Source organism: Balaenoptera acutorostrata, chromosome 19 (genome assembly GCF_949987535.1).
Source record: "Balaenoptera acutorostrata chromosome 19, mBalAcu1.1, whole genome shotgun sequence".
Lineage (NCBI taxonomy): Eukaryota > Metazoa > Chordata > Mammalia > Artiodactyla > Balaenopteridae > Balaenoptera > Balaenoptera acutorostrata.
In genome coordinates, this window is record NC_080082.1 from 34,410,573 (window position 1) to 34,554,751 (window position 144,179).

The 144,179-nt window shown below is 40.1% G+C and overlaps 3 protein-coding genes, 1 long non-coding RNA gene and 1 pseudogene across 13 annotated transcripts in view; 2 read left to right on the forward strand and 3 right to left on the reverse strand.

Annotated features, from left to right (window-relative positions):
- Nucleotides 1-203: 203 nt before the first annotated feature.
- TENT4B (terminal nucleotidyltransferase 4B) lies at nucleotides 204-63,294 on the reverse strand. 4 transcript variants are annotated; one of them, XM_057534821.1, is made up of 12 exons: nucleotides 62,310-63,291; nucleotides 16,579-16,702; nucleotides 14,824-14,870; nucleotides 13,278-13,398; nucleotides 12,073-12,180; nucleotides 9,321-9,449; nucleotides 8,355-8,568; nucleotides 6,698-6,824; nucleotides 6,493-6,596; nucleotides 6,210-6,256; nucleotides 4,350-4,514; nucleotides 208-3,189 (listed from the first exon to the last, which is right to left on the reverse strand). In XM_057534821.1, exons 1-12 carry the CDS (start codon nucleotides 62,927-62,929, stop codon nucleotides 3,013-3,015), a joined length of 1,983 nt encoding a protein of 660 aa, XP_057390804.1. In that variant the 5' UTR covers nucleotides 62,930-63,291; the 3' UTR covers nucleotides 208-3,012. The 4 variants fall into 4 exon arrangements, with proteins under 4 accessions (XP_057390805.1, XP_007167677.2, XP_057390804.1 ...); XM_007167616.3 differs by having other exon boundaries at nucleotides 209-3,189; nucleotides 6,210-6,397; nucleotides 62,310-63,290; XM_057534822.1 differs by lacking the exon at nucleotides 4,350-4,514 and having other exon boundaries at nucleotides 204-3,189; nucleotides 62,310-63,294.
- Nucleotides 32,979-33,685, forward strand: LOC102998649 (60S ribosomal protein L21-like; annotated as a pseudogene).
- A 114-nt stretch (nucleotides 63,295-63,408) lies between the features above and the next one.
- LOC130705766 (uncharacterized) lies at nucleotides 63,409-74,263 on the forward strand. Its single transcript, XR_009006161.1, has 3 exons — nucleotides 63,409-63,498; nucleotides 70,006-70,191; nucleotides 73,977-74,263. It is a non-coding gene; the product is annotated as an uncharacterized LOC130705766 (long non-coding RNA).
- A 20,028-nt stretch (nucleotides 74,264-94,291) lies between these two features.
- HEATR3 (HEAT repeat containing 3) lies at nucleotides 94,292-132,289 on the reverse strand. Of its 6 annotated transcripts, none has more exons than XM_007167618.2 (15): nucleotides 131,983-132,289; nucleotides 131,667-131,839; nucleotides 129,681-129,768; nucleotides 127,656-127,768; nucleotides 125,326-125,435; nucleotides 122,918-123,058; nucleotides 121,126-121,403; nucleotides 116,464-116,554; nucleotides 116,200-116,357; nucleotides 115,108-115,190; nucleotides 113,231-113,367; nucleotides 106,745-106,833; nucleotides 101,663-101,806; nucleotides 98,529-98,705; nucleotides 94,292-95,063 (listed from the first exon to the last, which is right to left on the reverse strand). In XM_007167618.2, the coding sequence occupies exons 1-15, from the start codon at nucleotides 132,115-132,117 to the stop codon at nucleotides 94,941-94,943; spliced, it is 2,040 nt and encodes a 679-aa protein (XP_007167680.2). In that variant the 5' UTR covers nucleotides 132,118-132,289; the 3' UTR covers nucleotides 94,292-94,940. The 6 variants fall into 6 exon arrangements, with proteins under 6 accessions (XP_007167680.2, XP_057390199.1, XP_057390201.1 ...); XM_057534217.1 differs by having other exon boundaries at nucleotides 94,924-95,063; nucleotides 98,529-98,611; XM_057534216.1 differs by lacking the exon at nucleotides 101,663-101,806.
- An 11,401-nt stretch (nucleotides 132,290-143,690) lies between these two features.
- The window catches only part of CNEP1R1 (CTD nuclear envelope phosphatase 1 regulatory subunit 1), a 14,521-nt gene continuing 14,032 nt past the window's right edge, over nucleotides 143,691-144,179 (reverse strand). For both annotated transcript variants that reach the window (XR_449790.2, XM_007167622.2), the window contains one exon: nucleotides 143,691-144,179. This exon is cut by the window's right edge and continues 879 nt beyond it. The gene's annotated coding sequence lies outside the window, so the exon portion shown is untranslated.

Here is a 144,179-nt window from a genome sequence, read left to right on the forward strand (position 1 = left end):
GGACAAAAATGTAATATGGTCAACTGGTGAAGACTGGAGGGCGACTACACGTAAAACCAGTGGATCCCACAGATCAAAGCTCGATTTGCAAGCCACGTGCAACATCTCCTAACAAATCAAGGACACTAAAAACTGGGCACCTTCACGGACACCTTAAAAATGGAAGAAAAAATGCATTTACCTTTATCATCAAAGCATAACCACTCAGGTTTTGTGCTGACACCTCTTTGACCCATCAGCACCTCTAAAAACCAGTATTTTGAAAAGTTTATTATGACTTTTTAAGGAGCTTCCACACCAACCAGGTACACGCACGCCACTGCCAGAGAAATGTCACCACAGTGAGGCAGGATTTGTAGAACCCCATTCTACAAGCACTAGCAAAGGAAGGTTATGACTCATGGATATGGATGGACTATAATATTTAAATGGCACGTTTCTGACATATTCACAAAATCTTTATAGAAAGTATTTAAACTCAGAAAAGAAAAAAGACGGGAGTCAAACACAGAGATGAAATGTACAAAACAAATGAGCAGGCAAACTAAAAGTTCTTGAAAGTATTTTACTTCAGGTTGAAAAATGAACAGCTTCCACACTGTTCATTGCAAGATACACAGTATTCACGAATACAATGCTGGTCATTTGAGGAAATGTACACACCTCAATTTCTCCTTCATGCTTTTCTTTTAGAAAGATACTGTTTACCAAAAAGAAACGTCAGCAGTACAGGAAAAACTATTTTCCCAATAAATTTACGAAAACCTAAGATTCCCAATGGAATCAAGATTATCTTCCCGCTACCACCACCTTAATATAATCACATGCTTATTGAAACACTAATATCTGCACCCTAAGAGTACATTTACTTTCAACAATGAGGGTGATTCTTTAAAAAAAAACTTCAGTGTGGTAAATGTAACATGGATCTCTGCAAGTATTAAGTGTCTGAAATAGGCAGCTAATACTGGATTTAATATTATTTTATAAATAATTGTTCCCTTAGCAGTAAACATAACTCTACACATTCACAATAGTCCTAGAAAATAAATACTGTGATTATGCACAATATGTTATGACAAACTAGTTTCAAAAAAACAGAAGCTCAACATCTTGATAAAAATTCTGATCAGAATAAAATGTGACTCTAAAATTTAAAACATTGTCAAAATAACATCACATTTAAAATCTTCCACGGTTTACACAAGTATTATGAACTTCCAGTTCTGGAACACATTTTTTTGCTGTGAATTAAAATACGAACTTATTGAAAACTGTTAATTTCAGTGATGACATCAGTTTTGGTCTTATTTTAGCATTATTTTCTTTATAAAAAGTTGCACTAAGTGTCCATTAATGGTCTGATTGGTCTTCAGTATTTCATAAATGTATATAAAAGAAATTCCTAAAAGCCAATAGTACTTTATATGTATATATTTATAAAAGAATCTCATCTCAGAAATGGCTGTAATTAACAGAGCCAGACATACTGATGCTAAACATGAGTGTTCACCTTGAAAGGAAGCATTTTCAGAAACATCACTTACATTCTATTAAATATTCCCAACCGAGTTTCATACTCAACATGTGATGAATAACAGAATTATACATCTCATTTGCACTCAAAACTGACCACAACCAAAATTTACAGTATGATTGAAACAAGCCAATGTTTAAAAAAGTTTTAATTAAAGATAACAATTCCATGAAAGGAGAGGATAAAGAATGGGATGACAAGAAGTTATTTGGTCTTAATAAGGCAATACAAAATAGATCCATTATCAAAGACCATTTAATTTTTAAAGATCAACAATACCAAAAGCATAAAGTGGAGTATAAGAAAATAGTTTTTTATAAGTATGATTTAATTAAAGCTGTTTACAGTTATTCTCTCCCACAGTAGTTTAGCATGAATTTAAAAAAGAATAAGAGATGAGAAAAACAAGCACACGCAGCACACAGGGTTAGAGGAGCCAGCATGCAACGTCTGTGGAACTCGAGGTTTCACTGCAACAGGAATGGGACCAGACGTGGGTGGCCTTTTTTTTTTTTTCCTATTAGGAAGAAAAAAAAAAAAAAAAAAAAAGAGAGACTGCAAAGGAAACAAACACAAAGTCATGTAATTGCCCATTGCCCAAGACGACAGCACTATAGAAAACAGTTGCAAGTTAATTCTTAGAGATGACTAGAGATTTTTCAGTGTTTACACAAAAGTACATAGTACATTTTTTTTTTTTTTTTTTTTTTTACAAAATAAAGTAAACGTCATTTGCCACCATAACCTTTTCTTTAGAGAGGAAAATTTTTGCAGCAGGTCACAAGGGTTCTATTAAGTCATTTCAATGTTGAGGAAACAAATTGAGTAATAGAACTAATCACTTCCCTATAGATGGATGTTAAGATGACAATTCAGATTATTTTTCAAACTAATCCTGAGAAAAATCTGTTTACAATTTAAACAGTAATGTTATGTAAAAAGTATTAACAAATCCACTATTACAAATATCAATTTCCTATATGGTCATCTATATATACACACAATAAAATGGTAAATATATGCAAAAATATTAAAAAAAAAAACATGCACAGATCACTTTCCCCTTTGAAATCTGGACTTCCTATAAGATACCTGTGTTTTCCTTCCCCACCCCATCCTCTGAAATTGTTTCTTGTTTCTATCACCCTACCCACTGAATACTATTCCCTATAACTCTGCATAAAGCCAATGAGAAATAGATTTATTTTACATTCAAGCTTTAAATCTTAAAATGACCCTGTTATAGCATATGACTTATCAAATGAGCAGCCTTTTTTTTCCCCTTTTTTGCTTGCTTTTTGTTTTTGCAGTTGTCAGTCTTCATGATCCATTCCGTGGCGAGCTGGGAAAAAACGCAGTTGCTAAATCAACGTCTGAACAGTGTAAGGCTCCCGAATGTTTCCCAGGAGTCCCTATCCAACTGTCCTGAGCATGAGATCATTGCACACAGAAGACAGTCCATCGTACAACGCCGACTATCTACAAAGGTCTGAGAGGGGGGCGTCCCTCTTGTGTTTCCTCTTTTTGCCATGGTAATACTGATTATTTGATTTGCCTTGATGTTGTTTGTTTGTCATCAAGGAACCATGGCTTGTTTGGGTTGTACCTTGGAAGCCTTTGCTGGAAGAACGAAAGAGCCTTGTTGATCCATGCTGCAGAGAAGGAAAGCGGTCAAAAAGACATCAGTATTGCAGATTCAACAGAGCACTTGCTAAGACCTGCCTCGGGGAGCTTTCATAACTAGGAATATGCTGACTTATCTAGCAGGCAGAAAACGATGCTACAGGGGTTAACTCTCTCGGGCTCTAAAACTTTTAAATATCAAAAAACATAGACCACTTCTTCTGTTAAGAAGAAGCCCTGTCTTCTTAACAGAGTATATGGAATGCAAGGCTTTTCTGAAGGAACCTATCAACCAGTACACCACATAACAAATGGCATTACTGGAAGACGCTGTCAGACACGCAGGTGTGTTGCCAGGTCAGGGGTCACCACAGCTGGCCACTCCTTTCCTGCTATCACGTGTCACTTTAATTGCCATTTCTAAACGAGTCTGTGTTTGGTGCACATGACTATAGGTAAAGTGGATTCTGCGAGTCAAGTCACACATGAGGTGACTGACATAACAGTCAATCTGTACTGCCAAGGGGCCTTCCCCAGGGTCCCTGATGTACTGGGAGAGGGTGTGATGGCCTTAGGCCAGAGTCTAGTACGAAATGACTTCTTCTCCTCATTTTGGTTCATTACTCACGATGATTAAAATTTCAGGCAACTGAAAAACTTACAATAGAGTGTCTCTGTGGCCTTTTTAAGTCAAAGCTAAAGCTAATCAGCGGACCATGGTTGACTGCTGTCTGATCATTTCAACACAGGCAACTAGGTATTGAATTTTAAAATAAAAAAGGATATGTTATTCCCAGATGTGCACAACACTGCAATGAGGTCATGCAAAAACTTCACGTGAGTTTACTTCAAGTACAGCTGAAACTTTTTATAACTTGAAGCAATTTTTTTTATGCTGCATCTGTAATAAGGTGGGTTGGCCGGGACATCTTATAAGGACCAGGTGCTAGATTCCCACAAAGGTTTATGTTACAATGGTGTCTCACAAAGATCCTCAGGACATCCTGTTACTAGAAGCACTGTCATGCTTTGGCACCTCTTAGAACAAAATATGTTTGTTTTTTAACCTAGAAGCTTTCTTTAAACGCATAATGTGTATGAATACATACGTATGTATGTATATGCATGTACAAAACTCTAAATATTCTATACTGAATACTGAACAATCAAAAACACAAGTTCCACACACCTGGGATTTGTTGGTGCTGTTGGATATGTTAGTGGTCTGGGTGCTCTGCATTTTCCCGCCTGCCTGAGAGGACTCCAAGGACACATCCTGCGACCCTACCCGGTTCCCAGTGGACGGGCGGCAGAGCAGCTGTTTCGGGGTTTTGCACGGTGTCGCATCGGAATCCTAACACAAGTCACATGAATTATAATGTGACACAGTAATAATTTAGACATTCAATATTAAGAAAGGAAAACAACTTCAGCTAAGCACTCTCTGGACTAAGTCTAATAAATATTTGGGAGTTAAAGGAAGCACACTGAGGAATTTATAAAATTAACTGCTTAAGTTTTCTTCCAAACATTTAAAGTGGCTTATCTATCAGAGGGTTTCTGTTCATTGTTAAATCCACTGCCCACGCCTGACCTTGTTAATCGGCCTTGACGGAGCTCATAGAGGTCCAAGTTTAGTTGCATTTTTATTTACAGAAAATGAACTATAGTGGAACGAGCACGGTAAAGAGTGAGGACCTAGGTCCCAGTCCCTGATTCAATGTCTTCAACCAAATACAAAACAGTCACTTTACAAAGCTCAATCTCTCAGAGTCTGCGATGACAGATCAGTGCTCCCTCCAACCAAACACAGCGAGTGGATCAGACTTCCCAGACACACTGGTCTGAGCCCACCTGTGTCTGGGCTGCTCGGGCCATGACTGCTACTCTTTCCTCAGCTCTACCCTTCGCCCTCACACTCTGCCCAGCATTTCAGAGACACATACTCTCAGTCCCTAAGGCTCCCTTCTCGAGGCCGTGTCTGCTTTCGCCCCTCTGTGTCTGTGACATCTAGCTCAGCATTCTGTCCTCCACAGCTCTGCTCTAGGAACCAGAACTGCACACCGGTAGATCCTGCATGTGAGCATTTATGACTCCATTACGATAAATGGTCATCGTCGACAACAAAAAACTACCCCTCTTCCATATTTAGATTATTTTATGTTATACACTTAATGAAGACAATAAAGCCCATTTTATTAATAGATCTTGATTTTAAGTAAACTCAGGATAAGACAGAAAGTAGATTAGGGATTTCCAGGGCACAGGGGGAGAGAAGAAATTAGGGACTGCTAATAGGTTTGTTTTTGGGGTGATGGAAATGTCCTGGAATTAGATAGTGGTATAGCTGCACAATATTATAAATATGCTAAAAAAAAACCGCTTAAGTTGTACATTTCTTAATGGTGAACAAGAGAGTATATATCCCATTTATATAAAATTTTGAAACAGACAAAACTAATCTATGGTATTAGAAAATCGTAACGGTGGTTACCTCTGAGGGTAAGATTGAGAATTTACTTGAAAACATCATGAGGGAACTCTTTGGGGTGATGGTAATAGTCTGTATCTTGTTAGGATTTGGGGTTACACATGTGTATGCATTTGTTAAAATTTAGTAAATGTATAATTAAGATTTCCTTATACGTTAATTTTATATCAAAAGAAAAAAACCGGACAAACACTGAACTGTGGTTAATGACGAGCACACAACAGTACTTGGTGGGAAGTGTGCTAATGTCTGCAATACTTTGAAATGTATCAAAGAATAAGACGAACTGGTGAATGAAGGGACAGCTCTGTGATAAGCCAGTAAAATGTTAATGGTAGAATCTAGTGGTGGTGTATATAGATGTTCACTAAAATCCTTTCACTTTTGGCTGTATGCTTGAAAATTTGAACACCATGTTGAGAAAAAGTACAATCATAAAGTTATTAAAATTTCCCAGGAACAAATAAGAAAATGAGCTAGCCTTGGCTCTCTAGATAGAGTTACCCCCAGCAGAACTCCTAAGGGTCTAGGTTTAGAAAACGAGGTCTTCATACTTACGACGTCACTAGAGCTGGACTGTGTAGCAGAAGAGGAAGACACTGGACCTGATGAAGAGTTTGAAGAGTGTTTACTAACAGATTCCGAAGTTTTACTTCTACATTTTCCAAGGGCTTCATTTTCTTCAGATAGATTATTATTACATTTATCTAACTGCTGAGTATCTACTATCAAGGTAACACCATTTCCTGAAAGAGTGGCAAAAGATTGGAAAACGTTTCTTCCCATTAAGCACACACAACACAGAAAAGCCTCTAATACTCAATCGATGAAAAACTCTTACCATTGCATGAAGGCTCAGGCCTATTCTGCAAGCCCCACTGCTTTGATATCCAGTCTCTATATGTGGCAACTTCATCTGTTACTCTAATTATTCTACCTAATATGCTGCAAGTGTTTAAAAAAAAAAGAGGGGAGGTACATTAATTTGAAGATAAGAAGCCACAACCAATTTTGACCCAATGGGCTGATTTTAATTAAACTTTTACCTCTCCGTTTCATTGTTGGGATAGTACTTTGCTATTGGCGATACAGCGTGACTCAGAACAACGTAGGCATAATCAAAGGCCTGTTTCACTTGCATGGCCCCATATGAACTCCTTCCAACATCATTACCTTTAAAAGAAATATATACATAAGATATTAAAACCTACCGTGGCTTAATATGAACTAAATGTTTGTGAGCCCTCTTCTGGGAGAGCAAGGGCACTCACTATCCTGCTAGAGCTGCACTCAGAATCTGAGCTGTCAGTCGGTCCCAAAGCTCCCCAGACTCTATAAACGTGTACATCACGCATAAATATGTTCTTATGGCATATAAATTGCCTAAATGTCTTCTGGCCCAACAGGACTATCCCATACACAGTCATGCAAATAAAAGAAGTAACTGCCTGTTTTTCCCTAAGAGGGAAACCAAGCTAAATTATAAATACTTATTTTTTGCTTGGTAGGTATACAGACATCTCCTGCACTAAATTATAAGCTCCTAAAAAGCAAGGACCATCTTGCTGAAAAAAACCTTTGTGTCCTTTATGTAGGGTAGGCTCCCAGTGAACATTTCCTCAATGAATAAACACAGAACTTTCTTTTTTTTTTTTTTTTTTTGGCCACACTGTGCGGCATATAGAATCCTAGTTCCCCGACCAGGGATCGAACCTGAGCCCCCTACATTGGAAGCGCAGAGTCTTAACCACTGGACCGCCAGGGAAGTCACCACACAGAACTATTAATGTTTATAAGATGGCTCATCAAGCCAGAAAAGGGCTCCTAGGCAACTACTCTCTCAACTCTCTTTCCTTACTCATTTTCAAGGCCAATACATTAAAGCAAATGACTAAAAGCATTTCCATTGAAGTCCGATAACACGGACTCTAAATATTTTACAATTATATCAGGAAAAAATATTGCCCAGAAAAACTAGGATACAAGCAAGCAAACACAGCATCATGAAAGCACAGGAGGAATTCATTTTCTGCTCACTTTCAAGCCAACATAAAGCTGGAAAAAGCACAGGGAGACTATGCAAAATTAAAGAGGTAAGAAGGGGTCCAAAGGGAAACTAAACTATCTCTTGGTACCCTTTTTCTCAGGAATTCTGAGACATATGAGCGTGCTCACTCCCTCTGAGGACCTCATAATCCTCACTTAAAGCGCCGGCTGACAACTGGTTAGAATCAGGAGCAGTGAGGACTCGAGAAAGAAGAAAAATGGCACCAAACTGGAGATGCACAAACCCACCCAAATAGTTAATACCCATTCTCCTTTGCCTTTAAGAGTCGAATGGATTCTACTCCCAACTCAACTCATTTGGAAGTATGCAATGTGTTTTTCTGCTGTGTGTGTGTGTTTATGTTCATGTGTTTGCTTATAAAATATTTTGAGGAAAAAAAATGACTACAATTACAAGTTAATCCTTAATTTTTCATCTGAAGAGAGTTTAAAGTACAATATGATGACTGACAACGCCCTTTTCTTTCTTTTTCTTTTTTTGGCCGCACCGCGAGGCTTGCGGGATCTCAGTTCCCCCGACCAGGGATTGAACCCAGGCCCTCAGCAGTGAAAGCGTGGAGTCCTAACCACTGGACTGCCAGGGAATTCCCAAGGCCTTTTTCTTTGCATGTCCATAGATTTACCTAAATTCAATACCTGGTTGTAAAGGATCTTCAATATAAAGCATGGATGGCCTGTAGCCATCTAGCATATTTTTCTGTACTTCATCTTTGGCCACATAGGAACCACCATCCTTTATCCGGATGCCAGTCTTTAAATAATTGAAGTGTCGTCCATATAATTCAAAAAATTCTATTAAGAGAACACCATAGTTTGTATTGGGGATGCAAGCATCTTCCCTGGGATGTAACTAAAATGAGAAGAAAAAAAATTATATTGGACTTTCTCTAAATTCAAGGTGAGGATAATAAATGAAATTCTAACTTCTATAAACAGTATTATTATAATTTTGGTTTAGCATAGCAGCCAATAGGTCATGGAGTTAGAGCAGGCTAATCGTAATAGTACTTCCGTTATAGACAACCTAAATTAAAGCCCCATGGGTGTGGGGGGACCTGGTGGGGGACAATTTATAAGGCTGAATTTTACAGCTGCCCCAGGATGCTGAGAGCGCGGGCTTGGCCCAACATCAGGGAAGTCATTCTGACTCACTAGCAGAGTCACGCAGTTGGCAACACTGCGCCACATAAATACGCTCACTGACGAGATTAAGACTTCTAACTCATCTTAACCAGACAGCAAATCTCAATTCCAGCTAAACTTACAAGAGTAGTTGCTTAGAAGACATTCTTAATTTTGGCATTTGTATTACTATTTACACCTATGGAAACCACACCATACTTCTGCATGCTAAAATTTGCAGTGAAAAGTCTCAAAAATACTAGAGCACATGGGATTAAAAATTTTAAAAAAATATTCTTCCCTAGGGATTTTAAAGTACTTATTTGCTAAATTATAAAAAGGTACCTAGTTCAAAGGGAAAAGTCATAAGTAATCAAGGGAAACACTCTAATTAGAGCTTGATTTAAATTTTTTCCAAAATGATTCCCAACTGATTTATTTTAAAAAATGTTTAGTGTACACTAGTATGGTACAACTTACCTGAAGGAAACTTACTGCCATTAAAAAGAGACTATAAGAACCAATTCCACCTGTAAATACTTCATTAAGGTCCCTCTGTAATAAGAACTGTTTCAATACTAATACCAAGTATGGTAATACAGGATATTTCTGGAAAAGAAAATTGTATTTTCAATGAATTCCTACATCAGTAATAGCTCTAAGCATTAACAGCATATATGGTCTCTAAGTATAAACTGGTCCTTACATTACAAACTTTGGTGGACATATGTAATATACTTAATTTTCTATTTTAAAAACAAGCTATAAAAAAATAAGCTATAAGTAATTAAGGATTGTCTCCTCACATCTAAGATCTAAAACATGTAGACGTAAATGACAGCACCCAAGCACTCACTACAGGACAGAAACGCTAGCAATACCTATTTTGTGACACTCATTTATGACCATTACCGAATAATATTCAATTCGGTAAATAGGTAACAGAAACAGTACAGGACAACGTCTCAATTCTTTTTTTTTTTTTTTTTTTGGCCACACCTCCCAGCTTGCAGGATCTTAGTTCCCCGACCAGGGATCGAATCCAGGCCCCATGTAGTGAAAGCGCAGAGTCCTAACCACTGGACCACCAGGGAATTCCCATCTCTTAAAGCACTAAGTCAGTGGGATTTTAAAGGATCACTTCTTGCAGGTGGCACTCCACAGGCAGACCAGGGTCCTTCAGATGATTCTGCAGGGCCCGGGAGCAGGAGCCATCCTGCCTGCTGCTCTCCATGTGGGCAGGTGAACACACAGACCCACCTTCCGTGCTTTACAAAGAAGGGCGAGAGCATCCATGCTGGCAAATACGGACAGTGTGAGTCTGTCTTTCACTCAGGCACACACTCGTTAAGCACTCTCCACAAGCCAGGCCCTAGGCTAGGGATGCTGAGGGGAACAAAGCAGGCACAAACGTCGAGAAAGAAGTCAACAGCCATTACTTAGGGGTGGTAGAATTACTAGTGATTTCCACTCTTTTCTTGACGCTTACAATGAAAACAAACTGCTTCCATAAGAAAAAAGTTGATACTTTTGCAAATCATGGCAAAGTAAGCAAGCATGAGAAACAACAAAAATATGGAGAAATAATCATTTTTAAACACTACAGTTGAACTCAGAAATATAGTCTCTTTAAAGAACAACTAGGCAAATTTCCAACAGAATTTTTTCTGCATATATCCTCTGACCCAGAAATTCCACTTCTGGGAATCTTCCTACAATTTATTAGTGTAAAGAAAGATGTAGGCATGGAAGGATGTTCACCAAGCACTTTTTGTAACAGAAAGAACCACTGGAAGCAACACCAGGGAAGTGCTACACAAAGCACAATAATCCTGACACGGGACAACCATGTAGTCAGCGAAAAGAATGAAGGAACCCTGACTGTGCTGATACAGAAAACCCCACCAAAATATTAAGTTAAAAAAAAAGTACTAGACATCTTGTACATAGTGTGCTATATTCCTTTTGTTAAAAATTTCAAGAAGAGGACAAACAAGCAAAGAAAAAAAGCTGATGAAGGCACACCCTATGAAGCTGATCTAAGCATATAAGTTATACGGGTGACTCACTTTTTACTACCCTTTTACACTGGTAAGATTTTTTATCATACGTGTTATTCTCAATTTTTAAAAAAGTTTCTTTCTGGTAAAAAGAAACTTTATACACACCCAATAGCTCCGAAAGAGTGGGATTACAGATAATATTTCTTTTCTTTTTCTGCTTTTCTATACTCTGCTCATTTATACAAGAATATAATGTTTACCACAGGAGAGTTAAAATTTTTTCTGACATAAAAAGAAAAAGGTGAACCTGAAGAGCTGCTAAAAAAAACAAAACATCGTGGGGGCTTCCCTGGTGGCGCAGCGGTTAAGAATCCGCCTGCCAATGCGGGGGACATGGGTTCGAGCCCTGGTCCGGGAAGATCCCACATGCCGCGGAGCAACTAAGCCCGTGTGCCACAACTACTGAGCCTGCGCTCTAGAGCCCACGTGCTGCAACTACTGAGCCCATGCGACACAACTACTGAAGCCCGCGTGCTCTAGGGCCTGTGCTCCGCAACAAGAGAAGCCACAGCAGTGAGAAGCCCGCGTACTGCAACGAAGAGTAGGCCCCCTCTCAGCAGCTAGACAAAACCGCGTGCAGCAGCGAAGACCCAATGCAGCCAAAAATTAAATAAATGAATAAAATAAATACATTTATTTTAAAAAAAAACAACATTGTGAATGGAGAGAAATGATATTCTACATAAGCCAAAGCAGTTCACAGTTTTTAGTTTTGGGAGAAAAAAGCTGATGGGTTTAAGCATGTGAAATGTTCTGAAGATGATGTAGACAAATTCTGCCCTATCTGGGAAGAAAACAGAATAAGCAGAAACAGACTTAAACCACTTCAAGATAAGCTAAGGACACCTGCAGGACCTATCTTACAGGTGACTTGGGAATTAAAATCTAGAAAAGGCTCCCTAGAGAGGGTCTTAATCTGAACTCTTGGAGAGAAGTTCTTCAAAAGCTTCCTCAACCCTTAATTCTTACTTGAGGTCACATTATAAATTACTGATTATTACAAGCAGATTCAAGGAAAGTAAAACCACTGCACAGAAAAGAAGCATTTGTCAGCGATACACATATAAAAATAGTTTAGCCAAGTATATCAGAACACCACCACCACAGAATCTCAAAACACAACTCCATTTCTAATATTTTCACTGAATAAACACTATAACTTCTCTGACCTTGGTAAAATCTTTGATGAGGTCAGCTGCTCTCACACCATTCTGTACATTAAAGCTGATATCAACTTTCACTTCGGTAAAAGAATCTGTTAATTTAATAATAGGTACCTAGAAAGAGAAGACAGATAAAATTTAAATACTTTAACCAAATTAAATGACAAAATCAGGGGATGGAAGGTTATCAGACTTGAGGTCTTGACCTCCTCATGAGGACATAAAAACACTGAGTATTCTGAACACTCCGTACCATAGTTGACTTGGCCTTCTAGATATTTTACATTACATATTTAGCATTTAACCTCATGCAATATATTTTGTAATTTCTACTAACTGAGAGTTTTGAAATCAGGTAACAAAAACTTTCTCAACATTAATATACTTTGGAGAACAGTTTCCAACTCAAGAAAATCAAGAATTATGAATGTCAGCCCACAGCACCAAACTATTTCCAATAAGAAAACTGCTAGATTCTTAAGTCACACATAGTAAGTCGCTGGCCTTTTTGGTCAGTTTTGCAAACAGCCCAAAAAACAACCTAACAAGAGAACTTAAAATGTAAGAATTATTCTCAAATGAAAAATGATAGGATGATTTATATGCGATATCAGGAATTCTTTAAAAAAAAAAGCTCTATTTCTACCATGCATTAGGAAACTCAGGCCAGCAAACTTTGTGTACAGAACTGGATTTCCAAATTAACAGCTTTTAATAAAAAACAATACATGTTGTTTTGCTCTAATAAAACCTAATATGCAAAAATCCAAACTTCTAAAATAGACATATTTATTTCTAATGAGCTTCTGTGAAAATTCTTTAATGTCCATTCCGTTAGTTAAAATATGACTTGATTTACAAAATTTCAATTAATACAATTCTTCAAGGATACAAAATATGATAGAAAAGCAACAGCTATGCAACTATAAACTTTATCAGCTATTCACATTTTTACTTACGTTTTTTATATTAAAAAATCTCTACAGTATTATGTATGATAAATTGAATAATATTTTTTAAAGAAATGTACAACCAGAATAATTCATTTGTCTCACAAACACAACTTTTTATGTACAAACACCGTGATCATTAACAAAAGGAAGGAATAATTCACTCACAGTCCGACGGTGCTCACCAAAATTAAGTCTTAATTTTACAAGTTTCATGCATAAGTAACTAGAGAGTTTAAGATGAAATGCTGAAGAACTTACAGTTGCTTTGTCTAGAACTTTCACCGAATCCTCATCTGCAACCTTATGCTTCCGAAGAGCTTCTTCCAGGGTCCAGAGGGGTAGGTTCTCCCACTTCCCAAACACCACAAGATCGATGTCACTGAACACAGAGCACACACAAGAGTTGTTTCAAGAAGTGAGAAACTGTACTTACTTTAACTCATTCAAGATACAGACAGCAGGTCAGTACAATGGAACTCTATTTCTCACCCTGCCCAGTGAAGACTAAATGTGTTGGTGAGGACTGTTCTTAGAGAGGAAGTGGAAACTGGTGATTTTAACAACCTTCTCCTTCTCCTGGTCATTTCCCGGGGTGATTTTAAAAGAAGTAACACCTCAAAAACACCAGTTAACGTTTCCTGTTCATAAAGGCTTCTGGTACTAAAAAACTTAAGACCTTCCAAGTGAATAAGGTTAACTGATTGTGACTTACATTATTAAGTATAAAAAGCAAGATGCAGGCAGTGTATCTAGTATGCTACCATTTGTGTACAAAAGGAAGAAACACACATTTCCTTTTATATGCATAGAATATCTCTGGAAAGATATGCAAAGAACTGGTAATAGCACTTCCTCCAAGGAGAGAAACTGGGGGAGAGAGGTGGGATCCAGACTTTTCATTGTAATTATGTGTGTGCTCTTTTCAAATCTGAGCTAGGTAAATGTAGTACTGTTCATAAAATTTAATTAAATTATTAGAAAGAGTGACTCAGGTTTTGCTGAGGCTCAGAACCTAAATAAGGAAAAATATTAACGGACTCAAAGTTGAATATTTTATGGCTTTTGTAGGCCTAAGACAGCAATGGGAAGAATGGAAATTGCTAGGATCCATCCACTTTAACACATTTTAAGTTTGGGTAAAGTAGACTGAATCAAACTCAAATGAAAAACACGATGGACGCCGACAGTGCACTTGAACATGTGTTAAAAGGGTAAATCTCAGGTTGAGCGCTCTTACCACAATAATGACAAAAACATCATGAAATGTTTTTGCTTCGTAAAGACCACAGCATTTCAATTCTTAGAGAGCAGGTACTCACTCCTCAAGGAAGTCTTACTAACCCCCAAAATCACCCCCAACACACACGCCCCACCCCCAGCTATGGGCCAAGACAGCCCTCATTTGAGAAAACCGAAACAAACAAGAGGCCTGAAAAGACCAAGACTTCCCTCAGAGAAGAGTTTGTACCCTGATTTTCTGAATCAGAACACTGGAACAGGAGCTAATAGTATGAGTTCTTAATAAAAAATGAGAGACCTGGCATTCCAGGGAATACAAAGTTCTAGAGCATAATCAGGTGTTTTACCGTAATATTACATTAACATCTGTGATAGTGGGTTAAGTTACGGGGTTGAACAGTTCTCTGCAGTGATATTCTACCTCAAGATAATTCAAATAAAATACAGGTAAGTGAATTTTTGTTTCATAAATCTGTTTTGTTTCAACTCTTACACATTCAACAGTCAAAGCGCATACACTCTAAAAAAATGTACAATCCCTTAAAAGTGCCATAAATGTACTAACCTCGTAGGTAAATACAGGCCCGTTTTAAAACTTCCAAATATCTGGACCTAAAATAGAAAAAAATTGTTATATTAAAATATCAGATGAAAAGCCACCAAGCTATGGAGAAATGCAGGGTTTTGCCACCCTCTACTGGTAATTTTTAGTACTACAAGAGCATATTTTTTCTAACACCATGCTTTCATGAAGCGGGATCCCGTAGCTTATAGGCAGACATTCGGAATACAGCTTAAACTTATTAGGTTCAAATATCAAATACGTAGACTTAAATAGAAACCTTTCGAAAGTAATGTTCAGGTCACTAATGTTCCCTGATAATCTAGAGATATAATCACAAATCCTTAACTTTTGTTCTCTCAAAAGGAATCTTCTCATAGATTACTGAATTAGGGTCAGACTACTTCAGTTCCAGGACAAGTGCCAGCCAGTAGGCCATCTCCACAGAGAACACCAGGCACTGTCATTATAACACCATGCCGTGGCATAAAATCAGGACACATCCTATCTCAAACCACAGAGAACAGCGGAAGACTCAGGCAAATACGTGTCTGCAAGTATTGCAATAAAGGATGAACAATGAAAAAAGTTCAACTTTTGAGGCGAGATGGACCCAGGAACCTCATCACAGCCTCGTGCTCCTTCATCTGCAAAAAAAATTGTGGATAAAATCCCCCACCTCGGAAGGAGGAGGACTGATTTAGATCAGGGTTTCCCAACTTCAGCACTACTGGCATCTGGGGCAGATAATTCTTCGTGTTGAGGAGTTGCCCTGTGCATCGTGTGATGTTTAGCAACCTCCCTGGCCTCTACTCATTATATGCCAGCCAGGAGCACCTCCCCAGTCACGATAATAAGAAATGTCTCTGGCATTGCCAGATGCCTCCTGGGGGAGAAACGTGTCCCCAGTTGAAAGCTGCCAATCTAGATCACATAGGAGAAACAACGTGGCATACAGTGGCTGCTCAATAAAATATTATTAGTGGCCTCCCCTCTTCCCTGTACCTACAGTATCTTATCTGAAGCTTCTTTGTTTTGCCAACTGGACCAGAAAAACTTCCCTGGCTTCACCTTTACCAGCCCATGACGGAGTCTAAAGAAAAGCTATATAACACAATGTACAATGTAATGGATTCTAATAAGTTACTTCTTCGAATGCACAAAATTGTACAACAGACCCTCAAAGGAGCCCTAAAAAGTGAGCGTCAACAATAAGAACCACAAATAAGCAGAGGAAATCTTGGGCAAAAATTTTGTTCACTGGGTGGGAGCTATACTGGGAGACAAGGAGTGATTAGAAAAAGAGAAGAAAACAACAGTTTCAGGAAAGTAGAACACACGCCTGCATTAGCCTATGAAAACGAATTTCAAACGACATAAGAAATTCCTACTTGACATCTTCATTCAGCTATACACAATTATGTAATGTTCATACTGACAAGCTGGAACAAAATAGTAACAGCGTTTTGATACAGCACATCCAAATAACCCACTACTACAAGGAGGCTTTATTTGTCTTTCTTCTCTTTATAGTAATGATTCCTAAAAATAGTTTGCAGTTAGTAGCTGCTATTCAGTACTGCAAAGAAATAGTTTTAAGTAAGTCATCCAATTCAATGCAAATAATTAGGAAGCCCAAAATTCTAAAGGCTGAAGAAAATTCTTTGCTTTTAAAATTTCATTAGATCACAACTCTACACATGCACATACATAGGGATATTACCACCTAAGCACCCTTCTACCCAGACAGGTACTCACGTCAGCACTGGGCCAGAGCTCCTTAATCACACTCTCGATCCTGTTCACCACCTCCATCCGCATCTTCTCCTCCTCTGGTCTTGGAGACATGTATTCATAAAAATCACTTATTTCTTCATGCAGACTGAAGAAAAAAAGCAGAAAAGTTAATATGAGCAGGGCCAAACTAATGAGAAATCACTAGCTTAAATAATCTTACCTAATTAAGTCTATAAGATAACTCAGCTGATGATTTTACATTCATAGATTTCTCCCCTTAATTTTAAAGTTACAATTCATGCTTAAATGGGAACGTACAAAATTTAATCAAAATGCCAAAATAAATAAAACAAGAAATTCCAAATGCCAAGAAGCCTTAACAGAAGTGTACTAGCGGCTCTCACAGCACGTATTACCTGCCTGGGCAGAATATTTGCTGGATGCTGGTGATTTTTAAATTTCTTAAATTTCAAGTGTAAGGCCTGGCCTCTGCCTTTACACTTCTGATCCAGTAGATATAAACACAAGAAGATACAGCATCTAGGTGACGACGACAAGCTTCCTGGCAGTGGGGATGACCCTCTAACCCCTCTGTAATCCATTCCTCACGGGAGCAAAACAGCGTGTCTTCCATAACGTTTGCTTAGTGAATTAAGTGTCAAATGAATACGTCAGCCAGTGAATATCAGCAAAGACCTGAAAAGAAGGGCTGGCAGACAAGGCTCCACGAAGGAGCTAAGAAGACTTCCCGAGACCGAGAGGCACGAGGCTCGCTCAGGGAGCCCCGAGCAAAGGGCACAGCCTGTGGCAGAGGGGGGAGTAAAGGGAGGAGCAGCACCTGATGACAGCAGGCTTTGAACAAAAAGCTAAGCAGTTCAGACCTTCCCCGGTGGTAACGGAACTATTTCAATGTTCCGGAGAGGGACCAGGGAAAGACTGACTTAAAAAATGGAGCATTTTAAGAAGATTCAGCTGGCAGTGGTGCAAACAATGGATTGGGAAAGAGACGAGACTGGAGGCGGAGGAATGGCTCATAAATTACTGCAACTGTAGAAGAACTAGCTGAAGGCCTAGGAGGATGGTGGAAGGAAAGAAATGGGCTCCAGGAATGCCACACGCACAGACACAACGGCTGGGCCGCAGGGCACGACCAGCAATGGAAAGACAGGAGTGAGGACACCTGCAAGGGCTGAGGCCTGAGGGGCTGGGGGCATCAATGAACAAGATGAAAGGAAAAACTAGGCGGGCTAAGGGGCTGGGTGTAGTCAACTACTACTGCAGAATAGAAGAAAACGAAAATAGCATTCCTTAACAAGCTGGTGCAACTGTGAAGAGCTACCTTTAGGAGGGAAAACTGAATATAAAATGGGAGGAAATCTGCTAAACTTGTGTTGGACGCAGACAAGGTGGGAGGCCCGGCTCCAGGTAGCTGGAGGTAAGCCGGCGTGAGGTTGTATTCGTGGTGTCTCAGTCTAGCACAGCTGTGATGGACCAGGAAGCCAGGAGAAGGGCACTCGTTAAATAGCAATGGGTGCCAAGTGCCAGAGGGGAGCATGCTGGGGGGCAGTGGTAGGCAGTGCACCTCGAAGTAACAGAATCTGGAAGGCGGGGTGTGCCCGCAGCGGTAAGCCCATTCAGGTCCAGAGCGGGTACAGGAGTCACAGGAAGCTAGAAACACCAGGAGATCCAAAATGGTTTATAAAGAAAGGAAAGAAAAATGTCTAAGTCCCAACCTCCACTGGCTATAACATTTAAAATGTGGCTGAGTAAGCAATCAACAGTTTCTGCCTCTTCTGATGTTTTATTTTTAGACAGAGTCAAAAAAACCTGAGTTCCAGACTCGGGCTCTGCCTGAGGGCAGCTATGTTCTTTCTGAAAAGCGACTGGCACTTTCTGGCCTCGGTGTCCTCAGGCACAACCAAAGGGTTGGCAACAGGGAGCCTTTTCAGCCCCTTAGTTTCAAACCCTGGGCCATTTGGTAAGGAATGATTTATAGCAGCGTTCTGCCTGTTCACTGTGCAATACCACAGAAAAACTGGATTTTAAAACTCCAGGGAGTTCTGCAGGTGGAATCAAGTCTTCCTTGGTATGCTTCTAGGTACCCTAGGATCTTCTGATTTTTTTTTAAGCTTCCCAGGTTTTAATATATTCTCTAAGGTCATCCCCTTTGGCTTCTTAAAGACAACAGCTAAAATGACTAGTCATTACAGAGTTTACAGCTTGCTTTACTCTTCTGCACTTTTGGCAGGGATGAGGACCACAAATAAACAACAAAATAAATGGACTTCTTATCTAACTGGATCATTCGCTATGTATCAGAGTTTATTTGTGGTTCGAAAGCACATCACTGTAGAATACTTCCATTTTAACCAATGGAAAAAACCTCCTAAATTTGATTGTTATCTATTCTACAAAGGTCCACTTACACATTTTCTAATTCAAATACAGGCAAAAAATATTTAGCCTGTCTTCCAGTTAATCTTCAAGTCATACGAAACTAAGTAAGAATTCATCCTCTAAACACTACCGAGTGCCTATGTTCAGGGCATTACAAGGAAAAAGGCTAGTCACACATGATCCTTGCCCTGGGCAGTTTCCATCTAATGATGAAAAGAAATACTCATTTGAAGTAGTTTTGTGATGTGTAATATATATATATTCTGCACTGTTCCACCACAGGCAGGTTGCAGATGAACAGGAGTGCTTTCCAATGATGATAGCTTCGGGAAATGGAAAGGGGTTGCCTTGCAAGGTAGTAAGGTCCCCGTCACTACAAGTATAAATAAAAAAACTAGATGACCATGAAGCAAACAAAGGTCTTATAAGAGATTTCTGAACTTGGTAAAAAGTGGAGAAGATTCTAAAATTCCTGTTTATCACTAGGCTTTTAGGTTTCTAATTAGCACATTAATTTGGAGACAAGGCATTACAGTTTTACATGACAAATCCTTAAATCAAGACTACCCTAAACTTTAAAAATCCACGGAACCATCTTCCCATTTAGGAAAATATGGTTCTACAGCTTATCTGTAGATTTGCATTTGCCATATTGGAAGGGGGAAAGAGGAATAAAGGAAAAAGGGAGGGCTATTAAAACAAAAACGTACTGGAACAGTAAGAACAAGGGAACCCATCTCAAGCCTGCCAGGGTCATCTCCTTACCCACCCCTAACACAAGCATCACTATCTATATCTCGTCTATATTTAACTAGCTACTTGTAAAATGCTTAAAGAACTAAGTGAGAAATGTTGGTATATTTAGGAAATAAATTTCCAGTAAAGATTTTAAAATAATTCTGAGGGGCTCTATCCCTGTGGACTGCATAATTTTTTTTTTTTTTAACTTTGGGTTTATTTATTTATTCATTTATGGCTGTGTTGGGTCTTCGTTTCTGTGCGAGGGCTTTCTCTAGTTGCGGCAAGCGGGGGCCACTCTTCATCGCGGTGCGCGGGCCTCTCACTATCACGGCCTCTCTTGTTGCGGAGCACAGGCTCCAGACGCGCAGGCTCAGTAATTGTGGCTCACGGGCCTAGTTGCTCCGCGGCATGTGGGATCTTCCCAGACCAGGGCTCGAACCCGTGTCCCCTGCATTGGCAGGCAGATTCCCAACCACTGCGCCACCAGGGAAGCCCTGCATAATTTTACTGGCATGGTGCCATGTATATCTAGGGGCTTCAAAAATCCTGAAGGAACTGAATCCCATTTTTGGAGTAACTACTACATGCCTGGCACACTTCTGAGTGACATGATGACCTAATAGAGGCTGGAAACTAGAGAAACTTTGCAAGTTTGCTTTCACCTATTAATGCAACTTTATGCCTCTGAAATCAATGACTCGGAGAAAACTTTAGTTTCTCCCACATCTGGGTCAAAACTCAATATGATTAATTAGTAAATATTGCTGCATGCTACATACGCAGCCTTATGGTTTCTCATCTTAAATTATAAAATACAACTCTCCTGTGATCAAAATTCCTGAGTGATCAAAATACAGTGCCCTCTATCAGGATATCAATGTTTTCTTTTTAAAAGATAAAGTGAGCAAGAAAGCACACCCACTCCCTGTTTTTAAAGGAAAAGTACATAATATAAAAGCAATATGATAAAGTAGGTGCTACTATACAACTGGAGAGGATACCACCCCCCCAAAAAAACACAAAAAAACAGAATCAAAATTAATTTGCTGGGGTAAAATTTACGTTAATCTCAAAATTAACGATAATACAAAAATTTAAAGTGACAAGGAAGAAATATCAACAAAAAATAGCTTCTGTATTTTAAAAAGTACAACCCCACAGATAATTTAGGTCAAAACAGAGACATGGAAAAAAAAAAAAAATTGCTTCTGCTCTGAGAAAAGTTCCACCAGGGAGAAATGTTAGCCTTTCAAAATGGCCCTCAAAGGCTCAGTTTCTCTGACTATCAAAGGGAAGAACTGCTTCACACCCTTTCGGCTGCCCAGTTGCCCAGGGTGGCGGTGTGAGTCTCTTAGGAACTTCTGTACCCTCAAAACCAGAGGCAACATGGCAGTCTCCCTGATGCCTCCAGGCCAAGGCAGGCAGATCACCCACTGCTGGCCCCTCTGCTCAACACTGCCCCCTGCAGTTCAGCCAAAATCTGTTCAGGGGTAACCCTGCTTCCTGAGGGACACCTGCCCAGCTTGCAATGTGCCTGAGAATACTGCCACATCAAGGTCAAGCTTTCCAGTTTCCATAACTGAAGTCCTCATTAATTATAACTTCACACTTACATGAAGGCATTGACAAAGTTCTATTCAATTACTTCCCCCCCCAAATTTTAAGATTAATAATAACCAGTTTTGACAAGGACATATGGAAAAGGCACTCACATGCTGTGTGTAAAAATATAAATTACTACAACCTCTCCAGAGGTTGTCGTATTAATTAGTGATAAATAATGTTTACATAAATAATTTTTAAAATCCCATTATTTCATTAAAATCAGGATCTGGAAGAGTGTCTTATCTGCAATCCCATGTTTACTGCAGCATTATTCACAATAGCCAAGATATGGAAACAACCCAAATGTACATTGACAGATGAACAGATAAAGAAAACATGGTCTATACCTATAATGACATATTATTCATATTCAGGTTTAAAAAAGGAAATCTTGCCATTTGCAACATAGACAAACCTGAAGGACATTATGCTAAGAAAAATAAGCCAATTGGAGAAAGACACATACTGCATGATTCCACTTATATGCAATGTTTAAAACAAACTCATAGAAGCAGAGAACAGAAAGGGGTGGATGCCAGGGGCTGGCATGGGGGTGTGGGTGGGGAGTTGTTCAATGGGTATAAAGTTTCAGTTAAACAAGATGAATAAGTTCTATAGATATGCTGTACAACACAGTGTCTATAGTTAACAATACTGTGTTATGCACTTAAAAATTTGTTAAGAGGGTAGATTTCATGTTGTATTCTTACCACAAAACAAGGGAGGGGACACAAGGAAACTTTTGCAGGTGCTGGATATATCTATTACCTTGATTGTAGTGATGGTTTCATGGGAGTATGCATATGTCCAAACTCATCAAGTTGAATATCTGCATGAAATATGTGCAGTTTTTTGTAAAGCTGTTTAAAAACAAATCCCCTTCTTTTCACCCTTCAGAAATATTTTGATGAGGGAACAAGGATATTCACCACAGCATGATTTAGGATACTAAATAATTGAGAAACAGCCTCGATGTCCATCAATGGGATCCAATTAAATAATCATAGGAGTACTCATTGACCTTCCCTTGAACTATAGCCAATAACCCATTAAAAAGAATGATGAAGAGCTATATGAGCTGAGAGAGAAAGATCTAAGATTTGTTATGTTTAAAAGAAAGGATCCCTTTCATGTACATTAAAAAGACACACACAGGGACTTCCCTGGTGGTCCAGTGGGTAAGACTCCACGCTCCCAATGCAGGGGGCCCAGGTTCGATCCCTGGTCAGGGAACAAGATCCCTCATGCTGCAACGAAGATCCCGTGCGCCGCAGCTAAGACCCGGCACAACCAAATAAATAAATAAAATAAATTTTAAAAAATAAAATAAAAAACTAAAAACACACACACAAAGAGAGAGAGTCACAATATGTTTCTATTTGCATTACAAGTTTTCTGGAAGGAGAACAGTTAACAGTGATGACTGTAGGGACAGGGCATGGCAGGAGAGGTGGGGACACTTTAGTTTTTTATTTCATATCACTCTGTATAATCTTATAATTTTTTTTAAACCACTAGTGTTTATTTGTTTGTCTGCTTTTCTAACAGGAATCATCATTATCTGTTTGGAGAGATTACAGGTCACTTGTCATCTTCTTTATATTTTTCCATGTGAAAAATACACGTGTGTGTGTATTTCCCCAAAGCTTCGCCCCACAGAACATGGTCTATATACCATACTGTTTATGGTGATTAAACCTGGTGAGTGAATTTGGGGGTGGGAAGAGACTCACTTTTTTTAAAGTATACACTGATATATATATAGTCTATCATTTAAAATGCATACATGTTAATTACCATTGTATATTTTTATAACAAGATCTTTATAACAAGGAAAAATATTAAAGAAAATTAACACTTAAAGGAAAAAGATTCAACTTACTCTAATAATCGAGCTTTGCAGACCAAAAGGCTACACACCAGGCAGCTGGAAGACTTGAGCAGAGAGGGACCCCAAACCCGGGCACGCAGCAACTGACACATGACACAGTTGGGAAGTTACTGCATGCATGATGCAGTGAGTGTAGTAGTAAGTTTCTGCTGCTGTCTGACTCACCCCTTCTAGGGACTTAAATGTGTGGGTATATGCAAGACAAATTTCTGGAAGAATACATAAAAACTGCTCGCAGTGGTTTCCTCTGGGGGGAGGGGGTGGGACTGAGGTCTGAGGTATAGGGATTTATATAGCCTTTTGTACGGTTTGATTTTTTTCAAATGCAAGTAGGCACCAAGAGAAGTGAATAACAGCAAGCCCTGGGGCAGTCCCTAGCACAGTCTGAGTGACATCTTCAGGAGGCTCTAGAATTTGATTTTTACAAAGAAACTGTCACACACACACACACACACACACGTCCTATATTTCCAGCTGCCGGCTAGACTTCTCTACGTAGATGTCACCTCAAACTCAGTTCAAAATGAAATTCCTGGTCTTTTTTCCAAAACCTAGCCTTCCTGCTTGCATTTTCTTCCCTGAGTTATTGTTTCCCCAAAATGGAAACCAAACTGGTCTCCCTGCCCCTAGCTTTTCCCTTCTCTGGGCCATCTTCCACGTGATCACCCTTCCTCAAGCTATCTGTGTCATTTCCTGATGCCTCTTCCCCCCAGTACAGCCACAAAGAACTGTGCTGGAACACACCAGGCCTCTTCAAGAGCCCCGCCCTTGCACAGGCAGGCCCTGTGCCTGGAACACCTTCTTACGCAGCCTTTGAGAGCTCAGCTAGCACCTCCTCAGTCAAGTCCCCAGACGCAGTATTACTTTAGCTCCTCCTCAGTGCTCCTGCCCAGCAGTCAATCCAAGTGAGTTCAGAGCAAATGCCCTGCTCAAGGCCTCCCTGCTCCGACTCGACTCTCCGATTCAGCTCTGTGTCCCCAGACCCAGGACGCAGTACAGAAAAGCACTTCTCGAGGAAGGGACCCTCAGCTGACATATGTACATCTACCCACACCCACGTCCACATGTCATAAAACTTCATGTCAGGCATAGAAGATAAGAGTTTGATTTTAGGCGCTAAATATAGGAGTTCACACAAATAGGAAACACACTTACATACTAAAACACTTGAGAGAGAGTGTGAAAGGGATTTCCTGTCAGGAGACAGCGCAGGGCTTTGTTGGTTCATGTCTCTTAGGCATTTGCCCCCAGACCTATCTGAAGAGGTGAGACGTTCTTCCCTCAAAAAAGCATTAGGAAAAAGTTGCCTTCAAGTAGAAACAAATGCCAAAGGCATTTATAACCAGAGGAACATGAAGCTTCTTTCTTCACAGCTCTATCTCACCATAATTCACTTCCAATATTTTAAAATCAAATTGGCAGTCTTACACTTCAAATAGGGACAACTCAGTTGAGAATTTAACAGTGAGAAGACATGGTATTCGAGGGTCATGTTATCCACAAAAAACAAAACTAACGCAATAAAAGCCAAATTTGACAGATTTTTGGCAGTACAATTATATTTAAACACATACATCAGGATCTGAGATTGAGAATACCAGCTTTTATTTTGGTTGTAATCAAGACAAAAAACAATAATATATAAAAGCACTAAAGATAAGCAATATAAAAAACCCTGAAGTTATAATAAAAATAACTGAACCTGGGGCTTCCCTGGTGGTCCAGTGGTTAAGACTCCCCTGCTTCCAATGCAGGGGGCGCAGGTTTGATCCCTGGTCGGGGAACTAAGATGCCACATGCCACGCGCGTGGCGTGGAAAGGAAAGAAAGGAAAGAAAGGGAGGGAGAGAGGGAGAGAGGGAGAGAGGGAGAGAGGGAGAGAGGGAGAGAAAGAAAGAGAGAAAGAGAGAAAGAAGGGAAGAAAGGAAGAAAGAAATGTGTCTCAAACTGGCCCTGTAGATACTTCTTCCAAGTCCATACGTTCTCTATGAGAATTTTTAAATTGTGTGTTTTCACTTCAATATTACTCTAATAACATTAGCATGAGCTTGTTCTGGATCATCCAGATGCTTCTCTGGAAACAGAGAGCCGCCCAGGGATTCCCCCAGCCCACATCTGCTGTTGTGTTTACCATCAAGCTAAGGCCAAAGAATAGGATTTTAATTGGTCTGCACTAACAGTCAAGAACAGGGTAAGACCTGATACATGTCTCACACATATATGCCAAGTAAAGGTCAAATGGCACCGCTGAACATTTCTACAGTTTTCAGAATAGAGACAAATGATGAGAGAACTGAGCTGTCACATGGCAAGGTACTAAAGGCATTTCCAGTGCATTCCCAACACCACAGCAGGCAATATCATATTTACATTGAGAGTAGCAATTTGATTTGCGTAAAACATCATCTGTCCCATAAATTAATTTTAATTTTATTGATTCTGTCATTTTATCTGTATTTAACTGGTTGTTTTGTTTTTGTAACCTTTTTTAAGCATAAGAAATTTATCCTTGTGTGCATTCTTACATTATAATAAAAATAACTCAAGCTAGGGTGCCAAGAGCAGTCGATGGGGAAAGGACAGTCTTTTCAACAAATGGTGCTGGGGAAATTGGATATCCACACACAAAAGAATGAAATTGTACTCTTTCCTTACACCATATACAAAAATTAACTCAGAATGGATCAAAGACCTAAACTTCAGAGCTAAAACTATAAAATTCTTAGAAGAAACGCTGGAGAGTCATGACAGTGAATTTGGCAATGACTTCTTGGCTATAAAACCAAAAGCACAGGCAACAAAAGAAAAAATAGATAAATCAGACTTCATCAAAATTGAAAACTTATGTACATCAAAGGACACTATTAAGAGAGTGAAAAGACAACCAACAGAATGGGAGAAAATATTTTCAAATCATATATCTGATAAGGGATTAATATCCAAAATCTACAAAGAACTCCTACAATTCAACAACAAAATCAAATCCCAATTCAAAAATGGACAAAGGACTTGAATGGACATTTCTCCAAAGAAGATCTATGGATGACCAATAAGCACATGAAAAGATACTCAACATCAATAGTCATTAGAGAAATGCAAATCAGTACCATCAGATTATTTCAACCCATTAGGATGGCTATTAGCAAATAAACAGAAATTAACAAGTGTTGGTGAGATGTGGAAAAATCAGAACCCTCCTGCATTGCTGGTGGGAATATAAAATGATTAGCTCAGGTGGAAAACTGTGGCAGTTCCTTAAAAAGTAGAATTACCATATGATCCAGCAATTCCACTCCTAGGTATAAACCCAGAAGAATTGAAAGCAGAAACTCAAGATACTTATACACCAATGTTCATAGCATTATTCACAATAGCCAAAAGGTGGAAACAAACCAAAGGTCCATCAACAGATGAATGGATAAACAAAATGTGGAATATTAGTTGGCATTAAAAACGAAGGATATTTTGATATATGTTATAACATGCATGTTAAGAACATTATGCTAAGTGAAACAATAAGCCAGACACAAAAGGACAAATATTGCATGATTCCATTTATATGAAGTACCTAGAATAGGCAAATTCAGAGGGGAAGCAGAACAGAGGTTAGTTACCAGAGGGGAGGGGGGAATGGGGAGTGACAGTTTAATGGGTAGATAGTTTCTTCTTGGAATGACGAAAAATTCTGGAAACTGATAGTGGTGACGGTTGGACAATGATGTGAATGTACTTAATGCCACTGAATTTTATACTGAACAATGGTAAATTTTATGTTATGTATATTTTATCACAATAAGAAAAACTTAAGCTAACACTGGATATCTGCCAAAAATATTTTATGAAGATCTTAATTTGAGAAACACTGCTACAGAGTTAGAATTTAAAATTAAACCATTTATGTAATGTTTAAAAATATAGACACCAATGGTATATATTGCTATGGGTGTAAACATAGAAGCATAAAAACATCAGCCTTGCAAGAGTGGTTACCTCTGGGAAAGGAGGGAGGTAAATGGGAGGTATGCCAAACAGTGTTCAAGTGTATCTGAAAAGTTATATTCCTTATGTAAAGGAAAAAAAAAAAAAATGGAAGAAAAGAAGGGAGGGAGGGAGGGGAAAAAAAGGGAAAAAGTCAAATTTGTTAAATCCAGATGGTGGGTACTCAGGGGTTCATTGTTATTCTGTATCCTCTCCACATGTCTGAAATAGTTAATAATAAAAATCTGAAATGACTAAGAATCAAAAGTTTACATAATAAGGAATTAAAACTTCCTTTAGCCATTCTACACAATGAATGAGCAGACAGTCCAGACACAGGCCATGTTCCCAATTTACCATCAAGAGCACCTTCTACTTCCCATCTTCCCCTCTCTGCATAGATCTAAGCTGCCATCAACAAGCAGTCAGAGTTGTCAATCAGCATTCACTAGCCAGACTTTTCTCTCACTCTGAGACCATAATTGGTCTTACAATTTTTGCTTGCCTCCAAAATTGCAAGTTAAAAAAACACTAATTCCCATTAGAATTAATGTAAAAACTGCAGCATTTCTACATACAATTAAATTCATACCAGGCTAGTAATACAGTTACGATTGGTTCATACTTACTGCAGGTAACTGAAAATTGTCAATAAAAGGCAAAAATTCCCAAATAAGCCAGAACTTGGAAGCAACTGCAACTTGGAGCTTTGCTACTTTGGCAGTTATATCAAAACTGTACAAATAAGATCAGGGTAGAAATAACCCTAGAGCCATTCATAGTCATTCTTTTTCTCTCTCCCTCTCCCTCTCTCTCTCTCACACATACACACACACACACACACACACACACACACACACAAAACACACAATTAGATCTTTTTTTTTTCTTTTAGCCAAAACACTATTTCCATGTAAGTATGGGAGATGTAAAAGTACACCAGGCTCAAAATGACACTAAGAACCAAAAGAGGGAACACTCCTAGGTATCTATCCAAGGGAAATGAAAACCTATACCCACGCAAAAGCTGTTCGTAACAGCATTATTCACAATAGCAAAAAAGTGGAAACAATCCAAGTGTCCATCAATTGATGAATGGATAAACAGAATGTGGACACACTGAAATGTTATTCAGCCACATAAAGGAATGATACATACTACAACATGGATGAACCTTAAAAACATGCTAAGTGAAAGAAGGCGCACACAAAAGGACACCTATGCTATATAATTCCATTTATATGAAATGTCCAAAATAAGCAAATCTGTAGAGACAGAAAGTAACTGCTAGTGGATATGAGGTTTGTTTTGGGGGTGATGAAAATATTCTAAAACTTATTCTGATGATAGCTGTACAACTCTGTGAATATACTAAAAAACATCTGAACTGTACATATCTCAATGAGGCTATTATTGGGAAAAAAGAAAAAGAAAGGACAAGCTGCCATTACAGACCCCAAAAGATTCTGCCTTAACTTGTATGTTACCACAAAGCAAAATAAGAGGAATAGGAGAGTCTGTAAGTCAATAGAAAGAAGACTTGTATATCTAGGTAGTAAATGACTTAACACAAACCCAAAACAAAACAACTTGACATTTTACTTAGCACATGGACCACGGTAACAGGCAAATTGTTATGCTTTTTGAAATACTGAAAGACCCAAAAAGGACCTAGGGATCCCAGGGTCAACATGTATCTAAGGCATTCAGAACTTTTAACGCAACATCAGTCTAATCCAAGAGTCCCAATAGCTCCTCCACATGTCATTAGAGAGTCCATGAATCTGCGCCTGCCCACCTCAGCTCCCTCCTGGGCACTGCTGGTTTCAGAGGATAATCCTCAAGCATCCACAGAAAGTCAAAAACAAAAAAGCAAAAACAAAAACTCTTTTCACCATTAACTTCCCTAACAATGAGCATATATTATATGTCCTTAAATTTACCATTACTTAGGGAGTCTTGTCTCATTTTATGGAAAGTTATATAAATCTGAATAACTCTTCGACATTCTCCATTGGAAGACACAACCACCCATTTCTGGAACTGCTGAATCCCTCACGTAATTACCTCTTTCCTGAGCATATGATCTTCTGGTCAAGGGCAAACTGCCAATGTTCTAATTCAGTGGTGCCAAGTTCACTATTACCTCACTTTCAGATAAGAAAGTGATACGCATGAGAAAAATCAGAACATTAACACACTAGAAACTTCAAAGTAGAATAATAATACAACCAACACATTTACACATACCTCAACAAACAAACACACACACCAACAAACCCATGGGGCAAAAATCTCACAACCACTATTCCATGACAAAAATAAGTAAACGAAAAAAAAAAAAAAAATAAGTAAACGGATAAAGCCCAAATCTACTTGGGGGTAGGAGCCTGGGAGCTTTCAGAAAAGTGGTAACAGTTTCCCTCATTCACCGTTAACCTTCTCAGTCTTTCTAACACATGAGACCAGCAATTTTACTTTGAGGAACACAGATGGAGAAACTGGCTCAAAAGTAAACAACACTTGTAAGTATGTTTCTCATGCTTTATTCACCACAGAAAATAAAAAGCAACTTAGATGTCCAACAACAGGGGCGTGCTTTAGTAAACCCTGGTATAGTCATGTAGGAAAATAGGTTCTACCCTCTCCAAAAAACACTGCATCGTAGACTATGTAAATACATGGAAAAGACCATGCAAAATGTAAACTAGGAGCAGCAGTAAGATCTTTCAAGTAGAAGAAAATTGTATTTTTTTAAATGGATCTTTTACAATGACACAAATAAGAGTTTATGGAGACTAATATTAGTCGATACTTTTTAATGAAGAGCTTCTTTGAAATGGTATATTTGTTGTTATTTTACAGTCAAGTTGATCAAATATACAATAAAAATTATTGAATATACAAAGTAAAGTTTCTAACACTATTATGAAAGGCAAGCACCAAAGAAAATGCAGAACTCATCAAATTCTCTTGATATTTCTTGCTGTTTTGACACAATTATTCTGGCTACCATTATCTGTTAATCATCTTCACATCACTAACCTAATTCAGCGTTTTTTTATAAACTATTTCCAAGTCAGCAGCCAGCACAATGGCACTGGGCATGAAGACATTCAGGGTCTGCATAGCAAACCCAAAACACTCCTCAAATTTTTGACAACTATAAACAAAAAAATTGCTCTGCTACTCTTGTGTCTTCACTGAAATATTTGCAAATTCAATGAAGTCCAGAAAATTCTCCTGAGTTCCCCTCCTCAACACTTCTGCAGCATGACCTGGCTGGAGGACAATTTAGCATTTTGCCCTAGCAATCACAGCACATGCGCACACAGAGGCATCCACAAGAATGTTCACTGCAGCACTGGAATAGGAAACAGTGGAAACAACATTTGTGTTCACCAGTAGGAAAATGGCTTTAAAAATTATGGTACAGCTATACAGTTGAATTCTACACAGCACGTGAACCAACACGAAAAAATTTCCAAGATACATTATTTGGAAAAAAACAAAATTTACAAAATACAGTCCACCCGGTAGGAAAAGTTCTGGGAGGACCCACAGGACACTGGAAACAATCACTACCTCTGAAGAAGAGGCTGGGGCTTAGAATAAGAATGGTGGTCAAAGGAGACTCCTGACTTTTCTGTAATGTTCTGAGTTTTTACAAAGAGAATAAATTCATGCCTTATTTCCATAATTATAATTTAAGAAAAATCTCTGGATCATAAATTGCATGTGATTTATCTAATATTCCATTAAGGGAATTCAAATCTATATGAACACAGGTGGTTTGAGTCTAACTGATAAAGGGCATTGAAGGTGCCCTGTCTTCACATTTAAATACAAAAACACACTTCCCTCTGCACCTCTCCAACAATGTAAACATGTTTCCTTCCTTCAAAACAACCCCAGACGCCCTCCTCGCCAAAAAAAAAGGAAAAAAGCACTTTTAGTACAAGACCACATTTTTTAAAAATCTTACACATAATCTCAAACTCCTTAATAAGCATTTTTACTTTTCATCCCCAAAACGATAGTGTTACAAAGCCTTAGCCAAACTTCACCTCATTAAGATGATGTCTGTTGCCCACATAACTATTTTGAAGTTGTTTCATTCACTTGGTCTGGTTTTAGTCAATACAGAAAAGTTAGTGGGAAGGCAAAGCTATTCCATTTTGAGCATAACTTCAGAGGACTTCCAGCATCTCACCTCCCACCTCAACAAGGAATCCCTCTTATAGCAAGGGGGTCCAAGGGATTCTGATAATTAACCGGATTTGGGAACCCATGCTCTAAAAGTGGGTTTTACGCAGTACTTCTCAATCCGTGCTGCATATGATTATTATTTTTTAAATATGATGTGAGAGCCACCACCCACTGCAGACCTATTAAATCAGAATCTCTGCGGAGTGGGTTCCAGTCATCAGAATTCTCTTTTTTAACTTCCTCCGATTGAGAACGCTGTGTTGAAGTAACTGGTTTAGGCGTTGCTCTTATCAAGCTCATTAAGCAGAACACCATTATCTGCATGGGCCATAGGAAACACAGTGGCAGCCAGCAGAGGAAGTGAAACAACAACCCCCAGTTTTATTTGAAATCACAGAGTTAGGCTAACAGGACCAGATTCTCTATAACTAAGATCAATTAAAAACTAGGGCTAGTAAGAAGCCCTGGTTTCAACTAAAGATAAAGTCACTCCACTAACTTTAAACTTGGTAAAGTCATTTAACCTCTCTGAGGTTCAAATTATCAATTTTTTAAAGGACTGGAATAAATGACCTCCGAAGATCCTCTGATCTCAAACCCCATGATGATTCTACCACGTGGCCACAAATCAATCAAGTCCATAAGCAGAGTGTCCTTAAATAAATGCATGAATATCTTCTGCGAGTATCAGATTCATCATACATATAATTTTGTGCTAATCTACATAAAAATTCTATTCATCATCACACCATAAGAAATTCTAACTGAACACAATTAGAGTCTATCAGATCAATCACAAATGAAAATTAAACTAGTCACGTAAGTCTCAAAATAAATATAGGGACTTCCCTGGTGGCACAGTGGATAAGACTCCATGCTCCCAATGCAGGGGGCCCAGGTTCAATCCCTGGTTGGGGAACTAGATCCCACATGCATGCTGCAACTAAGAGTTTGCATGCCACAACTAAGGAGCCCGTAAGCCGCAACTAAGGAGCCCTGGAGCTGCAACTAAGGAGCCCGCGAGCCGCAACTAAGACCCAACGCAACCAAATAAATATTTCTTTAAAAATTAAATAAATAAATAAATAAATAAGACTATCAAAATAAACAATCTAATCCTACACCTAAAGCAACTAGAGAAAGAAGAACAAAAAAACCCCAAAGTCAGTAGAAGGAAAGAAATCATAAAGATCAGAGCAGAAATATATGAAATAGAAAAGAAGAAAACAATAGCAAAGATCAATAAAACTAAAAGCTGGTTCTTTGAGAAGATAAACAAAATTGATAAACCCTTAGACAGACTCATCAAGAAAAAAAGGGAGAGGACGCAAATCAGTAAAATTAGAAATGAAAAAGGAGAAATCACAACTGACAGCAGAATTACAAAGAATTATAAGAGACTACTACAAACAACTATATGCCAATAAAATGGACAACCATGAAGAAATGGAAAAATTCTTGGAGAGGTACAAATTTCCAAGACTGAACCAGGAAGAATTAGAAAATATAAACAGACCTATCACAAACAATGAAATTGAAACTGTAATTAAAAATCTTCCAACAGCTTTTCCGCCGGAACCACCATCTTCCAGTAATTCGCCAAAATGACCAACACAAAGGGGAAGAGGAGGGGCACCCGCTACATGTTCTCTAGGCCTTTTTGAAAACATGGAGTTGTTCCTTTGGCCACATACATGCGAATCTACAAGAAAGGTGATACTGTAGATATCTGGACACTGTTCAAAAAGGAATACCCCAGAAATGTTACCATGGCAAAACTGGGAGAGTCTACAATGTTATCCAGCATGCTCTTGGCATCACTGTAAACAAACAAGTTAAGGGCAAGATTCTTGCCAAGAGAATTAATGTGCGTATCGAGCATATTAAGCACTCTAACAGCTGAGACAGCTTCCTGAAACGGGTGAAGGAAAATGATCAGAAAAAGAAGAAAGACAAAGAGAAAGGTACTTGGGTTCAGCTGAAGCGCCAGCCTGCTCCCCCCAGAGAAGCACACTTCGTGAGAACCAGTGGAAAGGAGCCTGAACTGTTGGAGCCCATTCCCTATGAATTCATGGCATGATGGGTGTAAAGAAAATAGAAGACCTGGACTGTATAAATGTTTCTCTTAATTGAGTAGAAGTGTGTGACCCCCCTCCCCCAAACAAATATTTAAAGCACATTTTAATTGTATCCGAATTCAGTGGGTGACATCTTTTTACTTTTCAAATTTAGTGATTTTTCTTCCTGAAAGATGTAAGGTAGTTTGTTGTGCAGTATACTACACTGGTTAATAAACTGCTAGATATTACTTATAAAATATTTGTACTAGTTTGAAAATAGTCTCTAAATTCCTATGAACAAAGGATTTAAAATAAATGAATGAAAGGTTAAAAAAAAAAATCTTCCAACAAACAAAAGTCCAGGACCAGATGGCTTCACAGGTGAATTTTATCAAACATTTAGAGAACAGCTAACACCGCTCCTTCTCAAACTCTTCCAAAAGATTGCAGAGGGGGGAACACTCCCAAATTCATTCTACGAAAACACCATCACCCTGATACCGAAACCAGAAAAAGATATCACAAAAAAAGAAAACTACAGGCCAATATCACTGATGAACATAGATGCAAAAATCCTCAACAAAATACTAGCAAACAGAATCCAACAGCACATTAAAAGGATCATATACCATGATCAAGTGGGATTTACCCCAGGGATGCAAAGATTCTTCAATATACACAAATCAATCAATGTGATACACCGTATTAACAAATTAAGGAATAAAAACCATATGATCATCTCAATAGACACAGAAAAAGCTTTTGACAAAATTCAACACCCATTTATGATTAAAAACTCTCCAGAAAATGGGCATAGAGGGAACCTACCTCAACATAATAAAAGCCATATACAACAAACCCACAGCAAACATCATTCTCAATGGTGAAAAACTGAAAGCATTTCCTCTAAGATCAGGAACAAGACAAGGATGTCCACTCTCACCACTACTATTCAACATAGTTTTGGAAGTGCTAGCCACGGCAATCAGAGAAGAAAAAGAAATAAAAGGAATACAAATTGGAAAAGAAGTAAAACTGTCACTGTTTGCAGATGACATGATACTATACATAGAGAATCCTAAAGATGTCACCAGAAAACTACTAGAGCTAATCAATGAATTTGGTAAAGTTGCAGGATACAAAATTAATGCACAGAAATCTCTGGCATTCCTATATACTAACAACACAAAATCAGAAAGTGAAAATAAGGAAACAATCCCATTTACCATCGCAACAAAAAGAATAAAATACCTAGGAATAAACCTATCTAAGGAGGCAAAAGACTTGTACTCAGAAAACTAAAACACTGATAAAAGAAATCAAAGATGACATAAACACATGGAGAAATATACCATGTTCTTGGATTGGAAGAATCAATATTGTGAAAATGACTATACTACCCAAAGAAATTTACAGATTCAATGCAATCCCTACCAAACTACCAATCACATTCTTCACAGAATTAGAACAAAAAATTTTACAATTCGTATGGAAACACAAAAGACCCCGAATATCCAAAGCAATCTTGAGAAAGAAAAACGGAGCTGGAGGAATCAGGCTCCCTGACTTCAAACTATACTACAAAGCTATAGTAATCAAGACAGTATGGTACTGGCACAAAAACAGAAATATAGCTCAATGGAATAGGATAGAAAGCCCAGAGATAAACCCACGCACATATGTTCACCTACTTTATGACAAAGAAGGCAAGAACACACAATGGAGAAAAGACAGCCTCTTCAATATTTGGTGCTGGGAAAACTGGACAGCTACTTGTAAAAGAATGAAATTAGAACACTACCTAACACCATACACAAAAATAAACTCCAAATGGATTAAAGACATAAATGTAAGACCAGACACTATAAAACTCTTCGAGGAAAACATAGGAAAAACACTCTTTGACATAAATCACAGCAAGATTTTTTTTGACCCACCTCCTAAAGTAATGAAAATAAAAACAAATGGGACCTAATTAAACTTAAGAGATTTTGCACAGCAAAGGAAACCATAAACAAGACAAAAAGACAACCCTCAGAATGGGAGAAAATATTTGCAAAGGAAACAGACAAAGGATTAATCTCCAAAATATACAAACAGCTCATGGAGCTCAATATCTGTCATACAGAGTGAAGTAAGTCAGAAACAGAAAAACAAATACCATATGCTAATGCATATATATGGAATCTAAAGAAAAAAAAATGGTACTGATGAACCTAGTGGCAGGGCAGGAATAAAGACACAGACATAGAGAATGGACTTGAGCACATGGGGCGGGGTGTGGGGGGAAGCTGGGGTGAACTGAGAGTAGCATGACATATATATACACTACCGAATGTAAAATAGTTAGCTAGTGGGAAGCAGCCGCATAGCACAGGGAGATCAGCTCGGTGCTTTGCAACAACCTAGAGGGTTGGGATAGGGAGGGTGGGGAGGAGGCTCAAGAGGGAGGGGATGTGGGGATTTATGTATGCATATGGCTGATTCATTTTGTTGTACAACAGAAACTGACACAGTATTGTGAAGCAATTATAATCCAATAAAGATCTATTTTAAAAAATAATAAAAAGATATAAATAAATAAATAAAACTATAAAAATAAATACAAACATTTGGAATAAAGAAATTTTAAAAATAATTCAACCTTTTCTTTGTCAATGTTCTGATTTAAAGAAATTTTTTCCCATTTTTAAAAACTGTGGTAAAATATACATAAAATTTACCATTTTAACCATTTTTAAGTGTGCAGTTCTATGGCATTAAGACATACACATCTACTCAGCCATAAAAAGAAACGAAATTGAGTTATTTGTAGTGAGGTGGATGGACTGAGAGACTGTCATAAAGAGTGAAGTAAGTCAGAAAGAGAAAAACAAATACTGTTACGCTAACACATATATATGGAATCTAAAAAAAAAAAGATCATGAAGAACCTAGAGGCAGGACGGGAATAAAGACACAGACCTACTAGAGGATGGATTTGAGGACACGGGGAGGGGGAAGGGCAAGCTGGGACAAAGTGAGAGAGTGGCATGGACATATATACACTACCAAATGTAAAACCAATAGCTAGTGGGAAGCATCGGCATAGCACAGGGAGATCAGCTCGGTGCTTTGTGACCACCTAGAGGGGTGGGATAGGGAGGGTGGGAGGGAGGGAGATGCAAGAGGGAAGAGTTATGGGGATATATGTATATGTATAGCTGATTCACTTTGTTATAAAGCAGAAACTAACACACCACTGTAAAGCAATTATACTCCAATAAAGACGCTAAAAAAACAAAAAAAGACATACACATCTTGTGAAACTATCACTACTATCCATCTATAGAACTTTTTTCTTAAAACCACTTTACTGAAGTATGACTGACACATAAAATATTTAATGTATGTAACCATACTTGTAAAACTATCACCAACCATCAAGGCCAAAAACATATCCAACACCTCCCAAAAGTTTCCTCCTGCCCCCTTTATTTACTTTTTTAATGTGTGTGGTAAGAATACGTAACAAAAGACATACTCTCTTAGCATATTATAGTATACAATATAGTACTATTAGTTATAGGCACCATGCTGTTTAGATCTTCAAACTTGTTTATACTGCATAACTGAAACTTTGCTCCAGAACTTGTTTTTTTTCTTTTTTTTGGCTGCGTTTGGTCTTCGTTGCTGTGTGCGGGCTTTCTCTAGTTGCGGTGAGTGGGGGCTACTCTTCGTTGTGGTGCGCAGGCTTCTCATTGCGGTGGCTTCTCTTGTTGCAGAGCACAGACTCTAGGCGCACGGGTTTCAGTAGCTGTGGCTCGCGGGCTCAGTAGTTGCAGCATGCAGGCCCTAAAGCACACGGGCTTCCATAGTTGCAGTGTGTGCTCCAGAACTTTTTAATCTTCCCCAAATGAAACTCTGTACCCATTAAACACTAACTCCCCATTCTCTTCTCCCCCGCCCCCAAACGCCTAGCAATCACTGTTCTACTTTCTGTCTCTATGAATTTAACTACTCCCTAGATATCTCATAGAAGTAGAATCTCATTCAATTCTGTCCTTTGTGACTGGCTTTTTTTTCACTTAGCACGTCCTTAAGTTTCATCCATGTCGTAGCATGGGTCAATTTCCTTCCTTTATAAAGCTGAACGATATTGCATTGTGTGTATATTACAACATTTTGTTTACCCATCCATCCATCAATGAACACTTGGGTTGCTTCATTCTGATTTCTTTTTTTTAACTGTATGTTACTTTGAAGTCACATACAATAAAAATGAGAGAACTTTACATCAGCACATTTCTTGGGGGGATAAAAAAAGACCTGTAAGCAGATCACATTCTGGGCCATAAAACACACCTTAAAAAATTTTAAATCATACAAAGTATACTCTCAGACCTCAATGGAATTAAACTAGGAATCAGTAATTTAAAAATAGCTGGAAAATCCCAAATATAATATTTGAAGATTAAATATGCAATACTTGGAGACTAAATAATTGGGAAATTAAATAAAACTTGGGTCAAAGAAGTTGTCTCAAGAGATAGTCCTAACTAAATGAAAGTGAAAATATAACTTATCAAAACTTGTGACATGCAGGGAAAGCAGTACATAGAGTAAAATTTATATCACTGAATGCAAATATTAAAAAAAGAGAGAGGGATTCCCTGGTGGCGCAGTGATTGAGAGCCCGCCTGCCAATGCAGGGGATGTGGGTTCGAGCCCTGGTCCGCAAAGATCCCACATGCCGCGGAGCAGCTGGGCCCGTTCGCCACAGCTGCTGAGCCTGCGCTCTGGAGCCTGCAAGCCACAACTACTGAGCCCACATGCCACAGCTACGGAAGCCTGCATGCCTAGAGCCTGTGCTCCACAACAAGAGAAGCCACCGCAATGAGAAGCCCGCGCACCACAACGAAGAGTAGCCCCTGCTTGCTGCAACTAGAGAAAGCCCGCGAGCACCAATGAAGACCCAGTGCAGCCAAAAATAAATAAATAAATAAAATAAATCTATAAAAAAAAATAAAGAAAGAAAAGAAGAGAGATCTAAAAATCAATTATCTAAGTTTCTACCTTAGGAAACTAGAAAAAGATGAACAAATTATGTTCAAAGTAAGGACGAGAAAAATAATTAAAATTTGAGCAGAAATCAGTGAAAAAAGAAATCTATAGAGAAAAATCAGTGAAACAAAAGCTGACTCTTTGGAAAGATCAATGAAATGGATAAATCTCTAGCCAAACTGAGAAAAAAGAGAGAAGACACTAATTACTAACATCAGAAATGAAAGAAGGGCCATCACTACTGATCCTATGGATATTAACAGGAAGATAAAGGAATATTATGAACCCACAAATTGATAACCTAGATAAAATAGACCAATTCCTTGAAAGAGACAATCTACCAGAATTTATACATGAAGAAAAGAACAATCTGAATAGGCCTATGTCTATCACAGAAACTGAATCAATAACTAATAACACTCTTAAAATAAAAAGAAACAACCCCAGATGGGTTCACTACGGAAATCTACCAAAGATCTAAGGAAGAAATTATCTTAATTTTCTACAATCTCTTCCAGAAAATAGAAACAGAGGAAATCGTTTCTAATGCATTCTCTGAGACGATTACCCTAATCCCCAAACCAAAGACATTATAAGAAGAAAAACTACAGACCAGTATCTCTGATGTATCTCTGAACACAGATGTAAAAATCTTGAACAAAATATTAGCAAACCAAATACAACAATGTACTAAAAGAATTATACACCATGACCAACTGGGATTTATTCCAGGTATGCAAGACTGAGTCAACATTCAAAAATAAATTTATGTAATCCATCACATCAACAGGCTAAAGAAGAAAAATCCTATAATCATATCAAATAGACAGAAAAAGCATTTGAAAAAAATCTAACACCCAATCAAAAACACTCAGCAAGGGAATTCCATGGTGGTCCAATGGTTATGACTGCAGGGGGCACGGGTTCAATCCCTAGTTGGAGAACTAATATTCTCCCATGCCTCGCAGTGCGGCTCCCCCCTCCCCCAAAAAAGAAAAAAACTCAGCAAACCGGAAATAGAGGGGAAGTTACTCAACTTGATAAAGAACATATTACAAATATCTTACAGCTACTTAATGGTGAGAAATTAGATGCTTTCCCACTAAGATTAGGGACAAGGCAAGATGTCCACTCTCACCACTCCTAATCAGCATCATATTGGAAGTCCTAATGCAATAAAACAAAACAAGGTAATAAAAAGTGTACATATTGGAAAGGAAGAATAAAATTGCCTTTGTTTGATACTGACATGATTATCTATGTAGAAAATCCCAAAGAAGTAACAAAAAAATTCCTGGAACTAATAAGCCATTATAGCAAGGTTACAGGATACAAAGTTAATAAACAAAAGTCAATTGCTGAGGAGAGGAGAAGATGGCGGAAGAGTAAGATGCAGAGATCACCTTCCTCCCCACAGATACATCAGAAATACATCTACACGTGGAACTGCTCCTATAGAACACCCACTGAATGCTGAAAGAAGACGTAAGACCTCCCAAAAGGGAGAGGACTGAGGTTGGCGGTGTGAACACAGCCTGAAGGGGTTAGTGCACCACAGCTAGCCGGGAGGGAGTCCGGGAAAAGGTCTGGAGCTGCTGAACAGCCGTGTGGATGAAAGGCTCTTGGTGCTCCAGCCAGGCATCAGGGCTGTGCCTCTGAGGTGGGAGAGCCAACTTCAGGACACTGGTCCACAAGAGACCTCCCAGCTCCACGAAATACCAAACGGCAAAAATCTCCCAGAGATCTCCATCTCAACACCAAGACCCAGCTTCACTCAACGACCAGCAAGCTACAGTGCTGGACACCCTATCAAACAACTAGCAAGACACGAACACAGCCCCATCCATTAGCAGAGAGGCTGCCTAAAATCATAATAAGGCCACAGACACCCCAAAACACACCACCAGACGTGGACGTGCCCACCAGAAAGACAAGATCCAACCTCATCCACCAGAACACAGGCACTAGTCCCCTCTACCAGGAAGCCTACACAACCCACTGAACCAACCTTAGCCACTGGGGACAGACACAAAAACAACGGGAACTACGAACCTGCAGCCTGCAAAAAGGACACCCCAAACACAGTAAGATAAGCAAAATGAGAAGACAGAAAAACACACAGCAGATGAAGGAGCAAGGTAAAAACACACCAGACCTAACAAATGAAGAGGAAATAGGCAGTCTACCTGAAAAAGAATTCAGAATAATGATAGTAAAGATGATCCAAAATCTTGGAAATAGACAAAATGCAAGAAACATTTAACAAGGACCTAGAAGAACTAAAGAGGAACCAAGCAACGATGAAGAACACAATAAATGAAATTAAAAATACTCTAGAAGGGATCAATAGCAGAATAACTGAGGCAGAAGAACGGATAACTGACCTGGAAGATAAAATAGTGGAAATAATTACTGCAGAGCAGAAGAAAGAAAAAAGAATGAAAAGAACTGAGGACAGTCTCAGAGACCTCTGGGACAACATTAAACGCACCAACATTCGAATTATAGGGGTCCCAGAAGAAGAAGAGAAAAAGAAAGGGACTGAGAAAATATTTGAAGAGATTATAGTTGAAAACTTCCCTAATACGGGAAAGGAAATAGTTAATCAAGTCCTGGAAGCGCAGAGAGTCCATACAGGATAAATCCAAGGAGAAACACGCCAAGACACATATTAATCAAACTATCAAAAATTAAATATAAAGAAAACATATTAAAAGCAGCAAGGGAAAAACAACAAATAACACACAAGGGAATCCCCATAAGGTTAACAGCTGATCTGAAGGAGAAAAACCTACAACCGAGATTACTCTGCCCAGCAAGGATCTCATTCAGATTTGATGGAGAAGTTAAAACCTTTACAGACAAGCAAAAGCTGAGAGAGTTCAGCACCACCAAACCAGCTTTACAACAAATGCTAAAGGAACTTCTCTAGGCAAGAAACACAAGAGAAGGAAAACACCTACAATAGCAAACCCAAAACATTTAAGAAAATGGGAATAGGAACATACATATCAATAATTACCTTAAATGTAAATGGATTAAATGCTCCAACCAAAAGACACAGACTGGCTGAATGGATACAAAAACAAGACCCGTATATATGCTGTCTACAAGAGATCCACTTCAGACCTAGGGACACATACAGACTGAAAGTGAGGGGATGGAAAAAGATATTCCATGCAAATGGAAATCAGAAGAAAGCTGGAGTAGCAATTCTCATATCAGACAAAATAGACTTTAAAATAAAGACTATTACAAGAGACAAAGAAGGACACTACATAATGATCAAGGGATCGATCCAAGAAGAAGATATAACAATTGTAAATATTTATGCACCCAACATAGGAGCACCTCAATGCATAAGGCAAACACTAACAGCCATAAAAGGGGAAATCAACAGTAACACAATCATAGTAGGGGACTTTAATGCCCCACTTTCACCAATGGACAGATCATCCAAAATGAAAATAAATAAGGAAACACAAGCTTTAAATGATACATTAAACAATATGGACTTAATTGATATTTATAGGACATTCCACCCAAAAACAACAGAATACACATTCTTTTCAAGTGCTCATGGAACATTCTCCAGGATAGATCATATCTTGGGTCACAAATCAAGCCTTGGTAAATTTAAGAAAACTGAAATCGTATCAAGTATCTTTTCTGACCACAACGCTATGAGACTAGATATCAATTACAGGAAAAGATCTGTAAAAAATACAAACACATGGAGGCTAAACAATACACACGAAGTGATCACTGAAGAAATCAAAGGGGAAATCAAAAAATACCTAGAAACAAATGACAATGGAGACACGACGACCCAAAACCTATGGGATGCAGCAAAAGCAGTTCTAAGAGGGAAGTTTATAGCAATACAAGCCTACCTCAAGAAACAGGAAACATCTCAAATAAACAACCTAACCTTGCACCTAAAGCAATTAGAAAAAGAAGAACAAAAACACCCCAAAGTTAGCAGAAGGAAAGAAATCATAAAGATCAGATCAGAAATAAATGAAAAAGAAATGAAGGAAACAATAGCAAAGATCAATAAAACTAAAAGCTGGTTCTTTGAGAAGATAAACAAAATTGATAAACCATTAGCCAGACTCATAAAGAAAAAAAGGGAGAAGACTCAAATCAATAGAATGAGAAATGAAAAAGGAAAAGTAACAACTGACACTGCAGAAATACAAACAATCATGAGAGATTACTACAAGCAACTCTATGCCAATAAAATGGACAACCTGGAAGAAATGGACAAATTCTTAGAAATGCACAACATGCCGAGACTGAACGAGGAAGAAATAGAAAATACGAACAGACAAATCACAAGCACTGAAATTGAAACTGTGATTAAAAATCTTCCAACAAACAAAAGCCCAGGACCAGATGGCTTCACAGGCAAATTCTATCAAACATTTAGAGAAGAGCTAACACCTATCCTTCTCAAACTCTTCCAAAATATTGCAGAGGGAGGAACACTCCCCAACTCATTCTACGAGGCCACCATCACCCTGATACCAAAACCAGAAAAAGATGTCACAAAGAAAGAAAACTACAGGCCAATATCACTGATGAACATAGATGCAAAAATCCTCAACAAAATACTAGCAAACAGAATCCAACAGCACATTAAAAGGATCATACACCATGATCAAGTGGGGTTTATTCCAGGAATGCAAGGATTCTTCAATATACGCAAATCAATCAATGTGATACACCATATTAACAAATTGAAGGAGAAAAACCATATGATCATCTCAATAGATGCAGAGAAAGCTTTCGACAAAATTCAACACCCATTTATGATAAAAGCCCTGCAGAAAGTAGGCATAGAGGGAACTTTCCTCAACATAATAAAGGCCATATATGACAAACCCACAGCCAACATCGTCCTCCATGGTGAAAAACTGAAACCATTTCCACTAAGATCAGGAACAAGACAAGGTTGCCCACTCTCACCACTATTATTCAACATAGTTTTGGAAGTGTTAGCCACAGCAATCAGAGAAGAAAAAGAAATAAAAGGAATCCAAATCGGAAAAGAAGAAGTAAAGCTGTCAGTGTTTGCAGATGACATGATACTATACATAGAGAATCCTAAAGATCCTACCAGAAAACTACTAGAGCTAATCAATGAATTTGGTAAAGTAGCAGGATACAAAATTAATGCACAGGAATCTCTTGCATTCCTATACATTAATGATGAAAAATCTGAAAGTGAAATTAAGAAAACACTCCCATTTACCACTGCAACAAAAAGAATAAAATATCTAGGAATAAACCTACGTAAGGAGACAAAAGACCTGTATGCAGAAAATTACAAGACACTGATGAAAGAAATTAAAGATGATACAAATAGATGGAGAGATATACCATGTTCTTGGATTGGAAGAATTAACATTGTGAAAATGACTATACTACCCAAAGCAATCTACAGATTCAATGCAATCCCTATCAAACTACCACTGGCATTTTTCACAGAACTAGAACAAAAAATTTCACAATGTGTATGGAAACACAAAAGACCCTGAATAGCCAAAGCAATCTTGAGAATGAAAAATGGAGCTGGAGGAATCAGGCTCCCTGACTTCAGACTATACTACAAAGCTACAGTAATCAAGACAGTATGGTACTGGCACGAAAACAGAAATATAGATCAATGGAACAGGATAGAAAGCCCAGAGATAAACCCACGCACATATGGTCACCTTATCTTTGATAAAGGAGGCAAGCATATACAGTGGAGAAAAGACAGCCTCTTCAATAAGTGGTGCTGGGAAAACTGGACAGGTACATGTAAAAGTATGAAATTAGAACACTTCCTAACACCATACACAAAAATAAACTCAAAATGGATTAAAGACCTAAATGTAAGGTCAGACACTATCAAACTCTTAGAGGAAAACATAGGCAGAACACTCTATGACATAAATCACAGCAAGATCCTTTTTGACCCAGCTCCTAGAGAAATGGAAATAAAAACAAAATTAAACAAATGGGACCTAATGAAACTTCAAAGCTTTTGCACAGCAAAGGAAACCACAAACAAGACCAAAAGACAACCCTCAGAATGGGAGAAAATATTTCCAAATGAAGCAACTGACAAAGGATTAATCTCCAAAATTTACAAGCAGCTCATGCAGCTCAATAACAAAAAAACAAACAATCCAATCCAAAAATGGGCAGAAGACCTAAATAGACATTTCTCCAAAGAAGATACACAGATTGCCAACAAACACATGAAAGAATGCTCAGCACCATTAATCATTAGAGAAATGCAAATCAAAACTACAATGAGATATCATCTCACACTGGTCCTAACGGCCATCATCAAAAAATCTAGAAACAATAAATGCTAGAGAGGGTGTGGAGAAAAGGGAACACTCTTGCACTGTTGGTGGGAATGTAAATTGATACAGCCACTATGGAGAACAGTATGGAGGTTCCTTAAAAAACTAAAAATAGAACTACCATACGACCCAGCAATCCCACTACTGGGCATATACCCTGAGAAAGCCATAATTCAAAAAGAGTCATGTACCAAAATGTTCATTGCAGCTCTATTTACAATAGCCAGGACATGGAAGCAACCTAAGTGTCCATCATCGGATGAATGGATAAAGAAGATGTGGCACATATATACAATGGAATATTACTCAGCTGTTAAAAAATGAAATGAATTATTTGTAGTGAGGTGGATGGAGTTAGAGTCTGTCATACAGAGTGAAGTAAGTCAGAAAGAGAAAAACAAATACAGTATGCTAACACATATATATGGAATCTAAGGAAAAAAAAAAAAGGTCATGAAGAACCTAGTGGTAAGACAGGAATAAAGACACAGACCTACTAGAGAATGGACATGAGGATATGGGGCGGGGGAAGGGTAAGCTGTGACAAAGTGAGAGAGTGGCATGGACATATATACACTACCAATTGTAAAATAGATAGCTAGTGGGAAGCAACCGCATAGCACAGGGAGATCAGCTCTGTGCTTTGTGACCACCTAGAGGGATGGGATAGGGAGGGTGGGAGGGAGGGAGATGCAAAAGGGAAGAGATATGGGAACATATGTATATGTATAACTGATTTACTTTGTTATAAAGCAGAAACTAACACACCATTGTAAAGCAATTATACTCCAATAAAGATGTTAAAAAAAAAGTCAATTGCTTCCTTATATACCAGCAATAAACAAATGAAATATGAAATTTAAAATGCAATACCATTAAAAAAAACCCAAAACAGAAATACTTAGGTATAAATGTAACAACATATGATCAAGATCTATATGAAGAAAACTACAAAACTCTGGTGAAAGAAATCAAAGATCTATTCCATTTCTTTGCAACTTGATCTACAGATTCGATGAAATCCCAATCAAAATTCAGCAAGACATTTTGTACATATCAACAAACTGATTCTAAAATTTATATGGAAAGGCAAAAGATCCAGAATAGCCAAAATAATACAGAAGAAGAATAAAGTCAGAGGAATGACAATACCTACTTCAAGACTTACTATGATGCTAAAGTAATCAAGACAGTGTGGTACTGGCGAAAGACTAGACATGGAACAGAATAGAAAGCCCAGAAATATACCTACACAAAATATGGTCCACTGATCTCTGAAAAAGGAACAAAGGCAATTCAATGGAGCAAGGACAGTCTTTTTAGAAAAAGGTGCTAGAACAACTGGACACTCACATGCAAAAAAATGAATCTAGACACAGATCGTCCATCTTTCATAAATATTAACTAAAACATGGATCATATACCTAAATGTAAAACACAAAACTATAAAATTCCTAGAAGATAACCTAAGAAAAAATTTAGGTGACCTTGAGTTTGGCCACGACTTTTCAGACACAATACCAAAAGCACAATCCATAAAACAAAATTGCTAAATTGGACTTCACTAAAAGTAAAAACTTCTGCTCTGCAAAAGACACTGTCAAGAGAAGGAAAAGGCAAGCCGTAGACTGGGAAAAAAATTTTTACAAAACACATATTTAAGGGACTTCCCTGGTGGTCCAGTGTTAAAGAATCCACCTTGCAATGCAGGGGATGCGGGTTCAATCCCTGGTCGGGGAGCTAAGATCCCACATGCTGCAGGGCAACTAAGACCACGCGCCACAATTAATGAGCTCACGCGCCTCAACTAGAGAGCCTGTGGGCTGCAAACTACAGAGCCCACGTGTCCTGGAGCCTGCCTGCGCACCACAACTAGAGAAGAGGAAACCCATAAACCACAACTAGAGAGAAGCCCGAGTGCCACAACGAATAGCCCGCGCACCACAACGAAAGATCCCGTATGCTTCAATGAAGATTCCGCATGCTGCAACTAAGACCCGACGCAGCCAAAAATAAATTAAATAAATAAATAAATTTTAAAAAATACATATTTAATAAAGGACTGGTATCCAAAATATTTAAAACTCAACAATAAGAAAATAACCCAACTTAAAAATGAGCAAAACATGGAGTATCATCTATAAAAATATCAAATTCTATGCGGTACACCTGAAATTAATACAATACTGTAAGTCAACTATACTTCAATTTTAAAAAAAAGGCAAAATATCTGAGGAGACACCTCACCAAAGAAAATACAGATGACAAGTATAAGCAAAGATACCTGACATCATATGTCATTAGGGAACTGCAAATTAAAACAATGAGATACCACTATACACCTATTAGAATGGCCAAAATCCAAAACACTGACAACACCAAATGCTGGAGAGGATGTGGAGCAACAAGAATTCTCATTCATTGCTGGTAGGAATGCAAAATAGTACAGCCACTTTGGAAGACAGTTTGGCAGTTTCTTACAGAACTTAATATACTCTTACCATCCATCCAGGAATCTCACACTCCTTGGTATTAACCCAAAGGAGCTGAAAACTTCTGTTCACACAAAAACCTGCATACAGATGCTTATAACAGCTTTATTCATAACTGCCCAAACTTGGAATAACCAAGATGTCCTTCAACAGGTAATTGGATAAATAAGCTGTGGTACATCCATACAATGGAGTACTATTCAGCAATAAAAAATGAGCTATCAAGCCAGGAAAAGATACAGAGGAACCTTAAATGCATACTGCTAAGTGAAAGTAGACAATCTGAAATGGTCACATACTGTATGATTCCAACTATATTACATTCTGGAAAACACAAAACAACGGAGACAATAAAAAGATCAGTGGTTGCCAGGGGCTCAGGGGGAGAGAGAGATGAACAGGTAGAACCCGGGATTTTTAGGGCAGTGAAACTATTCTGTGTGATATCATTCTGATGATAGATACAAGTCATTATATACATTTGCCAAATCCACAGAATGTACAACACAAAGAGTGAAACCTACCGTAAACTACGGACTTTAATTAGTCGTAATGTATCAATATATGGCCCATCAATTGTAACAAATACAACAAGTACAATATATTAATTATAGAGGAACTGGGGTGGGAGTGGGGAAGTGAGGGAGTGTATGAGAACTCTGTACTTTCTGTCCAATTTTTCTGTAAACGTAAAACTGCTCAAGAAAAAATCATATACACACACATATATACATAAAACACACACACACACACACACACGCACACACACACACACACACACGGCTCTTGGGGAAGGAAAGAGGAACCAGCTACTTCAGAACAGAAATGTCCATGAATATCTCCACTTCGCCCAGGTCTCACAGTTTTCCCTGCCTACTGACTCCCCAGAAGGGGCAACCACAAACTCCTAAGGAAGCTGAAGCCAAACCATGATCTAGAGGCTCGATTCAGGTCATCTTCTTGGAGGCTTCCTTTACAGAGGTCATACTGCCCTTCCTTTACACACCTTGCTACATGGTTTTTATACGTAAATAGTAACCTTTAAAATAAGTATTTGATGGAGGTAAAGTGTTAAACATTTACACCTGGTAGGAATCCTTCCTATAATGCTGTATGGGTTACAGCATTCTTTAGCCTAAGGTTAAAGAATATTAGCACAAAATGAAGAAACATAATCCAAGTTTAATTTAAAGGAAAAATAAATGTATTACTCTGGTTGTCAAGTTAAGGCTGTGAGAATTCTGTCTCCTGAGCAGAGGCTCACAGGCCACTACATCCATCATGGTTTTCTTCAGCTACCACAAGCTGAAAGCAAAGGTCAGGTGTGCCTGTGGGCCAAGGGCTCCCCTGACAGTCCCAGCCACCGACCAAAGGCCACGTACAGTTCACTACTGCCTCTTCCACACACCAGGCACTAGTCGGCCCAAAGCCCACTTCAGCTTCCTGCAGCCCACCTTGCTTCTCTTTCCTGAGGGATGACAGCTCATTAACAGAGCTAGTTAAAAGTTACATCCCCTTTCTCAATCTTATCCTGTTTTCCCTATGAGAACTGTACCCTCAGGACAACCAAATGGTTGAGGAGGAAAAGTTTCCACTTTTAGGAGTGTTTCAACTAATAAATGATAAAGGATCAAGAGAATAAGAAGATCCCAAGTTTACAACTCTAATAATGAACTAATATTTATAGGCAATGATCATTAATGGCTACTAATATCACAAAAATAAAGACATTCAGATACTATATGTCTCCTGGGAAAAGTACACACCATCATCTATGAAGTATTCTTGCAAAAAACAACAACAACAAATCTAAACAAGCCTCTAGATCTAATTACAAATTTATAGAAAATACAGGGGGACACAGAACATATTAAATTGACACCACAGGAATGCAATTAGCAAAACTCAGAAAGTAGAAAAGTCTATAGGAAAAACAACCCAGCTTCTTCAACAAATATATTAATGGGGGGGAAAACAGACGGCAGAGAAAGCTGTTGATTAAAAGATTAAAAAGGCATTTCAACCAACAGCAATGCAAGAAACTCATTTGGATTCTGGTTTGAACAAACTGTTAAAAAAATTATTATGGCACAATTGGGGAAATATAAACATTGGGTATTTGAGGTAACTAAGGAATTATTGTTAATTTATTCAGGTGTAATAATAGTATCATGATTATGGTTTCTTTTTAAGTCCTTATCTAGAGACGCATGCATACAGAAACATTTATATAAAATGATGCAACATCTGGAATTTGCTTCAAAATAATGTGGGGTGGAAATGGACTGGCATGCAAGTGAAATGAGTTTGGCCATGGGTTGATGACTGTTGAAGTTGTGTGATGAGTACATGGAAGTTCATTATCTATTCTGTCTACTTTCATACTGTTTGTGATTCTCCATAATAAAAATGTTTTAAAAAATGAAGTAGAGTAATTTCAGATCTCAAATTCCTCTAAGAAAGGTCAACCATTATAGTCCACCATAGTAGATCCTGTTCCCCATCTATCTCAACTGTGCTACATACTACACAGTCAGCCCTCCGTATCCATGGGTTTCACATCCAAACAATCAACCAACCACAGATCAAAATCTCAATCCGAGGTTGGTTGATTCCGCAGATGCAAACCCCACAGATACGGAGGGCCAACTGTATTCATTGCACTACATCATTTTATGTAAGGGATTTGAGCATCCCCGTGTTTTGGTATCCATCCTGGAACCAATCCCCTATGGATACCCAGGGACCACTGTATATCCAACCTATCCCTTTAGGGCTTATCATATGAAACCAATACAACCAATTTTTCCTTTCCAACCCTCCACAACCTAACCAATCTTTCAAAACATTAGCAAAACATCTCTACTCTTCTCAAAGTTTGCCCTTACCTCACTAGTCAGAAGCAACCTCTCCACCTTATCCAGTTTATCCAACCAGACCATGATTTCTTAGAAGGCAGAGAATGTTTTACTGTCTTTACTTCCCACAAAAAGCCTAGCGCAGTGGCTTGCATACAGCAGTAGATTATCCAACTAAAAAACCGTGTGGATCATTCTGGCCTGTTTGGAGATGAGTCACAAAATCAACAAGTAATAAAGAACCAAAAGCAGAGGACATGTTTACAAAATCTATATGTCATAAAGAATGGATGAACATATTGTGATAGATCCATACAATAAAAATGCTACTCGGCATTAAAAAGTAACAAACAACTATATTACATACAATATGGATGAATCTCCAAAACATCATGCTAAGAGAAAGAAGTCAGGCACAAAAGACTACCCAGCATATATAATTCCATTTAATCAAAATCCTAGAAAAGGCAAAAGTGGTTGCTCAGGGGAAGCGATGGGGTGAAGCAGCTGACTGTAACGGGCACGAGGGTACTTTCTGAGTGATGGAAATGCTCTATATCTTCTTCCTACATTTTGATTGTTGTGGTCACACAACTGTATATATTTCCAAAAGTCACCTATCTGTACAATTTAAATGGGTGAATTTATTATATATAAATTATATCCTAATAAAAACTATTTATAAATCATAAAATTAGAATTAAAAATTACATGTATTTGTAATAGGACAGAACAAGGGCTCTTATAAATAAGACAAACGTCTCCAAGAAAAAGGAACGAAACTGGGTCATTTGTAGAGATGTGGATGGACCTAGAGTCTGTCATACAGAGTGAAGTAAGCCCGAAAGAGAAAAACAAATATCGTATATTAACGCATATACGTGGAATCTAGAAAAATGGTACAAACGCCCTATTTGTAGGGCAGGAATAGAGACATAGACATAGAGAACGGACATGTGGACAGAGGGGAAAAGGGGTGGATGGAATGAATTGGGAGATTAGGTTTGACATAAAAACACTACCACATGTAAAACAGATAGCTAGTGGGAACCTGCTGTATAGCACAGGGAGCTCAGCTCGGTGCTCCGTGACAACCTAGATGGGTGGGATGGGGGGGGGGTGGTGGGAGGGAGGTCCAAGAGGGAGAGGATATAGGTATACATATAGCTGATTCACTTCATTGTACAGCAGAAACTAACACAACATTGTAAAGCAATTATACTCCAATAAAAAAAAGATAGGCAAGGGAAATAAGAAATTGAAAAGAAAAATAAATAGCCAATTAATGTGAAGGCATGTGCAAATGAAATCAGTAAAATACTATTTTTTAACGATAAAATTGGCAAAAAAAATGTTTTCTTTTGTATTGGTATTTGCTTTTATTTGTAACATGTAGCATTGGTGATGGTTTAGGGAAAATTCGGACTCCTGCACACTGCTAACATAAGGGTAAACTGATCCAATCTTTCCACAGGAAAATTTGGCAAAAGCCTTAAAAGATATAAACATTCTCCAATCTAAAACTTTATCCTCAAGAAATAACCATGTGGGGGCTTCCCTGGTGGCGCAGTGGTTGAGAGTCTGCCTGCCAATGCAGGGGACACGGGTTCGAGCCCTAGTCTGGGAAGATCCCACATGCCGCGGAGCAACTGGGCCCGTGAGCCATAATTACTGAGCCTGCGCGTCTGGAGCCTGTGCTCCGCAACAAGAGAGGCCGTGATAGTGAGAGGCCCGCGCACCGCAATGAAGAGTGGCCCCTGCTTGCCACAACTAGAGAAAGCCCTCGCACAGAAACGAAGACCCAACACAGCCATAAATAAATAAATTTTTTTTAAAAAAAGCAAACCTTTAAAAAAGAAAAGAAAAGAAATAACCATGTGGCAAGACAATTTATGGAGAAAGAATGGTCTTTAACAAACGGTGCTGGGACAACCTCATATCCACAGGCAAAAGAATGAACTTGGACCTCTACCTCACACCATATGCAAAAGTGAATTCAAAATGGATCGAAGACCTAAATTTAAGAGCTAAAACTGTAAGACTCTTAAAAGGCAAAATAGGGGTCAATTTTTGCGATCTTGGCAATGGTTTCTTAGATATGACACCTAAAGCACAAGAAACAGAAAAAAAATAATAGACAAATTGGAATTTATAAAATAGAACAAACAAACAAAACTTTGTGCCTCAAAGGACAATATCAAGATAATATAAAGACAATCCACAAAATGGGAGAAAATATCTGCAAATCATCTATCTGATAAGGGTCTACAACCCAGAATATATAAAGAACTCTTACCATAAACAATAAAAAGTCCACTAGAAAAAAATGGGCAAGCAACTTGAATAGACATTTCTCCAAAGAAGATATACACGCAGCCTACAAGCACATGAAAAGATGCTCAACATCCTTAGTCGTTAGGGAAATGCAATCAAAACCACAATGAGATACTACTTCACACTCCCCAGGATGGCTATAATCAAAAAGACAGATAATGAAAAGTATTGACAAGAACATGGATAAACTGGAAACCTCAGACATTGCTGGTGGGAATGAAAAATATTATAGCCACTTTATATGACCCAGCAATTCCACTCCAAGTTATTTACTCAAGAAAAATAAAACACATGTCCACAAAAAAAATCTGTACATGAATGTTCATTATTTATAATAGCCAAAAAGTGGAAACAACCCAAATGTCCATCAACTAATAAATGGATAAACAAAATGTGGTATATTCATACACTGGAATATTTAGGCATAAAAAGGAATGAAGTACTGATACATGCTACAACACGAATGAACTCTGAAAACATGCTAAGTGAAAGAAGCCAGACACAAAAGGCCACATATTATATGATTCCATTCTTATGAAATGTCCAGAATCATAAATCCACAGAGACAGAAAGTCTGTATGAGGCTTCCAGGATCTGAAGGGGAAGGGGATAGTGGAGTGATAATGGGTACAGGGTTTCTTTCTGTGGTGATGAAAACGTTCTGGAATTAGATAGCTGTGATGGTTGCACAATCTTGTAATGTTCCAAAACCATTGAATTGTACACTTTAAAAGGGTGAATCTGATAGCATATGAATTTTATCTCAGTAAAAATAAGTAGAAAAATAGAAGAAATAATCCTCACTGTGGCACAGGCTCAGCTAAAAACATGTCTTTTAAAAAACAAAAGATTGGAAACAAACTAAATGTTCAACTAGGGATTGGTGAAATAAATTAAGGTGCATTCAATCACTGGAGTACCAAGTCCACACAGAGTAGGTACACAGAGTCATACTAAAGGTAATGGGGTATTTTTAAATGCTGTAGAAATGTATTTCATATGCAAGATATTTGTCATATTAAAACATTTTTTTAAGTCAAAAAAGTATGCCCACAATAGTCTGATACCCTTCTCCCAAAGTAGAAAACAATCTTAAGATAAAAACCAGTTCTAAGTTCTGGCCTCCAGATTGTGAGAGAATAAATTTCTATTATTCAAAAAATTTTTTTCTTTAAATTGGAAAAAAATTTTAAGTATACCCATAGTGGAGTCCATATTGATAGACAGAAAAAAGGAAACATAGTAAGTATATTAAATATACTTAATAATTATAAAATTATAAAAATATCTACACCAAAATATGCTAACAATAGTTATGTCCTGGTAGTAGTATTATAGGGGCTATTTTTTCTTCCTTTGGTTTAGCTGTATTTTCTATTTTTTTGACAATGAGCACTTATTAGTAGTATATAAAACATATGCTGATTTTAAAAACAAGTATTCTGGGACTTCCCTGGTGGCGCAGTGGTTAAGAATCCTCCTGCCAATGCAGGGGACACGGGTTCAATCCCTGGTCGGGGAAGATCCCACATGCCGCGGAGCAACTGAGCCCACGTACCACAACTACTGAGCCCGCGTGCTGCAGCTAGTGAAGCCCGCGCACCTACAGCCCAAGCTCTGCAACAAGAGAAGCCACCGCAATGAGAAGCCCTCACACCGCAACAAAGAGTAGCCCCCGCTCCCTGCAACTAGAGAAAACCTGCGCGCAGCAACAAAGACCCAACACGGCCAAAAAACAAGTATTCTAAGGAACAGTGGTATTAACACCTCAAACAAAGAAGAAAACCATGAATAACTAAATTTAAGAATAAAGACATCAGGCTTCCCTGGCGGCGCAGTGGTTGAGAATCTGCCTGCCAATGCAGGGGACACGGGTTCGAGCCCTGGTCTGGGAAGATCCCACATGCCTCGGAGCGACTAGGCACGTGAGCCACAATTGCTGAGCCTGAGCCACAATTGCTGAGCCTGCGCGTCTGGAGCCTGTGCTCCGCAACAAGAGAGGCCGCGATAGTGAGAGGTCCGCGCACTGCGATGAAGAATGGCCCCCGCTTGCCACAACTAGAGAAAGCCCTCACACAGAAACGAAGACCCAACACAGCCAAAAATAAATAAATAAATATTTAAAATAAATAAATAAATAAATAAGCATCTTGTTATTAAAAAAAAAAAGAATAAAGACATCAAATTTAAAACCTCATCACAGACCTAACACTTTATTAAATCCAAATTACTAGAAGACAACTTTTAAAACTCCACAACCACAATCCTAATGCATCCTTACTCTTGCTTTGGCAGAAATTTACAATACAATAAATTTACAATTTATAATACAAACTTGACAGTGCTAAAAGTTATGCTATTTTGACAAAATCAAAACAGTGACTTCAAGGGGCTGGTAAGGGAAATATAAGAGACCAGGTCCTACTTCTCAGCCCAGAAAATGGTTCCAATGAAACATGGTTTATTCTAGCATAGATATGAAGATAATATATTTATTCTACACAGTCTGAAGGCACTGTTCAGATGTAAAAATACTGTTAAAAAAAAAAACAAACCATACTACCACCACCAACAAAAAAAATCACCACTAGGGACTTCCCTGGTGGCGCAGTAGTTAAGAATCCACCTGCCAATGCAGGGGACATGGGTTCGAGCCCTGATCCAGGAAGATCCCACATGCCACAGAGCAGCTAAGCCCGTGCGCCATAACTACTGAGCTCGCACACCACAACTACTGAAGCCCTCGCGCCTAGAGCCCATGTCATGCAACAAAGAGAAGCCACTGCAGTGAGAAGACCGCATACTGCAACAGAGTATCCCCTCTCGCCGCTAGAGAAAGCCCGCATGCAGCAACAAAGACCCAACACAGCCAAAAAATTAATTAATTAAAAACAAAAAATCACCCCTAACCACAGGGTTTACTCCCCAAAATATAGCCAAGCCAACAGAAAATAAAGTTTATTCATAGCATATGAAAGGAAGGACTCTAAATTTTGAAATCAACTCTGCAGTTATCCTTTTATATGTTTTTAGAAAATGAAAATTAAGCTCTACTTCATACTAGTTTCTAAGAAAAAGCAACACGTAAAGGAAACACTGTAAAGTAATTCAACGATAAAAGAGTTAAAGTGATATTGCTAAGCATAAAATCAAAGCAAATCGAAAAGTAAGGCCCTTTTAAGTCAATTTTATTTAGAGATTTTTAATTGCAGACGTTCTCAATACTGTCAAGAAGTTTTTAAAATAAAAATTAAAGTTAAAATTAGGTGGAGTTATTTATGAGAAGGTTAATATGATAAAAGCATAATAAACTATTGCTATTCATATGAGAACAGCTAAAATAAAAAACAGTAATAATACCAAATGCTGGCGAGGATGCAGAGAAACCAGATCTCACATACGTTGCCGGTAGGAATGTAATGTGATACAGCGACTCTAGAAGAGAGTTTAGCAGTTTCATGTGCTTACCAAATGACTCAGCATTTTTGGGCATTTATTCCCCCCAAAGTGAAAACTTACATTCACATAAAAATGTGTACTACATGAATGTTTACAGCAGCCTTATTTGCAATAGCCAAAAACCATATAAACTCTTTCGGAATGTCCTTCACCAGGTAAATTGTTAAACAAACTGTGGTACACCCAAATTTTGGAACACTACTCAGCATTAAAATGGAAGGAACTATTAAACATGCAACAATTTGGAAAGAACTCAAAGGAATTATGGTAAATGGAAAAAAGTCAAAGTAAAGTACTATATGATTCCATTTACATAACATTTTCGAAATGAAAAAATTATAAACATGGAGAGCAGATCAGTGGTTGTTCGAGGTTAGAGATGGGGGGTGTGTGCATGAAAATAAAGGGACGGCATGAGAGATCTTTGAAGTGATGGTATAGTTCTGCATCTTAAAGACGGTGGTGGTGGTTACACAAACCTACACATGTAAAATTGCACAGAACTAAACACACACACACTGCACAAATGAGTGCACATAAGACTGGTGAAATCTGAATAAGGCTATGGATTATAACAATGTTGATTGCCTGGTTTTGATATTAAACTATAGTTATGTAAGATGTTACCACAGCACGAAACTAGGTGAAGGGAACATGGGATCTTTCTGTACTATTTTCTGCAACTTTCTGTGAATCTATATTTAAAAATAAAAAGTTTTTAAAAATCAGATGGGGCTATGCATGAGAAGGTTAATACAAGAAATACAAAAGGTTTAACAGAGCATATGGAACATGGTAAAAAGGCTCCATGAGCCCTTTTATTTTATAGAGCACTTTTAATAAAGCAACTAAGTTGAAAACACAGGTTTCTGTATACTATTCAAACTATTTCAGCAGAAAGCATGACTTGAGCTAGAATTCCAGAGTTCAGTTACCAGATACTACATGAAATCTCTTATGCACACAGCAAGATTTTTTTCCATACTCTGAAACCGTTCAAGTGATTAAGGAGCCAGTGCACAACAAAACCAGCTCCACATTCAGCTTTTTCCCAAAATCTTTAACTCAAATTTCCACATAACCCAAAGCCCTTAGTATAAAAAAAAGTCTCTAATATCATCAAGTAACTTATAAGATGGAAATAAATGAACACCTGCTGTTTGGGTTCAAATTAATGAAAAGCCTAGTTCAAGGGCATCCTCAACTTCGATAAATATTCTCTTAGAAAAAAATAATTTCCTGTCATGTTAAAAATGGTAAAAATGAATTTAAAGTCTTTTTGGTGTTCTGTAGCAGCTGAGTCCCTAACAAATATTCAGAGGGTTAGGAAGAACACTCTACTGGCCATCCTCTGAATCCCTGAAGTAGGCTGAGCTGTCCAGCCAGCTCTGTAGGAAAGAGTCAAAATAGGAGTCTCAGACCAGCTGCTGGGAACTGGACCCTAATTCTTCAAATGAGCATCCTCTTTGGCCTCCAGCCCCTTCAAGACTACTCCATACCTATGTGTGTATAAATGATTAATACATACAGTCTCCAGTGCAGTGGGTGTGATCCTGAAATAGTTTCCTGCACTAAATTTTACTCTAAAGGACGAAAAGAAAGCTGAGTAAAATCATACAACATCTTGCTTTTCTACTTTCCATAGAAAAGTGGCTTAAATTTTTCTCAGGTATAAGAATACCTAATCGCAACTGTCTGACCAGTCCAATACCAGCAAGGGAGCCCTTGAAATTTTCTTCCCATGGACCCTTCTGGACTCCTAACACTAGGTTACTGGGAGCAGTTTCATGGAAGAAGTTGGGATGTAAGGCCATCTACCACACCAGGACCAGAACTGCTGTACCCCACACTCTCTCCTCCTCCCTACCTTAGACTTTCCTAGTATCCCTTTCCCATGGTTCCTTTCCAGAAAAAAACTAAACCTTCTGTGTGACCCCACGGTAGATTCCAAAAAGCTCTAGTCATTGTTTCTTTCTGCCTTTCAGCACCTAAAAACTTAATGGGTGTCGAAGAAAATTCCACATGCTAAAATGCCAATGATTCTCTGCCTGCCAATGCAGGGGACACGGGTTCGAGCCCCAGTCTGGGAAGATCCCACATGCCGCGGAGCAACTAGGCCCGTGAGCCACAACTACTGAGCCTGCGCATCTGGAGCCTGTGCTCCGCAATAAGAGAGGCCGCGATAGTGAGAGGCCCGCGCACCGCGATGAAGAGTGGCCCCCGCTTGCCACAACTAGAGAAAGCCCTCGCACAGAAACGAAGACCCAACACAGCCAAAAATAAATAAATAAATAAATAAATATTTTTTTTAAAAAAACTTAATGGGTGTCAAAGAAAATTCCACACGCTAAAATGCCAATGCTTCTGACGGTGTGACAGTGTTCATTGTCACAGATTTTAGACAGAAGATGAGTTGTGGCATGGAAGCAGCTTAGTTGAACACAGTATACTAGATTTGAAATTCTCAAATATGAATTGCGTTGTTAGTGTAGAATCTACATTGCAGAAAACCTAATGTCTTCTTGAAAGCACATTTAAGCACCCAAATGCAGTAAAATTCAATAACCTGAAGGTCCTAGTTCACTGAAGAATTACTGTGGGCTACATTTGCAAATGCACAGAAATTATACTTAGAGCAAACCCTCGGAATAAGGCCTCTAAATTCTTTCATGTTAATCTGCCTGATTGCTTTGGAGCGCAGCACTAACACCAATCCCACTGATCATATTGTGTAGAAACAGTCAGAAAGAGGCCATAAGGCCAGTGCCGAAGAATACCGTCAACATCTCGGACTTACTATGATACAGTGTACAACACACATAAGAAAGGACACTGCCCCACTGCAGTAAAGATGACTGTATCTCAGCCCCCAAATTTCATCTCCCTGCTAGACAGTTCTATCTAAACATCACCATACCTTTTGCTCCAAACCAACAGTCATAACCCTTATTTTCAACAATAACACTAACATTACCCTAGTCACTCAAATTCAAAGCTGTTATTAAATCCATGAAGGGAGTCAGAATCTTTTCCATTCTTACCCTGTGGTACCTCTCACATTCACTCCTTCCCATTCCCATACCCATCATCCCAGTTCAAGAAATTATTCCTTAAACCCAAGTTTCCCACCAGGGACTTCTTGATGTCCCACAGTCAAATTCATACTCTAAAACGTTGTTTTGAACAAGTCATCCAAGCCTTGAAAAAATATCTACAGATTTGGCAGTGCAGCCAACACAAGCCTATCCTCATGAGCTTGGACAAGCACCAAGCACCTTCCACAAGAAGTTTCTGGACACCTGGGCTCAGGACCAAGGACTCTGAATCTCCAAAAGTTTCCCATGTTTGCTACCTTTTGGCATCTCCTCTTTCTCCATTTTGATCAACAATTAAATCTCTGAAAAGAAAAGGGCTTAAAGCTCATTTTCATGGACAACCAGGAGGAGCACCATAGCCAGCACTGAAAGGGAATTAATTCCAAGAAACAGAATAAGTGAAAGCAACTTTATAAAGAAAAAAAGAAAAGCAAACAAACTCCCTGGATCTGGGGTACACAGAGAAGGCTGAAATGGTAAGCCCAGGTGAGTTTTAATTTTGAAAGAGGACTATGGAGACTTCAGGATGAAATCCAAACATCTTACTCTACATTTAAGAAATTTCCATCTTACCTCAATTTAAAAAAAAAGAAAAAAAGAAAGAAATTTCATCTTAACTAGTGATCTAGTGGGTAAGAGAAAACATATACATAAAAGGAAAATTAAACATAAGCAAGTTATACCAAGAGCATGAAACAAGTACTACAAGATTTCAGAGGAAGAACCAAAAAAATCATGAACCTGGGCAACAAAGTCAGGATTTTGAACTGGATCTTGGAGTGTTCAGGGAAAAAGTCAACCAGTCTGGCCAAAACAAAGAACACAGAGAGATCAAACATGTGAGACAGAGTGTGTATACAGCTGTCCCACAGTTCCAGACCACTGTTCATGTGCTTTTTCTTCCTCTCCCTATCTGGACAGTCATGTCAGTTCAGAGGCCAGGGACCACCACGATTTGTTAATCTGTTAGCTAAATGTCAGTCATCCCAAGAACTCGGAATAGTTTTACTGTATTTAATCTCAGAATAGCGTTAACATTGAGGTGCACTCTGAATTCAGATTTTTTAAAATACCTGTATTAAAAAAAGCAAAACTTTTGTAAAAGTCAAGAAATAGGGATCCATAAATCACAACAAGAATTTTTAAGCACCCAGACACTTTTACAAAAACACTCTTAGGAACCGCTTAATAAAATTTTAAAAATTTAACTGCTGACATCCTCTAAAGAAGGAGGCAAAAGAATGGAAAGTCTGATGAAGTGATAAGCAGTTTTAAGACAGGTTTACAATCAGTTTTTAAACAGTAATCCCTCTGGGAAATGGAAATTCCTCTTCTTAATCCCTTTGAGGACAATATAATATTTGAATCAGGAACAAGAACATCTTGCTTCTACCTAAGTTCAAATGTGAGCCTTTTACAGTATCCTCAACATTAAATAGCAAGTAAAAGAGAGGAGAATTTCTAATCTATCAAAAAGATAGGCAGCCAGCATTTTGGATTTATAATGTATCATTGCTACATACATATGCAGAAGCTTCAGTAAAATGAAATTAGGGAACTTCAAGATTTTAGCTGACAGTGATTACTTAACTGGAGTTTATTCCTGTGAAATGAAACTACCAGAATCCCTCAATATCAATTTGCTTGTCACTAAACCACAAGCATGCTTCATCTTGGAAATGCTAACAGGATGGAACCATGAGCCTTTTATTAAAACGAGATGACCATGGAGAGCGCCCTTGAAGCTTAGCAACAGAGGACTAAACCCAAAAAGGGTCCCCTCTGGAAAGTGAGGACAGGTTTATATGTAGCCCAATGCCAGTCCTAAAATGCTTGACTGCACTTTCCATAAAAGGTGGGAGTTGTAATAGTAGCATACAGCAGACCCCAGCCCACTAGAAGCAGATGGAACCCACCAACTCATTTTACCCAGACCTTCAAAAAGGTACACAGAACTCTCTCTGCTTGCCAAAGCAGGGCAGATCTGAATGGATGAATCTAAGAAAAGGTTTCACAAGGGACTACTAATGGTAATTTCATTTGCCTACTGTAGCCCACAATGTAAAATAGGATCTGAAAAATGAAAAGCAATTTTAAAGCTCATTCTCCATACTCAAGCTACACACGCGCACACACACACACACACACACACACACACACACACACACACACGGCCCAAAAGCTTTATTTTACAAAAAATTTTTAAAAAGACTCTATAATCTATTCCAGCACAGGGGCTCTTCCAGAAGGGAAATCTAGCTGGAAACAGTCCCTGTTTATGTACATAATTCACTAGGGGTCAGGTAAGATTCCATTTTGTAACAGCTGAACTTTAAACAGAAAATCATTAGTGGTGCAACATTCATTCATTAGCATAAAGTTACCCCCTAGAATGAAAAGCACTGGCTGTCTCTGCCAGGATGACAACTTTACAGGGAGAAACTGGGGCCAAGGACCATGAACTCCTAGAAAGTTCTATCCGACTGAGAAGAAGAGCTCACCATCTCCATCAGCCTAAACTTAACTGTCACCCCATTCCTTACTCCCCACAGAGCAAGGCATCGCTAATATAGGAAAGTTTTAAAAATAAAAAATAAAGAGATGGGCCAAAGGGTCAATAGCAGGCAAAGCCTTTCAGGGCTGACACGATTCCTGTTTGGGATTGGGGGAGGGGGAGGAGCTTTCTGGATGTTTCTATTCTTGGCAAGGAAAGCACCTCCAAGTCCTGTACCGTCAAAAGGCACTAACACAGGAACATTCTCAGGGAATGAATGATTTGCCTGTGCTAAGCGACTTCATTTTGGGGTGTGATGATGGGGAGCAAGGTGGGGAGGGCTAGAGGGCTGGAGAGGGAATAGAGGGAAGGTGTGTTTGACTAGGGGGGATGGGAGGAAAGAGTGGATGGATAACGGGGGGTCCAGGGAAGGTAAGGAGGATGTGGATGACTAAGGGAGGTGAGGAGAGGGTGTGGATGGCTGAGGGGATGTCCAGAAAAGGCGTGGAGCTGAGGGGGAGGGGGGAAGGCTGTGGACCGCTAACGAAGGTTGGGAGGAGGTATGGATGGCGGAGGGATGGAGGGATAGCCATCAGCCCCCTGAGGACCAGTAACGAAGGCAAGCAGAGGGGGGTGGCCTCACCCAGGCTCCCCCCCCAATCCCCCTTCTGTGGGCGTGTGCCTGGCTGCGCGTGTGCAAGGGCCAGGCCGCCAGGCCGCAGGGCCACCACTCACCCCACGACTCCCTGGTTGTAGTTCCTCCGCTTCCACGGGGTCCCGCTGTACAAGCCCCCGCTGCCGTCGGCCCGGCCGCCCCCCGCGGCCCGCCCTCCGCTGGGCTGCAGCAGGCTGTAGTTGAGTCCGTAGGTGCTGGCCTTATTGTCGCGCTTCCTCTTGTTGCTGCTGCCCGAAGCTGGGTCGGCGGGTTCCGCGGCGGGGACGGCGGCCGAGGAGTGCGGGGACGAGGACGCTGAGGGGGCCGGGGACGCCGAGGGGCCCGCGGCAGCCCGGCGGGCCCAGGCCGCGGGCTGGTGGTGGTGGTTGTTGTTGTTGGTCGTCTCCAGGGGCAGGAAGTCCCGCTGCTCTGCCGGCAGCGCGTGGCCGCCCAGCAGGCGCTCCCCGGAACGGTACATGCCGGCCGGGGCCGGGGCCGCGCCGCCCGGGCTGCCGGTGCTGCTGCCGCTCCCGCCGGTGGCCGTGCTGCTGCCTCCGCCGCCGCTCGCGCCGCCGCTGCTGTGACAGTGGTGGTTGAAGTAGAGGTTCCTCAGTCCCTGGGTCGTCTCCCAGATCTGCATCCACAGACTGTTGGACGGTCCGAGCTGCTCTGGCTGGAACCAGGCGATCCTCGGATCCATCAAACGGCGGCGGCCGCTGCCCCCGCCCCTCCTGGCTGCCCGCAGGGCCGCCGCCGCCGCCGCCGCGCCTCAGGCGCACGCCCGGCCTCGGCGGCTGCTGCTGTTGCTGCTGCTGCTGCTGCTGCTGCTGTTGCTGCTGCTGCTGCTGCTGCTCCCGGCCCGCCGCGGGCGGCGCGGTCGCGCTGTGAGCCCGGCCGGCGCCGGCGGCGTCGCTCCCGCCCTCGGGGGCTCCGCGGGCCCTCCCCCCCTCCCTCCGCCCCTCTGCCGAGCCCCTGTCACCGGGGTCCCCGTGCAAATGGCGGCTGCAGCGGCGGCTCTGGAGAAGGGCGATCGTCGGCGGCGGCAGCGACAGCGGCGGCGGCGGGACGCGCCTGCTCCGTAGCGTCCTTGCTCCTCCGGCCCCGGGGCGGGGCCTCTGCCGGCTCCGCCCCTCACGCCCCGCCCCGCCCCGCCCCCACAGCGCGCGCCTCGCCGCCGGTCCAGCTCCAGAGGCCGCGCGGTGCGTCACAGAGGCCGCGGGAAGGTGCGTCTGGGGCTGAAACCGCCCGGCTCAACCGTCCCGGCGCCGGGTAGGTAGAGGGTAGCACGTACCTGGGCGTCCAGGCGCCCCTGACGCGCGTGCCGCCTCCGGTTTCAGTTTCCCGGTCCCTGAGGCTGGGTGGGGCCGGACGGAGGTCGCCGCCCTCCGCAGGGAATGGATTGTGGGAGGTGCCGCTCCGCCCACTGTCCCCTCCCCCAGTCTGCGGCGCCGGGACCCCCCTGGGCTTCTCCGACCCCTCCCGAGATCTCCGCTCTAAGCACTGTTCCAGAGGGGAGAAAATGCGCCCCCTCTCCACCCGAGCGTGTGTCCCGGACCCTGCCTGGACGCAGGCTGCTGGGCCATCCCACTACTCCCTGCGCCCGCTCTGCCGCGCCCTGGCTGGGGTTGGGAGCCGCAGGCCTTGTCGGAGGGTCCCCCCGCACGACCCCGAGACTGGAGAAACCTGTGCCCACCTACAGGGCTGGACGCGCTTCTTCGTAGAGTGCGTAAGCCATGGGCTCAAAACCACCGTCACACACCCCAAACCGACTTTATGCAGACTTGCACACGGAAACACGCACAGGCGCACCGGCAGGGAGACAGACACAAGGTGTTCAGCGTGTGAAGAAACTTCAGTTGCCCTAAAGTGCACCAGCAACCATGAAGAACCCTTCTTAGTTCAGAATGAAAGAAAACCCAAAATCTTTTAAGCCTAATTTGAGGACCATATTGTTGGCATCAGCAGAGATTTTCCACAAAGTGGTTATTTGCATGTCTTCCCAATTCCTGTGGGGAAAAGACAGGGATTTTAAGTGTTTTAAATCATCAAGAGAAAAACGGAAAATAAGTTAGTACGTTTCATGTGTGCCCTCTAAGCTTGGTCCAAAGTCCAGAATGAGCCCCTAACGCCCGATTTTGGCCTATTTTGGGAGCTCAATTTCCTGGAAAGGTTTTTTTGGCAAAGGTGAAAAATTAACAAATTACGAAGCATTGCTCTACCTTTTTTCTTGCTCAGAGAATAACATGGGCATAAATATGGAAAACACACTGAAAACCCTAAAGAATTTTGGTTCGTTCTATTTGTTTGTTGTTGCTTTACTATAAATCAGTATTAAAAGTTTTCTCAGAATGAAATTTGCCATGTCCTGAGAATTACATAGCCAGGAAAATGAGTAGTGATATTTTTATGCTATTCACACTGGCAAATTAAAAATAAAGCATTGTATAGAAAAAAGTTTCTTTTCATGACTTCAAATTTGTTTTAAACATTGAAGTGAGAAAAATGCAAAGCCAAAAAAAAGTAAACATTACCAAGATCCCACCGTGTAGAAATAACTACCATGAAGACTTTGATAAACACTCTTCGAAAAATCTCTCCATGCATATATATGTTTCAAGACAGTCTTTCTTATTTTTACTTATTTCCTTATTTACTTTAAATCTTATTCAGTCTTTTAAAATAGTTTTTCAGATGTCCAAGAACACATTAAATGATATTTAAACCAAAAAAAAAAAGTATTCAGAATTAGCAATAGTACACGCCGGAAATTAACATTTGTTATTTTTGAATGCTTGTTTCTTCAGGCAAACCTTCAGAACTACTAAAGTATTACCAAAATGATCATATGAGTTAATATATATAAAAGTAGTTCATAAAATGTGGGCTGTAAGGCAAGACATTACTGTTCTTGTTCACCTGCAGGTAACGCTGACTGGTTAGCCATGTCACATGTCCATGTTTCAAGGCATTCATTCAGTAAATCTTGGTTGAATGTTTAGCATCCTTGCAGAGCTGAGCTAATTGTTTTAGAGAAGATAAATAAGCAACCAGGGCCTTTGGCTGCCTTCCATGAATTTACTGTCTGGTTAGGGAGGCAAAAAAAGGTAAATATTTAAAGTCAAATTAAAATTCATTCAGTTAATTCAACAAACATGTCTTAAGCAATTATTATGTGCCAAAGTCTGGGGATATAGCAATGAACAATACTGACGATGTCCCTGCCAAGCATATAGGGTCAGACAGTGGCTAAGCGCTGTGAAGAGAAAGAAAGCAAGCTAAAAGGATAGTGACAGTGTGCTATTTTTAGATGGGCTAATCAGGGAAGGCTGCTCTGAGGAAGTGATATTTGATCAGGGACTTAAGTGAGGGAGTGGACCATGACCATCTAGGGAATGACACATCAGACAGAGGGAATAGCAAGTGCAAATTAGCAAGTGCAAAGGCCCTGAGGCAGGAATTTACTTTGTGTGCAGGATGATAAGGCAATGTAAATGAGTATTGAATGTGTATAGAATCATAAAGTATCTCTTCTGGAAGTTTCCTCAAAAACCATCCAGTCTAAAACAATAGGGAATTTTAAATACACAAAAATATATTCACTTTCCACAACAAATCTCAATGTTTTGTCTCAAAGTAATCTACTACTGCGACCAAAGAGAAAGACTACATTAATTTCAATAATAAATTTTGATTACTCAACCTTTTCATTTTGCTATTTAGAACATTACATTCTTTAAAACCACCTTCATTAAACTGATGAGCCAGAAAACACAGCTATCAAAAACCCAGACATTGGGGACTTCCCCAGTGGCGCAGTGGTTGGGACTCCACGCTCCCAATGCAGGGGCCCCGGGTTTGATCCCCAGCCAGGGAACTAGATCCCACATGCATGCCACAACTAAGAGTTCACATGCCACAACTAAGGAGCCCGTGTGCAACTAAGGAGCAGGCGAGCCACAACTAAGGAGCCCACCTGCTGCAACTAAGACCCTGTGCAACCAAATAAATTAATTTAAAAAAAAAAAACCACCAGACGTTATCCTGCATAATATAACGTCCTGTTCATTCTCAGCATTCTTGTTCTTATGGGGGAAAATATTGAGTTGATGGTCTCAACTTGCAAGATTTACAGAAACACCAAGATTCTGCAGAGTAAAAATCGAGTAGATAAATGAGAAGCAAGTTGCCCAAGAATCAGGCAAATTTAGGTACAATTTTGTTGATTTATTAACTTGAATAAAACAGAAGGGGAATTGCACATACATACTACTACATGGTGTTATTAATAATTGTCATTATAATTAAATCTTAGACAGTGTGTGATTATATTACTCCACTCCAGAGTTCACAAAACCATGAATAATGGTCACATAGTTATAGTTATTAGTATCTTCTGTGTTTAGCAAGTGAAGTATTTGCCCAGGTATTATTAATAATCTTGGGCTTAGGTACCATTTACAACTTTCCCTTTTTTACACAGAATATACACCATTGTACCACGTTTGTTTCCTCCTTTGTGAGTACAAAGAGGATTCCAAGTAGGGAATTACATTTCAATGAGACTTCAGAATAACATGCGATGTGGAAGCCTGTATCTTGTTCTGTACAATGGAAATTTCTCCCATTCCTAACTTTTAGAAAAAATATTGCTCAAATTGTGTGCATTCTGGGATCTTTGGAATGAGAGTATCTGTGTGTGTATGCATGTGTGTCTGTGTCTACACACGTGTGTGTTTAAAGTCTTTATACTATAATTTCTATACCATAAAATTCACTCATTTTAAGTGTACAATTTAATAACTTTTACTAAATTTACAGAGTTGTGCAGCCATCACCACAATCCAGTTTTGGAGTCCTGTGGGTTCAGGGCCTGAATAGGACAAAAGGCAGAGGAAGTAGGAATTCACCCCGTTTTTCACGCCTTGCTGATTCAGCTGAGACATCTCATCTCATCTCATCTTTTCCAGCCTGGACTGGGATTTATATCATTAGCGTCCCTGGTTCTCAGGCATTCAGACTTGGACTGAATTACACCACTGGTTTTCCTGGGTCTCCAGCTTGCAGACAGGAGATCATGAGACTTCTCAGCCTTCACAACTGCATAAGCCAATTCCTCATAATAAATCTCCATATAAATCTCTATATATGGATATATATTACATATATAACAAATCCAAATAATAGATAAAATATATATCCTCCCGGTTGTTTCCCTGGAGAGCCCTGACTAATATAGGTCATTGGTGCTAGGAAGCGGAGGTGCTGCTCTAACTAATACCTAAAAATGTGGAAGCAGCTTTGGATCTGGGAAATGGGTAGAGACTGGGGAAGTTTGGAGGCGCATTGTAGAAAAGCTTATACTGCCATGAACGGCCCTTTAAAGGTAATTTTTTTTTTTTTTTTTTTTTTTTTGGCCGCATGACTTGCAGGATCTTAGTTCCCTGACCAGGGATTGAACCCAGGCCCTTGGCAATGAGAGCGCAGTGTCCTAACCACTGGACTTCCAGGGAATTCCCCCTTTAAAGGTCATTCTGATGAGAGGTCAAAGAAAAGAGACCTGTAGAGAAAGTCTCAGTTTTCTTTGGGGATACCTAAGTAGTCATGAACAGTATGTTGGTAGAAATATGAATGGTAAAGGCTGTTCTGGTGAGGTCTCAGATGGAAATGAGGAACATGTTGTTGGAAACTGGTGGGAAGGCAATCCTTGTTATAAAGTGGTAAAGAACTTGGCTGAATTGTGTTTGTGTTCCAGTGTTTTGTGGAAGGTAGAACTTGCAAGCAATGAAACTGGGTATTTAACTGAAGCGATTGCTAAAAAAAAGTGTCGAAGGTGTGGCTTGGCTCTTCCTGGCTGCTTATAGTAAAATTCAAGAAGAGAGAAATGACTTAAAGACAGACTGTTAAGCAAAGAGGAAGTAGAACTTAATGATTTGGAAAATTCTCAGCCTATCCATATTGCAGAAAATGAGAACACTAAGGATATGGCCAAGTGACCATTTGGGGCATCAGGAAATGAGTAAGGATATGGCTGACACCCCAGGAGGAAAACTGCCAATTTGAACTGAAGGAGAAGGAAATAGGAAGGAATGAAGGAAGGCTGTCAAAGTTCGTGGATTTTACAGGATGAGACCATCGAGCTATTTGGTGAGATCATGTGCTGTTCTTCAAGACGAGAGAAGAGTGACCCCAAAGGCGATTCAGAGATCATCAGGGCTGCCTCCTTGGTTTCAGTAAAGAAGACCATTGCCTTGCTTCTACCAGGCCAGACAGCCTCTGCCCAGAGCCGGAGGGGTAGGGCTGCCCAGAGCTGTGGGGATGGGGCTTCCTGGCAGAGTCCTGGGGGCCGACTCTTGCCTAGTAGGGCTCTGGAGGCAGCACCTCCACCCCATTGGAGGTGGGACCACTGCCCCAGTGGGTCAGAAAGGTGGGATTTCTGCCCCAGTGGGCCTGGAGGGGAGAGCATGGAACCAAAGAGGGTTATTCTGGAGCTTTAAGATCTCATGGAGTTTGGCTTGCTGGGTTCTGGACTTGCTTGGAACCCATCACCCCTGCCTTCTTCCCTGTTTCTCCCTTTTAGAATGGGAATGTCTGTCCTATGCTTGTCCCATCATTGTATTTTAGAAACACATAATTGGTTTGGTTTCACAAGTTCACAGCTAGAAAGGAATCAACCTCAGGATGAATCATACCTCAAGTCCCATCCATACCTGATTTGGATAATATTTACATGAGACTTTGGACTTTAGACTTTAGAGTTGATGCTGGAATGAGTTTAAGACTTTTGAGCAAATGTATTTTGTGTGTGAGAAGGACATGAATGTGGGGGATCCAGGGGCAGAATATTATGGATTGAATGTTTATGTTCTCCCAAACCCTACTCCCTGATGTGATGGTATAGGAGTCTTGGGTTGGGGGGTGGGGGGGAGCTGGGTATAGGATTAGGAATAGATGAGGTCATGAGGGTGGAACCCTCACAAATGGGATTGGTGCCCTTAAAGAGTCATGAGAGAACTAGCTTCCTCTCTCTGTTCTCCACCATATGAAGATACATCGAGAAATTGGCAGTCTGCAACCTGGAAGAGGGTTCTCACCAGAATCTGACCATGCTGGAACCCAACCTTAGGCTTTCAGTCTCCAGAACTGCAGGAAATAAATTTCTGTTGCTTATAAGCCACCTTGTGGTTTTCTGTGGCATTCTGTTATAGCAGCCTGGACTAAGACACTTGTTCATGAAAGAAGTTTCCAAAGCCCCTGTGGAGAATCCAGTTTTACTATTGCTCTTGTTCTACTTTGATAGTTACCTTCTGCTTTATGCCCATCAGACAAGTGTGGTCTTCCCTGCAACAAAACCATTCCTACAAACTTCAGACAACCTCCAGACCTGCCCTATTTTACCTCCAGGACACATTGAAAGTCCATTCACTTCCGTCTCCTCCCACCGTATTCTGCTGAGCCCGGGCCACCAACACTCCATGCCTGGGCTGCCACAATACCATTCCAATTGTTGTCTCAGAGCATCCACACTTTAACTTCTCAATCCAACATGTCACAGCAACCAGAGTGAACTTTTAAAAATATGAAGTTGACTATATCCTTCGCCTTCAAGTGTATAATAAAATCAAACTCTAGATTTTTTCTGCCCAAACCCATTCCTCCTACTGTCTTCTGCATCTCAGTAAATGGTGACACCATTCTTCAAGTAGCTCAGGCCCAAATCCTTGCCATCACCCTTAACCTTTCTCTTTCCTTCCCACCGCCCATCAATTCCACCCTCAGTACTGCAGGCTCCACCTCAGACTAGATCTGCCTACTTCCAGGAAACACACCAGTGCCACTTCGATCCAAACCATCATTGTTTCCTGCCGAGATGATTAAAACAGCTTACAAACTGGTCTCCCTACTTCCACCGACGCCTCCCTTCAGTCTGTTCTCACCCCAGGAACCATGTGATCTTTTGCAAAGGTAAGCCAAACAACGTTTCTCCTCTGCCCTCAATTTTCCAATAGCTCTGCATCTTGCTCAGAGATCCTTACACCCACAAGGTCCTATCCCATCTGACCCCATCTCCTCTCTGACCTTGTGTCCTACCACCTGAGCGATGGCTTGCAGCAACACCAGTCTGCCGACTGTTACAGAACTCTCCAGCAAGCCCACAAGGTAGGGCCTGTGCACTTGCTGTCTTAGGCTGGAGCCCACTTCTCTTAGCTCTCTGTGCAGCTTCCTCACTTCCTTCAGGTCTCTGCTCCCATGTTGCTGCCCCTGCGAGGCCTGCCCTGACTGCACCCTTCACTTCTGTTCCATTTGGCCAGATTTATTGTTCTGCTTTAGCATTTATTTGCAACCTTTATCTGTCTGTTCCTTTGTTGTCTGTCTTCCCCCACTATAATGTAAGCTCCATGACCGCAGGGGCTTGATTTGTGAGGTGACGGACTCTAAGACGCATGCCCCCACCCACGATCCCCACTTACTGGTGTTTAATTCCTTCCTCTTCCATGCGGGTGGGACCTGTGACTTATTTCTTTTATATATATATGTGTGTATATTTATTTATTTATTTATTTAGGCTGCGCCGGGTCTTAGTTGCAACACTCAGGATCTTTGTTGTGGCATGTTTTTCAGTTGAGGCATGTGGGATCTTTAGTTGCAGCATGCTGACTCTTAGTTGCGGTATGCAGGCTTCTTAGTTGCGACACGCGGAGTGTTAGTTGCCGCATGTGAACTCGTTGTTGCAGCATGCGTGTGGAATCTAGTTCCCCAACCAGGGCTCGAACCCAGGCCCCCTGCATTGGGAGCATGGCTTCTTACCCACTGGACAACCAGGGAAGTCCCATGTGACTTATTTCTAACCAACAGAATGTGAAAACCTGATGGGCTGTCATTCCCATGATTATGTTACATAATATAAGACTTTGTCTAGCTAGTGGATCCACTCTCACTCTCCTGCTGGCCTTGAAGAAGCAAGCTGCCATTTGTGAACTGTTTGAGGGTGGCAACGGGGAACTTAGCACCTCTGATCAATAGCCAGTTGAAAACCTGAAGCTCTCAGTCCAGGCAGCACAAGGAAATGATTCTACCAACAACTGGAGCGAGCTTGGAAGCAGATGAAGAATCCAACTGAGCCTTCAGATGAGAACACAGCCCTGCAGACATGTTGATTGCAGCCTGGCCAGAGCCTGAAGCAGAAAACTAAGTAGTGCCCAGACTCCTGACGCACTGAAACTGAGAGGTAATAAATGTCTGTTGTTCTTAGCTACTAAATTTGTGATAATTTGTTATTCAGCAATAGAAAACCAACATAGTTTTTTTTCTTCATTGTTCTATCCTGAGTACTTAGAACAGGATCCAGCATATATTAGGTGCCCAATAAATGTCTGTTGAATTACTATATTATTATGAAAAAGCAAAACAGAGAAAACAAAGTGGACAACAGTGTTATAATATGCTACCACTTGTGTGTGTATGTGTGTATCTGCATAAATGTAGCATTTCTCTAGAGGGGTCTACAAGAAACTGACAAAAGTCTGGGGAGGAAAACAAAAGTATTAGAAATCCATGAAGGAGGGAGACTTTCATTTCATTTTATACCCTTTTGAACTGTTTGAAAAATAGTTTTATGCTATAAATTTATTCCTTAAACACATACACAACAGAGCAAAATAGCCCCCGTGACTTCAGATTTGAATGTTTTCTAAAGTAAAATCACTTCTTCAGCACTTACTCCTTTAGGCAGTGCTCTGCCTGCCCCATCCAAGCAACACCCTAGTCTATTATTCTTCCACCCAATCCCCCTCCAGGATGTTTCGTGGCAAGCATCTTCAACAAAAGAATTGCTACAGGGACTTCCCTGGTGGTCCAATGGCTAAGACTCCATGCTCCCAATGCAGGGGGCCGGGGTTCGATCCCTGGTCAGGGAACTAAGATCCCACATGCCACAACTAAGAGATCGCATGCTGCAATTAAAGATCCCGCATGCTGCAATCAAAGATCCCACATGCCGCAACCAAAGATCCTGCATGCTGCAATGAAGATCCCGCACATGGCAACATGCCGCAACTAAGACCCGTCGCAGCCAAATAAATAAATAAATATTTTTAAAAAAGAATTGCTACAGACAGAACTAAATATATTTTGGACTTGCACATCATGCTTTGACTGCCTTACAAAGAAGCAGAAAGGCAAATTTTGTTTCCAGACATGTGTAAGCCAAGCCACCAGGGCCTTTTCTATAGTAAAATGTGAGACAAAACGTGCCAAGTTTTTCCCTTATTGTAATCATGTATCCAGTCTAAAAGGCATCTCATTCAAGAAAATTTTGAATAATTTAAGTTATAGAGTTACGCTGGAGTTTGGGGCTGGTCTGATAAGCTTTGAAAAATGTGGCCAAAATAATAGGGGGGGGGCAATTTCCATATTGGTTTGGCAGAAGGGAAAAAAAGCCAACTGAAATTTGCAGGCTGAGGACAAATGGACTCATTGCATAGCAAGGAAAACTGAGTCAGAGAGTATAGCATAGAGCTCTGAGAGGCCACACACCCTGTGCCACAAATAGAAATTGCCAAGGTTACCACTTACCAAAACAAACAAACAAAAAACAAACACACACACCACACACCCACACCCCCACCCCCCCGTAGACATCATGCCAGTGGAATAGTTTCAAATTTGTAGCCCCAATCTGTTTTGAAACTAGCCTATATAACAAATTTAAGATATACTGAAAGCCATTTCTCTTAGTGCTCTAGAAAATATTTGACATAATTATTCACTCTCAGTAATTAGCAAGGTACTATGACCACAGCAACACAAGGTTACTGACCTTGTTCAAAGTTCTAAAACTGAATCTGAAAACACACAATCATGAGTGGTCAATGATTAATCAACATCTGTGAATTAATGGCTAAAAAACAGTGAGTAATAAGATATCATCGCTATCCAGCTTCTCAAATCGTAATTCATTTCGTGTGAGGGTATATATGTGTAAAATATTTCAGTTTTTCATAGGTTGGCTTGATTGTTCCATCTGTTCAAGCCACGAAATTTGCCAATGTGGCTACAAGGTCATGACTTTGAATGCTATGAAGATCAAAAGCTGTGCTCAGCCTCTTGGCCAAAGTAACATCCTTCCCAAGAAACATTTGGATACTTAACTAATTGGTATTTTTGCCATTCATTCATACATACATACATTTACTCGTTCCACCAACATTTAACACTGGGGTACAAAGAGGCACAAGTCAGGGGCATCACTCATAATCCAGTGGTCCATGGGTGTGTGGGTGTGTTTTCTAATCAATATATGTCATTGTAGCCCAAACTTTTTCATTTGGCTGGAATGCAGGCACCTGGAGGACAGGCATAGGGGATGTATAATTCAAATGGGGCACCGGGGAGCCCCTGGAGCAGACTGTCCTGGTGACACATCCTTGTACTCCCAAGAAGAAAGAAGAATGATCAGGAAGAAGCTAGCTCAACATATCTCAAAGAACAAAAATTGCACGTCTCCCTCATTCCTACTTCTATCAGTCTGTGGACACATGTAATAACAACTTCTGTTCTAAAACTGTTCAAATACATTTCACATGGCAATCAGGCAGTTGAGAAAATCTGACTCTAGTGGAAACTTATGTTCATCTATAATATTATATGACCTATAGCTCATTTTTCCAAATCACAGTGAATTAAATATCTTACTACCAAATATGAGAGACCCTCCCAATAATGTTCTCTTACCTTTATTTCTTTTATAGCCATTTCAACTCATGAATTATTAAAGAAGCAAGAGGAAATGGAAAGTGAATAAGAAAATTACTTGAAACGTCCCTGTGGAGTTGGACAAGCTTTCACGTAATACCACATAATGGGCTTCCAGGGATGGAGAGGGAGGATAAAGGATTCACTCTAAAAGTCACACACTCATTTGGAAAAAAATCTCAATTTCAAGCATACATTAAGTTACATACATACATTTTTTGTGTCTCTCCGATTGACAAAGATTAAATAGTGTGATTATACCCAGTGCCGGTGAGGATACAGGAGAAACAAACCTTGTTTACTATGTGTGGAAGGGTAAAGGGGAGCAAAACTTCAGAGGATTATTTTGGTCCATCTATCAAATTAAAAATGTGTATGTCCTTTGTCCCAGTGTTTTAGTCTACTCGGGCTGCCATAACAGAATATCACAGACTGGGTGGCTGGCTGAAACAAAAGAAATTTATTTTCTCTCAGTTCTGGAGGCTGGAAGTCCAAGATCAAGGTGCTGATGGGGTTGGATTCTGGTGAGAACTGTCTTTTTAGCTCGTAGGTGACATTTTTTCCATGTGTCTAAATGTGCACACAGAGGAAGAGAGCGATCTCTGGACTCTCTTCCTCTCCTTAAAAGAACACAAGTTCTGTTGGATCAGGGCCCCACACTGATGACTTCATTTAACCTTAATTACCTCCCTAAAGACCCTCTCTCCAAATACACATTGAGGGTTAGGATTTCAAGATATGAATTTGGCAGGGGGCAGGAGTTAGGGGCACAGTGTAGTCCATAACACCCAGTAAATCCAGTTTTGGAGATTTATCCTACATATGTGTTTGCATTGTGCACAAAGATCTTTAAATAACAACATTTAAAACTGTATTGTTGGGCTTCCCTGGTGGCGCAGTGGTTAAGAATCCGCCTACCATTGCAGGGGACATGGGTTCGAGCCCTGGTCTGGGAAGATCCCACATGCCATGGAGCAACTAAGCCTGTGCGCCACAACTACTGAACCCGCGTGCCACAACTACTGAAGCCCGCACACCTAGAGCCCGTGATCTGCAACACGAGAAGCCACCGCAATCAGAAGCCCACGCTCCGCGACGAAGAGTAGCCCCCGCTCGCCGAAAGTAGAGAAAGCCCAAGCACAGCAACGAAGACCCAATGCAGCCAAAAATAAATAAATTAAATAAATTTTTTTAAAAAACTGTACTGTCTGCTGTAGGCAAAAGCTGTAAATAACCTAAGCATCCATCAGGAGAGGGCTAGTCAAACGAATTAAGGTACATTCAGTCAATAAAATACTGCTATGCAACTGTTAAAATGAATGAGCCAGCACTAAACACGGTGACATGGAAAACTCACTAAGCTATATCATTAAGTGGAAAAGGCACAGTGCAGAGCAGTGTATAGAATATGATCCAATTTCTGTAAAAAGAAAAAAAAATTAAGCACCAATATTTTCTGGAAGGATTTACAAGAAACTATTGGCAGTCATTACCACTAAAGAGTGGACTTGGCGCATGAGGAGGATGAATTTGTTCCTTATGCCCTTCCATACTGTTTGTGCTTTGCCCACCCTCACTGCTAGGTGAAGGCATGTTACTTTTTTTTTAAGGTAAAAAATTCACGTAGAAAAACATTCACCATTTTATCCATCTAAAAGCGTACAATTCAACGGCACTTAGTGCATTCACAATGTTATGCAACCATCACTTCTCTCTGGTTCCAAACATTTTCATCACCCCAAATGAGCAATCACTCTCCCTTCTCCACCCAGCCCCCAGCAACCACTAATCTGCTTTGCATCTCTGTGGATTTATCTTCTTTGTATATTTCTTATAATCAGAATCATAATAGTGTGGCCTTTCTGCCTGGCTTCTTTCACTTAGGATAGTGTTTTCAAGGTGCATCCATACCGTAGCATGTATCATTCCTTTTTATGGCTGAACAATATTTCATTGTATGAATATCCTACAGGTAGTTTTTCTGTTCATTCACAGTGGGCATTTGTATTGTTTCCAACTTTTAGCTATTGTGAACAGTGCTGCTATGAACATTTGTTTACATGTTTTTATTTGAATACCTCTTTTCAGTTCTTTTGGGTACATACCTGGGAGTGGAATTGCTGGGTCATATGGTAATTCTATGTTTTAACTTTCTGAGGATGAATATTACTTTTCATTGTATTTAAATATTTAGTTACATGCCATAAATGAGAATGTATATGACAGGATCTTGAAGGATCTTTTAGTCTGGTCTCTCTTTGACAACGGATATTATTTATTGTAGTTAAAGCAGTAATTTGGGTTTAGCGTTATATTTTGTCTTAGGGTCTATTAGATATCCTGTATAAAATGGAAAGTCTAATGCTCTTGCTGTTGAATTGAACTGAAACAGTGCATCTCAAAAGGATACAAGTACTCTTTTGTAATATTAATATCTTTAGACAAGATGCCATGCAATAAACAGTCATTATTCTAATTTTAGAAATATTTCTTGTTTATTTGTTTGTTCAAAAAAATAACTATTGCCTACTTCACTCCCATTAGGAGGGCTATTATCAAAACATAAAGTGTTGTCAAAGATGTGGATAAATTGCAACCTCACGCTATTGGGGGGGGATGTAAAATGGTGCAGCTGCTGGGGAAAACATCATGGTGGTTCCTCAAAAAATTAAAAACAGAACTACCACACCACACAGCAATTCCACTTCTGGGTATATACCCAAAAGAGCCTGCATGTAGCAACCAAAAGAGCCCACACGCAGCAACGAAGATTCTGTGTGCTGCAACTAAGACCCGGCGCAGCTGAATAAATAAATAAATATTTTTTAAAAAAAGAAAAAAAGAATTGAAATCAGAGACTTGAGCAGATATATATACACTCATGTTTATAGTAGCATTATTCACAATAGCCAAGAGGTAGAAGCAACCCAAGTGTCCATCAACAGATAAATGGATTTTAAAAAATGTGATGCGTGCTCAGACATGGATGATCCTTCAATACATAATGTTAAGTGAAATGAGTCAGTCACAAAACAACAAATATCATATGGTTCCACTTATATGGAGGTACCTAGAGTAGTCAAAGTCATAGAGACAGAAAGTAGAATGACGGTTGTCAGGGGCTGTGGGGTGAGGGGAGTTAATGTTTAATGGTACAGAGTTTTGGTTGAGGAAAATGAAAAACTTCTGGAGATGGATGGTGGTGATGGTTGCACAACAGTGTGAGTATCCTTAATGCCACTGAACTGTACACTTAACAAGGGTGAAAATGGTAAATTTACGTCATATTTAAGTATATTTTAAAAATATATTTATGTATATTTTGCCACAAAAAAAGAAGAGGAACATACACACACATATACACATAAATAAAAATAACTACTGAGCTCCTGCTAAGGACACTGAAGGTACATATAGCAGTGAACATAACGTATAAAACATAGCCCTTGATTTGATAGAACGTACTGTCTAGTAGGGGAGACAAACAATAAAAAATTTTAAAATTCAATACACACACACTCATACTCTTAGACACATACATATGTATCTTTATAAAAACATATAATTTGTCTTAAAAATATAGATGTGCATTTTGTAATGCAACTTTCTTTTCACTCAGCAATCTTAGAGATCTCTCGGTGTTAATACATGTAGATCTACTTTCCTCCTTTTTTAACTCCATACGGAATTTAGCCCACCTCTACAGATGGGCATTAGGTAGTTTGCAATCTTTTGCTATCATAAACACTGCTGTAAGGAAGATCTTCATAGGAGTCTACGCAGTTCTACATCTTAAAATGCATGTCTTTTAATAATGACTTTATTTTTATTTTTCTAAATTAATCCCCAGACCTATCCAAGTAATCATCAAGGTGATCCTCCTTCACAGATGCAGAAATGAGGCACAGTTTAGATAAGCAAGTTCTTATATTTTTTATACCTGTCATCTCTCCTGGATTAAAACATTGTTTTTCAAACTAGGTGTATTGCTCTGATTTTGCAGTATCTCATTTCATCTCACTCCTGTTAGACAAGAACTTATCAACTGGCTTTTCAAGTGCAATTTCATGTGTAGTTCAGCAAGTATTTCCATCCACACACTCATAGGTTAGATCTCAAAAATCAGCTTTGAAGTTAGTTGTTTGGATCTCAGAATCCACCAGCAATTTTGAGTTTTAGGATGAAAGATTTCCCTCTTGAAACTGTTTTCCATGTAATTGGCAATGACGTGACAAATATGGGGAGTGCCATCGTATTTTCCCACTAGTATTTTTTAACACATTTTTTTCAAATAGCTATATTATTCTGATCCCCAGTAGATCGAAATATAATTTCATCGATCATCAAATCCATTTCTGTTAAATAGAGATGTGGGCTGGCGTAAGCAATTTTTGATATCTGCAGAAGGAAATTAGTTTGATAAATGGAAATGAGAATTATCTTCTACCCTAAGGCAGGAAATCTAAGATAATCACGCTGCACATTGACTAGAACCACTCCATGGGTGTGGCTAACGCACAAAACTCTTGCACACCCAGAATGTAAATTTATGAACTTACGAATTTTACGCACACATAGTTTTTCCCCCTAAAACACAACTTAAATACGTCTTGTGTTGCTTTGGGTTCTCCGAGAAGCAGGCACTGAACCAAGGTTTCAAGTGCAAACGGTTTATGTGGGAGGTGATCTCAGAAGACCCCAGTGGGAAGAAGGAAAGCCAGATGGGGAAGGGAGGCAGCGATGAAGGGTTTGTTTTAGTCTTAGTTACCAGTGTGAGTAACTCAGACTTAATCCTGCTGGAGCATGCAGGAACCTCAGAGCCACCCCATCGAGGGGACAAGTGTGCTGGGTACTTATTACACCTCCTCCTGCCAGTCGTTGATGGAAGGAATGGGAAGGGGGACGTTTCATCCATTCCTTGTCATGCTGGGGCAAAGAAAGACCTGGGGGCCAAAGAAAGTCCTCAGACAAGGAAACGTAGGGGCTGGCAGCAGGAAATTAGGCAGGTGTGCGCCAAGGGGGCAAGGATAAGGGCAGATCTGTAGGATAGCATCTGACACATCTGTCTTCCTAAAACTTCTAAGCAAGATTAGTTGCCTCTTTCCCCCTGTTTCTTCCAGAATTTATTCGGCTGCCCATGTCATTACAAATCGCAGAGATTCACAGGCCTCTCATTCTCTGCAGGGACGCTGCAAGCCCCGGGAAGACAGGTACAGCGACTTCCTCGCCTTCCAGCACTAGCAGGAAAGGGCAAGGTGAGCGCTGGGTAACACACGGCTTCCAGATCCCTGTTCTTTCTAAAGCCCTCTTTAAAGCAATGCAAAAACCTAGAACACAGGAGGTTTCTCCAGTTTCTGGTTGCTATTCTTTCCAAATGTAAAGAGAAGAAATCTGGGCCGACTTATGGAATTAAAAATATAATGTTCTAAATAAAAGTATATATCAAATGGTGATAAGTACTAAAGAAGAAATATACAGCAGAGTAAGGGCGTATAGTGTGCATAGGGTGTGCTATTTTATTTTTTTATTTTTTTATAAATTTATTTATTTATTTACTTTTGGCTGTGTTGGGTTTTCGTTTCTGTGCGTGGGCTTTCTCTAGTTGCAGTGAGCGGGGGCTACTCTTCATCGTGGTGCGCGGGCTTCTCATTGTCGTGGCTTCTCTTGTTGCAGAGCACAGGCTCCAGGCGCGCAGGCTCAGTAGTTGTGCCTCACGGGCTTAGTTGCTCCGCGGCATGGGGATCCTCCCAGACCAGGGCTCGAACCCGTGTGCCCTGCATTGGCAGGCAGATTCTTAACCACTGCGCCACCAGGGAAGCCCCTATTTTATTTTATTTTATTTTATTTTATTTTATTTTATGTTTTGGCTGTGCTGTGTGGCTTGCAGGATCTTAGTTCCCCAACTAGAGATTGAACCAGGGCCCCAGCAGTGAAAGCGCCGAGTCCTAACCACTGGACCGCCAGGGAATTCCCAAGGGTGTGTTATTTTAGATGAGGGGTGTGGGAAGGGACATCATAATATGTTATATATAATACATTATATACACATATAAGTGTGTGTGTATATACATATATACTTCTTTTCCTTTAGTAATTCAAGTCCTAGGATCTTGTGCATAGATATTCACATAAGTACTAGAATATTCACTTCAGCATCGTCTGTAGCAGCAAAAGACTGGAAACAGTCTAGGTATCTATCTAGGTAAGAAACATTTGTATAGCTTTTAATACGTGTTAGGGATTGTTCTGTATTTTACAAATATTAACTCACTTAACCCTCAACAACAAACCTATTAAGGGTCTAATGTCATTATTCCCTTTTTCAGATGAGAAAACTGAGGCATGCAAATTAAGTCGTTCGTCCAACTTAACACAATGAGGAAGCGGTAGAATCGGGATTCAAACCCAGGCTATCTGGCTCTGTAGTCTAATCTCTTGACCTGGATGCAATGCTGCCTCCCTCTCTAAGGGGAGATTAATTAAATCATGCTTCCAGCCCTTTAATGGAATTCTATGGGGCTGCTAAAAAAAAGGGGGGGGGCAGTTCTATAAAAGTTGATATGGAAGTATCTTGAAGATATTAACTAACAACATGAAGATACTGAATAGTATGAAGAGTATACTAAGATTTTTATACAAAACAGAGGCAGAACACATGTATGAGCTTTATCATGCAAAGAGCATTTCTAGAAGGATGCATGTAAAACCGGAAGGGGTATGTTTTTTTGGGGAGAGGAACTGGGAAATAGAAAAACTTTTCAAGGACTTTTCTGGCATCGTTTAATTGCTTATCATACACATGTAATACCTCTTGAATATAATTTTTAAAAATTGAGGAAATTCCCTGGCGGTCTAGTGGTTAGGACTTGGCGCTCTCACTGCTGTGGCCCAGGTTCAATCCCTGGTCAGAGAACTAAGATCCTGCAAGCCATGCGGCAAGGCCAAAAAATAAAAATAAAAAACTTTTTTTAATAAAAATAAATAAATAATTGAAAAGAAATGTAACTTCTTTCAACAGAGCAATGGGAAATGTCAACTTCTGAATTTTTCAGAACTTATTTTACTTTATACTTGAAGGTCAAAGTGAAAGACCAAAGGTGAAAACTTCCTTATCTTTCATATGGCTTAAAAATTTTTGGGTAGCTTATCAGTTTTACTTTTATCAAATTGTGAAACACATTAAATTCATGTGTAAATTTTAATGAAAATAATTGCACGATACGGAGTTATTTCCTTTGAGTGTGTAATGTTTTAAAAATGGCCATGGGACTTCCCTGGTGGTGCAGTGGTTAAGAATCCACCTGCCAGTGCAGGGGACACGGGTTCGAGCCCTGGTCCGGGAGAATCCCACATGTCACGGAGCAACTAAGCCCGTGCGCCACAACTACTGAGCCTGCGCTCTAGAGCCCATGCTCTGCAACAAAGAGAAGCCACCGCAATGAGAAGCCCACACACCGCAACGAAGAGTAGCCCGTGCTCACCACAACTAGAGAAAGCCCGCACACAGCAACGAAGACCGAACGCAGCCAAAAATTAAAAAAAAAAAAAATGGCCATGATTTTAAACTTCTTTTCTGACTTTGTACACTAATCTTTGAAATAAAAATGGAAAAGGAAACGACTGTTTCTAACACCGTTGTGAAATCATTTCAGCTCCATGTTCTGTACCTATTCCACTATCTGTAATTTAAAATCTCATGGCCCTAAAAACAAATCCATTATTCCTTTAATTCAATAGCATTCAGTCTAAAAAATAAAACTTCATTTCTTCCTATTTTACTTGAATAACTTTAATTATCTTTATGTTAAATAAACTCAGGAAATTGGTTCCTACAAATGAGAGTAGGAAAGTATTTTTCCTGGTTTCATTCATACTAAATGGAAGTAATTGAAGACTATAACTTCTTTATTCAAAAAGAATTTGTTCTTTTCATGGACAGGTATACATTGCTGAAAATGTTAAAAGTTTAGGGTAACTGTGTTCTCATAATTAGGATTCCTATATGAGATTAGGGAGGATAAAAATATATTTAAGCAAAACTGGAAATCACTTGCTTGTAATTTCTCACTCTGCCTAGAAAAAAATGACTCAAGTTAATTCTGTTCATTAAAATAAGGGGACCAAAATAGTTTCAATTAAAGATATAAATTTCTCTAATAAGGCAAAGTTTGAGAATCTTCTACTATATGAAGAAATAACATTTTTTTGGTTAGACAGTAAGACTAAGGTGAACTTTTAACTCAAAGACAGGATAAGATGAAAAGAGTGTGCACTAAGACTTTGAAACTCTCAATGTTTGTTACCAACAGAAGCAGTAAACAGGTTTTGAGATTTGGGGAGGAAAAAAACAACTTCTTTAAAAGGTAAATTAAGATTTCCTAGGTAGGAACTTCCCTGGTGGCGCAGTGGTTAAGAATCCGCCTGCCAATGCAGGGGACACGGGTTCAAGCCCTGGTCCAGGAAGATCCCACATGCCGTGGAGCAACTAAGCCCGTGTGCCACAACTACTGAGCCTGCGTTCTGGAGCCCGCAAGCCACAACTACTGAGCCCTCGTGCCACAACTACTGAATCCCATGTGCCTAGAGCCCGTGCTCTGCAACGAGAAGCCACCACAATGAGAAGCACATGCGCCACAACGAAGAGTAGCCCCCGCTCGCCGCAACTAGAGAAAGCTTGCGCGCAGCAACGAAGACCCAACGCAGCCAAAAATAAATAAATTAAAAAAAAAATTTCCTAGGTAAATGCTTCCTCAACTCAAACTACAGGTACGTTCCTCCTAACTTGGGTCTTGCTTCCCATCTCAAATAGACAAATAGAACACTATTCAATTAGTTCCATAAGCTGGAAGCCAGGATCATCCTGGGATTTTCTTTTGCTCTATCATCTATATCCAATACATCACCAATTCATTCATTTATAGTAAATAAACACATGTGACTCCTCTCTTCAGCTACTGGTTCACAAACCTCTCTGAAGACTGGTCTCCGCACCAGCTTCATTTCCTCCCCTCTCACATTCCCCCAACTCCTTCCAGGCTGACGTCTGACCTGATCACTCCATGGAAAGAGCCCTTGCTACTGACACTGGTGACATCCGAGTCACTAAACTGGTGGCCGTTTTTCAGCTCTCCTCTTCCTGGACCTGAATCACATTCCACGATCTTGGCCCCTTCCTCCTGAAAGCACTCCCTAGTGCCCCTGTCTTTGCACTCTTCTGGTTTTTCTCCTACCTCTCAGGTTGCTCCTGTGTATCCAGGTAAGCCTCCACTGACCTCGCTGACTAGAGCAAGTCTCTCTTATGGCCTCATAACAGCCTGTACTCTCTGTTTGTAGCACTTTTCGTGTTTGTAATTTTACGTTGACTATGTCTGTCTCCTGTGAGTCCATAAGCTCTATAAAGACATTTTCCTTACCTTGGTGTCTTCAGAAGCTGCGTGCTTGGCACACAGGCAAGTGCTAACATTCTGATGAAGAATGAAGTGCTACAAAGGAAGGGTATACAGTACAAGATGCTATGAGTGGCTAGAACACTAACTCCTGACCTTGTCTGGAGGATTAGAGAAAGTTTCCCTGCGAAATTGCTATTTGAGCTGAGTTTTGAGGGATGAATAGGAGTTCACTAAATTAAGTGGGAAAAGAAGCCAGATGGTGCATACACATGTGACACGGAGGAGCATGGTGCATTCAAACAACTGAATAAAGGACAGAATGGCTGAAACTTAGCGAGGCAGATAGCAGAGCAGGAGGAACCAGGGGTCAAGCAGGGGGTTATGGTTAGGATGACCATTTAATTTAATGTCTAAACTGGAGAACTTTTTTTCCCCTAATTTAAAAACATTACTTTTCTAAGTTTTAATTTTGATATAATTTCAAACTTAATGAAAAGTACAAGAATAGTTCAGAGAAGTCCTGTGTACCCTTTACCCAATTCCCTAGTTCTTTACATTTTGCCCCATTTGCTTTATTTCTTTCTACATTTATATATAGATGAATTTTTTTTCTGAATCATTTGAGAGTAAGTCAGAGACATCCTGCTCCTTTACTCCTAAATGTGTCAATGTGTATTTCCTAAGAATGAGGACATTCCCTTTCATAAACACAAATCAGGACATTTAACAGTGATAAAATACTACTATCTAGTCCACATTACAAATTCAACTTGGTCAGTTGTCTCAGTTATGTCCATTAGAGCTGCTTCTCTCCTGGTCCCCGACCCAATCCTGGATCTTACACTGTCTCATTAGTTTCCTTTAATCCTAATCCAGAGCACTTCTGATAGTCAAATAGAGTGGTGTTAATAATTATGCTGGACTCTCAGGCAAACCTGGACATGTAATCATGCTACTTGCAGGGGATGGCAAGGATTTTAAACTTTATCTTATGGGTGATGGGAAACATTGAAGTATTAGAGCAAAAAGCAAGGAAGCAACATAAGTTATTTCATGTTTCAAAAAGACTACTCTCACTCTAATGTGGAGAAAAGATAACAATGGGGGCAGTATTTGTTTAATAAAACACTACATGTTGAACGAATAAAGAAATCTGTTAATAGACAATTACATCTAGCTCATCATTAGAGAAATGCAAATCACAATCAGGTACCACCTCACACTAGTCAGAACGGCCATCATTAAAAAGTCTACATGGGGCACCTTCCTGGTGGTCCAGTGGTTAAGAATTCGCCTTCCAATGCAGGGGACACGGGTTCGATCCCTGGTCAGGGAACTAAGATCCCACATGTCGCAAGGCACAGCCAAAAAAATAAAATAAAATAAAAAATTTTTAAATGTCTACAAATAACAAATGCTGGAGAGGACGTGGAGAAAAGGGAACCCTCCTATGCTGTTGGTTGGAATGTAAACTGGTGTAGCCACTACGGAAAACAGTACGAAGGTTCCTTAAAAAACTAAAAATAGAGTTACCATATGATTCAGCAATCCCACTCCTGGGCATATATCCAGACAAAACTATAATTCGAAAAGATGCATGCACCCCTATGTTCATAACAGCACTATTTACAACAGTCAAGATATGGAAACAACCTAAATGTCCATCGACAGATGAATGGATAAAGAAGGTGTGGTATACATATACAACAGAATACTACTCAGCATAAAAAAGAATGTAATAATGCTATTTGCAGCAACATGGACGGACCTAGAGATTATCATACTAAGTGAAGTAAGTCAGAAAGAGAAAGACAAATACCATATGATAGCACTTATATGTAGAATCTAAAATATGACACAAATGAACTTATCTATGAAACAGAAATAGACACACAGACATAGAGAACAGACTTATGGTTGTGGGGGGGAGGGGGGAAGGAAGGATTGGGAGTTTGGGATTAGCAGATGCAAACTATTATGTATAAGATGGATAAACAACAAGGTCCTATTGTATAGCACAGGGAACGATATTCAATATCCTGTGATAAACCATAATGGAAAAGAATATGAAAAAGAATATGTGTATATGTATAACTGAATCACTTTGCTGTACAGTGGAAATGAACACAACATTGTAGATCAACTATACTTCAATAAAATTTTTAAAAATTAATTCAATAGACAATTGCATCTAGAAGTGCACAGAATACTTTTTGACTTAAAGTTAGAAGAGTAACCAACTCAGTATAAAATCACAAATCTCAACCTGATGTCCATGTGTGAACTGAAAAATCCATAAACAATCTGAACTCTGATGCAGAATAAAGGTATGTATGTTTAAAAATATGTCCACCAATTCTTTGCTATTCCTTTCTTCAAGATGTGGAACTTAATTCTCCTATTCCTGAGCGTGGGTTGGACTTATTGGCTCACTTACAACAAATAGAACGTGGCTGGAGTGATGGTGTGTTACTTCTGAAAATAGGTTATATTTATTTAATTTTTAAATTGTACTGAAGTATAGTTGATTGACAGTGTGTTAATTTCTGCTGTACAGCAAAGCAATTCAGTTATACATATACATATTCTTTTTCATATTCTTGAAAATAGGTTATAATCAGCTCGGTGCTTTGTGACCACCTAGAGGGATGGGATAGGGAGGGTGGGAGGGAGGGAGATGCAAGAGGGAAGAGATTTGGGGATATATGTATATGTATAGCTGATTCACTTTGTTATAAAGCAGAAACTAACACACCACTGTAAAGCAATTATACTCCAATAAAGATGTTTAAAAAAAAAAAAGAAAAGAAAATAGGTTATAAAAGGCATCTCAGCTTTCTCCTCTCTCTCTTGGAATATTGACTCTGGGGAAAGCCAGTTGCTGAGTCATGAGGACTGAGGCTTCCTGCCAATAGCCAAATGAATGGGCCACCTTGGAAGAAACCCTCCAGCCCAGTCAAGCCTTCAGCTGACTGCAGCCCTGGACAACATCGTTACTGCAACCTTGCGAGACCCTGAGGCAGAACCACCCAGCTAAGCTGCTCCTGAATTCCTGATCCACAGAAATTGTGAGATAATAAAGTTTGTTATTTTAAGCTATTAAATTTGGGGTAATTTGTTACACAGGAGATAACTAATGCAGTGCATTTATTTGAAGGGTCTATGATTTTCATTAGATTCTCAGCATAATTAATGACCCAATAAAGGTTAGGAATTACTACTGTAAAATACATACTAGATTTCTAAAAATCTTTGGTCCCCATCTTATAGTTTCTATGGGTTTATTTTTAATAAAAGTTTGGGATTAGGTCCAACAAATGAGGAGATTCAATTTTCCAAACCACTGGAAGGTTCAAAAGAATGTTTAAAAGTGCTGTCTCAAGAACAGGCCTAGAGATGCAAACCATTATATATTGAATGGATAAACAACAAGGTCCTACTGTATAGCACAGGGAACTATATTCAGTATCCTGTGATTAACCATAATGGAAAAGAATATGAAAAAGAATGTATATATGTATAACTGAATCACTTTGCTGTACAGCAGCAATTAACACAACATTGTAAATCAACTATACTTCAATTAAAAAAAAAAGAACAGGCCTAGAAAAGCAAATTCACCCCAACCTATCAAGCTAAGATCTAACAGACTCTCCAGTGGAAATGAAGTGATTTTTCACGTTCAAGAAGAAAGGTTTACCCTAAGACCTAATCACGATTCTGACATGACAATACATCGCTGAATTACTGGTAAAGAAAAAAGCCAAGCTGCAGAACATTATGTGCCTATTGTAGAAAAAATATATTCATGTATGTCTAGATGGATGTGCCCAGAAAGTTCTAGAAGGATACCTATCAACCAGGGCTTTTAGGTTGCAAGCAGCAGAAACTAAGCATGGCTATCAAAAACTAAAGTTTATTATAAAGTTCTAGGATAGCTCACAAAACTGATGAGAGGGAGGGAGAATCAGTTTCTGTAAATGGGCAGGAAATGCAGACACAGGGCACGAGGGACCTGGTGCAGCCATAGGAACAGCCTAGTAAGAAACTGCTGCCCTGGGCTTCCCTGGTGGCGCAGTGGTTGAGAATCTGCCTGCCGGTGCAGGGGACACAGGTTCGTGCCCTGGTCTGGGAGGATCCCACATGCCGCGGAGCAGCTGGGCCCGTGAGCCACAATTACTGAGCCTGCGCGTCTGGAGCCTGTGCTCCGCAACAAGAGAGGCCGCGATAGTGAGAGGCCCGTGCATCGCGATGAAGAGTGGCCCCCGCTTGCCACAACTAGAGAAAGCCCTCGCACAGAAACGAAGACCCAACACAGCCATAAATAAATAAATAAATACTTAAAAAAAAAAAAAAACTGCTGCCCAAAAGAGGACACCATTGTGACCAGAGGCCGCTTGCTCCTGCCACAAATATCTCACAAACACTTGACTTGGTGTTGGCTGCATAGCAGTCCAAGTCCTGGGGCAGAATCATCCAAAGGACCAAGAATTACTTTGGCAGCAGACAATCTATCAGTTTCACAGTCCACTTATAATAGAAATAAATACTTAGAAATAAATCTAAGCATACCATGAGGTACCACCTCACACTGGTCAGAATGGCCATCATTAAAAAATCTACAAATAACAAATGCTGGCGAGGGTGTGGAGAAAAGGGAACCCTCCCTTTCTCACTGTTGATGGGAATGTAAATTGGTGCAGCCACCATGGAAAACAGTATGGAGGTTCCTCCAAAAACTAAAAATAGAGTTGCCATATGATCCAGCAATCCCACTCCTGGGTATATATATCCAGACAAAACTAGAATTCAAAAACTAGAATTCAAAAAGATACATACACCCCTATGTTCATAGCAGCACAATAGCCAAGACATGAAACAACCTAAGTGCCCATCGAAAGATGAATGGATAAAGAAAATGTGGTACATATATACAATGGAATATTACTCAGCCATAAAAAGGACTGAAATAATGCCATTTGCAGCAACATGGATGGACCTAGAGATTATCATACTAAGTGAAGTATGTCAGAAAGAGAAAGACAAATATCATATGATATCACTTATATGTGGAATTCTAAAATATGACACAAATGGAGTTATCTATGAAACAGAAACAGACTCACAGACATAGAGAACAGATTTGTGGTTGCCAAGGGGGAGGAGTGGTAGGGGAGGGAAGGACTGGGAGTTTGGGATTAGCAGACGCAAACTATTATATATAGAATGAGTAAACAACAAGGTTCTACTGTACAGCACAGGGAACTGTACTCAATATCCTGTGATAAACCCTAATGGAAAAGAATATGAAAAAGAATGTTATCTATGTATAACCAAATTACTTTGTTGTACAGCAGAAATTAACACAACATTGTAAATCAACTACACGTCAATAAAATAAAGTTTTAAAAAAGAAATAAATCTAAGCAGTAACAAGACAGAGAAGATGACAGATTTTATTTTGAAGGGGACAGAATATATGGACTAACCATATACTATAAATCCATATTTTATAAAAATAAAATGGCAAGGAAAGGAAGGAAGTGTTCTGCTCCTAAAAGCAGATGTTTTAAACTAGTATAATACAAGTTTACCGTTGCTGAAAACAAAGTGTTTTTGGATATGGAGAAGAGAGTGCTAAAATTGCTCATGTCCTATATATCAGTTAAATTAGGCATACCTTACAAGTCACAGAAAATGGCGTTTTTTACAAATTTGCTTGCTCTGTGTTTGTGTCACATTTTGGTAATTCTCACAATATTTCAAAATTTTTATTATTGTTATATTTGTTACAGTGATCTGTGATCAAAGATCTTTGATGTTTACTATTGTAATTGTTTTGGGGCACCACAAACTGCACCTAGATAAGATGAGGAACTTAATAAATTTTGTGTGTGTTCTGACTGCTCTACCAACGGGCTGTTCCGTTACTCTCCCTCTACTGGGCCTCCCTATTCCCTGAGACAAAAAGATATTGAAATTAGGCCAATTAATAGGCCTAACTGGTCTGTAAGTGTTCAAGCGAAAGGAAGAGTCGCATGTCTCACTTTAAATCAAAAGCTAGAAACGATTACTCTCAGTGAGGAAGGCATGTGAAAGCCTAGACCAGCCAAAAGCTCGGTCTCTTGCACCAAACGGTTAGCCAAGTTGTGAATGCAAAGGAAAAGTGCTTGAAGGAAATTAAAAGTTCTACTCCAGTGAACACAGGAATGATAAGAAAGTGAAACAGCCTTTTAGCTGAAATGGTTTTAGTGGTCTGGATAGAAGATCAAACCACCCACCACATTCCCTTAAACCAAAACCTAATCCAGAGCAAGGCCCTGACTCTCTTTAATTCTATGAAGGCTGAGAGAGGTGAGAAGCTGCAGAAGAAAGTTTGAAGGTAGCATAGGTTGGTTCATGAGGTTTAAGGAAAGAAATCATCTCCATAACATAAAAGTGCAAGGTGAAGCAGCATGTGCTGATGTAGAATCTGCAGCAAGTTATCCAGAAGATCTAGCTAAGATAGTTAATGAGGTGGCTACACTAAACAGCAGATTTTCATTGTAGATGAAATAGCCTTATACTGGAAGGAGATGCCGTCTAGGACTTATAGCTAGAGAGGTTATGTCAATGCCTGGCTTCAAAGCTTCAAAGGACAGGCTGACTCTCTTGTCAGGGGCTAACGCAGCTGGTGACTTTCTAAGTAGAACACAATACTCCTTTACCATTCCAAAAATCCTAGGACCCTTAAAAATTATGCTAAATATACTCTACCTGTGCTCTATAAATGAAACAAAGTCTGGATGACAGCACATCTGTTTACAACGTGGTTTACTGAATAGTTTAAACTCACTGCTGAGACCTACTGCTCAGAAAAAAAAAAGATGCCTTTCAAAATATTAATGCTCATTGACAATGTACCTGGTCACCCAAGAGCTCTGATGGAGATGTACAATGAGATCAATGTTGTTTTCATGCCTGCTAACTCAGCATCCATTCTGCAGCCCATGGATAAACGAGTAATTTCCACTTTCAAGTCTTATTTAAGAAATACATTTTGTAAGGCTATAGCTGCCATAGTCAGCAATTCCTCTGATGGACCTGGGCAAAATAAACTGAAAACCTTGTGGAAAGGACTCACCATTTTAGATGCCATTAAAAATATTCATGATTCATGGGAAGAGGTAAAAATATCAATATTAACAGGAGTTTGGAAGAAGTTGACTCCAACTCTAATGGATGACTTTGAGGAGTTCAGGATTTCAGTGAAGGAAGTTACTGCCGATGTGGTGGAAACAGCATGAGAACTAGAATCAGAAGTGGAGTCCGAAGATGTGACTGAATTGCTGCAATCTCATTATAAAACTTTAATGGATGAGGAGTTACTTCTTATGGATGAGCAAAAACTTAGTTGATAAGGAAGCAGTAGGGTTTGAGAGGATTGACTCTAATTTTGAAAGAAGTGGATAAAATGCTATCAAAAGCTTTGCATGCTACAAAGAACTTGTTTGCAAAAGGAGGTGTCAAGAGATGCTTCACTGGTGACTTAAAAAATTGCCACAGCACCCCCAGCCTTCAGCAACCACCACCCGGGTCAGTCAGCAGCATCAACATCCAGGCAAGAGCCTCCACCAGCAGGCTCACTGAAGGCTCAGATGATGGGTAGCATTTTTTAACAATAAAGTATTTTAAAATTAAGGTATGTAGTGGCACAGTGGTTAAGAATCCTCCTGCCAATGCAGGGGACATGGGTTCAATCCCTGGTCCAGGAAGATCCCACATGCCGCGGAGCAACTAAGCCCATGCGCCACAACTACTGAGCCTGTGCTCTAGAGCCTGTGAGCCACAACTACTGAGCCCACGCGCCACAACTACTGAAGCCCGCGTGCTCTAGGGCCCGCGTGCCGCACCTACTGAGCCCGCGTGCTGCAACTACTGAAGCCCGTGCGCCTAGAGCCTGTGCTCCGCAACAAGAGAAGCCACCGCAGTGAGAAGCCCACGCACCCCAACGGAGAGTAGCCCCCGCTCGCCACAACTAGAGAAAGCCCGTGCGCAGCAACGAAGACCCAACGCAGCCAAAAAGGAAAAAGAAAATGTACATTATTATTTTTATTTTTTATTTTTTTAAAAAGTTTTAAATTAATTATTTATTTATTTTTGGCTGCGTTGGGTCTTCGTTTCTGTGTGTGGGCTTTCTCTAGCTGCGGCAAGCGGGGGCCACTCTTCCTCGCAGTGTGCGGGCCTCTCACTATCGCGGTCTCTCTTGTTGCGGAGCACAGGCTCCAGACGCGCAGGCTCAGTAGTTGTGGCTCACGGGCCTAGTTGCTCCGCGGCATGTGGGATCTTCACAGACCAGGGCTCGAACCCGTGTCCCCTGCATTGGCAGGCAGATTCTCAACCACTGCGCCACCAAGGAAGCCTCCCATTATTTCTTAAACATAATGCTATTGCACACTTATGCACTGGGAAATCAAAAAATTGGTGATTCACTTTATTACAATATTTGCTTTGACGCGGTTGTCTGGACCCATATCGGCAATATCTCCGAGGTCTGCCTGTACAATCAAGTATTGGTCCGTGCAATTTCAAAAAGGCAGGAAGCAAGCCTACAACAGAACTGGCTGAACAGGACCGCTGAAGAGATAAGAACTTTCCCTATCTTGATTACTCAAAGGTATTTCTTTGAAAGACTAGACAGATAAAGGCAAAAGATAAAACTACAGATAAAGAAATGTAATTAAATGACTAATATTTCAAAATCAATTCTATTTTAAAATGAGTTTCCATCTTAAAGGTAAAAAGAAAAAGAGAGAAGTAAAGCAGTGATTTTTATTTCCTTGGATAAACATGCCATGGCTGGTTGGACACTTAAAAACATTTTCTAGAACAAAGGCTCTCACATGAGCTTATACTTCAACTCTTAAAACAGTGTATATTCTTAATGGACTACTCTGGATAATTTGCAAATAACTATTTTAAAGCAGACTTTTTTTTCCTACATAAAAAACTAGTTTCTATTTTACTGTGCCATGAATAATATTCATATGCTTGCTGAGCTATTAGGTAAACAGCCGTAGAGTATATTTAATCTTTTCCTATCTTTATTGTTGTTCTGAGTAGCAAAATTAAATGGTAGCAGTGCAGACTCTTAATGCCTCAGAGCCTAAATAACTGGGGGGATGGCACATTTCCAATGTAATAACTCACGTTCTACTGTTCCATAGGGTGAGTCTGCATTCAACAACTGCAACAAGCTTGCTTAATAAGACAGAAAATCACTAACATTTATTTGTTCGACAAATATTTATCGAGAGCCTACTATGTACTAGGCCCTGTGCTAGATATTTTGCATAATGTTTATAGGTTGGAAAGTGTGGGAAAGATGACAAAATTGGAAATTTTATCCTCCTTGAAAATGAATATATGCTATAAACATTTGAAGCAGGGAGAACTCTACTTTTCTTCATTGGAAGAATTTGTCTCTCAAAACCACAATGAGCTATCACTTCACACCTCCTACAATGGCTATTTTCAAAAAGACAAGAGATATGCGTTGGTGAGGATGTGGAGAAAAGGGAACGCTTGTGCAATATTGGTGGGAAAGTAAATTGGTGTAGCCACTATGAACACAGTAAGAAGATTCCTCAGAAAATTCAAAACAGAACCACCATATGATACAGCAATTCCACCTCTGGGTATAGATCTGAAGGAAATGAAATCACTGTCTCAAAAAGATATCTGCGGGACTTCCCTGGTGGCGCAGTGGTTAAGAATCCGCCTGCCAATGCAGGGGACATGGGTTCGAGCCCTGGTCCGGGAAGATCCCACATGCCGCGGAGCAACTAAGCCCTTGTACCACAACTACTGAGCCTGCGCTCTAGAGCCCGCGAGCCACAACTACTGAAGCCCGCACACCTACAGCCCGTGCTCCACAACAAGAGAAGCCACCACAATGAGAAGCCTGCGCACCGCAACCAAGAGTAGCCCCCGCTCGCCGCAACTGGAGAAAGCCCCCAGGCATCAACGAAGACCCAACACAGCCAAAAATAAATAAATAAATAAACAAATTTATTTAAAAAAAGATATCTGCACCATTTGTTCATTGCAGCATCATTCACAGTAGCCAAGGCATGGAAACAACCTAAACACCCATCAGTGGATGTATGGATAAAGAAAATGTAGTGTATATACACAATGGGATAGTATTCAGCTATAAATAAGAAGGAAATCCTGCCATTTGTGACAACGTGGGTAGACCTTGAGGACATTATGCTAAGTGAAATATACCAGAGAAAAACAAATACTGTATGATCTCACTTATATGTGGAATCTAAAAAAACACCCCAAAACCAAACAACTGAACTCAGAGAATAGATTGTTAGTCGCCCGAGGTGGGCGGTGGGGGGCAAGCAAAATGGGTGAAGGTGGTCAAAAGGTACGACTTCCAATTATAAGTGACTGGGCATGTCATGTACAGCACGGGGACTACAGTTAACAATACCGTATTGCACATTTGAAAGTTGCTGAGAGAGTCGATGCTAAAGCTTCTTATCACAAGGAAGAAAAATGTAACTATGTGAGGTGATGAACGTTAACTAAAGTTAAGTCCTATGCTGGGTATTGGGCCTTTTAACAGGTCAACTGAGATCTACAGTGGGTAAATTTTCAAATCTCCAACAACTCCTCTGATCAGGCAAATGGACAGACAACAGACCTGGTCCAGGGGCCCCACTCCGACAATGATGTGCACTGAAACTCCCTCCCTTTGCTCCACCTGCCACCGTACTACTTCAAGGACATTGATAGTAATACTGGAGATTCTTGCTATAAAGTCTTGTTTTTAAGAGCACACATATATTCAAAGCAAGATCCATTAGCAAGCAAACACGCAGTAATAGGATTATCTGATATTTTAAAAAAGATTTTCCAAGACACAAAGCTTTCAATTAAAAAGTTATTTATTAAAAAACATATTCTTCCAATCCTGATTCCACATCAAATTAAATAAGGAGTGATGTTCCAAGGCAGTATCCGAGCAGATCCTTTTGTACAGAGGACGACGATGACCTCATGAGCTCATTAGCTAGTAGTACAGTCTGCTCAATAGTGGTGTATGACTCCAACTCACTCCCCTCTTCACTAAAGGTAAGCATAATTGATATACTTCATACCAAAAAAAATTTATAAAGCTTGTCTTCATATTTCAGTTAAAGATTCAGCTAATATAAAACGATAATGGTTTAAAAGAGCATCCAAGCAATGCTTTGGATTTTCCTCTTTTGCAAAATTCAAGGAAAACATGATTGTTTGGAAGTGTCTTCACTGCTCACGAAGAAGCACCTGAGATTTCCTTGTGTTTCCACTCTTCGTGTTTCCAGTGATTAAAACATGCTGGAAACATTTCTGAGAGCACCAGAAATGCCACACAGATCCCAGAGCTTTAAAGAGTTTCTGACAGGTTCTGGAGTTTTTATGAACTTCAAATTAGTGTACACGCATTAAAAAATGACTTTCAGGAACACACACACTGAAAGAAAACCCTCTAGTATTCCTCAGCTTTGAACGCTTTGAGGCAAGGACTGGTCTCTTTCAAGTAGTCAGTCTTTTCTCAACAGTTTCTTGATAAGCGACAAACCTTCTCAAGTTCATCTTCACGTTGTCGAGAACACACAGCTGATCTGGACTGTATTTAGCTCTCCCTTCTTTCCGTATCTGCCAAAAAAATATCGTATGTGATTTGGTATATATCACTAATTCCTTTAAATAAGAAAGCATTTAATTTGCGGTGTATTTATTTTTAGAACAAACAGCAGTCAGATTTTGGTGAAACATTTTCACTTCCAAGGTGATGGAACACAGTACGTTAGCCATAATAAACATAAATTAAGATTGTGCACCTTTTAAATGATAGTTTCAAGAACAACTGAATTGTAGACTTTAAAAGAATGAGTTGTATGGTATGTGAACTATACCTCACCTCTAATCCAGAGCCATGGTTCTCAAATTTTAGCATCTGGAAGGCTTGTTAAAAACAGACTCGTGGGCCTATCCACACGGTTTCTGATTTTCAGTAGGTCTGGAGCTGGGCCTGAGAATTTGCATTTGTAACAACTTACCAGGTGATGCTGGCGCTGCGGATACAGGGTACTTTTGAGGATAGCTGCTCTAAAGAAGTTTTTTTGGTAAAATGCATTGTATTGTGTTTAGATGCAATTTGGGGCTAAATATATACCAAACAGCCTTTAATGCAACTGTGGCTTCATTCACAAAGGAGCTTCATATAAAAAACTACATGCTGCCATTCTGGCTAACAGAGAAATTTCATCAGGGCTTTACAGCTTTGAGAAAAGAAAAATAATTAAATATCACCATCACTGCAATGCATATTAAGTAAGAAAATCAATCAGAACAATGGGCATTCCAGAGGTTAGGGGTTACTTTCCTAGTTCACAGTTTACATCACTGCTCTCTAAGCATTTGCTTCTACAGAGTTTGATGACTCAACTGCATCTGCTTTCCTTGCAGCTGCAGGGAAAGGGGATATTTTCTCCTTACCACGCAGACTGCTTTTTCAGAAGTTTAAAGGGCCTGTGATCTTTAAGAACAATGTGGACACCCTCCATGTACTGGTATGGAAATGTCTCTAGGAGACAGTGTTAAGTAAAAGCACATAAAGTGCAGGAATGTGAATATATTATACTACCTTTTGGATAATAAAGGGGGAAAATACTAAGGTGCATTTGTCTTTGCTTAGAGAAACACCATTCAATTTGGTTACCCATGAGACAGGGAACAGGTGGGAATAAAACTTCTCACTGCTTAAAAAATAAACTCTACGGGCTTCCCTGGTGGCGCAGCGGTTAAGAATCCGCCTGCCAATGCAGGGGACACGCGTTCGAGCCCTGCTCTGGGAAGACTCCACATGCCGCGGAGCAACTAAGCCCGTGCGCCACAACTACTAAGCCTGCGCTCTAGAGCCCGTGAGCCACAACTACTGAGCCCGCGTGCCACAACTACTGAAGCCCGCACGCCTAGAGCCCGTGCTCCGCAACAAGAGAAGCCACCACAATGAGAAGCCTGCGCACTGCAACGAAGAGTAGCCCCCGCTCGCCACAACTAGAGAAAGCCCGCGCACAGCAACAAAGACCCAATACAGCCAAAAATAAATAAATTTTAAAAATATATAAATAAATAAACAGTAGGCCGTGGGGATCGGGGTGGGTAAAATGGGTGAAGGTGGTCAAAAGGTACACACTTCAGTTCCAGCTGACCCCTGAACAATGCAGTGGTTAGGGTGTCAACTCCCCACCCCTCAGTCAAAAATCTGGGTATAAGTTTACTGTTGGCCACGGATTCAACCAACTGCGGATCACGTAGTACTGTAGTATTTACCACTGAAGAAAATCTGTGTATTTAAGTGGATCTGCCCCGTGTTATTCAAGGATCAACTGTATAAGAGAAATAAGTCCTGGGGATGTAATGTATAGCAAGGTGATGACAGTTAACAACACTGTACTATGTATCTGAAAGTTACTAAGAAAGTAGGTCTTAGAAGTTTTCATTACAAGAAAAAAAATTTGTAACTATGTGTGGTGATGAGTGTTAACTAAACTTATTGTGGTAATCATTTTGCAATATATACATATATCAAATCATTATGTTGTATACCTAAAACTAACACTATATGTCAATTATATCTCAAAACAAAACAAAACCCAGACAAACAAACAAAACTACAGGCTTAAACAAAGCATAATTAAGAGTAAACTGATCAACTTTTCCCCCTCAAGACTAAAGTCACCTACTGGTGAAGCTTAACTCAATAAGTGTCAGCCACTATCACTACATTTTTAAATGTAGGATGCCAAAACATGAAAATGTTAAAAACAAACCAATTATTAATGTTCCTAAACTAATACTGATGTAACTATGACACAGAATGTGCATGGCATGTGCTGCTATTTTTTTCTTCTGCAAAAGAAAACTATTTTTTATGCCTTAAAAAAAATTCAAAAAGTTTAAATTTCTAAACATACAATCACATCCACCTAAAAACTTATCACAGAGTTCTGGCCACAGGAACTGAATTCTGCCTTAGAAGCTTGTTAGAGAAAAGAAACACATATTGGAAAGCAACAAAAGTAAGCTACTTTTCCATTAAAGCCTCTATTCTCTTGACAAAGCTTTAAAAGCAAAAGTTTAGGGCTTCCCTGGTGGCGCAGTGGTTGAGAATCTGCCTGCCAATGCAGGGGACACGGGTTCGAGCCCTGGTCTGGGAAGATCCCACATGCCGCGGAGCAACTAGGCCAACTAAGCCCGTGAGCTACAATTACTGAGCCTGCGCGTCTGGAGCCTGTGCTCCGCAACAAGAGAGGCTGCGGTAGTGAGAGGCCCGCGCACCGCAATGAAGAGTGGCCCCCACTTGCCGCAACTAGAGAAAGCCCTCGCACAGAAACGAAGACCCAACACAGCCATAAATGGATAAAAAAAAAAAAAAAAAAAAAAAAAAAAGCAAAAGTTTAATTTAAAATGTAAAACCAGAAAATACAAATATTTTTATTTCTCAAAATGAAATAGAGATTTAGATAAGAGGAGAATTGATAAACTTAAATTTGTGGACATGGGCTCAAACGCTGTTTTTAAAATTTCTGGTTGCCTTCCCCCAACCACTAAAACAGTTTTTGAACATTATTTTTTTGACTCAAAGTTAGCTCTGATGCTTCTGATGAATCAATCAATCAATCAACCAAGAAAAGGGCAAATGAAGGTAGCTACGTTCTCCATTACGGGCCAGCTTGGAGTTTGTTTGCCTTTTTTTCAGAGCACCAAAGGGAAATATTCGTAACGATGAAATCAGCCTATAATGCATTACATGATATAAAATAAATTTAACATGTCTATGAAAGTGCTTTGCAGGCCAGACTGTAGTGCTTACACATAAGCATTGCTAACATTTCTAAACCGCTGCAGAAAGAGGAACGTGTCGACACCGTTTTGGCTCACGTCACAGTGATTCAACAGAAAGGGAGACTGAGCCCTGACTCAGCCAACAAGCGTTTACACAGAACGGGGGGCGAAGTGCCACCTGAATCACTGAGATGGCACGGAGGGAACCACACACACCCTCCTCCCACAGAAGGCTGAGACTTCAGCATTTCTAAATAAAATGCGACATACCTTCATTTTGAAGACTGGCTGGAATTCTTTCAGAGCAGATAACAATTTAATTTGAACTGAGGCCCTTTCAGCTTCTTTACCATCTGCAAAAACATCAAAGAGGGCATCCAAAGCCTCTCCTGCTACTACAAGGGAGGGATCTTTGGTGGCAACCTCAAGCAGAAAGCACCCGATGGTCTGGAGACAACAAAACACAGTTATCCAATAGCCTAAGTCAGCTTTCGAAATAAGTACTAACTCTAAATATGACAACAATTCATGCATAAAATTTTACATAAAAATGCTAGGGAGGGACTTTCCTGGCGGTCCAGTGGTTAAGACTCTGTACTTCCACTGCAGGGGGCGTGGGTTCGATCCCTGGTTGAGGAACTAAGATCCCACAAGCCGTGAGGTGTGGCCAAAAAATAAATAAATAAATGCTAGGGAAAAATTAAAACTTTAAAAAGATCAAAGGCAACATATATTTATAAAAATACCAAGTATAACATAAGCAAGATAAATTTAAAATTTTAGAGTTTATATTCCTAAATAAAATGAATTAAGATCCATAAATGATATATGAAAGACAGATATTGGAAGTTATTAAAATTTCCCTTCTATCACCATCAAAAAGGCTTTTCCCATGGTGTCAAAATGCATATAAATATTATCTGTAACAAAAACTCCGCTTTTTAAAATACATGAAAAACACTCTAAGACAATTAAAAAAATAAAGAGCACATAATCTCATTTTGCTTCACTGTGATGATTTTTAACATCTACCCATTTTTTTCACAATTAGCTAGCTAATGAACAGTTCCCTGGTGGCACAGTGGTTAAGAATCTGCCTGCCAATGCAGAGGACACGGGTTCGAGCCCTGGTCCGGGAAGATCCCACATGCCGCAGAGCAACTAAGCCCGTGTGCCACAGCTACTGAGCTACTGAGCCTGCGCTCTAGAGCCCACAAGCCACAACTACTGAAGCCCGCACGCCTAGAGCCCCGTGTTCCGCAACGAGAAGCCACCGCAATGAGAAGCCTGTGCACTGCAACAAAGAGTAGCCCCCGCTCACTGAAAAACCAGAAACCAGAGAAAAGCCCGCACACAGCAACGAAGACCCAACGCAGCCAAAAATAAAATAAATAAAATAAAATAAGTTTAAGAAATGCTGAGTCCAAACTCCAGCTCTACCATAAATAACGGGGTGACTCTGGGACAGTCCGTTACCCACTCTGGGCCTCAATTTTCTCATCTGAATATAAGTGGTCTAGATAACCTCTAGGATAGCATTTAAATTTAATACCTTATCATATAACATGAAATATACAGCACCACCTATGAAGTAGTTTTACTGAAAAGATTAATCTGAATCTAACCCAGCTTTTAGATCTAACTTCCATCTTGCAGGAGATTCAGAGGATAAAGGAACAAACTTAACACCACAAGGAAGCAATCAGACAAATCCAGAAGGCTGAACATTATGAGCCAACCAACCCAGGAGCTGAGGGGAAAACAGGTGTTGGGACGTGGTGCTAGAAGGCGCACAGCTCTAGATGAAGAGAGGCTTAGAAGACCCCAAAACAAGCACAACATGTAGACTTTACCTTAGATCCTGGTTTAAACAAACTATCCACAAATAGATATTTTTGGAACAACTGGAAAGTTCTGAATATGGACCAGGTATTAGACATATTAAGAAATAACTGTTAATTGTGTACAGCATAATGGTGGTTATATAAGAGAGTGCCCCTCTTTTTAAGACATGCGTACTGAACCCACAGGGGTAAAATACCAGGATGTCTTTATTTAACACACTCAGCAGAGGAACTACTTGAAATATATATGATAGAAAACTAGTAATTCTTAAATACGCATGATGGCTATACAAAAATTTACTGTACTTTCTACTTTTCTTCATGCTTGAAAATGTGACTAAATCAAAATATTTAGAAATTTTATGTTATGCCTGAGAAAAACTCGCTGTTCCCCTAAAGTGGACCTTGGACCTTACGGTCTGAAGGGGTGGGAAGTGACTATACCTACACATGCTCATCGGTATATGTGTACACGTACAGAGCCACACAGCCATGCTCTCTCACTCGGTGTCTATATATCAAAATCCCTGGAATGACACAGAAGAGATGGGTAACAGCGGCTGCCTCTCTACAGTGGAACTGGGGGACCGGGTGTTTAGGAGTGGAGATGTGTCTTTGCACTATAGATTCTTTTCTACTTTCCTAAATGTTTTGCTATGTGCATGTATCACCTTTTCAAAATAAGCTTCTAAAAAAATACCAGTCACACTGTTAAGCTCTTAGCAAGTTAAGAAATACTTTATAATAATCAGTTTATAATCCATTGTCAGCAATCTACACTTCAGCAATTATGACTAGCACAACAAAGGATAATTTTACTATTACTGTTCTTTTAGTTACTAGGCTGTATCTCTGGCAGTGCAGTTCCTAAGCAACTTGTTGAGATAAAGTGCTGGAAGCAAACATGCTGAGTGAGTTCCTAGTGTGCTGGCACTACCAGAGTTGCTGCTTAAAATTTATGAGAGGTCTTAGGACGAACTGGGTGGCTTTGTGCAGAAGGCACTACAGCCTGGTGTGCTGAGGAAACTGTCTGGACTGTTCCTTCGTCAGCAGGAGAATACAACGTGTACACATTTAATGCAACAGCAAAGGCAGAGGCATCTCTAACAACTTTGAACCTTGGCCTTCCACTGAAGGCAAATTTATTTTTGATAAAGCATCTCCGGAGTAAAGTTAAATGGCAAAATGAGACAACTCTTCAAGTACCTATCTGATTCACGGAGTTAGATTAAGCCAAAGGGTATATTTTAATAATATACCTTAGTAAGCAACTTTTCCTTTTCTTGCAATGTATTTTTTTTTTTTTTAAGTTTTATTTTTTGGCTGTGCCGCACGGTAGGCGGGATTTTAGTTCCCTGACCAGGGAGCAAACCCATACCCCCTGCATTGGAAGCTTGGAGTCTTAACCACTGGACCGCCAGAGAAGTCCCCAGTAAGCAACTTCTTGATATGATTTCTTCTCATGAAGTCCATAGAAGTTTTTAAAATCCCACACCAATAGTCACTCTTCTCCCATTTCTGATGATTTAATGATTTAGGTTGGAAGCATATTGTTTTTACCTTAAGAGTGTCAAGTGTACCATCTTCTTTGGCTAGGACGCTGCCAGTGATGCCTAAAATACTAACCACGTTTACCCTCACCCCAACATTACTACTGTGGATGCCTGCTCTGCATAGTGTCAACAGCTGGTCGGGAGTCATGCACTGTTGAAAGAGAAGGAGAGAGTATTTAGCGTGTTAAACTCAGCCAATTCCAACAGCATGTGCAACGGGATTGGCAGGAGTCTCTTCTACAAGAGGCACGATGCTACAAGTGACACAAACTCTCGGTGGAGAAGTTATTACATATTCTACCCACTCATTAATAACGTTGGTGACTCTGAACTAGGACGGGGCCTGCTCATGTCACCGTCACCGCTTACTCTATCACACGGCCGTAAGCCTGTAAAAGAACCTTCAGTTCCTATTTGTCTCATTTGAAGACCTTCATTCAGAGGTACACAGACCAAAGAGATTCTAATTTCTTTTCAACGTTGATCATAAAAAATGTTTTAAAAACGTAAATAGGATCATGCAGCTTTAATAAAAATGGGCTGAAATCTATACAAGGTAAGAACTGACTCTGAGATTTGTGTGTTATGGTAAATTATTAAAGATTGTAAAACCCATTAAATTATATAGGGCTTCCACCAAGTAGTGATAATTTTCATTTTAAGCTGATTTGAACACACACGTGGACACAGGTATCACAAGAGAGTGCTAATGTCACTTTCCCTTTCATAGAAACTGAGGGTCAGAAGTTATGTTTTTTTTTTTAGAAGTTATGTTCTTGAAAAAAATTCTCAAATATACAAAAAGAAAAAATTTAAAGAGTATATATTAGAGGCCAACACCATGTACTATATTTAACAGTAAAACACCAGAGACTTCCCATTAAACTCTGGAACAGGGCCAAGTCTGGGTTAGCGCTGCTCTAGAGGTGTGGCCATGCAATGACTAAGGACGGAAGCAAGACAGGCCACCAGAAGAAAGGAGGCCCAAAAACTGCGAAGCCAGGTTCCTGGGAAGAGCATCCATGTGGATTCTGAAATCACCTAGAATCATGACGGGACCAGTGAAAAGGAACAGAGCCCAACAGCAGGAATCTTCAAGGAACGAGGGGCGCCCTTAGGGATGGTGGGTGACTGTAACCAAGAGAGGTGGGTGGTGTGGTCTAGTGACATGGTACTCAAAACTGGAGGATTTTAGAAAGGAAGGAGTGAGGACGGTTTAGAACTGTGGTTCTCAAACTTCAGAGTGCATGACAATCACCTAGAGAACTTGTTAAAACACAGACATCTCTGGGCCCCTGCCCAGTTTCTGCTTCAGTAGACTGGGGGCAAAGCCCTAGGATTTGCCCTTATATACAAAGAGGGAAAAGACCACGGACCCGATAGCAAAACTGGCAAAAGATGGGAAAAGTTACAGAAAAAGAAATGCAAAGGCCCTTAAAACACATGAAAAGATGTCCAACTTCCTCACAGTAAGAGAAATGCAAATTAAAATTGAGATATAATTTCTCACCCATCAGACCACTTAAAATCCAATATTTTGACAACATATTCTTCTGGTGAGGCTCTGGCAAAACAGGCACTCTCAAATGCTGCTGGTGGAGATTCGAAACAACTCAGACTCTAAGGAGGGGACTACAGCAATACCTAGAGCAAAGCTACAAATCCATCTGTTCTCTGAGCCGGCAAGCCCAATTCTAGGAATCGATTCCAAAGACACAATGGCAAAAACATAACAGAACTTCTGTAAAAAGGCTATTCATTGCAGTTCTATTTGTAATAGCAAAAGATTGGAAACAACTAAAATATCCATCGATGCAGACATGTTGAATATGGAATATGTACACAATGGAGTGATATGAAGCTGTAAAAAACAAATGAGAAACATGTCTATGATGATTAATAAGGGAGAAGAGCAAACTACAGAAGCACTACTTTTAAGAAAAGGAGTGAAATACAAATACATACGTATTTTGCTTATGTTTTCCAAAAAAGAACAACAGAATGATAAATTAAAAAATCAGGGCTTCCCTGTTGGCGCAGCGGTTGAGAATCTGCCTGCCAATGCAGGGAACACGGGTTCAAGCCCTGGTCTGGGAAGATCCCACATGCCGCGGAGCAACTAGGCCCGTGAGCCACAACTACTGAGCCTGTGCGTCTGGAGCTTGTGCTCCGCAACAAGAGAGGCCGCCATAGTGAGAGGCCCGCGCACCGCGATGAAGAGTGGCCCCCGCTTGCCACAACTAGAGAAAGCCCTCGCACAGAAACGAAGACCCAACACAGCCAAAAATAAAAAAAATATAAATAAATAAATAAATAAAATTTAAAAAAAAAAAAAAAATCAAAAAGGATGATTACCAATGGCACAAAGAAAAGAACAGGGGCAAAGGGACAGACGCTAGACCTCTCTAAATATATACATATATATATTCTTTTTGGGGATAAAATATACATAAAGCTTACCATTTCAACCATTTTTAAAAGTACAGTTCAGTGGCAGTAAGTACAGTACATTCACACTGTTGTGCAACCAACCATCACCACCATCCATCCCCAGAACTTCTTCATCGTTCCATACTGCAACCCTGTACCCATTAAACAATGTCTCCCCACACACCCCACCCTTACCTCAACCCCTGGTAACCACTGTTCTACTTTCTGTCCCACAAATTTAACTACTCTAGGTCCCTCATAAGAGGATTCATACAATACTTGTCCTTTTGTGTCTTTCATTTAGCATAATGCCTTCAAGGTTCATCCAGGCAGTAGCATGTATCAGAATTTCATTCCTCTTTAAAGCTGAATACTATTCCATAGTATGTATATACCATCTTTTTCTCTGAATATATCTTGTTTCCGTTTTAACTCTGAAACTGTGTAAATATTTTATATAATTAAGAAATAAAAATTAAAGCAAACAAAAAATGCTTTTAAAAAAGCTGAAACAACTGAAGCTAACTTTATAACAAGCCACAAAGAGAACTTTTCAAGCAACTTTAAAACACAGTAATTTGTAGAGTCCTAGAGGGATTTTTTTCCCTAAGGACATGAAGAATCACAAAGAAATCTTAAACTGCATTCAGTAATGTTATTGTTAGTAATAATACCATTATTTTGAAATTATTAACTATATTCTGTAGGGTAAAGTAAATAATAATGAGTTTTAAATGATGGTTTAAAAAACTGGTCATTTTTAGAGACTGCTAGGACACCAACTCATTATTCTAGAAAAAAGGGTGTGGTGGGGGGAGGGAGAATCATACCCTATCTTTTTTGGTATGAAATTTATTTCAAAGTTACCAACTAATTGATGAAATAGGAAGTTTTTATTTATAGAAGAATCACAGCTAATAAATGCTTTAAAAGGAATGACAAAATTAGGATATCTCCATTTTGCAAACCCTAATGGAATAGTGGATCTATACAACAAAAATCACTGGTTGCTACAAGTGAATCCATTGATTAATCTTAACATCATTATTTTACAACAATATGTGATTTGTGATATAAAAGTAGAATATACATACAGCGCTATGAATTATTTTTGCCTAAAAAATCAGATCCTGAATCTAATTAAGGCTCTAGACCTAGCTCCCAATTTATAGGAAATATGGGAGACAGAGGGACCTGTTAAACAATAACATTGTTTAAGCAGCCAAATCTGAGAATGGGGAAAATTCTTTAGGACAGATGACAGCATCTTCTTCTTCTTCTTTTTAATATTATGGCGTTTTCAGTGTTTTCTGTTTTTTTTTTTTAAATTTATTTACTTTATTTATTTTTTATTTTTGGCTGCATTGGGTCTTTATTTTTGGCTGTGCGCGGGCTTTTCTCTGGTTGCGGCGAGCAGGGGCTACTCTTCGTTGCCGTGTGCGGGTTTCTCATTGCGGTGGCTTCTCTTGTTGCAGAGCACAGGCTCTGGGCGTGCGGGCTCAGTAGTTGTGGCTCATGGGCTCAGTAGTTGTGGCTCGCGGGCTCTAGAGTGCAGGCTCAGCAGTTGTGGTGCGCGGGCTTAGTTGCTCCGCAGCATGTGGGATCTTCCTGGACCAGGGCTCGAACCCGTGTCCCCTGCATTGGCAGGCGGATTCTCAACCACTGTGCCACCAGGGAAGCCCGATAGCTTCTTCAATGAATAAATAGTATGGGGAAAGGGGGGCAGGCAGGGGAAATGTTATAAATTCAGAGATTTAAGAATCTGTCAGTATACTAAAAACTACTGAATTGTATACTTTAAATGGGTGAACTGTATGGTATGTGAATTAAATCTCACTAAACCCGTTAAAATATATATTTAAGAGACCAAAATATCAACTAAGAACAATACATGGATCCTACTTAGATGCTGATTTGAACAAACCAATTGAAAAAAAAGAGAGACATTTTAAAAGCAATCAGGGAAAACTGAACTCAGACTGCATATCAAATGATAATTTTAAAACATCTGTTGATTTGGGGGTTTGGGATAATGGTATTGCGGTTAAGTTTTTTAAAAGTTCATTTTCTGTCACAGACACATAATGAAGCACACAATAAAACATTCATGCGTGAAATAATATGATTTGCTTTAACTATTCCAAGAAGCTAAAACAAAAATGTAGGGAAAGTGAAAGAAACAAGAATGACAAGATGTTGGCAACTTGTTGACACTTGGTGATAATGCTTTCAGGTAACAATACTATTATCTCTGCTTTTAGAAATGTTTGAAAATTTCCTTCATGAAAAGTAAAAAATAAAAGTGATAAGGCACCTATCACAGAGGTGCAGATAGATCACTGTGGAGGATCTGGAGTACATGCTTGAAAATTTCTGTAATAAAATGTTTAAAAAAAGACAAATGATTTTCAGAAAAAATACTTACAACACAAATGCCAAACACATTATATCAACTAAAAAACTATGTATGTTTTGATGGGGGTGGTGGGGAGAAGAAAAGTATTTTACTTTTATACTTTCAGTACTTTTGTTTTCACTTTACAAGGATCATGCATTACTCTTTCAATAGAAATAAACACTTAAAAATAGTTAAGCAATAAATTCTGCCTCCGTAATATAGAATCTTTGCTAGTTTCACATAAAAATTTTAAAACCTTACCTGAGGAATGTTCTTGGAGGCCACTGTTTGCAAAAGGGCCCTCAAGGCACTACTTATGGCTTCTAAAAAGTCAACATGCTTAGCAAAATCTAAAACACAAAAGTGAAATATAAATTTGTTTTTGTCTTTCTCTAAGAAGAGTTATTTTATAGAAAAAGAGACAAAACAAAGCATGTTACATGTTAATATATGCTACAATAATAAAAACATTTGATATTGAAGCCCAAACTTCCAGTTCACAGCTCCCTGTGAACTGTATATTTGAGTTTGAAAGATGACCACAACTGAAATAATCAGGACAGTCCTGACAGTCCTTGACTTGTAGATGCTGGATTTTCATTTAACTCACACTTTAGCACATGATAAGCCTGAGCTAACCTTTGTAGACTGAAATCAGCTTTTCATAGATTGCTATCACGGTGCTGGGCAGACATAGGGTAGAGTCATCTCCCAAGTCAGAGTGCCTCCTCGCCAACCCAAGCCCACTGCCCAGCCAAGAAGCGTTGCTTATGCAGGGCCAGGCCACTATGCCTCTGGTTTTCAGGGGCTCCTATGATTTTTACTGACCCAACTTCCCCTTCCCACTCTTGCTCATTTTTACTCTTTTCTTATTGCCCCTTCCTCCCACAAAGGATAAACAGAACAACAGCAATAAACAATTATGCTAACACAGCCATGTAGAAGGGTGAGGACCGCCTAGGTGAGCTGGCTCCCTAACCCCTCTGGTGGGAAGGGACAGCGACTGATGTGGTGTGATAGGTCATATTTTCCAAAAATAGCCACAACGGGGCTTCCCTGGTGGCGCAGTAATTAAGAATCCGCCTGCCAATGCAGGGGACACGGGTTCGAGCCCTGGTCCAGGAAGATCCCACACGCCACGGAGCAACTACGCTCATGCGCCACAACTACTGAGCCTGCGCTCTAGAGCCTGCGAGCCACAACTACTGAAGCCCGCGTGCCCTGAGCCCGTGCTCCGCAACAAGAGAAGCCACTGCAATGAGAAGCCCGCGCACCGCAACGAAGAGCAGCCCCCACTCGCCGCAACTACAGAAAGCCCGCGTGCAGCAGCGAAGACCCAACACGGCCAAAAATAAAAAAACAAATAAATAAATAAATTTATTTTTTTTAAAAAACCCAATAAATTGATTTAAAATTTAAAAAAATAGCCACAACAGTATTTCCAGTTCTGCATGATCTTGCAGAACCTTGCCACTTCCCATAAAGACTGTGGAGTCTATTTCCCCTCCTCTTGAACCTGGGTGGGACTCTGTGGCTTCTTCAACCAGGACAACATGTGAAAGTGACAGGCTAAGTGGTAAAAGGCATGACTTCCGCCTGACTCACATGCCTTTGCTCTCTCCTCTCTCTCAACTCTCGCCCTTGGAACCGAGCCACCATATTATGGAAGCCCAGGTCACACGAAGAGGTCAGAGGTGGGTGTTCTGGCTGACAGCCCCAAACCAACTACCAGACATGTGAGTGAATAGGCCTCAGATGATTCTGGCTCCCAATCTTCCAGCAGAGGGCCTAGGCTAGGGTTTCTCAACTTCAGCACTATGGACATTTTGGACCAGATAATTCTTTGTGGTGCATGTGGAGTCCCCTGTGCACTAGGATATTTAACAACATCTCTGGCCTCTACCCTCTAGATAACAGCAGCACCCCCCCCCCAAATGATAACAACAAAAAATGTCTCCAGACATTGATAAAAGTCCTCGGGGGCAAAAACTGCAGCCAGTTGAGAAACACTGGCCTGGACATCATGGGGTAGAGAAAACCATCTCCACTGGACCCTTTCTAAATCCCTGACCCATAGAAACCATGAGAAATAGCACATGATTACTGCTATTTTAAGCCACCAAGTTTGGGGGTGATTTGTTATATAGCAGTAGACACTTTGTCTTTCTCCTCTATGGTGTCCTTGGCCAAATAAAGATTCTGATGCCCCTTTTTGGGCTGCATGAGAGCAAGGCAGCTTCTGCAAAGACTGGAATCAAGGCTTGTTTTATCTTTCAGCTCTCTCATTTTCAGATATATGTTATGCACAGAGGTAGGGAATTCCTGTAAGTATCACAGAACAGATACTAGGATACTTTAGGATCAGAAAGACCAGGGACAGAATCCAGCCTTTGACATTATGTCACCTCTCATTTTGATCTCAGCCCAAGTGTTAGCTCCTCAAAGGGGCCTTTCCATACTAACTAGTGTGACACCTCATACCATTCTGCTTTTATGTTTTTCCTTCCTAGCCAAAATGACCTTAAACCTTTATTTATATGAAAATGCAAGCTCCATGAGCATGGCGGCTTTGCCTATCTTGTTTATGCCTGTATACCTTGGACCTAGAACAGTGCAAGGCATAAAGTAAGTCAATAAATAAATAGTTGTTAAAAGAAGGAACCCCCCCTGAAAAAAGTTCCTAAACCTCTAAATCTCAGCATCCTCATCAGGCAGGTGGAGTAATAAATGCCTAGCTCATAAAACCTAGTACCTAACAGGCCCTCAAAAATTGGTATAAAATTGTGACTATTAAGCTTCCAAAAGTCACCATACTGGCTCTGAAAAGTAACTTATATTTGATTAAAGCTGTAAGTGTAGTCCTGGAAATCTGTCAGCTGCACATAAAACTATTAAACCATGTTATGAAGAACTAACTTGATACAAACTAGAACACATCTCAGAACCAATTTTTTTTCTATCCTCTAGTCTTAGGAAAATAACAATTACCTTAGATTCAAAATCCTAATCTAAACTACACTACTGTTTTACATTATGTGAAATTCATATTTTCCCTAAATTTGGATGATTTTATTTAATTCACATTTCTGGTCATTTATCCAAATTAGGGAAGGAAGTTCAAACAACTCTGCCTTTCTGAGAAATTCTCAGTAAAAGGTCAAGACATGTGGTATTGTCAAAAGAAATTAAGTAAATGTCAAAAGAAGTTAAACAAAAGGTGATTCAAAATGTCTTTCCCCGTAACAACTTTGTACAGTATCTAAGAATTTGTAGCACACCTAAATGTAGGTAAACAGTCAACCCACAAGTAATGAAGCAGCAAATTATATTTAGGTGAATTCTGCAGACTGATTTTCAATGTTCTGGTATGGAATAAAAAACATATCCCAGAATGGGTGATACTACCATTCTAACGGTAATGAAAAAGAGCTTTCTGCTTCCCAAAATCTAGGGTAGCAGGGAATCCTAAATGATTTTAGAACCCATGTAATGGAACAAATGACAAACTGACCCAATCTGCAAATAATACATTGCTAAAAATTTCTTATGTTTTGAAGATCAATATTTTAAATGAAGGAGACAAAGATGTTGGTGTTTTGAACACAAGGACCAGATTCTACTAAAAACTTGCTCATTTTATCTCTGATGTCAGCCACAAATCTATGTAGGTAGGTATCACAAATTTTATAAGTATTCAGAACTGTATTTCAGCATCAAAACTAAAACAAGTTAAATACAATACAGCTGTATGATCCTCATACATTTAACTTTCAAACATGGTAACACAAAAAAGAGAAATTTAGCCCCATTCTCCCCACCAAATTCTTCAATAACAGTTCACATTATCCATGTAGAGCTCATAGGGTTACACTATTTTATAAATCCCAAATATTTGGAAAGACTATATTAGAATAGTATAAATATAAGCAATTATCCTTTATCAAAAATTTCATTCTGATAAAAAGGTTATGTCTACAATAGCTAGGAAATTGGAATTTATTAAAAATCTAAGTGTTTAATTATACTTTCTCACAATTCAGAAACTTTCCATTATTTCTCTAAGGCTCAGCTTGTTATGGTTTTCCTGTGATCTTTCCAGGTAATCAATGTGCATGTATGTACCAGTGACCAGGAATAGCCAGCTGAACTAGGAGAAACACACCTAAGTGTTTTCTGCATAGCAGAGGCACAGAATATGTGCACTTATTTCCAGTGAAATAAACTCTTCATGCTGGCAGGGGATGGGGCTTGTGGAACTTTGACTGGACTCTCATTGAGAAATGGCCCAGAGGAAAGAGATGGCAATTGTGAAACTAGGGCAGACGGGGTTCTCTCAGGTTCAGCAGGTCTTGGAAGCACTAAGAGGTCTGGGTAGGGCCTGCTCACCTGGGGGCCTAGCTGTGGACTCCCCTATCTGGCCCTGCCCACTGCAGGGAGCCCATGGGAACGGGTGGATGGGAGTGGCCATGAGCAACAGGAGTCTCCCCCAGCCACCCCTCCACAGCACATCCTGCTGGGCTGACGGAAACCACCCCTCTTGCCCCGCATGCCATCCAGATCTCTTTAGGTTTACAAGGCTGGGAGAGAAATATAAAGCTATCGCCATCATTTGGCCAGCTCACGATGACCAGTCACCTGTGTACTCCAGAGCTGGCCCAGTACGGGCCTGGAACGGGAGTGGGGCTGACGCCGCTCACATCCTGTCTGACATCCTGTCTTAGGTATGGCTGCGTGTGTGGTTTTCACATGATGGTACCAGCGGAAGAATACACAGCCTGAGATCACTTGAAAACTCTGCCTATTAACTGGCAAGTATTGATAACTATATAATGCGTTTCTAAATATTTACTTAATCTTTAAAAATTAATCTAGAACTTCTAAAACATGCACCATTAAATGCACAGCACCTCTTCATAGAGTGCAAGATAGATGTCCTAAAGAATCAGAGACCGACTCTTGAAGGAATGCTTATACAGAAACTTGTATTTAGTCAAAAGTGACCATATTTTGATCTTCTAAGAGTTTCAGCTCTTGGACTTAGTACTGTGTCTGAGAAGGGGAAATGTTAAACAGTTTGGCACAGAAATAGAGCAGATTCATATCTCCCATATTAACCCTCACTCCAGACATACATGCCGGATAGAGTAACGCGAAGAACTTTCCTTTACTATGTAAAATACCTCTATTTCCTTTCTCTGTTTTGTTTGAGCTCCCATAGTTTAATGTGGCGAAGTTAAATGAGATTCTACTACAGTGAACTATGACAATCTGTTAGAAGAGCATGCATTATACACTGTACAGCTAGGTCATTTAAAAAGAACAGTTAACAAATATTCTATGATATTGCTTATATGTGGAATCTAAAAAATGATACAAATGAACTGATTTACCAAACAGAAATAGAGTCACAGATGTAGAAAACAAACTTATGGTTACCAGGGGGAAGGGGGGGATAAACTGGGAGATTGGGACTGACATATACACACTACTATATATAAAATAGATAACAACAAAAAAAAAATAGATAACCAATAAGGACCTACTGTATAGCACAGGGAACTCTTCTCAATACTCTGTAATGACCTACATGGGAAAACAATCTAAAAAAGAGTGGATATATGTATAACTGATTCACTTTTCTGTACAGCAGAAACTAACACAACGCTGTAAATCAACTATACTCCAGTAAAAATTAAAAAAGAAAAAGAAAAAAAGAACACCTAACTAACTAATGTACAGTATCTCTCTAGGTTTCTGCACACAAATGAAATTAATCCATATCAGATACCTGTAACTTAGAGATTCAGCTTATACCATGCAAAGGTATTTGAAGAAAGATATGTGTTAGAAAAAAAGCAAGGTGTAGAATTGTGTGTATGGTAGTCTATCATTTGCCTTAAAATACACATACATACTTTTGTATCGAGACTCTCTCTGGAAGAATACACAAGAAACTGGTCACAGTGACCAATTCTGGGAGAGGAACTGGGTAGTGTGAGAAAAAGGAGGGAGGCTTTCCACTTTATGTGCTCTCAAACCTTGTGAATTCTGTCATACACATCTGTAGCACCCAATCAAATGTAAATCAAATGGTTTTTTTTTTTTTTTTTTAGAAATTCACATTCTTTTATTTATTTATGACTGTGTTGGGTCTTCGTTTCTGTGCGAGGGCTTTCTCTAGTTGCGGCAAGTGGGGACCACTCTTCATCGCCGTGCGCGGGCCTCTCACCATTGTGGCCTCTCTTGTTGCGGAGCACAGGCTCCAGACGCGCAGGCTCAGTAATTGTGGCTCACGGGCCCAGTTGCTCCGCGGCATGTGAGATCTTCCCAGACCAGGGCTCGAACCCGTGTCCCCTGCATTGGCAGGCAGATTCCCAACCACTGCGTCACCAGGGAAGCCCAAATCAAATGGTTTTATATTTAAGAAGAAAACTAAAGAACAGAGAATTACCCAAATATCTTAATGAACCCTAATATTTATGATATTTGTGATGCAGTCTTAATTGTACTGACATAACTGGATGCAAGCAATTTTAATGAAAAAGAAAAATATACCCCAGAGGCCTGCTTGCATACTTTGTTTTGACTCTATACCACTGGCAACTATAAATATATGACTGCTAGTGTCTGGGAAAGGTTTCTGCAGGTTGGATGAGAGACAGTGTACAATTACAAACTCCAAGCTCCTGGCCCTTCAAAATTCTGCTCCATCCCAGTCGTTTTTCACAATAAGGCCTAAATATTTACCTGGCTGAGAAAAAAGCAGTTGTGACAGATGCTGTGCAAGTGTCTGAAGGGCTGCAGGTCCTCCCAGATGGTCCACATCCAGGAGGGAGACAAGGCTCTGGAGACACACGAGGGCTCTGCATTGTATAGTGCTCATTCTGCAAAGGAAGAGAGAGAATGCTGTCTGTTCCTCTCACAGTAACCCAGCAGAATTCAGCACTGACTTTGAAATTAAGTGTCACATTCTGACAGGGACCATCTGTAAGCAGAAGGAGGTCTAGGGCAGTGAGCAAGGATTCTTAAAGTGAACTGTTAATCCTACCAGATCAAACTGCCTGAGCACTCAAGGCCTCTGAGGAACAGCTCATTTATGAGTCACATGGAATCTGCTTGAGAAAAATTTCTATGCATGGCAGCAACTTTAAAATTATTTTTAATTGTGAAATATGACATACATAAAGCGCTCAACGAATATACAGAGTGTAACGGTTTACAAAGCAAACACCTGCACATCTAGGTAGGAAATAAACAACACTAGCACTATTTAAAGGACATGGAAGCAACCTAAATGTCCAACGACAGATGAATGGATAAAGAAGATGTGGCACATATATACAATGGAATATTACTCAGCCATAAAAAAGAATGAAATAATGCCACTTGCAGTAACATGGATGGACCTAGAGATTATCATACTAAGTGAACTAAGCCAGAAAGACAAACATCATATGATATCGCTTATAGGTGGAAACTAAAAAAAAATAAAGGTACAAGTGAACTTATTTACAAAACAGAAATAGATCCACAGATATAGAAAACAAACTTATGGTTGCCAAAGGGGAAATGGGGGGAGGGATAAATCAGGAGTTTGGGATTAACATACACACACTACTATATATAAAATAGATAAGGAGGGCTTCCCTGGTGGCGCAGTGGTTGAGAATCTGCCTGCTAATGCAGGAAACACGGGTTCGAGCCCTGGTCTGGGAAGATTCCACATGCCGCGGAGCAACTGGGCCCGTGAGCCACAACTACTGAGCCTGCGCGTCTGGAGCCTGTGCTCCGCAACAAGAGAGGCCACAATAGTGAGAGGCCCGCGCACCGCGATGAAGAGTGGCCCCCACTTGCCACAACTGGAGAAAGCCATAGCACAAAAACGAAGACCCAACATAGCAATCAATCAGTCAATAAAGAAATCTTAAAAAAAAAAAAATAAAAAAAATAAAATAGATAAGGAACAAGGACCTACTGTATAGCACAGAGAACTATAGGGTAATAACCTATAAGGGAAAAGAATCTGAAAAAGAATACGTATATATCTGAAACACTTTGCTGTACACCTGAAACTAACACAACACTGTAAATCAACTATACTTCAATAAAAAAAAAAAAAGAAACGCTGCTAGCGCCCTCACGGCCCACCTATCCCTTCCCTATCACGCCCCACCTCCTTGACCCCAAAGGTCACCACTCTCCAGACTTTCATAGCAGACATTTCCTTGCTTTTCTTTACAGGTTTACCACCTATGTATGCATCCCTAAATGAAACAGTTTAGTGTCAGTGTTCTAGTTCAGATTTTTTATTGCTGTATGTGTTAATCTAATGTGTTAAGAAGTAGCTCAGCTGTATGTATTCTACTGTATGATTATGTCAGCATTTATTTATCCATTCTGCCACTGATGGACATTGAGGTTGTTTCCAAGTTGGGGCAACTGTAAACCACACTGCTATGTGCACTCTCCTGTCTTAGTGCACATATGCGCACACTTCTCCAGGGAACACACACAGGACACAGGGGGAGAGCTCTTGAGGGGGGGTCGGCATCTTCCATTTAATGGTCTATCATTTCATATAATAACATAATGACAAATGGTTTTGAAAATAGAAAAGTTCTTACTTTCTAATCAAAGGTTTCCAACTGGGGTTCCTAGAACACACGTCAACTGCAATGCTGTTTGGAAAGGCAGTTTTCTCAAAAATCTAAATTTAAAAAAGAAGTAAGGCAAAGGTTAAAGAGTAGGGTTTTTACACATGATTCCTTTATAAAATCCCAACATGTGACTTCTAAGTGAGATGGTCAGGCTTGATAAAGATGTACTCAGGAATTCTGAACAGCCCACCTCCAGTGCTGTTCATTGTTTTGTTTCCCAGATCTTACCAATTACCCACACCTGGCAGTATTAGCGTACTTCTTTTGCACACAGAAGGAACAGCTTTTTTTTTTAATTTTTTTAAATTTTTAAAAAAATTTATTTATTTAATTTATCTATTATTTTTGGCTGTATTGGGTCTTTTTTTTAAGTAGTACTACTGTAAATGTCTTTTTTTTTTATTATTTATTTATTTATTTATTTATTTATTTATTTATGGCTGTGTTGGGTCCTTGTTTCTGTGCGAGGGCTTTCTCTAATTGCAGCAAGTGGCGGCCACTCTTCATCACGGTGCGTGGGCCTCTCACTATCGCGGCCTCTCTTGTTGCGGAGCACAGGCTCCAGACGCGCAGGCTCAGTTATTGTGGCTCACGGGCCTAGTTGCTCCACGGCATGTGGGATCTTCCCAGACCAGGGCTCGAACCCGTGTCCCCTGCATTGGCAGGCAGATTCTCAACCACTGCGCCACCAGGGAAGCCCCTGTATTGGGTGTTTGTTGCCGTGCGCGGGCTTTCTCTAGTTGCGGCGAGTGGGGGCTACTCTTCGTTGTGGTGCGTGGGCTTCTCATTGCAATGGCTTCTCTTGTTGCCGAGCATGGGCTGTAGGCGCGTGGGCTTCAGTAGTTGTGGCACGCAGGCTCTAGAGTGCAGCCTCAGTAGTTGCGGAGCACGGGCTTAGCTGCTCCGCGGCATGAGGGATCTTCCCGGACCAGGGCTAGAACCCGTGTCCCCTGCATTGGCAGGCGGATTCTTAACTGCGGCACCACCAGGGAAGCCCCGGAACAGCTTTCTTAAGCCTTCCCTGTGCTCTAGAATGAGCCTAGACTGAAAACAGATTACCTTCTTTGGGATGAGGTAGTTGGTGAGAGCGGTATGAACCTCATGGGAGAGGCAGAGGGGAGACAGCAGCTGCCCACCGCATTCACTCAGGGAATTCTCCATAAACGCGTCGCTTTCATCACTGCTGGAAAGCTCTTCCCATTCATCGTCGGTGGGATCTGGGAAGAGTGCAGATCACACAGAACTGGACTATTTAAGATAATCCTCATGGAAGCTGCCCTCCCAGTCCAGGGGAGGAGATCTAAATGGGAACTGGTCACAAACCTTCACTGCAGCACATGTTGACAATGATTTCCAGAGCAGTCTGCTGAGCTGTCAGCAACGCTATGGTCTCTCTCAGCTCCTTGTCGGTGGGCTTAAAAAAAAAAAAGCAAACGACCAACTCTCAAATGTGTGGAAAAATATTTTCATGTGACTCTCCTTAGTTAAAGCCTACTAAATGATATTTGCACTTGGAATAGAGGACGTGGGTGGGGGTGGGTAAATAGAAGAAAAGTCATAAAGTGCTGGAAGGACAAACAGGCATTATGATTCCTCTTGGCACTGTGCAGCATGCCACTGTTCACCGGGTTTCCATCTATCTGCACGGTTACTTTCTAAGTGTTGCTTAGTTAGCTGGAGAGAACAGAAAAATATTCAGGAATTCTGAACTAAATTCACCCTGAAACTTAATCTAATGTGTTAAGAAGTAGCTTAGCATACTAAGATTAAAACAAGAGTTCATTTTGGACACCAGGCACTTACACACAACAAACCTGCTTTTAGATGCTTACACATTTTCTTGGAAAAGACTTCATTAACCAGAATTACTAACAGGCCCTTATATGACCAACAGAGCTTGGCTAAAGAGCAGATAGGCTTGCTGCTTTCTGGCTTTCTTTGAAGACTGCAATAAAACATTTCTTAAAGACTGAAGAAATAGGGGGACTTCTTCTTCTGGAAATAAATAACATGAACCTAACTTATCAATTAACATTCTCAAAATGGGTTGTATAAATTTATATGACCTTAATTCTCAAGTCACCTATGAAAAGTGAAACAGCTGCACTCCAAAACAGTGCATAAGCTAAAAGTAATGTATATTTTGTTGCCTGAATGTTTCCCAGTTTCAAAAGTTTTCTAATTGTCTTTTCAAAGGCTGTAAAATATTCCATTAAATGAATGTATTATAATTTATTAAGCATTCCGCTAGCATGGAATATTTCAGATTACTTGGTTATCTTATTTCCTCAGATTTACTGGATCAAAGGTTAAAAACACATCTATAGATCTTGTGACATATTCCTGTTCTCCTTTTCCAGAATGTTGTACTCATTTTTAATCCTCCAGCAACTTCTTGTGCAACGATTTAACTCTAATTTTGAACCACATTCTTAAAAAAAAAAAGCAGATAGCTAATTAATAGATGTAGCTTAGGAATCCCTATGTTTATATTCATTTTATTGCTGGCAAGAATGTATCTAGGGACTTCCCTGGTTGTCCAGTGGTTAAGAATCCACCTTCCAATGCAGGGGATGCGGGTTCGATCCCTGGTCAGGGAACTAAGATCCCACATGCCGCAGGGCAACTAAGCCCGCACGCTGCAACTACTGAGCCCACGGGCCACAACCACAGAGCTCACGTGCTCTGGAGCCTGTGCGCCGCAATGAAAGATCCCACGTGCCACAACTAAGACCCGACGCAGCCAAAAATAAAATTAATTAATTAATTAAAAATAAAAGAATGTATCTAAAATTTATTCCTACTCACTTCGTGCGTGTATGATATTCAACTAAACATTTCTTGGAGGCGACTCAAAGCTACATAAGACATGCCTCTGCTGGGCTCTCATCCACTTAACACCTACGAAGATCTGGCTTAGAAGAACTCTGAAACTAAGTTCCACTTCTTTACCTGACTTTCCTGCTCAGAACATTTCCCTGCTTCTTATTGTTATCAAATTGACATAAAGAACCAAGCTAGAGGAAATGTTATGACAGCTGAGATTTGCTTCAAAATATTCAGTAGTTGAGAGGGGAAGAGTGGGTAGGGAAATAGATGAAAGAAAACAGACTGTGATTTGACAATTGCTAACTGTGGAAGGTGGGTAGGGAGTGTTCTACTTCTGCATGTTACAGCCACAACTTGGGTCGGTTCTCTCTTTACAGATGTGTGCTTATACCTTCTTAAGTTAAATGATGCAATTAAGGGTTTTGATTCTAAAGGATCCCTGCACAAGCCACTGGGCAGAGTGGAAGACCAGAGCTGCCTGGCTGTAAATCTGTATTCCTGGCACACGGCAGCACGATGCTTAGCACCCTACTGGCACTTAAACACTGGCTGCGTGATCAGCATGTTAATCATCCAGTCTACTCAGCTATGGTGATAGGCTTTAAAACGCAAGCTTTTGTGAAGAGAAAACACTGCATTTTCTAAGCACCAAAATTCTATTTCTAAGTAGTACTTGGGAAAGTGAATCTCTAAATAAGTTAAATATCGATACTTTTAAACAGTGGCACTTCATCTTGGTGGATGTGGATCTCAATCCCCACTCACTCATTCCCTGCAGGGCCCCTGAGAGCAAGGCTGGAGATGGGGAAACCCTGCAGGAGTGCTGTTCTCCCAGCCAGAGATGTCCGATCTTTCAGAGTCCCCTGACAGCCCAACTGGAATTTCCACTTCTGCTCTGATGGGAATTCGGGGTGGGGAAACATAGTATATGTGCATCCGGCAGGATAAAGTGACCTGGTCAGCACGATGCAACACCTGCAGAAGAGCCTCCAAACCCTGACCTGTTAGAGCTTATGTTCCACAAGTGGATCCCAGATCTGTAACTCACCTCCATGTGGTACCTGAGGGGATGCTGCTGGGGTTTTAGAAACACCCTTTGGAATGACAAGGCTCATAGCTATGCCTTTGTCTATCTTGCTTTACTGATTTTAAATTCTACCCACTCTGACTCAGATGCACAAGTGAGACAAGGAGTAAATTTGGGGTTCAAATACACGCCTCTTGCACCAAAAGGGGGTGATATGATTTTTAAGCCACTTTACGATTTGCAAGCAACTCAAGGGCAGGATGGCCTTTTCATTTCATATTCACCCCAGCACTTAACACAATGCTTTGCACCTAACAGCTATTCATGGGGACTGTGGCACATATATACAATGGAATATTAATCAGCCATAAAAAGAAACGAAATTGAGTTATTTGTAGTGAGAAAGTAGTTCTTAACTACAACATTTGACTGCTTTGAAACACCACCAATTCAGCTTTACAAGACTTCATAGGACGTGGGACAGTGGTATACTGATGAGTTTATGCCCACTAAGAATTCTTTAAAAATAAATCTATCTAAACTCTAAGACATTGACTTAAGATACTTCTCAGTTTCAGTTCATTGTACACGAATCAGGACGGGCCACGCGTAAGATGGTAGAAAGGGTGACAGGACATTACTAGGGTTCTTCCAGTTCAGGCTTCATTGTCTTTCTTCCGAATGACTTCAGCAGCCTCCTGTCTGGTCTTCCTGCCTCCAGGCCCCTCAAACAACACTAACCCGCTTTCACCATGCTGTTTCTTACACCATCCTTTAAGACAGCTCAGGTGTTCTGTCCACAAAGCCTTTTCTGAGAGCGTCTTCCTTTCTGCTTCCATCAGGGCTGAGTCAGGTGTGCTTACTCTATAGATACGACTCCCTCAGAAGTCTGTGCACAGCCCTATCACTGTTCTTAGCACAGGCATTATAATAAATTATACTTACATGTCTATCCTCTCAAGATGGAAAAGGTCCCTGAAGACAGGAAATATGCCTTAATCATCTTTCTATCAGCAGCATCTGGCACAGGGCCTGGCACACAGAGTAAGCACAGAAAATGTGCACCTAGATGAATAAAGCCCAACTCACCGTCCTCCTTGTCTTCCTGACGACCTGTTCTCCTCCTTGGGAAAAATGTTTTCCCAAAGTATGGCTCCATCGCTGCTGACTGGCTCAGTTGAAATGTTCCCTGCACCCAAGACTGCTCCTCCTCACCCCAACATCACGCCCACTAGCACAAATAAGCCACAATCAAAAACTATAAACCAGGGACTTCCCTGGTGGCACAGTGGTTAAGAATCCGCCTGCCAATGCAGGGGACACAGGTTCGAGCCCTGGTCCAGGAAGATCACATATGCCATGGAGCAATGAAGCCTGTGTGCCACAACTACTGAGCCTGCGCTCTAGAGCCCTCGAGCCACAACTACTGAGCCCGCGTGCCACAACTACTGAAGCCCGCGTGCCTAGAGCTTGTGCTCCACAAGAGAAGCCACTGCAATGAGACGCCCGCGCACCGCAACAAAGAGTAGCCCCTGCTCGCCGCAACTAGAGAAAGCCTGCATGCAGCAACGAAGACCCAACACAACCAAAAATAAATAAATAAATAAATAAATTTATAAAAAAACAAAACAAACAAACAAACAAAAACTATAAACCAGTCTGCAAAAACTACAAACCATCATTAATTTTCATAATCACCCAACCTCCTCTGCTTGGCAGTAGGGAGTAAATGAAAGTTTGGCTTGCTACTTTGGTAAGGCTAAACACTAAAATAAAAGAGACAAGAATGCAAGGGACAATTCAAGCAAAGTAAAAATTCCTTTAGTTTGAAGACAGTCTGGGAGAGAATGTGTAACTGAAGTGGGAGATGACCACATGTTTCTGAAGTGCTGCAAAAGTACTGGTCTTTTCAAACCTTCTCTATATAAAAGTTTTGTCTTAGGACATTTTTTTTTCTCCTTTGGGAGATTTCTGAGTTATGAGTTAATGGGAAAACATGACTTTTTTTTTTTTAACTGAAATTCACTTTATAATTAACTTTGCTGTAACATTTTCCTACAACGCTTAGGATACCTATTGAAAGATAATAGCTGTATTAATCCATGTCTGAAAGCATCAATCCGACTTACTGGAAGTAAATCTGAAATGAAAGTTTTCCTTCTGACTTTCCTTCTATGAGGAATTTCTTCCATTTCATCATCCTCAATCAAATCATCACCATTAACATTCTGTAATGTATCCTCAGTCTGTGCAGCAGTTTTCATCCTTTGAGTTTCAGTCTCCTTCATTTGAATAACCATTTCACCAGCATCCATTTCCAGAACTTCAGATAAGATCTTTAGTATGGCATTTATGATTTCTGCCTGACTCTTGGATGGAATAATGTCCTTTAGATTCCAAATTGTGCCTGTGGAAAAAAAATGAGCATAAGGACAAAGAAATCGACTGTGAAATCTTTTATTAAATACAGTTTCCATGAGAGTGGTTCTTTAAGCTCAGGTGTAATTTCAAAAAATCCCGATCCCACTGCCTTTGCTCAGTTTTTATTAAATGTCAAAAAGCTCTGCACAGAGGCAGCTCCCTTTATTACAGCAGTCCTTCACAATCGTCTCCTTTTCTTGGCACACAATGCCTTGCTCTGATACACCAGAGAGCAACAGATCAAGAGAACACCGATCAAGTTTCTTTTACCACGACAAACTGAGTTGCCTGGCTTTCTTTCATCTTAACCTGAGCTGCTCTCCTAAGCAGCTTCTTATATTCCAAGAGTGGAATGGAATGCACTAAAATTTGAAGGTCTCACGGACAACCGGAGAGCAGGTGCTTGGTTTTTTGCTTATGAAACTAGAAGAGCTACCGCTAAGTAGTTAGACTAATTTAAAAAAAAAAAAATGTGACAGTTAAAATAAAAATCATTCCTGGGTATATATATTCAAAAAGAATTGAAAGCAAGGACTCAGATGGACATCTGTAGAACCATATTCATAGCAGCATTATTCAATAACAAAAAGGTGGAAGCAAGCCAAGTGTCCATCCACAGATGAATGGATAAACAAAATGTCATATATACATACAGTGGAATATTATTCAGCCTTAAAAAGGAAGGAAATTCTGACACATGCTATAACATGGATGAACCCTGAGGACATTACACTAAGCGAAATAAACCAGTCACAAAAAGAAAAATACTGTATGATTCCACCTATTTGAGGCACTAGAGTAGTCAAATCCATAGAGGCAGAAAGGAGAATAGCAGTTGCTGGGGGCTGAGGGGAGAGGGAAATGGAGTTCTTTAATGTGTACAGAGTTTCCGTTTTGCAAGATGAAAAGTGTTCTGGAGATTGGTTATACAACAATGCAAATGTACACTGCTTAACTGTACACTTAAAAACGGTTAAGATGTTAAATTTTATGTTATGTGTATTTTATCAGTTTAGGGGAAAAAAAACACCTCTCAAGATAAATTACCCCTGGAAGACCAAAGGGCAAGAGGAAAATATATAATAAGTTACCTACTACTTGACATGTCATCAGATTATTTCTTCTTTCTGTATTTAGAAACTCTGGGGAGATGCATTGCGGGTGAAGATCTTATAGGAAAGTGAATGGTCATGTCTTAGATGCCTGCACTACAGTCAACTTCTGAACTCACTGGTTCATAAATAAGAGGGGGTCCTGACAACAGCATTTCTTTATCAGACAACAGTAGTTTGTTAAACTAAAAACAAATTTAATCTTAGAAGGCTTTGAAACTATGCAGAACTGCTTGAATTAAGGGTCTCCACTAAAATATTAAAATTTTCAGAACAGACTAAGCACAGAAAGCCCTGATGTGGTGAAATGGGGGAATAACTTTGTCCCCCATCTCTACCTACTACAAGTTACTAAAAAAGCACACTATCACATATGGCTAAACTTTACCTGCCACCAATGTCTTTAATAGAATATATTCCATGGAACTGACAGGAGAAAGCATTGCTGATTCCAGCACATGCAATGCTGGAGCACTGAAAGATTTCAGTAGCTCTGGGTTATCTTCGGTCACCGTCTGCAAACAATATGCTATAAAGACAAACATCAAATATTTAGAAAAAAATGAATTCTGCTAGGATAATTTAAACCAAAATAACTCATCAAAAAACATCTGCATCTTTACAAGTTCTTTGGACACAGGTAGCTTTTGTAGGAGATATACACTTTCCCTCAAACACGGTATATGCAAATGAGGCTTCCCAAACTATCAGAGGTATAAAAGACCTTTTTTCCTTTTTTCTTCATTTCTAATCCTTTATAAAACTATACTTTTATAAAATATAATTTAAAAGCCTCTTAACCGCCGTGACAATGTGGAATTACTATAAACATTTATAAAGGTTTAGCCCCTATTTCTGTACTCATCACAGACCAGTAGCAAACAGCCTGCGGACCAAACACCAGTGCACTGACAACACTCTCAGGGTAGTTCTGCTGTCAAAGACAAGCCCTAGGTTTGGGAACATTCTGGCTTCTTTGAAATTCAGCACGACCTTAAAAATTACAAGTTATTTCTGGTGAAACATATTTAAGGAAAAAAGTATTTTATATAAAAATATGAGCAAATTAAGAGATGGGTAAAATATTAATAGACATATGATTTCTTTAGCACTTAACTGCTCTCTGGCATTAGAACAAGACAATGGATTACAACTTGTAAATTAGAAACAATTAACTGAAAGTATAAAAACAGTTGGGATTGCATGAAAGGTCTGACTGAAGCGCAAATGAGGAAGGAAGCACAAATGAGGAAGCAAGCCCAAATCTGTTTTGTTTGAGATACTGTAGACCATACAAATCCATTTCTTTCCAGGTCTAAAACTTCCAAAGCAGATTGTTCCCATCCAAATTAGTAGTCAAAATACATGCTATTGCTGTGCTCTATTTTGGTTTCCAAAATACATTTATATATAAATCCATATATATGCATATATGTACATATACATATATCCCAATGTAGTATTTTTTTCATTAAGAGACTAATTAAATTCACTTTAGCAAAAAAACAAGATAAGTTGTGATTGCTAAGACAACACAAGCTCAAAGAAAGCTATATTAATACATAGTATGGAATCTCAGAATTTCACTTTACTATATGTAAGCCGTGCTTGATTTTCAAAAGTAATTTGACATTTGATTAAAAAATCATGAACCTAGCTAAATGCCAAGGAAAACCCTGCTATACAATGCAAAATAACTTTATTCTGATCCATTTTTTTAAAGTTCTTTAAAAGAGTTCTTTAGGAAAAAAACTAAATAAATAACCAAATCTACAAAACTTAAGGCCCCAAAACAGAAGTGAAGTTTCTCTTTTAAAAGCTATGAACTTTCCTGAAATTCTCTTATTATAATAAAGACTGTCCTCTGAGACTAGAAGTCACCTACCAATTTCCTAGTTCGACTGTTTTTAAAATTCTCATTTACTCACAAATCTCCCCTTTGCCAAAGATTCCATTTTGAGAAACTGATTTAAAAATTTTTCCCAGTGGTATTTATTCCACTATTATTTTTTCCTTTTCTGTTCTGTTTCCACTAGAGCCAAGAGAAACACTGGTAAGGGGAATACACTCCAGTAAGGAGAATAAACTTGTCCTTGCCAGGAGAAATACACGGTTAAATAAAAGGACAGCCAGATGCCTATATTATGATGGGTAGAAAAAAATGCTTTTCACCCATTATTTCTCCACTTGCCCCCAGAGTTCTGCTGAGCCGCCCACCCTCTGGTTTCTGTCTCCTCCCCCTGCTGAGTAAGAGCCCCCGGTGGTTCTCTAACCCCATGTACAGAAGGCGAGGGAGCCGAGGCAGCTGAAGCTGCCAGACTTTGCTTTCCCTGTCTGGAAGGCAAGCAGGCCTGTGTGAAATTCCAATCACTTATTTTCCTCTCTCAAAAAAAGCACAGGTTATCAAAAGTATTCTTCTGGAAGTATGAGACAGTGGTACAAGCCATTTAAATAAGTCTACATTCCAATTAACTTTGGCTCAAAGGCCTGGTAGTTGTGGGTTACTGTTTCTCAGTAAATGGGAGATGAAAGCTTCAAGAATTAATAAAGCCTTCTAAGAATGGTAGTATACTAGAAACCACATATGCTCACATAATTACTTTCCTCCCTCTCAGAGTCAAGAGCAGGAAAACTACATAAGTAGAGCATTAATCACAGACTTTAAAAGATTCAGAATAGAACTCAGCTAGGCATTTACATACAATGAGGAAAAAAAATCACTCCTGTAGAAATAAACATGCTATGTCTGAATAAAAAATTTTGAATAAGGCCACACATAACTTTTTCTTCACTTACCTACTGAAATAGCCAGGTCAACATTGGTGGAGAACCTACTTAAATACTTTAATACAATCTCCAAACACCCTTCTTTGTTGAATATAGATACTGCTCTACTACTGCATTCACTAAATTGAAGGGGGGAAAAAAAAGTTTTACTATTCACATTTTAACATTATCAACCACAGAAATTCATGAAAAAATAATTAGGCTTTGTAAAAGAACCAAAGAGCTGTAGTCAACCAACCACCATTTTTATAGATGAAGAAACCAATGCCCATTCATAGTCACTGTGAACACAACTGGCTATCTGCATTTTTATTTCCATCACAGTAGGATCTTTTAGCCAATCTCTTTACCCGCATGCCAATTTCCTTACAGGAGGTTAAAGATGGAAGAGAGCTTAGAAATCATTTACTTCAATGCCTCATTTTGCGAATAAGGAAACTCAGACCCCAAGAGGTGAAGTGATCTGTCCAAAGATCACACACTTTGTTACTGGTGAGTCTTTGGGTCCAGCTTACTTGTCTTTCCACTATATCACAGTAATGATAAATTAAAGTAAGGATAAAAGGCCTCTATACTTATCACACAAAAAGTACAAATTTAAAAGAAAGTAAAATTAAAATTTCATTCATTCCATCTAGACTGTTATAATTTTAACAGAATTTGCAGTCTGCAACAGAGAAATTGTTAATAATAAATATTTTTGAAATTACACTTTTTAATAAAAGAATCAGAATTAATGTTATCAATGTTATTAATTAACATATATGCTAAATATAGGGTAAACAGAGCTAATTATAATAATTTTATCCCTGGTTCCAGAGAAGAATATTCCTCCAGACATACCATATATACACATGACAGACTAACAGCTAACAGAGCTGACTAAATGATTAAATTCAATCTTGCTGTCTAAAGATAAACTATTTTCTGTTTGTGTATCCATCTATCCATCCATCCATCCATCCATCTAGTTACTGCAACACTGCTACGAACCTCCCCTCAAGAAGCCCATAGTAAAGTCAGGTATAGTCAGGAAAATAAAGCATAAATGTGTTAAGATAATGGGCACTCAGGAAAGAGAGATCACTGTGGAGACCACTTTTTCAGGCACTTTTCAAAGAAAACTTTTTTAAAATTTCTGAGTTCAACAATTTATATATTAAAGTTATCTGAAAAACAGCACCCACTAGCTTGCTTGAATGCCATTTCCTCAGATCTGATCTCTCCAATTTTCCTGGTGGAATGCATCCACTAGTTTAAAATGAAATCATGGGGGGGACGGATAAATTGGAGGATTGGGACTGACATATACACACTACTATATGTAAAATAGATAACTAATAAGGACCTAGTGTAGAGCACAAGGAACTCTATTCAATAACTCTATAATAATAGCCTATATGGGAAAAGAATCTAAAAAAGAGTGGATATACATATATGTATAACAGATTCACTTTGCTGTACACCTGAAACTAACACAACATTGTAAATCAACTATACCCCAATAAACATTAAAAAATAAAAATAAAAACTAAAAAAAAAAAAAGAAAGAAATCATAGGCAGGTTTGGATTGCTGTGTAGGCAGCTTTCCAGGATCCAGCTTAACCTTGTATTCTATGAAGTACCTGTGCTTTAGGTCAGAAATAATCATCGCTGCTGACTGAAAATAAGGAAATGACAGATTCTTGCTAGAATCTGGCTAGAAATGTGAGACAATAAAATGGCGTAGAAAAAAATGCAGGTTGTGTTTCCAGCCATCTCCATTCCTAAAAGCAAGTCCACCCACCCCCACCCCTACTCCCACCCTCCCCCGCCCAGGGCCACTGTTACAATGATGGAATGGAGCATGGCCTTCTTCCTACTGGGACCAAAGGAGCTCTTCTCAGGCATCTACTTCCCTGTCAAATGGCACCTGCCACGGCAGAGGAGTAAAGCACCCACTGAGGTCTGTGGTCCCTGTCTCATTCCAGATGCCAGGTCAAAGCATCTACTGCACTGGAGCCTGGCTGGCTTTAAGACAACTGCTGCTTAAGGTACACGGGTAGTGGGGGAGGAAGGAGGTGCAGTGGGTACTAATGTCCATGATTCCTCTTATTTTTGTCAGCAGCAATGACTGGAGAGAAGAGCTGTAAAGCAAAAAAGGACGTAGTGATGTTATGAGGAAAACGGCTTGGGAAGGACAGTTGATCTTAGGTCACTTGATGAGACCTCCGACCGAGCACTAACATCACAGATTTACACGCCGACCAAAGAGAACAGAGATTCCTCTGCAGTTTAACAGAGGGAGCAGCAGCCTGAGTAGCACTGAAGCAGGAGGCTGCGTTTGGAAGCATCTTACCATATATTCCACAGCACGTTTACCACCTCATTGGCTATGTTTTCAATAGAATTTCTGTTCTGATCTTTTGTTTCCTGTGGAGACATCTCATTTGAATCCAGTCCAGTACTACACTGAAACCAAACACCATGATTAGCACCTTTGTTCAAAAGAATAATTAAACAGAAAGACAGTGAAGAATCACAAAAAGTAAACATCAAAAATGATAGTGGTTGCCTATATGGGAAAAAAATCTAAAGAAAAAAAAAAAGTGTGTCTATATGTATATGTACAACTGATTCACTTTGCTGTACACCTGAAATTAACACAACATTGTAAATCAACTATACTCCAATAAAAATTAAAAAAAAAAATGACAGTGGTTAACAAGCCCATCAAATTCTCATAAACAGTACAGTTCCTGTAACCCTGCACCCTTCTGGCAAGAAATACAGACAAGAAAGGTTCACAAGTCACTGTACAAACTGGATAAAAAGCATTTCACATTTTAAGTGAAAATGTAAAATCAATACAAAATATTTTATCTAACGTGGTAAAGACAGTATATAAGGCAAAGAAAAGTAACACATAATAAGAGCTAACATCTATACCGTACCTTCTATGCGCAAGGCACTATTCTAAGCACTTCATGTCTGTTAAGTCATTTAATCCTCACCACAAACCTATGAAGCAGATGAACTCTTATCCCTAATCTCCTGCTACAAATAGGAAACAGAGGTACAGAGAGCTTGCTGAAGGTGTAGCTTAGTATCTAAGTGAAGTGGGATTCAGATCCAGGCATCCTGGCTCCGAAGTGGGTGCTCTGAACCACTCTGCAGTTCTGCGCCTCTCCTACAATCCACGGCACCCTCTAAAGCAGGCTTCTTAATCTCAGCACTACTGACATTTGGATGGGATGATTCTTTGCTGTGGTGCATGTGGCTGTCATGCGCAATGTAGGATGTTCAGCAGCATCCTTGGCCTCTCCCACTAGATGCCAGTAGCAACCCCTACTCCAAAGCCGTGACAATCAAAAATGACTCCAGACATTGCTAAATGTCCCCTGCAGGGCACATCATCCCTAGTAGAATCACGGTTCTAAAGGGAACAAGACTGACACCTCTCATCAAAACTGGGTATTCTTTATACGGCCTCAGGTGAAAATTACCCATCAATACAGAATAGTGGACCAGAGGCAGGGCGGAGGAAGAGCTCCTTAATCCCTGAACTACATCATGCAATAAAGGTGGCATGATATTAAATCTGAGAACATAATCTAGTCTTCTCAGCAAATTCCTAATATCTGTGCTTCAGCTTTCTCATATGTAAAACAGGAATAACAATACCTGCCAAACAGGACTGCTCCGAGGATTAAGTGAAATAATACACAAGACAGCACCTAGCACATAAATAAGCAACCAATAAATACCAATTATTTTCATCGTATGAAATTTAAAGTCTAAAGGAGTCAGTCTATAGTTTTAGGAAGGTCTTTTCTAACAAGCAGATAAATAAAGGTAGTGGGGACAAACTAGAGACTAGTATCCATGATGAGATCAGTGTTTCCAGGAAAGAAATACAATTCCTATAGGATGTTTTGAGGGAAGACAAAATAACTAACACCAAAGTACTTAAAAGGCAAAACAGGGACTTCCTTGGTGGCACAGTGGTTAAGAATCCGCTTGCCAATGCAGGGGACAGGGGTTCGATCCCTGGTCCGGGAAGATCCCACATGCCGTGGAGCAACTAAGCCCGTGCACCACAACTACTGAGCCTGCACTCTAGAGCCCACAAGCCACAACTACTGAGCCCTCGCACCTAGAGCCCATGCTCCACAACAAGAGAAGCCACAGCAATGAGAAGCCCAGGCACCGCTACGAAGAGTAGCCCCGGCTCACCGCAACTAGAGAAAGCCTGCGCGAAGCAACAAAGACCCAACACAGCCAAAAATAAATAAATAAACTTATTTAAAAAAAAAAAAAGGCAAAACAAAACCCCAAACCGTCTGAGTGTGTATACTAACAGCGACCTGGGAAAGCGGCATACCTCTTTCAGCAGTGCGACCAGCGGAGTCATGATATCCTTGGTCACCATGTCATCACAAACTTCGAAACCGCCACAAGCACTGAGATTTCTACACAAGAAGTTTAAAACAGGTTTTACTTTCAGACCACATGTCACAAAACATATTAAGCGCTCAAGTTTATTTCTATTTCTACCCATACTTAAGGTTTCCCGGAAGAAATCGCTTATGATTCCTGTAAGATGCTGCACAGCCAATCCACAGATCTCCACCTATGCTAATCCTTGCTTTACGTGAAGTAAACAGATGTCTCTGTCTTGTAACAGCTTAGTTTTCAGGACTGAGACGATACACAGGGAGAGGAAAGACTTCTCCTATTTAATGTGAATCAGTCATGGCCTGATCTTTTTTTTTTTGGCCACACAGCCTGGCTTGTGAGATTTTAGTTCCCCGACCAGGGATTGAACCCACACCCTCCGCAGAGAGAGCACGGAGTCCTAACCACTGGATCGCCAGGGAAGTCGCCTGCCTGATCTTATATGAAGGGAACTTTTCTTGGAATCAAGACTTCCAGGGTAGGAAGGGTGAGGCTATTGAGAAAGACATTCCCTTGAAGCAATCCTGACTAAATTTAATTTTGATTGGAAAGACACTGTTTGCCCTCTGAGTGCACAGAACTGTGCTAGGCACTCAGGATATGAAGAGAAACCGGAAGCCGCCTCACCATCTTCGAAGGAGCTCTCAGTGTGTGTATGCTTCGGGGGAATGGTAGGGCTTTCCACACACTGTTTCCTCCATCAAGTGGTTAATCCCCACTCATCCCCCAGATCTCACCTCAAACATCACGCCCTTAGGGTTTTCTTCCCTGAACCCCCAGGTATACCTTCTCATAGCATCTTCTGTAAATATCATTGGCTATAATTACACACTTGTGTGATTAGTTGCATAATGCCTGCCTCCCTCAATACTGTAAGATCCATTAAGGACAGAAATTATGTGTCTTGTCCACTGCCACATGCCCACGACCTAGCCCACTGCCTGTTGCACAGCAGGCACTCAATATATACTTGCCAAATCAATGAATGAAACAGAATAAATAAAGACAGAGCTATGAAAACTACGAATATTAACTTTACTCTTGCCCCCCCCTACAGTCCATTCTCTGAACAGCTACCAGAGTGGCCTTTTGAAAGGTAAATTAGACCAGTCACTCCTGCTTAGAATAGGTCCTTTAGCTCTACACCACCAGATCCTTATCCATCTCTCCAGCCTCAACTCTTACAATGCCCGCCCTCCACTCTATTCGGCCACATAACCTTCCCATTCTTTAACCATGCCAAGCCCTCTGCTGTTGCTGTTCCCTCTGTCAGGAATGCTCTTTCCCTTGTTTGTCCACGCCTGGCTCTAGCCTCCAGAGCCAGGAGGCTAGAGTTCACAAATGTCATCTAAAGATCACCCAATTTAAAGTAACTTCCCACCCCCAACTCATCATCCTCTTGGTTTCTCCATAGCACCACTTACGATCTAATGTCATGTTTCACCTGTTTACTGGTTTCCTGTCTGTCTCCGCAACAACACGGGTTCTGTGAAGGCAGGGATCTTGGCTGTCTTGCTCAATGTCCTGCCTGCTCAAAGTCTACCGCACCTAGAACACCTGGCATATATACTGGAAGAGTTCACTGAACCTCAGGACTCCATGGAGGCTCCCTAGAAAGGGTACAACGTGCGCTAGGCCTTGACGAGAGGACGTTTGACAGGTGGCTACTGCAGGTGAAGCAGCAATGCGTGTAGTCCGGGGCTCATGGGGTCCTCTGGAGTCTGAAGCCTGAGCTCAAATCCCCCCTCTGCAAACAGGAGAGCCTCTGCAGTTCCTGGCCCTCCCGAGCTGCCGCAGACAAGTGCACTGAGGATGAAACCGATTAGCTACGGTGCGTGGCACACAAGAGGCGCCAGCTGGACGCCGTGGGCCCGGATCCGAGGCACCACCCCGGACCCCATTCCCTGCTCACCTCAGTGCGCCAGCCGCCGTCTCCCTCACCGCCAGGCTGGGGTCGAGCAACAGCGGCCCGAGGCGTCGCACGGCGTCCCGGCGAGCCAGGCCCGGCAGCGCCGGCCGCTGCTGCACTAGCCGGGCCAGCCCCGCGCAGGCGCACTCGCGGACCTCGGCGCTCGGGTGCTGGAGCTGCGGGAAAGAACAAGTGTCAAAGAGAGAGCAGAGCGCACGCGCGGGGGCGCGGCGGCAGGGGCGCGTGGCGTTGCTGGGGGGCTCCGCGCGAGGCCTTCCCCCCACCCCTCCCCACGCGGCCCGGCGAGCCCTCGCCTCACTTTTTCTAGCAGCTCCGCCGCTGGCCCGTCGTCCTCCTCTGGCTCAGTCCCGTTCGCCGCCGCCGCCTCGGCCTGACAGTCGCCCGTAGGGGAGAACTGAGGTCTCTTGAAGCGTTTCGTCCGGCTCTTGCCCATGGTGAACTGCGCTGGCGGGAAGACCGAGAGAGGAGGGCAACAGCAAGACGGTGGAGTCTGCTCAGCTGGCAGCAAGGTCTTGCAGTCTAGGGGTCTACCCACTACTGTTCAGCTGGGCCTGATGACGGCCTGAGCCCACATGGGGAAGCAATGCGCGTGCGCGTGTCGTGTCGGCGGCGGAGGGGGGGGGGGGTGGCCAGCGCGGGGAGAGCGCAGGCGTAGAGGGGAGGTTGGGCGGGCCCAGACCTTGCGGAGGGGCGTGTCTTATGGGTTTTCTCAGGAAGGGGAAGGCTGGATTTGAAGGTTAGAACCGACTCCGCCTGCCGCCAGCTAGTGACGTTTATCAAGTTACTGAACTTGCCAAACCTTTATTTCCATAATAATCAAATGCGATTAAGGATACCTAACTTGCCAGGTCAGGTTATTGTGAGGCTTAAAAAAATATTATGTAAAGCGCCTAACTCCAAGCCTGATGTATGTAGTAGGTGCTCAAAATAGAACTATGGGATCTATTTCTTTTGTAGTAGGTGCTCACGATTTTATTTTGTGCCTAGCACAGCTCCTGTTATAGACAAAGTCCCTATTTGATGGACTCCCTAAGAAGTTACTAAACCTTCCTGCCTCAGTTTCCTCATCGTGAAATGGGGATACCAATAATATATACGTAATGGAGTTGTTATAAGGATAAATGTGTTAATGTGTTTAATATGATAAGAACAGAGACTGGCACATAATAAGCACTATATAAATGTATGGTTGAAACTTTCATTTAACAAATAACAAAAGGATTCTTTCACAAATATTTATTGAGTACCAGGTACAGTGCTGGGCATTGGGATAAAACAATAACCAAGACAGATATGGACCCTGTCATTTGTCTTTGTCCTTATGGAGTTTACAGTTTAGTGAGAGATGTGTTAAATATATAATTATGTGAGTAACTATTTAATTACAGTTGTGGTAAGTACTCAGAAAGAAGGAAAAGTACAGGAGAATCTTATGTAGTCTTTATAATTACATGTATTTATGGAGCACCCAATAGATATATAGCTTTCAGGTCAACAATGTATGGGAGAAAAGTTCCATCCCATGGCAACCCTACCCTCAAAGAGTTGACTGTCTAGTAAAGGAAATGACTAATTACTATAGCATATTTTGGAAAATAATCACAGAGGTGTAGCTGAAGTTGTACAGAAGCTGAGGCCTATCAAAGACCAACTTTAGGTACAAGGAAAACTTGGAGCCCCCAGATATATGTTGGTGGGTTTTACTTCCTAGATCTCTCTTTTCTGGCTACTGATCTCCTAACCTCCCTAGTCCAAGCTACTGTCTTCTCTTGTCTTGACCACATGGCCTTCTGGTCTCTCTTTTTCCACCCTCATCATCCGTTGAGAAGCTGGAGTGATTTTTTGCAGAATGAATATCCCTCCAACTTTCTAATATGCACTCCTTTGCTTGAACCGTTTCAATGGCTTCCATTTCTCTTAGGATGGGGATCAAAATCTTAGCTGGCTGCAGTGTCTCATCCCGGCCTGCAGCTTCATCTCACATCACCTCCTGCATTCTGCCCTTAAGCCGCCCTCCAAAGGGCCTCTTCTGCCTTAGGACTTTGGACAAGCCCCAGACCCCACCCCTCTCACAGCGAATGCAAGAGTCACTTCTTCAAAGGTGCCTCCTCTGATTTTGAAGTCTGAGATGGGTCTCCCTTGAGATGGCACATATCCTGTTCCTTTGCTTCAAAGCACAGTTCAAAATTACAGTTATAACTTAAATTTGTGTATAGTTCTACACAATTCTTATACCCATACTCTGCCCAACTGCACACTAAACCTTGTGAGGATAAGACTGCCTGTTTTCACATATCATTGTCTTCCTAACACTGGCCAAGACCTGGCACAAAATAAGCATGCCATTTCTTAAATGAATAGAGACCACGTAATCAAGAAAGAGTAGGGCATGCAATCTAGACAGAATAGGGGGAGACAAAACAGATTCTTGCTGTTTCTCTCACTGTGGGGATGAGCAAGAAAAAATAGTTCAAAACCTTAGTCGGGGGAGAACTATGGTATCTATTTCATTACTATTTCCTGTGAGAAATTACATTTCTGCTAAAAATGAATGATAAACTATTTAATGAGCTTAAGAGCCCTTCCAGGACCCACCTAAGATCATCAGTCTTAGGAGAAGCCCAATGACCTTTAACCAGCCTAATAATCCAAGTTAACCAGGCATTTTAAAAAATCCAGCCAAGCAATGATTGACATGATCAACGTCAATGCCACCCAACCATCCCCTTTTCCTACAAATTATCATTGTCAAGAGGGAATTTTTGAATTAGATTGCTTAGAAGCCTCTTTCCTTTTGAGACAATAAAAATGTTTGTAATCAATTATTTGCAGATAAATTTTGTTTTAAATAGGAACTAGCTGTTCTCTCAGACTCCTGCTTCTCGCCCTTCACACGTCTGTTGGGTAATCTTCCTCAAAACACACTCCGATCAATATTCGTTGAAAACCTTTGACAGTCCCATGCAGGTGCATAACTGAACCAGGCAGAATCAGGCTCAGACTTCTACATGACATACCTGTGCGGACACAGCACCCTGCCACATGCTTCCAACACCTCAGCTGTTGCCTGGGAGCCTCCTCAGTCACCCCAGAAACTCCCTCGGACTTTCCTTTACCCAGGCCTGGGGGCTGTATAGCTCAGCAAGCTTCCCCAGTACACCCTGGTGTTAATCATTTCCACTTTCCTGATACACAGTCTCAGATCTACTTCCAGTTCCTCTGAGTGTTACAGACTCGTTGTGGGATAGGAGATGTAAACCAAAAAGATGGCTGTCCAGTGGGGCCTGGCCTGTTGTCCTCCTGTCCCAGCAGATACTCTATCCTCAGCCCTCCTTGTACCGTTTTGTACAGTGCAAATCTACACCAGGGGTTCTAAACAGGGGGATGACTTTGCCCCGCAGAGGACAAATGTCTCCTGGGCAGCAATATTGCCCTAGGTTGAGAATCAGAGAAATGTACTTTTGTTGAGTGACTATTTGCTTATTGGCCTAGACTCTATGAAGTTAGATATAATTTATAGATTGATAAATTGCAAATGATTTTGTCCTATTGAGATGCAAATTATTTCTGTCTAGTAGAAAATATAACCTCAAAGAATACAATTTCATTGCCTTGTAGGACATGAACCAATTTCATACCTAACCTAGTAATCTTTTTTTTTAATTGAGGTATCGTTGATGTACATTATGTAAGTTTCAGGTGTACAACATAGTGATTCACAATTTTTAAAGGTTATACTCCATTAGTTATAAATTATTACAATTTATATAAAATATATTCCGTGTTGTATAATATATCCTTGTAGCTTATTTATTTTATACATAGTAGTTTGTACTGTTTAGTGTTTTTTTTTTGGCCGCGCCGCGTGGCATGCGGCTTGCGGGATCTTAGTTCCGCAACCAGGGATCTAATCCATGCCCCTTGCAGTGGAAGCAAAGGAGTCTTAACTGCTGGACCACCAGGGAAGTCCCTAGTAGTTTGTACTTCTTAATCTCCTCCCCCGCTTCCCTCTCCCCATTGGTAACTACTAGTTTGTTCTCTGTATCTGTGAGTTTATTTCTTCTTTGTTATATTCACTATTTTATTTTTTAGAGTCCACATATAAGTGATACCATACAGTATTTGTCTTTCTCTGTCCGACTTATTTCACTTAGCATAATACCCTCCAAGTCCATCCATGTTGCAAATGGCAAAATTTCATTCTTTTTTCTAACTGAGTAGTATTCCATTGTATATATATACCACATCTTCTTTATCCATACATCTGTTGATGGACACTTAGGTTGCTTCTACATCTTGGCAATTGTAAATAATGCTGCTATGAACATTGGGGTGCGTGTATCTTTTTCAATTAGCATGCTTGCGTGCGTGCACTCCCTCTCTCTCTCTCTATATATATATACACACACAGGAGTGGAATTGCTGGGTAATATGGTAGTTCTATTTTTAGTTTTTTGAGAAATCTCCATACTGTTTTTCACAGTGGCTGCACCAATTTACATTCCCACCAACAGTGTGCAAGGGTTCCCTTTTCTCCACATCCTCGCCAACATTTGTTATTTGTGTTCTTTTTGATGATAGCCCATTCTGACAGGTGTGAGGTGATATTTCACTGTGGTCTTAGTTTGCATTTCTCTGATGATTAATGATGTTGAGCATATTTTCAGGTGCCTGTTGGCCATCTGTATGTCTTCTTTGGAAAAATGTCTATTCAGTTCTTCTGCTCATTTTTTAATTGGGTTGTTTGTTTTTTTGATGTTGAATTGTTTATATATTTTGGATAGTAACCCCTTATCAGTCATATTATTTGCAAATATTTTCTCCCATTAGTGGGTTTGTCTTTTCATTTTGTCGATGGTTTAGTTTACTGTGCAAAAGCTTTTAGGTTCAATTAGGTCCCATTTGTTTATTTTTGCTTTTATTTCCTTTGGTTTAGGAGACCGATCCAAAAAAATATTGCTACAATTTATGTCAAAGAGTTCTGCCTATGAACACAACATTGTAAAGCAACTATTTAAAAATAAATAAAAGATAAAAACCAAAAAAAAAAAAGAGTGCTGCCTATCTTTTCTTCTTTCTAGGAATTTTATGGTTTCCTAGCAGTCTTGTTTAAGTATATTTTTCCTCACTGAATAAATTTCTGTTCCTCCTTTATACCAATTTCACCATCTTCCTGGTTCCTTCATTAAGGAACTGACACATGCTCACTATAGGTTTATTTGATGAATGAAAATTTAAACTTGTTGAAAATCATCCTTTGACAGTGTTTATTCATAAGGCAAGAAAGGTGTTCACCAGGTACTATGAAGTAAAAAGGCAGGTTACAAAGCAGCATATATAGTATAATCCCACTTTTGGAAAAACACACACAGAGGGAATACCTATGAAAGTATATATACCAAAGTGTCACCTGTGCTTAACTATAGGGGGAGTTAAGGGAGATCATTTAAATATCTTATTTTTCAACTATTTTATTTTGGGGGTTTTCTAGAATGAGCAGGTAGTATTGGCATAATTTTTTTTAAATTAATTAATTAATTTATTTTTGGCTGCGTTGGGTCTTCGTTGCTGCACGCGGGCTTTCTCTAGTTGTGGCGAGCCTGGGCTACTCTTCGTTGCGGTGAGTATTTAGGGCAATACAGATTGCCCTAAATCCCATCTAACTCACTTAACCTTTGAAAAGCAACAAACCTTAAATGGTTTTGATCCAAACAGAGTGATGGGAGAACATTTTAAGAGCATCCTATTTACCCAAAAGTCAACAGAATCAGTTCTATCTCCTCACCTAAACCAGTATTGTCAGTCTTTCTCATTTTAGCCTTTTTAGTGGGTGTATAGGTCCTGGAACCTTCAAACATTGCTGGTGGGAATGTAAAATGGGGCAACCTCTTCAGAAAACAGTTTAGTGGTTTCTTATAAAGTCACGTACACTCAGCCCATGATCCAGCAATCCCACTCCAGGTATTCCCAAGAAAAATGAATATATCCACACTGACCTGTACATGAATATTCACAGGTCTATTAATAACAGCCCCAAACTGGAAACAATCCAAATACCCATCAACAGGTAAATGGAGAAACCAAAAAAAGCAACGAAAAGGAATGAATTACAGATACATATACTAACATAGACAAAAAGTCTCAAAAATGTTTAGCAAAAGAAACCAGACAAAAAGTACTGTATGATTATACTATGATTTCATTTATATGAAACTCTAGAAACCACAAATCTAAAGAGCCGAACAAGAGTTGCCCAGAGCCAGAGGTTGGGGATGGAACCCTTTGGGGTGATTGAAATGTTCTGTGTCTTGCTTGTAGTGATTGTTACAGGGGTGCTACATTTATCAAAGTCCATCAAACTGTACAGTTAAAAACTGTTTTTTATAATAATTAGAGTTGTTTTATGTAAATTAACCTCAAAAGTTGATTTTTTAAAAACCCTTTAGAACCTATCCCTGTTTTGATCAGTTCCCCCATATTCATTGGTAATTATAGTGGGTTCCATTCCTTATTTGGAGAGTGAGGGTCCCATTGACAGTATTTACTGAGCCATCACTACGTGCCAGACACTGCTCTAAGAGCTCTGCACGTATTAAGCTATTTAACCCGTCAACAATCCCATGTGACGTTAGCATCCCTATGTTAGAGATGAGAGAACTGAGGCACAGAGAAGTTAAGCTACTTGCCTAAAAGCACGTCATCTGCAAACGACAAATATGGGACTGACCCTACACAGTCAGACTTGAGTTGTAATAAATGCAATACACTGTCTCCTAATAAATTTGTTGGTATTTACTGAAGAGCTAGCAAACTGAGGAAACCAAAGTTTTAATGGGTAACACCAGATAAAGGGAGGAACATAGAAAATGACTAAGTATAAGAGCAGAGCAAGGGCTCCCAAATTGGGTAAAATGCTCTCTATACCTGTTTCTCCACTCATAAAATGAACTACTCCAGCTAGCAAACTCATATTCATTTTGCTACCTCACAGAAAAGAAGTATTTATATATATACACAATTTGAAAAATCATAAAAGGAAGAACGGCAGTCCCTTGCTTTACTTCTTCCCAACCCCAAGCCCATTCTAGGAAGTAGACATTCTCAACTCTTCTACCTGTTTCTCCTATTATTATCTCCATACTCCCAAATGATAAGCTATTACTTTTTCTTATTTGTCAGTGTCATATACTATTTACCTTCTTGCCCTGGTAGGTAAGGACTTAGCTCTCCTGTACCCTCTCCCCCATTTCTCCTTCATCCAACAAAACTGTACCACAATTCTTGATTAAATCAGTGATCACTATCCAAATTACTAGGACAATGCAAATACTGCTCACTGCTAAACTTCTAAGAAGTCCACTAAAGCCAGTCTCTTTCTTATACAACCTTCATTTTTCTTGGAGTTAATAATTGCCTTTTTTTCATTATCCTGGCTTTCCATCAATCTGCCATTATTTTTTTCCAAATGTCTAACATCTTTGTCAACAGTATTTGACATATGTTCAAATACATCCATTCCAGTTTCTTCCTGTGATGTCCTTCCTTTCCTCCTGCCCTTATCTGGACTGGGAATTCTCTAAGGATGCCGCACAGCAGTCATACTGGACTTTCATTGTGACTTGAGTACTGGGTTCCCCATTTCCTTTGAAGTTGTTAATACATGAAGAGAGAGCAGTGGCGTTCACTGTGATAATGTTGTTTACTGTGGTAGCTCTTAACTGGAGCCACTTTATTTATTGAAAAAGTATTCTATATATGCATGAGTTCACATATGTAATCAGATATAATTTCAGAAACCCAGGCCTGGACCCTAGTTTGTTTTTTTTTCCCAAACTGTTGCTATTTAAATTTACTTTATCTGATTCTTGATTCAGACAAACCAACTCTAAAAGAGACACTTATGAGGCGATTGGGGAAGTATGAGCTGAATATTTGATGGTATGAAATTATTGTTTTAGGGGCTTCCCTGGTGGCGCAGTGGTTAAGAATCCACCTGCCAATGCAGGGGACATGGGTTCGAGCCCTAGTCGGGAAAGATCCCACATGCCGTGGAGCAACTAAGCCCATGCACCACAACTACTGAGCCTGCGCTCTAGAGCCCTCGAGCCACAACTACTGAGCCCACGTGCTACAACTATTGAAGCTCGTGTGCCTACAGCCCGTGCTCTGCAACAAGAGAAGCCACCGCAATGAGTAGCCCGCACACCGCAACGAAGAGTAGCTCCCGCTCTCAGCAACTAGAGAAAGCCCGCACGCAGCAGCGAAGACCCAAAGCAGCCAAAAACAAAAATTAATTAATTTTTTTAAAAAAAGCAACTTCTAGCAAGGATATACAGTATTTATCTTTTGATTTACTTAATGAAGTTATAATAGACTTAGTTATTTTAGTTTCCCTACTGTTATTTACCTTACAAATCTTAGCATTTAGCCTTCTATCTTAAGAACTTCCCCATAAAACTAAATACATTATGTAAGAAAACTTATGACTTAGTGTAATTATGTACAAAATTTAAATACCAAAGTTAAGGTTCATTCATTCATTCAGCCAACAGTAACTGAGCATCTTCCAAATGCCAGGTGCTCTAGGGTACTAAAGATACACGGATGACAAGGACTCAGAATATAGGGACTTTAAGAATAAGTCACCTGCCTAAGTGGTTAATGGAGGAACCAGGACTACGACCCAAGTCAATCTGCCAGGCTGGACTCTTCCACTACACATGGCCCAGAGACCCCTTACCTGGCAGATGACATCACGCTTGCTTTGAAGCAGCTCCCTAGTCCCTTACAGGGACGGGCCAACTCTCCTCAAAGCATGCTCTTTGGAACACTTCTTCCGTGTAATATTCTGTAAGTCAGGGTCTTATTGGCAAGAAAGAGACGCTGACTTTGGCTGATTAAACAGAAGACAGACTATCGAAAGGGTATTGGGTACCTCACAGGATTTTGGGGAGGTCTGGAGAGACCAGTTCAAGGCTAAACTTTTAGAAAAAAATGCCCAGACCCATGCCATCAAACTGGCCTGATGAGGAAACCGGTGCCACTACCACTGAGCACTACTAAGTACTCTGCGAGAGAAACTTATCTTTATGGCCTCACCCTCGTCCCAAATGCAAAGGAGGGAAGTTTTCTGGGTTGTCTTCGGAGAGACTGGACTCATTCAGCTGGCATTCCCCACACCTAGCAAGGGCATTCAAAAAAAGCTTGGTAGACAAATATCATGTACAAATATCCAAATATCCACAGTGAACGTTAACAGGCATTTCACAGAATGTCAGGGAAACAGGTTTCTCTACTGCAGGACCACTTGGAGCTTTTAATATGCTTTGGAGCATAGGGACTCTCTAAGAAGATAAAATAGTTCCCAATCATTGGTGATCATCGAAACTTTATTTCTGTTACAGGTAACCCAGGATGGAAAAAGTGGTAGACGTTATGCTCAGCTGCTCCCTCTCTTGGCCTCCCACAAAGTCCCACTCATTTGACTACTAAAAGCTCTTACTTCTCTGGTTCAGGAGCCCTCATCTCTCACCTGGACTATATAGCAGCAGTTCCCAACTGCCCTCCAGGGCATGGCCCTTCAGTCACCACAGTAGCAGTCATGATCATAAAATGCAAATCCAGTTAAGTCACTTCCCTACCAAAACACTTCGGTGGCTTGCCACTACCCTCACGAGACTCCCAACCCCAGATGCCTACTTACTTCCAGCCTCAGCTCTTGCCACAATTCCTCTCCAACTCCTCGCCATCAGGCAAGTTCAAGAACTGTCTCTGCCCCGCCGCTAACCCCCACGACTGACCCTTCAGATCAGAAGGAAATAACCTCTGTCAAGCTGCGTCTGGGCTGGCCCACTTCCTCTGGGCTCCTATAGCATCCCACACTTTTACCTCATAGCACTTAAACCACATGGTAACTGCTCAATCACTGGTCTGTATTCCCCCCAGACAACAAGTTCTGAGAGTGCAAAAATTCTTCCTCACACAAATACCCGACAAAGCACTTGCCACTTAAAGGGCAGTGTACAAAGGAGATGAAAGAGCACACTTAAAACTTTCAGGTAATGGATATCCTTTTACTTTTTTTTGTCTCTCACACAATCAGACTTGCATAGCACACATTCACTAAAAACGTCAATTTAAAAAATGTTTTGTGTTCTATGATACAGACAAGGTACACCTATTTTTAGTAGAAAAAGACAGAAATTATACTTACCTAATGTAAAGCATATAGAAAGTTTAGTCTGGAAAAAGAATGAGACTCAAGTTTCTTTGGTTTCAACAGGAGAGGAAATGATAGAGCCACTTTAGTTGCTGATGAAGGTAGAGCATCTGTCAGCCAGAAGGATGTAGAGACTCAAGTCTCTACAAAATGCCCATCAAGAGTCCAGTTCTAAAGGAGAAAAGAGCCACTCAAAAAGCAGCACTATCAGGCAGTCACAGCCTTAATGTTTTCAGTGAAGCTGCTTGAGAAAACACCTAGAACCATTTTTGGTTTCTTACATCATTCGAGGCCAAATAGCCTTTCTCTTTGTATTTAATCCAGTATTCAAGAGTTTGCTTGATTCAAAAGATAAGCACAGCTTCCTCCTGGCTATCTCAACTGAGATGTTGATATTAGGTAAAGTTGTAACAATGAGGTTTTTTGTTTTGTTCCTTTTTTTACTTTTAATATTTGGTTTAACAACTAGATTTACTGAGCATTGACTCTGTAGCCAAGCACTGTTTAAGTGCTCTCCATGAATTAACAATTTAATACTCAATATAAGATGACTGGTGATATACCTATATCCTATACATTATCTTCCTCTACTGAGGAGATTGGCATTATACCCATTTTATAAATGAAAAAACTAAGGTTACTAATTTGACTAAGGTTACAAAACTAGCAAGTAGTAGATCTGAGATTAGAATCCAGTTTGGCTTAAGAGTCTACATTCTTAACCATACCATTATAATGGCTCATGACTTAAGTTCAACACACACACATAAACATCCTTTCAATCAGAGTCAAGAGGCTTGATGTTGGTTGTCTTCAATAAGCCATGGGGACGTGGAGTAAAGTCACTTTGAAAATCTCAGACTGTCTTCCCCACATGTAAAGTTAGAGGACTAGACTCAACAGTCATTTTCTAACAGTGTGGAAGAGCGTATGAGAGAGTGAGGGTGCTGGTGATGAGAGGCTAACCTGGCAAGGATCCTTGGGCCATTTCAACCAGAGCAAAGACTTTTTTGGAAAATGAATTGTTCTGTTAGAAGTAAAGGTATGAAAAATCTTTGGAACTGTAACAAAAGTTTCCTTCTTGGAGCCAATGGATTCCAAGTAGCCTGGCATCAGGAAATCCTTGAAAACCTCTCCAAGTACATGCACAGTATATGTACATACACAGACATATTTTTCTAGGGGAAAAGATTCAAGGATTTTGTTAAATACACAAAGTAGCTGATGATTCCAAAAAGGATTTAGGACACATAAAATCCCTCTTCAGCTTTGTACTCTTGGAGGAAACTAGTGATCCAGGTTTGTAGAGCTTAATTTTTGAGAAAACCTGCATTTCCTAATTAAACACCAAATATTATCAGACAATGATGAATAAGAAATATTAAAAGGGGACTTCCCTGGTGGTCCAGCAGTTGGGACTCCGCACTCCATATGCAGGGGCGGGCCCAGGTTCAATCCCTGGTCAGGGAACTAGACCCCACATGCTGCAACTAAAAGATCCCGCATGCCACAGTGAAGATCCCACATGCCACAACTAAGACCCGGCGCAGCGAAATAAATAAATAAATATTTTTTTAAAAAAAGAAATATTTAAAGTATTCACAGCCTAATAAACTGGGTACCTTCAATTGCTACTTGAAATTTGCTCTACCGGACACACAGTTAAAGTATCTCATTTTACTCAGCCTGTATCTGACTCATTTTATGTTAGCCTGTACCTGACACACACAGTAGGTTTAAAATTTTTTTCAGTTACAGACTTAAAATAAACCAAGGAAAAAGCCCAATCACTAAGTATATATAAAGTATTTATTTTTATGCACATATTTACCTACAAAATTTACAGGAAATAAAACAATGCAGAATATATGGAATACCCTCTTAAAACTTCGTAGGAGCAGAGGGGTTTATTGCTGCAGTCCAAAGAATGAAATTTTACACACGTGAAAGCCAAGATGAACACATTTAAGATAAACGGCAGCCTTGTTAAAAAGTTTTTTTGTCCTGTTTTTGAATTTTCAGCCTTATGTTAAATGAAATTTAAAAGATTGCTCGTGAAATAATTTAAACCTTTCAAAATCTTCTAATAAACAGGTAAAAGGCACCTCCAGTTCTTTAAAATATTTACAGCAATCCCAATAGTTTAATTTTAAGGGCTGTTATAGTACATGTGGCTAATATGCATACACAGTATGTCCTTAACTCTCTCTAAACAGTGAGAATTGTAGACTCTAGTTTGTGGCACTGCTCCCAAGTTATCCCTGTGATGGTGTGGC

Bases quoted from the DNA above. Each gene is read 5' to 3' on its own strand.
- TENT4B (XM_007167616.3), bottom strand. From the start codon at position 62,929: ATGGATCCGAGGATCGCCTGGTTCCAGCCAGAGCAGCTCGGACCGTCC. The intron at 13,399-14,823 runs GTTAGTACATTT...CTCTGTGTTCAG, and splicing joins GGCCTGTATTTACCTACGAG to TGACATCGATCTTGTGGTGT. The intron at 6,398-6,492 runs GTAAGAGTTTTT...CCACTCTTTCAG, and splicing joins GCCTGAGCCTTCATGCAATG to GAAATGGTGTTACCTTGATA.
- HEATR3 (XM_007167618.2), bottom strand. From the start codon at position 132,117: ATGGGCAAGAGCCGGACGAAACGCTTCAAGAGACCTCAGTTCTCCCCT. The intron at 123,059-125,325 runs GTAAGTGAAGAA...TTGTCTTTATAG, and splicing joins TGACCTGGCTATTTCAGTAG to CATATTGTTTGCAGACGGTG. The intron at 106,834-113,230 runs GTAAATATTTAG...TTTGTGTTTTAG, and splicing joins ACTGCTTTTTTCTCAGCCAG to ATTTTGCTAAGCATGTTGAC.